This window comes from Haematobia irritans, chromosome 3 (assembly GCF_050003625.1).
Source record: "Haematobia irritans isolate KBUSLIRL chromosome 3, ASM5000362v1, whole genome shotgun sequence".
NCBI classification, from domain to species: domain Eukaryota; kingdom Metazoa; phylum Arthropoda; class Insecta; order Diptera; family Muscidae; genus Haematobia; species Haematobia irritans.
The window spans coordinates 58363081-58507259 of NC_134399.1; the positions used below are offsets into that span (position 1 = coordinate 58363081).

General features: G+C 33.3%; 8 protein-coding genes and 6 long non-coding RNA genes across 20 annotated transcripts; 7 read left to right on the forward strand and 7 right to left on the reverse strand.

Annotated features, from left to right (window-relative positions):
- Positions 1 to 3581: 3581 nt before the first annotated feature.
- LOC142227921 (nuclear envelope integral membrane protein-like) lies at positions 3582 to 6003 on the reverse strand. Of its 2 annotated transcripts, none has more exons than XM_075298145.1 (4): positions 5706 to 6003; positions 4809 to 5319; positions 4284 to 4749; positions 3582 to 4224 (listed from the first exon to the last, which is right to left on the reverse strand). In XM_075298145.1, the coding sequence occupies exons 1-4, from the start codon at positions 5824 to 5826 to the stop codon at positions 3652 to 3654; spliced, it is 1671 nt and encodes a 556-aa protein (XP_075154260.1). In that variant the 5' UTR covers positions 5827 to 6003; the 3' UTR covers positions 3582 to 3651. The 2 variants fall into 2 exon arrangements, with proteins under 2 accessions (XP_075154260.1, XP_075154261.1); XM_075298146.1 differs by having other exon boundaries at positions 5898 to 6002.
- Positions 6004 to 7568: 1565 nt separating this feature from the next.
- Positions 7569 to 9454, reverse strand: LOC142229905 (p21-activated protein kinase-interacting protein 1-like). Its single transcript, XM_075300494.1, has 5 exons — positions 9295 to 9454; positions 9083 to 9232; positions 8496 to 9008; positions 8359 to 8435; positions 7569 to 8296 (listed from the first exon to the last, which is right to left on the reverse strand). Exons 1-5 carry the CDS (start codon positions 9364 to 9366, stop codon positions 7720 to 7722), a joined length of 1389 nt encoding a protein of 462 aa, XP_075156609.1. The 5' UTR covers positions 9367 to 9454; the 3' UTR covers positions 7569 to 7719.
- Positions 9455 to 16810: 7356 nt separating this feature from the next.
- LOC142232341 (serine/threonine-protein phosphatase 2B catalytic subunit 2-like) lies at positions 16811 to 21748 on the reverse strand. 2 transcript variants are annotated; one of them, XM_075303096.1, is made up of 2 exons: positions 21442 to 21748; positions 16811 to 21380 (listed from the first exon to the last, which is right to left on the reverse strand). In XM_075303096.1, the coding sequence occupies exon 2, from the start codon at positions 21356 to 21358 to the stop codon at positions 19706 to 19708; it is 1653 nt and encodes a 550-aa protein (XP_075159211.1). In that variant the 5' UTR covers positions 21359 to 21380; positions 21442 to 21748; the 3' UTR covers positions 16811 to 19705. The 2 variants fall into 2 exon arrangements, with proteins under 2 accessions (XP_075159211.1, XP_075159210.1); XM_075303095.1 differs by having other exon boundaries at positions 21435 to 21748.
- A 450-nt stretch (positions 21749 to 22198) lies between these two features.
- LOC142232342 (uncharacterized) lies at positions 22199 to 22837 on the forward strand. The gene is made up of 3 exons (XR_012721099.1): positions 22199 to 22355; positions 22459 to 22567; positions 22635 to 22837. It is a non-coding gene; the product is annotated as an uncharacterized LOC142232342 (long non-coding RNA).
- Positions 22838 to 25739: 2902 nt separating this feature from the next.
- Positions 25740 to 26163, reverse strand: LOC142228297 (uncharacterized). The gene is made up of 2 exons (XR_012720125.1): positions 26010 to 26163; positions 25740 to 25952 (listed from the first exon to the last, which is right to left on the reverse strand). It is a non-coding gene; the product is annotated as an uncharacterized LOC142228297 (long non-coding RNA).
- A 404-nt stretch (positions 26164 to 26567) lies between these two features.
- Arp2 (Actin-related protein 2) lies at positions 26568 to 32926 on the forward strand. 2 transcript variants are annotated; one of them, XM_075300374.1, is made up of 7 exons: positions 26568 to 26899; positions 28123 to 28233; positions 28424 to 28438; positions 30881 to 31096; positions 31171 to 31380; positions 31447 to 31875; positions 31940 to 32926. In XM_075300374.1, exons 1-7 carry the CDS (start codon positions 26852 to 26854, stop codon positions 32108 to 32110), a joined length of 1200 nt encoding a protein of 399 aa, XP_075156489.1. In that variant the 5' UTR covers positions 26568 to 26851; the 3' UTR covers positions 32111 to 32926. The 2 variants fall into 2 exon arrangements, with proteins under 2 accessions (XP_075156489.1, XP_075156490.1); XM_075300375.1 differs by lacking the exon at positions 28424 to 28438.
- LOC142229797 (NIF3-like protein 1) lies at positions 32808 to 91341 on the reverse strand. Its single transcript, XM_075300376.1, has 4 exons — positions 91039 to 91341; positions 90714 to 90845; positions 86406 to 86550; positions 32808 to 33375 (listed from the first exon to the last, which is right to left on the reverse strand). The coding sequence occupies exons 1-4, from the start codon at positions 91203 to 91205 to the stop codon at positions 32953 to 32955; spliced, it is 867 nt and encodes a 288-aa protein (XP_075156491.1). The 5' UTR covers positions 91206 to 91341; the 3' UTR covers positions 32808 to 32952.
- LOC142229793 (sodium/bile acid cotransporter 5) lies at positions 40988 to 43252 on the forward strand. Its single transcript, XM_075300370.1, has 2 exons — positions 40988 to 42271; positions 42331 to 43252. Exons 1-2 carry the CDS (start codon positions 41003 to 41005, stop codon positions 42649 to 42651), a joined length of 1590 nt encoding a protein of 529 aa, XP_075156485.1. The 5' UTR covers positions 40988 to 41002; the 3' UTR covers positions 42652 to 43252.
- On the forward strand, positions 54283 to 65673 carry LOC142229794 (hepatic sodium/bile acid cotransporter-like). Of its 3 annotated transcripts, none has more exons than XM_075300372.1 (3): positions 54283 to 54387; positions 59503 to 60699; positions 65079 to 65673. In XM_075300372.1, exons 2-3 carry the CDS (start codon positions 59632 to 59634, stop codon positions 65448 to 65450), a joined length of 1440 nt encoding a protein of 479 aa, XP_075156487.1. In that variant the 5' UTR covers positions 54283 to 54387; positions 59503 to 59631; the 3' UTR covers positions 65451 to 65673. The 3 variants fall into 3 exon arrangements, with proteins under 3 accessions (XP_075156487.1, XP_075156486.1, XP_075156488.1); XM_075300371.1 differs by having other exon boundaries at positions 54317 to 54447; XM_075300373.1 differs by having other exon boundaries at positions 54360 to 54408.
- A 607-nt stretch (positions 91342 to 91948) lies between the features above and the next one.
- LOC142229036 (uncharacterized) lies at positions 91949 to 93544 on the reverse strand. Of its 2 annotated transcripts, XR_012720312.1 has the most exons (5): positions 93488 to 93541; positions 93198 to 93368; positions 93027 to 93129; positions 92536 to 92961; positions 91949 to 92471 (listed from the first exon to the last, which is right to left on the reverse strand). It is a non-coding gene; the product is annotated as an uncharacterized LOC142229036 (long non-coding RNA). The 2 variants fall into 2 exon arrangements; XR_012720311.1 differs by having other exon boundaries at positions 93198 to 93544.
- A 2812-nt stretch (positions 93545 to 96356) lies between these two features.
- On the forward strand, positions 96357 to 107347 carry LOC142230457 (uncharacterized). The gene is made up of 2 exons (XR_012720694.1): positions 96357 to 96488; positions 106816 to 107347. It is a non-coding gene; the product is annotated as an uncharacterized LOC142230457 (long non-coding RNA).
- Positions 107348 to 115254: 7907 nt separating this feature from the next.
- Positions 115255 to 115873, forward strand: LOC142230800 (uncharacterized). The gene is made up of 3 exons (XR_012720797.1): positions 115255 to 115302; positions 115431 to 115582; positions 115648 to 115873. It is a non-coding gene; the product is annotated as an uncharacterized LOC142230800 (long non-coding RNA).
- Positions 115874 to 115892: 19 nt separating this feature from the next.
- LOC142230799 (uncharacterized) lies at positions 115893 to 117373 on the forward strand. The gene is made up of 4 exons (XR_012720796.1): positions 115893 to 116109; positions 116174 to 116502; positions 116567 to 117102; positions 117160 to 117373. It is a non-coding gene; the product is annotated as an uncharacterized LOC142230799 (long non-coding RNA).
- Positions 117374 to 125713: 8340 nt separating this feature from the next.
- Positions 125714 to 136851, reverse strand: peb (zinc finger protein pebbled). The gene is made up of 3 exons (XM_075302827.1): positions 135609 to 136851; positions 130949 to 131856; positions 125714 to 130681 (listed from the first exon to the last, which is right to left on the reverse strand). The coding sequence occupies exons 2-3, from the start codon at positions 131777 to 131779 to the stop codon at positions 125732 to 125734; spliced, it is 5781 nt and encodes a 1926-aa protein (XP_075158942.1). The 5' UTR covers positions 131780 to 131856; positions 135609 to 136851; the 3' UTR covers positions 125714 to 125731.
- Positions 136852 to 144179: the final 7328 nt, after the last annotated feature.

Sequence of the window (144179 nt, forward strand, 5' to 3'; positions counted from 1 at the left end):
GATGGAAAATTTCCCCTCTCAGAAAGATCAAAAAAGCTCTTCAGGTTGAAGTACTCCTGGCAGAAAGACCTTAAAAAAATGTTTCATCGCGCTGGAAACAGGACATCCAGTGAGTATAAAATACTGTCCAAACAAATCCAACTTCTAAAAATAATAATAAAAGAATCAGTAGCCATTGAACAAGCCAATAAATTCAATAATACGTTGAGAAAAATTAATCCTGGTCCTTCCGCTTTTAAAAAAATTTATCAAGTAACTGGGAAAAATAAATTTCCCTTTTGCAATAAAATCAATCACAATGGAATTGATATTACAAACGCCGCCGATATAGCTGAGCACTTCAGAAATTTTTATTCCGAAGTTTTTCAAGAAACCATTCCTCAACATCCAGTTCCTGATCTTGCTTCTAGAGTGAATTCATGCATTGAATCAATCCCACGCCATATATACTCTTTTGACGACCACTTCACAGCAATTTCCAATCCGGATACGCTCAATTTTACAAGCCCTGAAAAGGTTAAAAACATCATACAATATATAAACAACAAAAAATCATCCGGCATGGATGGGATTTCAAATTTCATTCTCAAAAAATTTCCCGAATCAGCCATAAACATGTTGGTGTTTATTTTTAACAGTTGTATAAATAATTGCTACTTTCCTGTTGGCTGGAAAAAAGCCAAGATATTGCCGATAAAGAAAAAACCAGACAGCAGCACCTTGTCAGAATTTCGCCCAATATCATTATTATCCAACATTGGAAAAATCTTTGAAAATGTTATAAAAGAAAAACTTGAGAATAGTTTTCTTGTAGAACCCATTTCAGATTTTCAATTTGGTTTTAAGAAGGCACACGGCACACATCACGCGCTTCTCAAGTTCCACAATGATATTGTGGCGAACTTACGAAACAAAATTTGCACCGTAGCAATATCCTTGGACATTGAAAAAGCTTTCGACTCAGCATGTCATAAAGGAATTCTGTACAAACTTACAGAACTAGGAACACCACCTCATCTTGTTAAATTAGTCGAAAGCTTCCTCTCAAATCGCCAATTCTCGGTATACATTGAAAATGAGTCTTCCACAATGGGGTCTGTAAATAGTGGGGTCCCCCAAGGCAGCGTTTTAGCCCCTTATCTTTTTAACATTTTCCTTAACGACTTCCCACATACAACATCAGACTCACAGGCCATTCTATATGCTGATGATTGTTTGATCTACGCACACAGCTTGTCTCCTATTGACGCATTACGAAAAGCTGACTCTCACCTGCGTCTCATAAATGAATATTACCAAACATGGGGCATCAAAATAAATGCAGCGAAATCCCAAGCCATTTGCATAAGGAATGCCTCGGGGAAATGTCACAGATCAGTTGTACCGCAAAGCAAAACTCTACAACTCTCATTGGACGGAACTGCAATCCCAATTATGGAGTCTATTAAATACCTTGGGGTCAACTTCAATAATTTACTTAAATTCAATGAACATGCCCGGAACACCCTGCAAAAGGCAAAACGCGTCTTAGGGTCTTTTTCATACATAATGAATAACAGACACTTACCGCAGAAAACCAAGCTACTTTTGTATAAAGTAGCGATCAGGCCGCTGCTTACATACGGATTCCCAATTTGGTTCACCATCTCGCCGATAGTGTTCAAGCAATTGGAAATCTTTGAACGCAAAATTCTGCGGAGATGCATTAATAAACATTATGCCTCACGGAACAAAAAATTTTCCAACAACTCCATCTACGACATGTCTGAAGTTAAACCCTTCAGCGAATATGCGTTCAACCTCCATATGTCATTCGCGCAGAAACTCGCCAATCATGAAAATGACCTTTTAAAAGAGATTTATAACTTGGAGGAGAACTCACACTGGTCTGGTTCGTCCTACTTATCATCAGTGGCCATAATTAATGAAAACATCAACAGCGATCCAGGCCATCCCATTACAGAACCATTTTACAAGAAGATTCCTAGAACACACAGAGGATAAATTCTTGATTCAAATACACACCTTCTACACTTACCTGACTACATATAACATGTACCTGATAACCTCAGCAAGCCATCTACACTTGCAACCTAATATGTGATTTTTTATAACTTGTATACAATTTATCATATACTATAAACCAGTATAGCTCACTTGAGCATTCGATTTATTTATATCTATATACTAATACCACTGTGATATCCCTTGCAATAATCTACACTGTTAGCCACTGTTTTAACAGCCAACTTGTTATTTCGTTTTAAATGTTTTGTTATATTTAATTATTTATTTATTTTTTATTATTGGTAATCACCCCTTGCATTACCAGCAATCGGTATAGGCCGCGAGCAAGTCTATTTCCTCTTTTGTTTTGCTACGTATTTTCTCTATACGTTTACAAGTAGTCATTGCAAGCATGTAGCTAATGAACATGACCATCGTGTATTAGAATAAGACAACAATAGTTCTAAGTATAACAAATGTACATTCGCTCATTATCCATTGTACCACAAAAAGAAGAAGACTCAATAAAGAAGAATTGAATTGAATTGACTATCAGTTATTCCGGACGGTATGTCGGTGTTTGTAACGAATCTTACAGTGTGTCGGATCGATACGACGTGTCGGCGATGACTAAATAATCGGCAAATATGTTATCGATCCCATAAACATGCAGCAGAATCGATTATGCCTTCGGACTTCACTTATAATGTGCACAATATATGAGATATATTCGACACGAGCACTGTCGTCCGGAATAACTGTAAAGTGCATTACTCACTGACACCGACATTTTGTGGGTAAGATTGCAATACGAAAAAATGCCACCGGTTGCAGTTCTCTGGTGCAAACTTTGTTTAAGGAGTAGTCTCCTGACTCGCGAAGCAGTCAACTATGCACAAATAATTAGGACACTCTGAATAAAATCTTTAATAATTTTCTAACATTTAAATTGGCGGGTCTTATTAAGGCCAACATCATTTCAATTCGAAATGTGTCTTCTCAAAAACTGTATCATTATATGTAGTTTGTTTTGTTTAATGCGGCGAAAGACCCCGAATTGGCCGATGTTGCCGTCAGCTACTTTCTGCGTTTACGTTTAGAATTTGTTGAATGAACGAGTTGCAACATCTCGTTTGTAGAACAAGGAAATCGAATTTATTCGTGTCCAATACAATTTTTTTCATTGTTTCTGTTTGATTCGTTTGCTTTGCATTTCAAATGCAGCCGAATTTTATCACAAATAGTAGCAGGATAAATGGTAAGTGTTTTGGTGGAGGATGAAATTGATTGTAGATTGAGGTTAAACATTTCCCTCATGGGGAATTGAACTACAAGGTGTATGGGCTTATAGGACATGTCATCGAATGAACAGGCTCCAACTAAAAAGTAATTTGAAGATGGCGGAGAAGTTCTTCAATGTAAGACCAAAGTTCCGATGCAAGTATCAAGGCGGGAAAGGTAAGTTGTACTTATGTATAAGTGCTCCTTCGGAGGTCCCTCATCTCTGATATGACAGAAGTTCCCATTTATCATTCTTGTATTGTTGGTAGGAAATAATAATGAGAGTATCTGAATAAAAATTGACGATGGCTTTTATTATTTTATTAACATTTTTTAAAGTTTAAAATTAAATAAAATTTCATATTACTGGCTTTCACTTCCATCGCTTTCTGTTTTTTGAATTTTTATTTTTGGATTGCTAGAGTGAGTGCTTTTAGCCGACGAAACCATCATGGAGGCTCTGGAAGGGACACTGCGTTGAACACTACTCGAACGTTGAAAAGGAGACGGCGATGATGTACTACGACGACACTTGACAAATAATTCAGAGGTAGAGGAGGCCGCAGTAAGACGGCGTGATTGGGCTGGAATAAGCTTATTTTGATGTGACATAGGAGTGCAATCAGTACTGTCGCCATCAATATCAGTTTCTATACCGACTACAGGAGTTGAACGATGATAAATTGGGGTAACTTGTTGAGGAGTTAAAATAACAGGGCGTTTTTCGCTAAGCAAAAATGAACCGTCCGGTAGGGGATACAATTTTTGTTTGGACGCATTAATTTCATTGGAACTGCTATCAGAATCAGTTTGGTTTTCATAGATATTATGGTTGGAATCATCAAATTGGCTAGCATCGTCATTTTGCATCTTGTTTCGAGAACCAGAAAATGTTCGCTGTAAACTATTAATGCTTGAACGTGGCTTGGATTTGATCTGCAAGTATGGGAAAGGGTTTAAACGGGTTATATTAAAACAAATATTTTCTCATTTACCTTCCACTCTTTTTGTAGAGGGCTATTTAGCTTCCATTCATTGCATTCATCTCTAAGGTCTTTTTTCATCTGTGCATTGAATTCTCGCCTGTCTTTTTTAATGGTTTTCGTTGACATTTTCTTGCCTCGAAAACGCATTATACCATTCAGAACTCGTGGGAAATAATACAAAATAATTGTTAAAATGCATACTGATACTATGGCTTCCTTAAAGTTGCTGGAAAAATAAATTAATGCCAAAGACATTAATTGCAATAACCACTTGATGATATTTTTCGATCTCCTATTCTTTGGCGGACCCCAACGATAACACAATAAAAATGATATTAGACCAGTAATTATAATGTACCAGCATACATAGTTACGATATGTCATCATTATCATTTGCAAGTTGTCCCACAACATACGTATGACATAAATACCAACTGTCCAGCCACCAATCAAAACTCCATACATCATGGCACGCCTGAAATTGTAATGAATGTAATTGGAAGTAAATATTTTAAATTTAAAACTCCTACAGACCTCGGCATTAATTTCCCCGATAGCCATATGAGGAATAGAAACGAGGAGCAAATACCAAAAACTATTCCAGTAATATAGAAAAATATCGAGTTTGTACTCAAGATGCCAGCAAACATAAAAATCATAAATCCACACAATAGCATTATCGATCGGACATAATCGAATCTCTGCTGCAGCAAATGAACTCTGTAGTTCTGTACTGCCGCCGATTCTATACCAATGCATTGTTGTCCAAAGGGGGAAAGTGAAAGGCGCGAACGTTTCTGATTAAACAAGTTAAAATTGAACAAGGACCTGTGATCGTGGTAGTGTTCTTCAACTTCTTGAGGTGTAGTGCCATCGTACTGGGTATAATCGTCGCCTTCGATTTCTAAAACGAACTCAATTGTTTCCAAAAGACGAGCCAGCGTCTTTGGTTCTCCACCATAACAAAAGGTATTCAAATGTTTTTCGAAAAATCCACGTTTTGTAGGTTTGATATTGTAAGTAGAATTGGCTTCCATAAAATGCACTAAAAAAATAAATAAACTTGATCATCGAGAGTCATGCAGGAACAAATTTACTTCATCACAAGTTGTTAGAATTCTTCTTTTTTTAATTTTTGCAGGCATTTTACAGACAAAATTAAAAATAAAAATTTTATTGGAATTGAAAATTGGTAATTTTAAATTTTTGGCTAAACCGATCCCAAGTTATGCGCGTGGCGGGGCTTCGATTTCCCCCATAAACGGCGTTTAAGCAGCGCATGTTATTTTTTAATTTTTTAAGTTTCGTTCAATTTTTGGCCAGGACATAGGGCCAAAAATTGAACGAAATCGACAACTTGTGCTAAATTAGCTATAAGCCGACATTTATATGTTTACAAGACAAAGTGACGAAAAGCTGCTAGATAAATACCTTTAAATTTATTTGGGGTTATCGATTGATTAGCTTCCATCTCACTGCCTAATGAGATAATAGGAAGCACTAAAACCAATAAAATCCATAGTGAATAATTGGTGAACATATTCATTGTCATCTTCTCCACAGAAAAGAATGTAGAACTATCTTTTGCCAGTCGAATACTATACTTCCGTAGTACACTAATACCTTATGTGCATTAATCCAATCCCAACTGATTTCAATATACGGGGACGCATTCTTCTTCTTGCATGCTTCCTGTCACTTTTTACTGCTCCTGTTCACCCACACCACCGTCCCTCTTACCGAGGTACGATGATTGATGCGGTGTAGTTGCTGAATCAAGATTTAAAAATGTTTCACATAATGTAACTGTAAATTTCCAATACAATAACCCAATAAGCACAAGGGCGAACATTTTTCAAACGCAACATCATTTCATTTTCAGGAAATAAATTCAGTTGGGCTTGCAAATTGCTTGTATTCAACACATTATCTAATATTTTGCCAATTGTTTTGGAACTACTAAACTGTTAACGAAATCTAATTTATAATTAATTGCACTACACCCAAAGAAATTTGTTAGTAGGGACAGCAGAAAAGTCTGCTAAACCAGCAGAAAAGGAAGAGCAGTCACTGTTTGCTGAAATAGCAAACATTACCTACTATTTTTGAAGCTAGATTACACTAAAACATGTTTTATTTTGGCAAAAATATAACAGCAGACATCGACTGCTGTTTTTAGCAGACTTTTTTCTATGAGTGTAGTGTACAAAATAATTTTGATGAGATGTATTTTGATCTGCTGAATTCGAAAAAAAATTATATGGAACAGTTTTTGAGATATCCCGTTATTTTTAGTTTTTCCCACTTTTTTCACTAAACAAATTATATCTCGAGTTAGAAATGTCCGATTATATTTTTTGAACCACTTAACATATCACACATCCAATTGTACACAATTATTCGTCATCTCAATATCTTTCATTTGAGTGCCAACATATAATCGGACATTTAGTGAAAACCCTAACCCATTATACACAAGTACTATGTTTTAGTCTTCTATGAAGTAATTAAATTAAAAAAGCAAAAATATAGATATGAAATATATGGAGACAATTACATAATTATGAAATATTTTTAATACTTGGATAGGATTGATTATATCTTTTGAAATAGTATCACAGCTCAAAATTTCATCGTATACGATTCTGACAAAAATTCAAAAGATGTGAAATTTTGATGGGACATCCAAATATTCTCATATACTTCTCAATCACTTTAAACTAATTTTTAAATATTCCGATTTAATTTTATAGACTTTTAATGACTCTATCGATAAAGTTCCTTAATCGTCTTTGTCCATAAAGCTGGAATAATAACACTAGTTTACACTGAAAATGTACATATGATGAGAGGTGACAGTTTTTGAGATATCCCGTTATTTTTAGTTTTTGGCTCTTTTTTTCACTAAAAACAAATTATATCTCGAGTTAGAAGTATGGTTAGCTAACCAAGTTTTAACACGTACAACGAGCCTACAGACACACACGTCAGTTAAGAACTTAACTGCTAGAAAACTTCAGCTAAAATTAAGCGACATCGAAAATAACTTTTTTTCATTAACTGACCGTTCAAGACGAATGGAGCTACATGAAAATAGCCGTAAAAATATTTTGATTTAATAGTGTATCTATTTTTATGTTCTGAAGAGTTATTAAATGAAGCGCAAACATTTCCAGTGTTGGCCATTCGAAAATAATTTCAGAATGTGCTGAGTGTAAGCCGATTTCAACTCAACTTGAATTTATGAAAAAGCATTGCCCTGTTTTTTATTTGGGTTGAAATAAATGCAACAAGTTTTAAATAAATACGAAGATGCATGCATTTATTATTAATTGTATATATTAATATTACTTTTAATAGTAATACCATTAACTTTTCCATTCAATTTTATTGTTTCTAATTTTAAAACTAAAGCTTTAAAAAAAATGAAAATTAAACCATTTTTTTATTTTTTACTTTTTTGTTTATTGTTTTTCTTCTTTTGTGGACCTTGATGCTGCTTTTCAATATTTTTTTCTACTTTGTCCACCTTTTGTTTTTTGTTCGCATTTTCTTTAATTTTCATCAATTGTAATTTATGTTTGCGTGATTTGGGTAGTCGCACTACAGGTTCAATGTTTTGTTCATCTTCTTCGCTGTCACTTGTTTCAGAATCACTTGCGGGATCATTGGCTTCGTTCTCATCGCTGTTCTCATCACTTTCCTGCGACAAATTGTCTTCCTCGTTGTCACTGTCACTGTCACTGTTCCCTTCTTCACTACTACCGTTGTTTTGTGTATCATCTTCATCATCGTCATATTCTATTGTGACGACACCTCGGGGAGGTTGTTTAGGTTTCGATGTGGAAGCTGATTTAATATCCTTTACTTCTTCAATTGTGCTGCTGATTACATAATCTTTCCCAAATTGTTCCAAATCCAGTAAACTCATGCATGTAGGACGACAGCCAATATTGGTTGATGCGATTTCCTTTATTTTACATTTATTTTCAAGAATTTGCCAAAGTTTTATTTCTCCAGAACTAGAAGTTGTTGATATATTAAATTAAATAGAATAATTAGCATCATTTATAACTAATCTCACCTCCCAGATGTTACTAAGGTGTTTTTAAAAACTTTCATAACTTTTACTCGGCAATTATGTGCAGCAATTTCATTATCCTAGGAATGAAATATAAATTTTTCCGAAATAAACATTTGTAGAAATAGAAAATAACCCACCTTGTCACTTTCACTGTCCACTGTAAGCCATAAAATATTACCATCTTCTTGTCCAACTAAGCAGGCATTGTCTGATATCCAACATATGCATATTGGTTTTGACTTTGTTTTCTGTGTCCGCACAACATCGGCTGTTTTTATTGACCAAAACTCAACAACTCGTTGACCACTTAATGTGAAGTAATCACCAGTCGGGGACCAAGTAAGACAGTCTGGTAATGAACCCAGTGTATTACGACTTTTTAGATTTGTTTTATATGCAACACGTCCTTTTACTAAATTCCATGTCCTTAAGACTAAATCCGAACCCAATGAAAGAGCCAGTTTACCACTAGGATGACAGCTAACATGTGTAACAGGTGAACCGCTATGAGCTTTTTTCCATGTTGCATCAGTAAACCAAGTTTTTAAGCGTGTTGCTATAAGACGACCATCATCTGCGGCAGATAGTAAATGGGTTCCGTCTGGTGTAAAAGCCAACGAATTGATGGTACCGTCATGAGACAGTAAAATCTGGGTACGAAATATTTGGAAATATTGAGTTTCGTTATCAAAATTACAGTAAAATAACGTTTTCTATATAATACTTGGGCTTGTTTTCGCGTACTCATATCGTAAATAAATATACGATCATCTGTTGCTCCCGTCGCAATCCATTGGTCTTTGACAGCAACACATCTTATTGAACCAGAATGAGATCTGTCCGCAAATGACTGAACTAAAGAGGGTTTGTCATTCTTCGAAAAAGCGATTAATTCCAGTATAAGTTAGATTCCTTTATATTTGTAAATGGTCCTACCTTTATTTCGACTTTGTAGCCAAGTAAAAACTCCTCGTATGTGCCAATAATGATTTCAATATTGGTATTCATTACAAAACTGATATTCTCCTTCTAAATTGGCCCCGTTAATTCTTCTGATTATTAATCAAATCAATGCACAACTAGCACGTGTGAATGTTTACATTAAGATTAGCGTTGCCGTCCTTAGCATTTTAAAGTATTTGCTTTATGGGGAGGTCACACTTTACGCTTGGTTGTTATGTTTGCAAATATTAGCTCCGTTCGAGCACCCGATAATTTTATTTATTACAAATTTCCACTTTTACCCCATAGACTCTATACTAGATAGACGATCCATCGGTGTCAAACGATGTGTGGCAGTTCCAAATATTAAGATTACGAAGAAAACAAGAGCACTGGACGGCGCATAATAAAGCGATATTTTTCCAGACATGCCGCCTAGATAGACGCTAAAATCGTCATTTTTCACGATTACTTTTCTTTAATAATCCATTTTAAGAAATACAAACTTTGTGAAAATTTGCTTTGGGATATTCCCCATCAAGTTATAATGCAATCTGCAACAAATATGTATAATTTTATAACTTTTTTACTGCTTTAGTTTTCACTTTAGTGAAAATTAGCGGCTAAACTCGAACTTAATACTCACCTTTAGTGAAAATTAGCGGCTAAACTCGAACTTAATACTCACCTTAACTCAACAAAATTTCTTTATTAAGTTGAGTATTAAGTTCGAGTTTAGCCGCTAAAAACGTCATTTTTTCACGATTACTTTTCTTTAATAATCCATTTTAAGGAATACAAACTTTGGGCTTTTCCCCATCAAGTTATAATGAAATTTGCAACAAATATGTATAATTTTCACTTTAGCGATTTTAGCGGCTAAACTCGAACTTAATACTCACCTTTAATGTAAAATATTATGTTCAATGGGATTTTAGTCGTATAAATGTTATACAAAGATTTCATAATCTCTGAAAGCCGGACGGACATCAACCAAAATAAAGCCAACTGGGAAGGCTTCAGAAAATATAAAGATCACCACTTCAGTGAGCTCCCGCCCCTCCCACGATTATGTTACTCAGAGGGAGCTCCGGGGCTTCATACCCGCTGGTAGGTGAGGCCCAACTTCCCAGCAGAAGCGGCGGGACTCGCAGACGAGAGTGATGAGCGCCGTCGTGCTAATCCTGATGATCCTAGAATCAGGGAACTGAATCTAGAAATTAATAAGACAGTCGACGAGCACAAGCGGAACACGGGGTTAGAGCCCCTGAAGCAATGTAACCTAGGCACCACAGGTAAGTTGTGGTCAACACTGAGAGCCCTCAGATGATGGGATTTCGGTCGCTTTAGGCGGCGTGACTGACCCGAAGAGATGCGCCAGATATCTCGACATTTTGTCGCGCATTCCGAGAGTGATAGGGCGAAAAGGAGAGCCACTCGTCGCATTCGTGGTCTCCGAGCCGACGATATACTACAATTTACCATTGCTAAAGTTACCAATGTCATCAACAGCGCGAAATCATCCAAGGCGCTGAGCACCGACGGAATTTCTATGATAATGCCAAAGCATCTGGGAACACTGGGAGTCGAGTACCTGACCAGACTACTCGATTGTTCCCCAAGGTGAGGTGATATCTCCGGCACTGTTCAGGCGGATGATTCGATCGAATAAACGACTAAATTGTTAATCTTACCAGTTATTTCACTGCTAGAAATTTGAGGATATCTGCCACCAAAACCTCAACGGCACTATTCACTTCATGGACGGTGGAAGTACGCAGGCAGTTGAATGTATAGTCGATGGCGAAATAATTCCGACCGTAAATGACCCCAAGATTCGACAGCCTTTTTTAAGTCGTCTACCCATGTCACTGCAATTTGTAGTAAGGAACAAAGTCCTCAAGTCGATTGACTTGAGTTGCGGACAAAGAAACCTTGTTGACTACGTATAAGGCAATTGGCCGGTCAGTGCATACACAATTTAATCAAACGACACGCAGTGGAATAACATATACCCTGCCAGCATTTCAAAGTTCCATTTCATCCTCATAGCTACCACAGACTCGAAAGTGACACTACAACAATCGCTAAATTTGATGGGGAAGGGTACCAAAATGTACATGAAAGTATTTTGCCATCACCCTGCCAGCATTTCAAAGTTCCATTTCATCTTCATCGCTACCACAGACTCGTAAATGTCACTACAACCATCCTACTGTGATGGGGGGCAGCATATCATAAAGTACAAAATGTACTTCATACATGTATTTTGCCATCACTACTTTTACAAAAGCCATTTTATTTTTTGTGAAACGCCAAGCGCAACCAGCTTGTTATATTTTATTTAAATAAAAACGAAAATAAAGTTCTGAAAACATAGATTTTACGCTTAAAATTGTGAAAGGTATATTGGTGAACAATTTTTGATTTTCCAAATGGAATAAAGTGATTGTTTTTCAAATATTTTACAGACACGCGCCTCCATCGAATAAAAACACTGGCTGATAGACGCTGCAACATGTAACTCGCTACTTGTAACTCTACATCATCATTAATGCAAAAAAATATGTTAAATGTGATGTGATAGTGGTATAAATGTTATATTTTTAAGAATTTGTAAATGATTAATCAAATAAATAAATATCTAAACAAACGTGTTTTACTCGACCACAATGATTCTTTTACCACTATCTTAAAATGTGCTTTTTCTGATTGTTTGGAGGGTCTCTTATTGGCGTCGTTCTAAATTGATCTATAAAGGCACCTAATAATTGCACTCATGCGAAACCTTTTTGTAGTAACTTGGCGTGGTACAACTTCTCAATAGTGACGGCGCTTTTCCGACGAGTTTTTGATATCGTATATGATTGTTTTCGACGTACTGGGGATTCTCAGAAGCGCCCCCAAATTCAAAAAATGTTGGCAGGGCACTATCGTTACAAGAGTCATTTTATATTTTGTGAAACGTCAAGCGCAATTAGCTTATTATAATTTATTTAAATAAAAAACGAAAATTAAGTACTGAAAACATAGTTATTACGCTTAAAATTGTGAAAGGTAGTGGCGAGCAATTTTCCAAATGGAATAAAGAGATAGTATTTAAGATATTTTTCCAGACACGCTGCCCTCATCTAGAATAAACACACTGATTGATAGACGCTGCAACATGTAACTTTCTTCTTGTAATTCAACATCCTTCTTTTATAAATGGAAAAAATTATGTTAAATGTGATAGTCGTATAAATGTTATATTTATAAGAATTTATATGTTTACTCAAATTAATAAACATCTAAACAATAGTGTTTTACTTGACTACAATGTTTCTTTTACAACTATCTTAAAATGCATTTTTTCTCATAGTTTGAAGGGGCTCTTATTGGCGTCGTTCTAAATTTGTCTAAAAAAGACACCTAATAATTGCACTCATGCGATACTTTTTTGTAGTAACTTGGCGTGATACAACTTCTCAATAGTGACGGCAATTTTGCGAGGAGTTTTGGATATCGTATACGACTGTTTTCGACGTGGTGGGAATTCTAAGAAGCGCCGTCAAATTCAAAAAATGTTGGCAGGGTATAGGCCTGTCAGAATGCTGCCCTTAGAACTGCGACGGGTTGGCTGCGCTGTACACCCCTGGATCATCTTCATGCGGAAACAAAGATCATCCCAGTGCATAGACACAACTACACAACTACATGTTGTCTAAGCAGTCCTCCTGGCGTGCTATCGCAGTAGCCATCCAAATCACGATCTTGTGGATAGGCAACCACCAAAAACTTAACACTTTCTTCCATTTTAGTTAAAAACATTCCTTGAAATTTGATATAAAGATTAACCCGGTTTATCTGAAATAGAACATTTTGTTTGCATACTTTTAGGCGGAACAATTGCACGCTGTGAATATTATGACACGAATGTAGTATTCGACTGGAAAACTCGAATATTTGTTAAAACACCGATAATATCTGTAATCATAACTGTATTATGTATAAAATGTACAGTGCACAGAAACGTAATTAAAGTGGCACAACGGTCCATTGTGAATGACCATAAGAACGAGGTTTCGAAAAGTGTCTAGAATGTTATTTGAATACTATTATAGTGAAAAATAATAAATACTACCTGGGATTTTTCAAAAATATGACAAAACGTCTAGCCTAAAATTTTAGACATTTTTTTACGTAAACAAATACTCTCAATATATATACCAACCTTCCACATCAAACGATTCTAACAAACTTAACACTTCCATTTTCACAGCTTTAAAAACGAAATGCCGTAATTTTCCTATTTATTAATCATTCAATTTATATTGTATTTTTCGAATTGATATTTTCGATTTTTATTGAAATATAATATTTATATCTTAATATTTATCAATTTTTATTTTCAACTCTTTTTCGATCTCCTTCAAAAATTTGATTTAAAGCATTTACGTTAAAGAACTTGAAAGTTTTTAATATGGCTTAGGTTCGTCTGTTTTTTAGCAATTCTTACCATATATGTACTTTAAGTAATTCATAAAATTTTATTACATTTTCTTATCGCACTAGTTTGATTGGAAAAAGTTTGTATTTTTCGGATTTTAAATTTTCATAATATGATTTGATGTTATTCAATGAATTTCGAGATTGTGTTTTATCAATATATTGTTTTTGCTTTTGTAGCTATCATATCTACTTTTCTCTTCAAATACATTATCGAAATTAATCAATATCATTTCTGTCGATTTTTTCAGATCTCTGTTTGCCAATATATATTTGTGTGTATGTATGTATGTATATATCTTTGTTGATATTAGAAGGTCGTGCTTTAAAACCTAGAGCGAGTTGTTTCAATTACTTTCAACATTGTTTTTGTTTCGTTTTGTTTACTTTCATTTATTTACGTTTTCGCAAGACTTATTAAGAGTAAGATTAGTTTTTATATATATTTCTGCTTTAAAAATATTGACTTAGTTAAATAAAATTATAACTAAACTAATTAACTATATGACACTTAAACCCTTATATAAAATATATGTATGTATATAGTATCCAAGTAACAAGGAAATGACTGTTTTAGAAGTGCGTATGTTAAGTCAGGGGCTAATTATTATATGCAAGATCTATTTTTAAAAAATACAATAAAAATAATGTGCTACATGGCATTTTTATATAACTTTTCCAAAATATTGCATAGTAAAATTAATAAAACGTATAAAAGATTGCAATAGTTTGGCTTCATTTTCATGGAGGGACTATAGTTAATGAATGTCTTAACAACAAATCCTTCTAAAACAGCCAAACATGTTTAACAAACAATGAATTTAATCAAAAAGAAAATAAATCTTACCGATTTTACAAATATTTATTAATTTTCGTATATAATTCTACTTAAAAAATACAATTTTGAAGAAAATCCTTAACAACACATCATAATATTGTAAAAATTGAAATTTATATTTGTTATAAGGCATATATGTTTGTTTTGTTTGATGTCATATCTAAAAAACAGCGTGCAATGATAACATAATCTCAATTACAATGGTTTCTTAAATCTTTTTGTATTCCTCCTTATATATTTTGTAGTTCTTAATACAATTTTGTTTTTATATCGTATGTATATATATATTTGTAGTTTTATATAGAATTCAATGAAATTTAAGTAAAATCTTTTGTATGTATATGTAAATGTTGTATATTGTAATTATATAGTTTTCGTTTTATATTTATTTGTATTTTGAATTGCTTTAAAAAGTATGCCTTTTTCTTTTCATTCTTTCATAGTTCATTCTTGGTTGTTAATACATACCATTTCTTATTATGTATGTTTTTTGCTGAAGTTGTGATGGACTATTAAAATATGAAACACTTTTATATAATATTTTGATTTGAGTGTCTGTTTAGTTGTTTTATTTATTTCGATCTTTTTTCAATATTGCATGACTAATTAAAAGGCGGTTAAATTACAAAAAAGAATTTCATTGGTATTATTGTGATAAGTTGAGAAAATCAAGACAATGGAACAAGCGTTTAATCTCTCTTTTCAATGAGTGTTGCTGTATTCTATGTTTAGCTCAATGACAAGAGACCTCTTTAAATTGACGGGACCAAACTTCGTCGCACATTTCGGTGAAACCGCCTTGAAAATATTTGAAACGCTGCATTACCACCGCTGAAATAGTTATTGGTGCTCGCTCAAAACTGGGATTGAGTCCAGTACCCTTTGTATGCAAAGAATAATTAGAAATTCAATTTTGGTTCTTGAAAATATGTTAGGTAATAATTTGAAGTCTATAAAAATGTTTCGGCAGACCAATGATTTTTTCGAGTTTTTTTCTATGAGTGTAATTCTGAAGGGAAATTAATCTTCAACGTACACAAATTTGATTCAATCACAAAATTAATTGATCCAATTAGTTTTTTAATAGAAATGACTTCAATCACAGTAATGATAGTATCAATTAAAAAAATTAATTGAAAGTCAATTAAAAAATTAATTGATACTATTCATTTTTGTGATTGATTGTTTTTGAATCAATTACATTTTTAATTGAATATTTTTTTTAAACTCAATTAAAATTTAAATTAGAAAAATGTTCGTGAAATTTTTTTCTGCGTAGGGAATCGCAAAGCAGATGAGGCTGGAAATCTATGTTATATTGGAAATCTATGTTAGTTCATACTGTGTAGGAATGCCTTCAGGTTGGCGAATGACCTTTGAAGCGGGCAATATTGTGGCGAATCCGATCTTTGACAGGAAGCTTATATAACAATGATTCGCGAACATAGACTCTTGGGAAACACGATGCTAAAATTTCAGCGCAAATGAATCCAAACGAAGTTTTAGTTATGCCCAGAATAAGTTTTTGTTACCTTTACAAAATATTTGGAACAAAGCATCGTGCATAAATTGTCTTACCATTGCAAAGTTTTACACGCAATAATCTTAGATGACTATTTTGGTCATCGTCAGCAAATGAGTTAGCAATCGTAGGAACATGTAAATTAATTTCGCCAAGATGGAAATTAAAGTCCGACCATGGTTGCAAAAGAAATCTATTTAAGTTCTCGATATATGTGTTATAGCTAACGATATCTTTGATAACGGCTAGTTGTGTGATAGGAGATTTTTCAGATAGCCAGGTTAAAGTACAACGACATCTGCTTTGATTATTACTGTGGACAACTGAATAAATTGTCAATTTCAGCCAAGCAGAATTATATATTTATCAGATTAATTCAACGACAGTAAAGGAATTTTTTATAAATATTTTATGTGTCTAAGTAAGCCTGAATTACCTTCGATACAATAAAATCAAAATGGAAAGCATATCCAAGCTACTTAACAAAATTTTGATCCGATCAGCTATTTTATTGATAAAAAAGAATCTCCTTTATAACAAATGTATGTTATATCAAAAACTCATTAGAAGGTAAAAACGAATCTGTCTCTCGACATCGTACAAGTATTAATTGAAAATCCAATCTTTTTGTATGATTTTCTCAACTAAAAAAATAATGAATATTAATTTCATCTTTCTGGAATATTCCGCCTGATTTATTGAAATTGTATGCCTTAATGGAAACTGTAAGTTCTCTTATTTCTTATTTCTCTCAAAACATTAACAATTATAAATGCTCATTACTATATAAAATATTGAAAAAAAAAGAAAAACAATTTTGACAATTTGGTTGATAATATGTTCAACTAAAAAGTCTTTAGGTACAAATATTTATAATAAACTTAATATATAATACAACACTATACAGGAGAGTAGAAAAAATTAGATATTTTTATTTGATTTCCTTTTTCTCATGTATTAGAATATATATATAATTTTTAATAAATTGTTGTCTCATTGTTTTGTTTTTTTTAGTTTTATTTCTGGTTTTGTAAGGAACACAATAATCTACCAAAATACACATACATTATATTTATTTATATCTATATAAACCGGATATAGAGTAGATTGTACACAAAGGTACGGACATACTATATATCATTGAATTGTAATAATATTAGTAATTAATTAATTCATCACACATATAATAATAGTAATGATAATAAAGATAATTATAATAATGTATAGTTGTTATAGTATAAAGAATTGTTTAACAATTTGAGAGTAAAGCAAATGCATGATAGATTCGTTTAGAACGAAAAATAATTTCATTTTAATAAGTTGTAAAAGGAGAAAAAATAAAAACAATTTACCGTTTGTATATTTATATATCCGTTTGACGTATATGTGGGTATTAGGATTTCGGATGTGCATGTTTTTATTTATTACTCAAGGGATTTTTATACTACATTTAGCGATGAAATCAAATATAATAGGAAAATGGGAACTATTGCACTTTATTCAATTCTTTATTCGCTTTTAATACAAGAAATATTGGAATCAACTTTAAGGAATATTTTAAATACCGTTTAATTGAATGGAATGCCAATGACAAGCTTTTAAAGTGGATAGTCAACAATTTTTGTAGGGACCTGCCGAACGTAATAGCAAAGAAGTAAAAACTTATTTTTGATTCCTGACATGTGTGTGTGGCTCACCAATCTCGAGCAGAGTTTCATGATGTCGGGGTTAACCCCATTAAGATTATTTTACATTTTCGAATATGACAATTAAGACGCAATTACTCAAAAGTTTTTGAACCGATAATGCTCATGAAGGAGTTAACATATGGCTAATAAGAATTCACCTCTGTGTCTGATAGTCGGAGAGTGGCCTTCCACTTGAACTTTTATATTCCTATTTCTCTTTGTCGTGTACTAATACACACAAGCTAAAAGGGCACGTATATCGACGTCAGATAATTTCTCATAATGACAGTTTTTCTCATATAATTTATAAAATTTTTAAGTGCGACGCATTTTGTGTATTAACCGCAACTGAAAGGATAAGATCAATGAAACTGTCATTTGCTTAGTTGATGTAGATGCAAATTAAACATTTATATAACCTACAGTATGTAAAACCTCCTTAGAAATCGTATGCAATAAGGAGTTGTCTTATCACTGAAATAAAAATGTGACAGGATGGTTTCGAAAAACTTTTGTGTTTCCAGGAACCCAATTCATTGAGTTTGTGACATATCGTTTGGCATTGTCCGTGTATATGCGATTATTCTCCTTGGTAAATGAATTGTTTCATTTCGTCATTTCCATGTTAACCATTTCTAATCATTTACTCTCTCCATAATCTAACAGCATATGTCACAAATAGGATAGCTGAAGAATATGTTAGACTGTGGAACGAGTGTGGTAGACTTAAATCAATCCATCAAAACGTTGGCAGAATATCGCCTCCATGATGAATGTTAAAGATAACTCAATTCAAGTTTAAGTCGAGGCCAAACTCATAGTCTTAATAATTGATAAAAATTTTAGAAAACCAGCTCTGTGGAAAATATGGAAATAACTGGTATTTCATTCTGGGCTAGTTTTATCAGGTTAAACATTTTCGAAAAAATATATGGCTAAGCAATTGAGCAAATTAAAACGATTTCATTGGCCTCTCTCTCCGAACACCTGATTTGACATCGTTGAATTTCTTTTGTGCAATAAAGAAACAACGAGTTGAAAGATGAAACAATTCGTTCCAAGAAAATAAAATTTCAAGTATATACCAGAGTTTTTTAAAATATGGGCCATCATGGTGCCGAGAACATATTTTTAAATAAAAAAATGTAATTGTAATTGTCTGCAAAAATACGAGTTGTTTATCGCTTTGGCTACTAAAGGAGACATGATAAAAAGGCAAATTTTCTTAAATACACCACAGTTTCTGTTAAAAGTTCGAACTAATAGCAATTGATAAATTTGATATTAGTATCCTAATGACGAATTTTAAACCTTTTCACAATCGTTTATGCATTTCAACGACCAATGCCAAATATATATTATATTGCAAAATTGACTAGGACGTGCCCATAAATAAAAACAATGCGATCATACTACTGGTTACAGTCCAGCATTAAAAAGAATTTAGTAGTTTTCGTTAACTTCAGACATTGACCACTTGGTAATTCGATATTAGAAACTGAACTTATCTATCCTAAAACAAGTCCAATGCAAACATTCCAAGACTGACTTCTTAGAGCTATCGGGAAAACACCGATCAAATTTTAAATTTTAAGGTCTGCATCTATGTTATCACAAATAGGTATTACAAAAGTTCAATTGAAGACATTGGTAAAAAATAAAAAGCCGATTACTATCCATGAATATTATTTTGGGGACTTGTATATTTCTGGAGGAAGTTTTAAATGAAATATTAGAGAAAGATGCAAATTCTTGCATTTCTATAGATACTGTTTTGTTTTACTTTCAATCCCGAAAATGTATATCTGGTGTGTTTAAGTATGTCGTTAAATGTACTGTTTTCTTGGTATCTAATTATTGCTTAATGGCCTAATGATTACCACTATGGGAGACATTATTATTAGTACTACCTGTTCCTGTACTAGAATTTCCACCATGAATTTGATGCTGCTGTTCGTCAATAGTTGGCGTAGGTGGTTGATCACGGCGAGGAGGCATGCGTTCATTTACAGCATCCAAGCCTTTGGCTTCGGCAAATGAGGTGATTTTGTGGTTGGGGGAGAAACCCTGCATTGCATTCTTTAGTGACTGCTTTCCGCCAGAGAGTGCACCTAAAGGCAAAGCTCCAGTCGGTGTAAGACCCTTTAATTGCAATACAGATTCTGATTCCTCACGTAATACAGAGAATACTCGAGCCATTTTGCCAATTGCTCGGATCTTATTGCGTATGACTTCTTTTCGAAGAGCAGCCTCATCATCCGAAAGAGGCTCTTCACTTTCTTCTGTCATCAATTCATCGTCGGAGCAAATGTTCAATACGTTTACCAACATTTCAGTCACCTTCTCACCAACAAACGGCAAAGACCAAGTAAATACATCCATGAAATTAGGAAGCCAATACGGATGAGGGGAGCAATTGAACTGGCGTATGTTCATGACATTATTCTCATATTTTAAAACAGCAGCTTTATTATTGTACACGTCCAAATAATTTGGTGCGGAGAAAATTGTGATCAGTGAGGGGAAGCCGGTGGTTTGACTCTTCCTATACATGCGATAACCAGCGTCTTGAGCCTCGTGCGCTCTTATTATTGACAAAAGGTTGTTATTTTGAAGAAAATCACAACAGGCCGCATAGCTATAAAAATATGAGCAACCTCGTACCGAGTTGTGGGTATAAAAGTCTGCATTCTTTTCATTGCCAAAGTCCTCCAGAGGATCCGACCAAAGCAAATCGCACATGGGACCAAAGGCGGGAGGTTCTTTAAAGCGATCTAATCTACGAATGTCATCTAATTCATGTATTTCTGGGGATAGACCACCGTGTACGCACAGGAATTGTTGATTCATTAATGCCGCCAAAGGTAGACAATCAAAAGCGTCCATACACGTGTCATATACCCGTTCCGAGTACTTTATTTTACACTCCTGCTTGAAAGTAAAGTATTCGGTAAGATGACGACATTCGTGATTGCCACGCAATAGAAATAGTGTATTAGGATACGTTATCTTCAGAGACCATAAATAGAGGACACATTCAATGCTGAAGTATCCTCGGTCTACATAATCGCCCAAAAAGAGGTATTTCGTGGTGGCAGGAGAACCGCCTACCTCGAAGAGCTTCATCAGATCATAGAACTGGCCGTGTATGTCTCCACACACTGTCACCGGAGCCTCTATATCGATCATGGTCTTCTCCTGTCGCAACAAAGCGGCCCCTTCTTGAATTATTCGCAGTGCTGGAGCTTCTTCAATGCGACCCTCTAAAATGAAATGTTGTTTCAACAACTCATGATTTGGTTTACCCGATCTAGGATCTGGAAACACTTCGGACATTGTTAGTTTATGACTTGGTGGAAATGGCACATTGTCTACAACGCGATCCGTCGTATTAGAAGTAGGTCCTAAGCTACTACGTGTGGGACTGTCGCCTGTGGGCGTTTGCTGGTCGGCACTTGTGGATCCAACCGGATTGTGCGATTGGTTGCCTTGTACTCCAGATGTTTGATTATTTGAAGACATGGTTCCTTTAATAACGATGGTCCTGCACGAAAACGCACAAATATAATCTAATTTTCTTTTTGTTAGACTAACACACCTCACACCTCTAACGTTGAACTTTTTCGACTCCACCACCTCAAGCAAGAAGAAAATTTAGTTTATTCTCTCCCTCTCTCTTTTTGGAGTAGTAACAGCAGTCAGCCAGCTATGTATTCACCGATTAACAATTTTTTCTGCAAATTAGTTTGTATAGTCACGTCCAGACTTTATTTCTTAATACGCAAACTTTCTAATAGTACACTAGCAATCAAATTGTTGCGAGTCCCGAGTCCACCTCCACTATATTTTTCTGTATTAATTCATTCTTATGAAGCACTCACAGCAGACTGATATCAGAGCTAAATTGCACCCGCACAGTAAAATTAGTCCCTCTGACCCAGGTGCGTATATTGGTCAATCACTTGCGGGGCGGAGGGGTTAGTTTAATTTCTTCTTTTTTCATAACTCACTCACAGCAGAAAGATAGCACACTTACATTTTCGCATTGTATACACCTTTATGACTACATAGGTCGTTCATGCTAAACAATTTGTTGTCTGTATTTCCAAGCTACTGCTATAGGACCCAATTAATGCGCTTTACAGACTATCATTTATTCCGGACGGAATGTCGGTGTTTGTTAAGAATCTTACAGTGTGTCGGATCGATACGACTTGTTGGCGATGACTAAATAATCTGTAAATGTATTATCGATCCCATAAACATGCAGCAGTATCGATTATGCCTTTGGACTTAACTTATATTGTGCACAATATATGGGATATGTTCGACACGAGCGCTGTCGTCCGGAATAACTGATACTCTGTAAAGCGCATAACACAAGTATTGAATGAACGGTTAAGTATAAAGGTCTGGTTATGCATCTAAAAATGTAAAGAAGCCGTATCATAACGACGACATATGATTTTTTGGCTATTATCTTAATTGAATAAACGTACCAACAAAAAATCAAGAACAGGTAGAAATGTTGCTTTTTACACTTCAAATTAATTTCATGAATATTATTAATTTCTCATCAATTTTAACCGAAAACGAGACGTAATTTTTTTTCTGAATCTTAGGAAACGTTTATGTTTTGCTAACGTTGGGTAATCATTTGTATTGGGTGACGGCTCACGAGCCGTTTTTGGATGCATGAAAACATAGATTTTACGCTTAAAATTGTGAAAGGTATATTGGTGAACAATTTTTGATTTTCCAAATGGAATAAAGTGATTGTTTTTCAAATATTTTACAGACACGCTGCCTCCATCGAATAAAAACACTGGCTGATAGACGCTGCAACATGTAACTCGCTACTTGTAACTCTACAGCATCATTAATGCAAAAAATTATGTTCAATGTGATGTGATAGTGGTATAAATGTTATATTTTTAAGAATTTGTAAATGATTAATCAAATTAATAAATATCTAAACAAACGTGTTTTACTCAACCACAATGATTCTTTTACCACTATCTTAAAATGTGCTTTTTCTGATTGTTTGGAGGGTCTCTTATTGGCGTCGTTCTAAATTGATCTATAAAGGCACCTAATAATTGCACTCATGCGAAACCTTTTTGTAGTAACTTGGCGTGGTACAACTTCTCAATAGTGACGGCGCTTTTCCGACGAGTTTTTGATATCGTATATGATTGTTTCGACGTACTGGGGATTCTCAGAAGCGCCCCCAAATTCAAAAAATGTTGGCAGGGTAGTTGTTCCGGAGGGAATGTTTGTCTTTGTAAAGAATATTATAGTGAGGCCAATCGATTCGAATTGTCGGCGATGAATAATGCGCCGTGAAGACTATAAGTTTATCCGGACGACAGTCATAAGCGTAGGAAGGCCTCTGGGGAGGGGGCTTAGACCCCTCCAGAAAAATTGTAGCCCCCCCCCCAGAATTTGAAAACCTATTTACGATTTTCCATTGTTTTTATATATCCAGCAAAAAAGCGTTACCAAAAAAGTAATGAAAATGTTATATTTGGATCCGGAAGTGGTGGAAAATTGGCGCAGAAGTTATGAATTTAACATAGGCTTGTCCTAGGACGGATGTCCACCATTTCAACAGCTGTTGCACTGAATTTGAATCACTTTTTAGGGTGTGATCTGAATTCAGTGTTTTGAATGTGAATTAAAAATTCCTCTGATATTTTTCCAAATAATTTTTTTTTAATATTTTAATGCATTCTTACACCGAAACGTTTGACCTCGAACATTTCCAAAAATTATCGATATTTCTAGAATAGATTTGGCTTTTTTGCGGCAAAATGTTATTAATTTTTACCCTTTTTAACGTATTTAAAAAAATACCCATTAAAAATATGAAATAAAGTTGTAGAAATTGAATTTAAAAACTTCCTGTGCTTTTAACATAAAGTTGTGTCTTTAGAACAACTTCCAATTTTTTTTGCTGGGAAAAATTATGGAACTATTAGTTGCTTTATTATAAATTAATTGTCTAGTTATGTTGAAGTCTGACCTTTTATTCATTTTTATAAAATAAAATATTAACCCTCTAATGCCCCAATTTTTTTGCCACAAGAAAAATTTATACGGTAAAATTCAGTATATGCTGCAAAGCCTCTTGAACAGTTTTAACGAAATTTTCTTTTTATTTTATCCAGTTTTGTTGGCTTAAGGTGTGTTTTACTAAAGGCTTCCTCATATAACGAAGCCCGCCTAAAGGCAAGATAGGGCATTAGAGGGTTAAGTGAATCTATAACTTCAGTCTATTAATTTTTAGCTAGGGGGGCTATAGCCCCCCCTAGGAAAATTGTCTAGCTACGCTAATGACGACAGTGCTCGTGTCGAACATATCTCATGTATTAGCCACATTATAAGTTAAGTGCAAAGGCATAATCGATACTGCTGTATGTTTATGGAATGTATAACCCATTTATCGATTAATTAGTCATCGCCGACAATTCGTATCGATCGGCCTCTTTATAAACACAGACATTCCGTCAGGAAAAACTTATAGTCTGTAGGACGCATAAATAATCGAAAAATGTGTTATCGATTACATTAACAAACAACAGTATCGATTATGCAGTCGGACATAACTTATAATATGGCCAACATCTGGGATATGTTCGACACGAGCACTGTCGTCCGGATAAACTTCGGCGCATTAAGGGCACCTTTACGGTCGCATAAACCCTACGACACAACACGTTGCGGCGACAATTCCGCTAGTATAAGGCCATGTTCTCGTGTTGCGGGGACGTGTTGACATAAAATCAAACAACTTTGATTTTTTCCGGTTGGGAGGCACAAATCTCAGATGTTCGCAAAACATTAGCAAAAACAAATTTATTTTCATAATTAAAGCAAGCATTTCTGCAATGAAATTAAAGAGGGATCGCTAATTCAGCTTGGACTTTTTTTGTTTCTTCCATTTTTACTAAAAAAATGGCTTTACATCTTAATGGTTTTTTCTTTTCTGAAAAAAAGTGCTTTGCCTTCATTTTGTCTGTACAGAATGCGCTTTTTTAAAATGTTATCAGAAACCTAAAAAAATGCTATCATTTCAGCGGACAGAAAAGAATTCAAAGAAGGAAACAGAGCAATCGCAGCACTATCGTTTGTTGGCAGTGCTGAAAATGCCCGTAATTTGCCTCTATGCGACTTTTCGTCCATCTTCATTGTTTGTGTTTATGCTTCTTCTTATTTCTTCATGTTGTTATCATAATTGTTCGTGCAGTGTGAGGGTAAAACTTGAACGAACACACAACAAATAGGCGAACCTCTGTCGTAGTGTTTATCCGACCGTCTAAGGTCCGCTTTAGACTTTGATATTTGTTCTATAATTTTCAGAGCACAAGACTATGTGTTGTTAAATAGATTGACTTTGCCCAAGGCATATTAAAGAGGTAAAGTCATGCAATCAGGTGACTAATATCGACATTCATCTTGTCAAAGGCTTTGCTTTAGTTTGACTTTCTAAATATCATGGGGTGTACACACGTTTGCTCGTGACTTTACCTTTAATTAATATGCCTTGGACTTTGCCTTTCACTTTTATTTTTACGACATTGCAGCGCTGGTTGGATCCATAATGATTGCAATTGATTCAGGATAGTATTTCTATACAAAGCATGAACCCTGCCAACATTTTTTGAATTTGGGGACTCTTTTGAGAATCCCCACTACGTCGAAAACAATCATATACGACATCAAAAACTCGTCGGAAAAGCGCCGTCACTATTGAGAAGTTGTACCACGCCAAGTTACTACAAAAATGTTTCGCATGAGTGCAATTCTTAGGTGCCTATATAGATCAATTTAGAACGACGCCAATAAGGGACCCTCCAAACAATCAGAAAAAGTGCATTTTAAGATAGTTGTAAAAGAATCATTGTAGTCGAGTAAAACACGTTTGTTTAGATATTTATTAATTTGATTAAACATTTACAAATTCTTAAAAATATAACATTTATACCACTATCACATTACATTTAACATAATTTTTGACATTAATGATGATGTTGAGTTACAAGTAGCGAGTTACATGTTGCTGCGTCTATCAACCAGTGTTTTATTCCATGGAGGCAGCGTGTCTGTAAAATATCTGAAAAACAATCACTTTATTCCATTTGGAAAATCACCAAATTGTTCACCAATATACCTTTCACAATTTTAAGCGTATAATCTATGTTTTCAGAACTTTATTTTCGTTTTTATTTAATTAAAATATAACAAGCTGGTTGCGCTTGGCGTTTCACAAAAAAAATGGCTTTTTTAACAGTAGGGATGGCAAATTACTTGCATGTACTTTTTGATGTACCTTTTAATGATGGTTGAAGTGACATTTACGAGTCTGTGGTAACGATGAGGTTGAAATGGAACTTTGAAATGCTGGCAGGGAAAGAAGCATTGTTTTTTTTAAATATTCGAAGATGTTGTCATCATCAGTTTGCCTCGAAATTCGTTGAATAAAATTTTATTGAAAGAATACAGTGTATAGTACAGTTTTTAAGAGCAATTTTTTCCTGAAATCACTTTCAACTTTCTCAAATGACTTCAAGCTGATAAAAAGAACGGCACAGTATTTTCGTATTGAAATGTTCTTCCTATTTTTATTTTACGAGGCGCCCTGTTATTTCGGTTGAACGACGACGTCATTGATCATTATTTCGGCTATGATAAAGAACCAACGACATTATGGAGAAATATGCGGCTGTGTAGTCTGATTGTCACCCGCAATTGACACACTATTCGTCATCTCAGCAGGAAAAAAAACTGAATTTTTGTTGTGCAAAACGAAAATAGTTCTGCAGATTCTTTAATATATTGAATATAACATTAAAAAGCAAAAAATAATATTAGTTTATTTGGCAACTAACAAGTAGTGTGGTTGATACAGCTGTTAAAGTCCAGAGAACACACCTTAAAAAGTTTAACACAGTGAAGATAAAGCAATAGCAGCGGCAGAGCAGCAGCGGTGCATTGCAGCAGTATAAAAAAGAAATGGACAGTAAAGGACGCAATGTTATAGTTTGCGACAATGGGACCGGCGTAAGTAGAAAGTGGTGTGGGCAGAAATGTGTGTCTTTCGCTTAATTGCAGTAACAAGATACGGCACAAAAAGGGATTACGAATAAGTAATGTCTAATGCGCTACTGACACACATATGAGTTATGTGGGAACTAACATAATATGTCAATGGCTTAAGAAATATAGAAAGAAGGAAATACTTGTTTTTTGTGTCTGGTGGCGCCAGTTTCCCTCGACATCCTCAATGGATGTAATATTCATTTCCGCGCTATGCCAGCAAACGCCGCCCTCTGACGAAAAAGTAGATTACTCATACTTTGTGTTTTTGTTATCTAAATGAACTGTTACATCTTATCAAAAACAAAGAAAAATATTTTCTTACCATTTCAAAGTTTTAAACGGGATTTGATGAAGCGATTTCTTTCCTATGAAAACGTGATACCTTACTTGTTCCCTCGTCTATTCGGCCAAATAATAATGTAATTCTGGACTATTGCTATATCATTAATATTGTGGAAATTCCCATATCCAAAGGTATTCCCAAATCGTTATATTTTGAGACCAATGCTGATTGTATGAGCATCAAAATCGTCCTTTGATGCTGGAAAGTCTAAGTAAAACTATTGAAAATATGAAAATTTTTAACCATCTTTATGAACTATATCAGAGGAGTTTTTATTTGGATCATTCGCAATTTATCTTAATATTTCCACATAAAAATATTTGGCTAATTTTAATTTCAAAGAGCAGAAAGCTACACCTAGCCTAACTAAAAAAATGTTTGACGCCATTCAGATGACATATTTGAGCGTATACGCTATTCGTACTCTGCAATAGCTAGTTATTAGTAATACTCGTATTAATTTTTACAGTCTTTGTAACCGGCTGATTAGTAATTTTCTCTGTAGTTGGTTACAACCCTATATATCAACCTCGCCAAGTTCCAGAATATGGTTTGTACGTTATCCCAACGTAATGGGAATGTGGCCTCCCACGGACAAACGAAGCGAGAAAGTTGGTGGTGAGTTAGTTCGAAAAAAGACGGCGTATAAAACTGGACAAAAAACTTCCGCTGCAATTTTGTGTCTAATTTAGGGATTCTAATTCTCGAAACGTTATTCCTAACACAGATTCCGTTCCGACCGAAACTAATAAAGTTTTATCGTATTTATGTTTTAATTTTATATGCATGAACTCGAATCGAAACCATAACTTATAATTATATATGATTTAATATATTGCAGTTTGTCAAATGCGGTTATGCTGGCAGCAACTTTCCGGCACATATATTCCCCTCCATGGTTGGCAGGCCAATCATTCGTGCTGTAAACAAAATTGGCGATATTGAAGTCAAGGTGAGTTTTCGTTACTAATGTGATTACAATTGTTACTTTGATTAGTATAGTTTACATTGAATTTATTATTATTATAAAATATCAGAAAGAAACAAGCAAAATACATATATACAAATCTCTTTTTTCGTTCTTCTTTATTTATATGTATAAAAAATTGTTTTGGAAAAATCTGTTTTGAATATTTTTACAGGATTTACACGTTGATGTAAGTCTATAGTTTTCTAATTTCACTTATGTACCCAATTGTTTACTTTTTTACTGCCAAAATTGAAATTTTGAAATAGCTGTCCATTTTTTTACTAACCAACGAAGAAGCCAATTTCAATTTAGACGTTGTTCTCTCCATTATGTATATCACTCACTTTTTACAAGAATGGTTTAAACTAGAAACCAAAAAATAATCAATGGATATTAAGTTGCATCCACAATTAGTTTTTGTATGTAAATTCTTACACAATTTTATTTTCATCAAAAAGAAATAATCTTTCAAAAATGTTGTATTCAAAGAAATGAAAAAAAATTATCATTCTTAAAGAATGTGAGTGAATGTTTTATTGTTGTTTTGAAACAAACGTTCTGCCTTAATTATAGTCCTCTCTAGAATGCTTAAAGCTATTTTTTCAAATGGTATTTAATTAGTTTTGTTATTAATTTTGTTATGAATGTTTGTTGTTCGATTTTTATTTCTTTTCATTTCTTTTACTAACACTACAATTTTCTCAAAAGCATGGCGATTCAGTATCAATTGGTGTTTTTATGTTTAATAAATTTCAGAAAATTTTCAGCATATTTTTAGAATATAAAAAATCCATGGATAGGACAAGTTCAATAATGTACATTAACAGGATTAATTCTTGGTTGTAATAAAAAAAGAACAACTAAGTTACAATATGAAAATTATTTCAAATTATTTCTTTATAATCCTCATGTTTATAATTGAACATTAATTAATCATTTTTTAATGGCTTGCTTTATACTGAAATGGGAGTGTATATCCAGCCTCCTAGCCTATCTAGAGAATTTTCATAGGATTTGTAAACGGAATCACAAATTTACATTTTCGACATTTCGACTTTTTTAAAATTTGAGAAGATCGACTTTTCGAGATTTCTACATATTCCAATCAACTTTTTAAAAATTTGAGCACCGGTATAACCAAAAATTTTTACACGTTCATATCCACCACATATCTGTTTGTATTCATACAATATTCCACTTTTAACCTGATGTCGACTTTTATTTTTAAAAGTCTATTAGTCGATTGGACACCATCAAAAGTTTAAAAAGAGCCGATTTTCAAAAATATTAAATGTGGAAATTTCCTATTGTTTTTTTTTTTGAAACAGTAGGCTTTCGAACCCATAATGTCAATTTAATCAAGAGGTAATTTATGCTATAGATGCATACAATTTAGGAGTCAATCATTGTAGCCTTTCCACACATAAAGAGGAGTTAATTTGTAGGTCCCTCTTTAAATGAAACTGATTTCGCTAACAAGACTTACGACTGCATCAAATGTTTGCAGTCGAGCCAGCAAACATTTTAAGCCAATATTTGGGGTATCATATAACGATAGCAGTATTTTCTAAAATCTGTACCCAGATATTTCAAAAATGGCCCTGGAAAAAGTTCGACACTCATTTTGGTTAAATGTTTGCCTAGTGTGACCCTACCCTAAGTCTTATGGCGATTTCGATTGGGAAAAAAGTTGCAACATTCTCGAAATTGATTGCCACATATGAAGGACACTGTCATAGATTTTGGATCCTGTATCCCTCAAAATGTTATGAATTAATACTAACATTGGAATGACACTATCATTTGGGCGAAAATACAATGAGGGAAGAGTAGTGTAACACCAAGGCAACATATTTTTTGCGAAACGAAAACGCCCTTAATTATACATACCTGCATATGTTCTTTTTAATCATCATAAAAAATACAATGATGCTTGATCATCTTATGCCATTTGCAATGCTTTGCTTTACACCAGTGTAGAGACTTACTGAATGGTATAGTGCAGGTCTTTGTTGTTTGCTCCACATAATGTAGCCATTGGCTAGTTTTTGCTCTCTATATTCTATTCAAATATACAAGATTGAAAAAGTCAACTTGTGGAATTTTCCGTTGAAATAAACCGATTTTTTATAAGTAAGAATGTCTATGCTCTGACATAGAGGTTACAAATTAGCTCATCTGTAGGAAGAGCATTACTTCTGTTTGATGTTTCAACTATAAAATTGGTATGAAAATGTTTCATAACCAATCTCTAACTATAATGTGACTTTTCTGTACCGCACAATTTTCCATTGTATGACGTGTGAGTTTACCGAGATTTAAAAACTGTTTGAAAAAAAAAAAAAAAAAAATACTTACAAATCTTTCTATTTCTTTTATAATTTTTGTAAAATTCAAGTAATAGTGTAACATGTTGAACTTACTGAATGTAAATGCGGTTTAGTAACAACTATCACCTTTTGCTCCCGAAAAACTATGTACTTTTAATTTAATTGTTTGTATATTTTCTAGAGTTTGCTTTTGTTCAATTTAATGGTATTGTTTTTTATTTCGTTCTCCTACGATATGTACCGTAACGGAGAGTTGATTAAAAATCTTTTAACTTCAATATACTGTGGAATATTTATAGGATTTGATGGTGGGCGATGAAGCTTCACAATTACGTTCATTATTGGAGGTGTCTTATCCTATGGAAAATGGCGTGGTACGAAATTGGGAGGATATGTGCCACGTTTGGGATTACACATTTGGTCCAAAGAAAATGAATATTGATCCAACAAATACCAAAATTTTACTTACGGAGCCTCCAATGAATCCTTTAAAGAATAGGGAGAAAATGATTGAGGTAAGAAATGAATGTCACGATCTTTTTTTTACATACGATTAACTCTTCATTTATATTTTTCCAAATGTTCATAGGTCATGTTTGAAAAGTATGGTTTTGATTCTACATATATTGCTATACAGGCAGTATTGACTTTATATGCCCAAGGTTTAATATCTGGAGTTGTTATAGATTCCGGAGACGGTGTAACTCATATATGTCCAGTTTATGAAGAATTTGCTTTGCCTCATTTAACAAGACGTTTAGATATTGCTGGACGTGATATTACACGCTACTTAATAAAGGTAAGCATACAAACAGAAATTATACGTTTCCCCATCTATAGTTGAGTTTTTGTTTTTGCATCAAAGTTACTTTTGCTACGTGGCTATGCTTTTAATCATTCCGCGGATTTTGAAACGGTGCGTATGATGAAGGAAAAACTCTGCTATATTGGCTACAACATTGAAATGGAGCAGCGACTAGCTTTGGAGACTACTGTTCTGGTGGAATCGTACACTTTACCCGATGGCCGTGTGATAAAAGTTGGCGGAGAACGTTTTGAAGCTCCTGAAGCTTTATTCCAACCCCACTTAATCAACGTTGAAGGCCAAGGCATTGCCGAATTGGTATTCAATACCATACAAGCGGCAGATATTGATATGAGATCGGAGCTATATAAACACATTGTCCTATCAGGCGGTTCCACAATGTATCCTGGTCTACCCAGCCGATTGGAGCGTGAAATTAAACAGTTGTATTTGGAGAGAGTTTTGAAAAATGATATTGATAAATTGGCGGTAGGTTATTGATTGTTTGCAGAGATTTCTGGGACTTTCTGAGTTTTGTTTTCCAATTTTACAGAAATTCAAAATTCGCATTGAGGATCCACCAAGAAGAAAAGATATGGTTTTCATTGGAGGTGCAGTTTTGGCTGAAGTAACAAAGGATCGAGATGCATTCTGGATGTCGAAACAAGAGTATCAAGAACAAGGCCTTAAAGTATTACAAAAATTGCAGAAGATAACAGCCTGAAAACGAAAGTAATTTCGTCTATCGAGCCCCTACTAAATCATAAAATTCCGTTAAGACTTGTGACAATAGTCTAAGGTGTTTCCACAGAGAAGCTCGGCATTTCAATACACTAGGAACCTGTAGTCCTTGAAACATATAATGCAAAAAAATCTTTCCAAAATCTTCCATATGCAAAAAAAAGCAAACAGCATGTAACTTATCGGAGCACGCTGTCCTAACCTCTCTTCGTTTGACTTAAGTACTTGTTATTTCCTTAACTAAAAAATGCCCTTATACCACAACCCTATTGTTATGCAAATATATTCCTAAGTTTTTTTCTCTATTCCCCTTGATTTCTCTTCTTCATTTTTCTACAAACTAATTGCATTTATGTTGATACCCCTTCCTCCAACTTTTACTCTCTATCCTGTAACAATGATAAATTTTTGCTGTTTTTGTTTGATTATATTTACGAGTGTATACTTACTATAATTTTTAACGACATTTTATTTAATATATTTTTATTTTCAAGTATTTTCTAGTATTTTATATAAAAAGCCCCAAACAAAACCAATAATATAAAGTTATAAGTAAAGATTAACTTTTTAATAAAACGTAAAAATAATGATGTATTTTATAGAAATCATTCCAGCTTTTTTTCTATGTATCACTGTCCCTACTTCACCCGATCCTTTCCCAAAAAATCAGATTCCTACAATCCACTTGTTAGATGGCATTTCATGCACATTTTATTTTAAATAAACTTCACATTTCAATTTTTATACTATAGTTAGCCCATATTTATAAAAAAAAACGAATAAAAATATCTGAAAGAAATGCACTTGTAGTCCTCTTGTTAGCATTCAATTTTCTTTTTTGTGCGTCTTAATGGGATCTTCATCCGATTCGGAAACAATTACCTCGCACAAGCCATTTAACATATCATCCAGTTTGGGTTGAAAGGTTCGAAGAAAGCCTCTTTCCGAATTGCTATGATTACATAATATAACCGATACATTATTGTGATTTGCATCTAGAACTTCATGATGAGACATTTCTCCGGTTATGTAAAGATCTGCCTTTACACCTCGTAGAAGGGAAGCTCCAGAACCTGCACAAACAGCTACTTTTTTAAGATCAGTATCGCTTGAGTGTTCAACGCCCATTGCTACGTGCACATCTAAGCCAATATGTTTTTGCACCGCTTTTATTGCATTGTCCAAACTGATCTTAGTGGAGAAAATTCGTCCGGAACCAACATTGGGATCATCGCAATTTGCCAGAGTCTAAAAATAGAGAGGAAATGTTAGATAAATAAATGATGCGGTATATACATAAATTGTAAGGTTAATGGTTTAAGTTCATCTGGTTGTTTATATAAATTAGCTTTTTATCGATTATTTGCTGATAAAGATTAATTGAAATATGAAGGAAGATTGAAGTGATTCCATGGATAGATTCGAATAGTTCTGAGAACATTTTGATGTTATAGCAAAATATATTAGTCGCTGTGATATATTTGAACTAGGACTGTCATTCGGGATCGATTTTTAAAAATCCCGGGATTCGGGATTTCATTGCTATCATACTTAACGAACACTTAGTCCAACTCAACATTGTGAAGAAAAGAAAAGCAAAAATATTATGACAAAAATAAAACAACCATTTCATATCGCTATCTTACTCAGTAAAATATTTTAAGGCTTAGGTTAGATTAGGCGTATTTCGTATACTTGTTATAAACCTTTTGTACTTCGATATAAGTAAAAATATCGAGGCTTCCAAATTTTGTCATATTTGAACTCAAATGTGAAGACAGAGATTCATGAAAAACCAATGTTAATTTTTGGTTTTCTGAACACTTTCAGCAATGTATACATTATGGGGTCCGAGATCAATATTTCGATGCGTTATAAATGGAATGAAAAAGTTAGTATATTCCCGATCCTATGGTGGAGGGTATAGAAATGGTTCAATATTTGATGAATGAAAATGTTATTTTTACAACAAATGTAGGAAAGTTTTTCTATTTCCACAGTTCACTAACATTTTAAAAAAACAAGTAAGAAAAGTCTAAAGTCGGGCCGACTATATTATACCCTGCACCACTTTGTACATCTAAATTTTCGATACCATATCACATCCGTCAAATGTGTTGGGGGCTATATATAAAGGTTTGTCCCAAATACATACATTTAAATATCACTCGATGTGGACAGAATTTGATAGACTTCTACAAAATCTATAGACTCAAAATTTAAGTCGGCTAATGCACTAGGGTGGAACACAATGTTAGTAAAAAAAATATGGGAAAAATTTAAATCTGAAGCAATTTTAAGGAAACTTCGCAAAAGTTTATTTATGGTTTATCGCTCGATATATATGTATTACAAGTTTAGGAAAATTAGAGCCATTTTTACAAGTTTTCGACTAAGCAGTGGCGATTTTACAAGGAAAATGTTGGTATTTTGACCATTTTTGTCGAAATCAGAAAAACATATATATGGGAGCTATATCTAAATCTAAACCGATTTCAACCAAATTTGGCACGCATAGCTACAATGCTAATTCTACTCCCTGTGCAAAATTTCAACTAAATCGGAGCAAACAATTGGCCTCTGTGGTCATATGAGTGTAAATCGGGCGAAAGCTATATATGGGAGCTATATCTAAATCTGAACCGATTTCAACCAAATTTGGCACGCATAGCTACAATGCTAATTCTACTCCCTGTGACTTGACTACACTACTAATTGTACTCCTAGTGCAAAATTTCAACCAAATTGGGGTAAAATTCTTGCTTCTGGGACCGTATTAGTCCATATCGGGCGAAAGATATATATCGAAGCTATATCTAAATCTGAACCGATTTCAATAAAATTTGGCACACTTGGCTATAGTACTAATTGTTCTTCTTGTGCAAAATTTTAAGCAAATTAGGGTAAAACTCTGGCTTCTGGGGCCATATAAGTCCATATCGGGCGAAATATATATATGGGAGCTATATCTAAATCTGAACCGATTTCTTCCAAAATCAATAGGGTTCTATTATGAGCCAAAACACATACTTGTGCCAAATTTGAAGTTGATTGGACTAAAACTGCGACCTAGACTTTGATTACAAAAATGTGTTCACGGACATGGCTATATTGACTCAGGAGCCCACCCTGAACATTTTTGCCAACGACACCATGTGTCTATCTCGTCTCCTTCTGAGTGTTGCAAACATAGGCACTAACTTATAATACCCTGTTCCACAGTGTGGCGCAGGCTAATAAAGCTTAAGCTTAAGCCAGAAACACCGCTAAATATTTTTTTGCATTTAAAGTCACATTTTTCATTGAAATTAAAAAAAATAAAGCTTTATTTCCCTTAAAATGCATATTTATTAAATTGTATTCATTTTAAATATACGCGGAATAAAAAGTAAACTGTTTGATGAGAAAAATTAACTACCTCCTCCGAAAATTGAACTAAATTGCACTCCACATTTTGAGATTTCCACTAGTATACACCTAGTATACTTTTTAACCACAAATAGAGTGATTAAAACCGGTCGGTGAAAACCGGTGGTCGGGTTTTTCGTTTTGCACTGATTGTAGGTTTTGTATAAAATCCCATTTTCGGTGGACCGGTAGAACCAGTGTTTTAATATCAAAACCCCGGTTTTCGGTTTTTTTATTTTCAATGGGAACTTAAATAAGAAAACTTCCCGAAAGTGTTTTCTGCGCACTTCCAACTCTTTTCTGAACACTTCCAACATAGTATTCGCTCAAGCTGTTAAATAAAATATGTTAGTTTTCTAAAGAAATCTCAGAGAAAATTCAATGAAATATAAACAATTTGTAATTGTTCAATTAGGAACCTATATTTTGTCAACAAAATCTATGATATTACTTACGTTATTATTATTCGACTCAATTTAATGTACTTTTCAGTACAAAATGAGCTCTGTTTGTTAATATTTTGAAAAACAACAAAATGATTCTTCGAAAGCCAAATGCAGTATATACAAGAATTTTTTTAGTTTTCGAGGCTCTTCAACATCATGTTTAATATAACATTAAAGAAATATTCACAAAACACAAATGGGACCAAAAACTAAAAAATCCAACATTTTAATGTTTATCCACGGTATTGTTACCGCAATTACAGCCAAGGAATCGAGAAAAGCCGACTTTCAAAACACCGGTTTTTTGATCACTCTATCCACAATTTACGAGATTTTTGAAAACCAACACGATTTTCAATTAAATATTTAATTGAATTTTGTCACGGAATCAATTAATTGTGTGATCGAATCAATTAAAAAAGTGATTGGTTTTTGACAGTTTTAATTGAATCAAATAAAATTTTGATTAATTTCGTGACAAAAATCAATAAACTATTTAATTTATTCAATTAAATTAATAATCGACATTGGCAATAAATTTCAATAAAAAATTGTATATATTCCGCCCCCAATATCTTATTTAGTTTTATTTGAAATAAAAGAAAATATGCGTTTCTTATAAAAAAAATCTTCAATATTTTATTTTTCTGAATTATGCTATAGACTAAAGAATTTGGGTTTTGTTATTTGTGTGTTTTGTTCTAACACAACTTAGACATACAATTATGATCGATAACAACTAAAGGGTTAAAAAAATAAACTATATAAATCATTATCGTCGTTATCATATTAACTATGTCAGCATGTTCCTTCTACAAACACAAAATTACCACCAACATTTTTTCAATTAAACACTTAATTGAATTTGGAAACGGATTCAATTAATATGTTAATTGATTCAATTAATTATTTAATCAAATCCGAATAAAAACTAATTAAAAAATGATTGATGTTTTTTACGTTTTCAATTAAAATATTAATTGATTTAATCAATTTGTTAATCAATTTGGAAATAATTTTCAATTACAAACGTGATTGAAAAATTTTCCGTTTCCAATTACACATGTGATTGATCCAATCACCTTTGTGATTGAAATGGAATAATTTTGAGCAATGGAACAACAAATGGCCACGTGGTAAAGGTTTGAAAAAATATATGACAGAACGCATTTTAAATTACCTGTGTTTGTGTTTTGTGGTATTGTAAAAATTGAAAATATTCTACGTTTATTGAAGGTAAGAAATTGTGAAATATGAATACCGTTTTCCATTGAAGCCTGTTTACATTAAACGGACTAAATGACCAATCAATTCCATCAACTCCATCATTTTATCAACGATATAAGAATATGTTTGCAATCAAAAGTTGATTACCGTATTGATCTTTTAAAATTATAATTTTTTTTTCACTCCTAGTTTTCTTAAAACCAAGAGCGATATGGGTTTGTTGGAAGATTCACCTTGAAGTTGCGAAGTAGCGTTGGCATTAAATTGCATTTTTGTTTTACTTTCCTTTTTCAGTTTGAACCCAAGTACACGCTCACAAAAAATGGCTTCTGTAACATATACTCCCAAACATATTTTGCTTCAAGCATATACATTTTTGGGTATTGCCCAAACATTTATATGTTTGATCTCTTCCAATATATAATATGTTTGAAAGCATATTGGTCTAAACAATATATGTTTGGGTAGTCTAAGTTCCAAACATTTTGTATTTTTGCATCCAAATTCAATAATGTTGTCTTCCAAAAAACAATATGTTATTATGTGAACATATAATATATTTGGAGCATTTTGCACCCAAAAATATTATATGCTTAAAAAAAATCTCCCAAACAATATTGTGCTCAAAATTTTATTTATTTATTTATATATTTACAATCATAATGAATTATGAAAATAAACAGGTAATATAGGTGCTAACAACATAGGTTTTCGACCTGAATGCTCAAAATTTTGTTTCTGCCCAATTGTATATTCCCCCACATCTTTCTCACATCCACGAGATTTTTTAGTTCTTAGCACCTTTTTCTGTAATACAAACATTGTAGAAGAAATTATTGAATTTTATGATTTTTTTTTTATTTTAATTTTACCTTTTGCCGGACGGGGATTCGAACAGCGGACCACACAGTTTGTAAGGATCAACGAAGTAGCTGATCAATTGCCCAAGAAAAAATAAAATGTTAATTTTGTAATAACAAGCAACAACCACCAACTTAATTCAATATCGCTCCCTGTTAAATAGCGCTCCAAGCTACTAAACACATATATGTTTATAGGCTATTTCTAAATTAATATATGTATGCATCCAAGCATATTATATTTAAAAACATTTTATGTCCCAAACATAATATGTTCTAACATATTAACATATATGTCCCAAACATGTTATGCTAGTTTATGAACATTATATGCTTGCACTCAAAAATATTGTGTTTAAAAATTTGTGTTCCAAACATATAATGTTTATAGCCAAACATATGAAAAACAGTCTTTTTCAACCGTGCACGCTCACAAAAAATCGCTTCTGTAACATATACTCCCAAACATATTTTGCTTCAAGCATATATATTTTTGGGTATTGCCCAAACATTTATATGTTTGATCTCTTCCAATATATAATATGTTTGAAAGCATATTGGTCTAAACAATATATGTTTGGGTAGTCTAAGTTCCAAACATTTTGTATTTTTGCATCCAAATTCAATAATGTTGTCTTCCAAAAAACAATATGTTATTATGTGAACATATAATATGTTTGGAAGCATTTTGCACCCAAAAATATTATATGCTTAAAAAAAAATTCTCCCAAACAATATTGTGCTCAAAATTTTATTTATTTATTTATATATTTACAATCATAATGAATTATGAAAATAAACAGGCCTGAATGCTCAAAATTTTGTTTCTGCCTAATTGTATATTCCCCGACATCTTTCTCACTTCCACGAGATTTTTTAGTTCTTAGCACCTTTTTCTGTAATACAAACATTGTAGAAGAAATTATTCAATTTTATGATTTTTTTTTATTTTAAATTTACCTTTTGCCGGACGGGGATTCGAACAGCGGACCACACAGTTAAGGATCAAAGAAGTAGCTGATCAATTGCCCAAGGAAAAATAAAATGTTAATTTTGTAGTAACAAGCAACAACCACCAACTTAGTTCAATATCGCTCCCTGTTAAATAGCGCTCCAAGCTACTAAACACATATATGTTTATAGGCTATTTCTAAATTAATATATGTTTGCATCCAAGCATATTATATTTACAAACATTTTATGTCCCAAACATAATATGTTCTAACATATTAACATATATGTCCCAAACATGTTACGCTAGTTTATGAACATTATATGCTTGCACTCAAAAATATTGTGTTTAAAAATTTGTGTTCCAAATATATAATGTTTATAGCCAAACATATGAAAAACAGTCTTTTTCATCCGTGTAGTTTGAATAAGATTTGGAAGATGATGATGTTGATTGATTTTTGTCGCGAAATTTATTAAAATTTTAACAGGTTGGCTGATAAGTCCCCCGTCTGACACATAGATGGCGTCGCTAGTATTAAATGCATATTATTTTTATATAGTACCAACCTTCAAATGATTCGTGTCAAAATTTGACGTCTGTAAGTCAATTAGTTTGTGGAAAAAAGGAATTTCGTATTTTGATAAAATACTGTTTTCTGAAGGGGAAAAATACGGTGGAAGCAAAAACTTGGCTTGATAATGAGTTTCCAGACTCAGTCCCAGGGAAATCAACAATAATTGATAGGTATGCAAAATTCAAGCGTGGTGAAATGAGCACGGAGGAAGGTGAACGGAGTGGACGCCCGAAAGAGGTGGTTACCGACGAAAACATCAAAAAAATACACAAAATGATTTTGAATGACCGTAAAATGAAGTTGATCGAGATAACAGAGGCCTTAAAGATATCAAAGGAACGTGTTGGTCATATCATTCATCAATATTTGGATATGCGATAAGCGAGGGAAGACTCAAAAGTCCGCTGGCAAAGTAATGGCCTCTGTTTTTTGGGATGCGCATGGAATAATTTTTATCGATTATCTTGAGAAGGGAAAACCATCAACAGTGACTATTATATGGCGTTATTGGAGCGTTTGAAGGTCGAAATCGCGGCAAAACGGTCCCATATGAAGAAGAAAAAAGTGTTGTTCCACCAAGACAATGCACCGTACCACAAGTCTTTGAGAACGATGACAAAAATTCATGAATTGGGCTTCGAATTTCTCCCTACCCACCGTATTCTCCAGATCTGGCCCCAGCGACTTTTCTTGTTCTCAGAACTCAAAAGGATGCTCGCTGCAATGAAGAGGTAATCGCCGAAATTGAGGCCTATTTTGAGGCAAAACCGAAGGAGTACTACCAAAATGGCATCAAAAATTGGAAGGTGGTTATAATCGTTGTATCGCTCTTGAAGGGAACTATGTTGAATAATAAAAACTAATTTTGACAAAAAAATTTGTTTTTCTTTGTTATACCGGGGACTTATCAGCCAACCTGTTATCAGCTGTTTTTAATAGCCCTTGGAGTTATGAGTTCCATTTCTCCATTAGATCGAGAAAATGTTAATCGATTGTGAAGGTATTCAAGTTCTTTTGTGTAGTTGTAGCAACACATTTTTTTCAAATTCAATTAAGATGAGCCTGAATCAAATCGGGCTGCCACTTTAACCTAATTAAGATATTACTTGCAACAATTTTTTTCCAATAAATCGCCCAGTGTGTGGATTAAAATAAAAATGCCAATAAATGAAATAATTAAATTACAAACAAACTGCAAAAAAATATGCTCATAGGACAATGATCTCATAGGTAATCTATAATTATATTTAGACCATTTAATTAATAAACCCATGTTTCAATCAGTTTACCTCAATATTCTGAAACTGAAACGTTCTTTTAACTGATGTTTATAAACAAAAGAATTTTTGAGATAAGCATAGGCGGATTGTGCACATATATAAAAGCAATTTGCCAATTTAGAACAATGATAAATCAATGGCAGTTATCATGGTCAGAAAGTGAGACCAACGGGCTTATTATATACGTATGTACATGGATTAGGGGCAGAGTAAATAATGCAACAATTTGCTGGGAACACTTTATTCATATCGCTGTCTTTATGGCCCTAACAAGTGGAAGAAGAAAATACTTTTCGGAATGTCTCAATAGTCTTCCAACAAACATGAAAGTAAAACCATCAAAAAGTTCTTCATTGGATCGAGTAAAAGCATGCAAATGGATATCGGTGCTAATCATTGTCATCTTTAACCAATTCCATAGGGCTGTTGCAGAGGACTACGGCTCTATTTTGGGGGCTTGGCGTGTGCAATATGGAAACGATGAAAGTTTCAATGAATTGCATTTATGGACCTCCTCTAAGGAAATCGTACCACTAGTTATTTACAATGTAACTGAAACGGATAACCAAAATCTCTACTTCGAAATTGAAAGTGGAAATCCGAAATTGGTGTCAGTCAAAAAGAAGCTTATCAATATAACCGAATTCGAGAGTTCCTCATCATGGCAAGGTGAATTTGTGATAGAGGGATTACATTTCGGTTATACTGATTTGTATGTAACTCTAAATGATCCCCTGAATAGGCGCATAGAATATTCTCGCGATATTTTGAAAATAATTTTGAAACGTGAAAAAGGAATATCGGATAACACTCTCACTTATATTGCTGCTGCTATCGCCTTACTGATGTTTGTTAATCTGGGGACTGTATTGGATTTGAAACGTGTAGCCACGATCTTTACTCGACCTATTGGACCCCTATTGGGTATTTGCTGTCGGTACGTGATAATGCCTGGATTGGCTCTTGGTCTGGGAGCTTTGATGTTTAAGGATAACCAGAGTTTACAGTTGGCCCTCTTCTTTACCGCATTAACGCCCAGTGGGGGTATTGCTAATATTTGCAATATTTTCCTTAAGGGCAATATTAATCTTTCCCTGGCAACAACAACGGTGAACAGTTTATTGGCGCTGGGCATGTTACCCCTGTGGATTTATCTATTGGGTCCGGTACTCTATGAAAATCAAGAATTTGATTTGCCTTTTGTGAAGTTGGCTGTTGGATGTGTCGGCCTTTGCATAGCTCTCATTGTGGGTGTCATTTTGCGTTTGTGTATACCCAAGACAACGCGATTCATCTTTCGCTTCCTCAAGCCATTGTCGATAATTCTTAGCTTGTGTTTGATAGCTCTTACGGTGGGCTTTAATTATTTCATCTTTCAGGAAATAACATTCATGGTAAGTGCCGATATTATGAAATAACTTCCAATTTCTAAAGACGTACTTTTTTATTGCAGATATTTTTGGCAGCCTTCTGTTTATGCGTTCTGGGCTATGTCCTATCTTTTGTGCTGTCCAAGTTGTTGTGCCGTACAGCTACGGACTCTATGACCATAGCAATTGAAACTAGTGTTTTAAATATGACACTGCCAATAGTTTTGTTGGAATATACAATGGAGCAACCCATGACCGATATGCTTATTGTAGTACCTATAACAGCGGCTTTAGTTTCGTTGTGTTTGGTTGTAGTTTTCTATATAGTAAGGCGTATCTTTGGCTGGAACTCTTCCACAGATCCTGATTGCTTCGATGAGCAAGCATTTCTGGTAGAGCAGTAATATTAGACTATGCCACACAGAAAAAAATCTCACGAAAAATTTTCCAATCAAAATTTTAATTGAGTTTTAAAAAATATTCAATTAAAAATTTAATTGGTTCAATGAATTTTTTAATTGAAACGAAAATCAATCACAAAAAATAATAGTATCAATTATTTTTTTAATTGGATCAATTAATTGTTTAATTGACCTTCAATTAATTTTTTAATTGATACTATCATTTCTGTGATTGAAGACATTTCAATTAAAAAATTAATTGGATCAATTAATTTCGTGATTGAATCAGAAAAAAAATTTTTTGTGTGCATGAAGAACAAAAGTTAATGAATGTTGGATGAATGCAAAAATTAAAAAAAGAAATATTTGACACAAGGTCCGTTTGTTTGTGCTGTAAATCTAAGCCTTGAAGGACTGTAATAAAACCCATAACACATTTATCCATAAGAATTACGAAAATGTACAATCCCGACATCACTTGTAAAATTACAGTGAACAAGTTTTAATGTTTAATATGCTCATATCGGTATAGATTTTTTTATTTAGTTTTATCTCGTGTGAGTAATTCACAATAAACTGCTATTGTGGCTTTAGAACAAGTCAAGTTATCATAAATTTCTATCTAGCACTACCTGCGAGATTTCCATCCACTAACCATTATGGGGAACAATGTTTTTAATAGCTCATACAAAAAGTTGTATACAGAAGCTATAAACGCATATTATTATCGACTATGAATGGATATGGTCTGTCGAAAACTGCAACGTTTTTTAGTATATGTCGAAAACGTTTACATTTTATTTTATTATAAGTCAAAACGTCGATCTAAAGACAATTTAATATATACGGCCTCAACATTTTGTTCTTTTAAATTCCTGGCTAATTTTATATATTTTCTACACGCAAAGAAAAAAACGTTTGGAAAAGGTGTACCGAAAACGTTTTTCTTTTGTTAGAGTTTTTTGAATTTATTCAAAAATTTTAAACTTTTATCACCAAAAAATTCTTTTGTTACAAAATTTGTATTTTTTCAATAAACATTTCGTTTATATCAAGCGTTGTTTTTTCTGACTTTAAGTCTTTAATAAGACACATTTTACAGTTTCATAGTAAAAATGTAATATAGTAGTTTGTAATGTTGAACATCTTTTCGGAATCTTCCGAACATACCTGGAATATATGAAAACAAAACAAAAAAAACTTTTTGGTGTTCGGTCGAAGTAGCGATCGAGCCCATAACCTTTAGTATGCAAGGCGGACGTACTAATCATTGCTCCACGGTGCCCAAATAAATGTATGTTTCTGTTAAATAAAGATTGTTTAATCGGCTCGAGGGCGCCGAAAACTATGCTATATAAATATAACTGTTTGACTGCGTTGCTTGTGCGTTGATGGCTATAACGATAATTGACCATATATGATGACCATAACAGCTACGTAGCCCAGTGGATAGTGTGTTGGCAAATTGTATGGTCCGCGGTTCGATTCTCCGTCCAGGCGAAAGGTAAAATTAAAAAAAAAATTATAAAATCTAATAATTTCTTCTACATTGTTTGTATTACAGAAAAGGGTGCTAAGAACTAAAAAAACTCGTGGAAGCGAAAAAGATGAGAAGGAAATTGGAATTAGGCAGAAAAGATTGTTTTTTTTTTTTTTGAGTTTTTTTTATGAAATTCTTTTTACATCCTAAAAAGAATAAACGTTTATCACAAAAAGTATATATTTTTCTCCCAAATAAACTTCCTTACAGCGAAAATTAAATGAGAAACGATCTATGTTTGTCTAAAATTTCATTTGGGAGGAAAGAAGTATTTTTTACGTGTATATCACTTCCACATGATTTATTTTTTCCATTTAATTTTAGAATTTTTCGCTACTCGAACAAAAAGTAACAAAATCTTTAAACCACTTTAAGTTTTAACTCATTTTAAGTACTTTATGAATTATAAAATAGTTCAAAAAAATTGAGAGATCAAATTAGATCTGAGCTGATCCGAAAATTTATATAATTATATCTAATTGCTATAGAATTAGAACTGATCAGATCTCAATAATGACATAGTTCTAATGCCTTAGATATATTATATATAGCCCTATATGTAGATAGATCTGATATTAGATCTTGTCACATATGGGATTATATCCAGTTACATCTAATTGTATATCATCAAATCTGGATCACAAGTGACCAAATTTGAGATCTAATCACAGGTACTTCCACATATTATTGGCATTTGATTCAATAAAAGATATCTGGTTGTTGAAAATAAAAACACTTCGTGTCAGCTTCTCTGTAATATACAAAAGTGCAATCAAAACAAGAGCGTAACACTAAATAATCTTGAACTTGAGTGTTTATATTTGCTCTTTTGTAATCATACAATAATACAGGGTGTTATAAAAGATAGGTAAATATATTCCCCAATTTAATTTATAAACTATTTCTATTAAGTAATTTCCAATTTACAAATATCAATGACTCTAACAGTTAAATAAACTTTCATAAGGATGTTTCTTCCAGGATGTTCGTAAGAAGACTAAAATAAATGCAGTAAACACAAAAATTACTTGTCCAACGTTTACACAAAAAAAAATATCACCAAAATATTTCCAATTAAAAAGTTGATTGAAGAGGAACATTTGTTCAATTAATAAATTAATTGATACAATTAACTTTTTAATCATGGTAGAAGCATTAAGTTAATTAAGTCAATGATTGAAAATTTTAAAATTTTTAATTAAAAAATTAATTGACACAATGAGCTTTTTAATCAAACTCTGAAGACTAAGTCATTAAAAAAAGTGATGGAATTTTTTAATTTTTAACTAAATATTTATTTCAAACAATCAATTTTTTAATCAAATTAAAGACACTAGGTTAGGTTAGGTTAGGTTAGGTTAAAGTGGCAGCCCGATTAAATTTCAGGCTCACTTAGACTATTCAGTTCATTGTGATACCACATTTAACTAAAAGTACCTATTACATATGGGCACTTCTAGTCTTAACCACTGAACCTTCTCTATTATTTACTTTTGTGGAACCAACCAGATTGCTCCAAATACATTAACAAACTGCTTAAGTTAACGTTTTCCAGGTCAGCCAGTAATCTAAAGCTATATGCTCCTAAAATTCGCTTACGCCTTACACAAAAAGCAGGACACTCACACAAGAGGTGTTTAATTGATTCCTTTTCCTCCACGTCATGACAGCTTATACAATAGTCATTATACTTCGCACCTATAGTTTTTGCAAATTCGCCTATCAGGCAGCGACCCATTATAGCAGATATTAGGAGTGCTATCTGACGCCTTGAGAACACTAGCATATCTAGTGTGCGGTTTAAGTTTAAATGGGGCCATATTTGCTTGGTGTCGTTACAACCCTTGCAATTTTCCCATCGAATATTGGCCATCATAACAGCCTTCTCACGCAGTAAGAGCTTGCAGGTGGCCAGAGGCATACCAACAGATTATAGTTCCCCTGGAATCTGTAAGGTAGTTCCTAGCCTTGCTAACACATCTGCTTCACAGTTCCCCGGTATGTTCCTATGACCAGGCACCCATATTAGGTGAATATTGTACTGCTCAGTCATCTCGTTGAGAGATTTGCGGCAGTCTATGGCCGTTTTTGAGTTAAGGAACACAGAGTCCAAGGATTTTATTGCAGGTTGACTGTCTGAGTATATATTAATGCCAATATTTGTTGGAACATTACTTCTCAGCCAATTCACGTAGAACCATCCAAATTTTCAACCACCGTCACATCAGCCGCTTCAACTGAGTCATCAAGGGCTTCCTCTTCACAGATCTCGGTGACTCTCGCAACAATCCGCGGTTCAGCTTTGGTGAGGCTTGAGCCTGTAGAAACTTCCCGCATATGATTTTCGCCATAGTCTGCCGGTTTTATGTCTCCTTCGGCTTCGCTAGGAGATTTTTTCACTGCTGACTCTACCGGTGGCTTGTCCGTTTCGGTATCCTTTGGCTGATCGCTTTTGTATACCTTCATATGGATATCATGAAAGCCATAACTTACGCGTCCTTGGGTCTGGGCTAGATGTGGCAGCGACCCTATGTTTAATATAAACACCGCATGTCGTCTTGGTCCATCCACCTCATCCAAACGACCAACCTTCCAATCGGCGGTAGGAAGATCTGGGTTACATTCTTTTACTCTCTCTAGTATTGACTCAGGATCAGGAGGGTTTGCCGGTATCCATGCATGTGCTCTAGGTTTAGCCGGTATGTCTTTTTTATCGACTAACTCCAAAGCGGCTCCTTCCCAAACTTCACCAATTAGCATCAATGCAGCTTTAAAGCAATCCATAGACCTCTGGTCTGCAAAAGCTATTAACTTATATCGTCCTTGATACCATCCAGCATCTTGCTGTCGAGGACTTGGTCCGGGAAACTTTTTTCGCACCTCTGAGTAGACACCAGACATCGCGTTCTCAATTTCCCCCAATTTTTGCCTTGGAATCATACCGTCCAATGCTCCTTTATTAATAATAGCCATCACAAGGCTGTCTTTTGCAACTGAGGCAAACGATCTTTGATCACGTTTAGAGGATGGTAGCTCATCCGGTGATCGTTCCCTTTTTCCAGCTTCAAGAATTCCTTGAGCCCATTTTAAGGAATCGCTTTGCTTAGCCGACAACGTGCTTGGGTCGACTGATCCTAATTTCTTTAGGATAAACAAAGCATTTCTTCGTTCCTTGAATCTCTTTCGAGAGGGATTGCCTCCTTTTGATGTCGTCACCTTAGAAAAGGTTCGACTTGCCAAAGTGTCACCGCCAGTCGACCCGTCTACAGGTCGACTAATTGGGCCTGACTCTTGGTCGCTGCCCAAATTTATAACTTCAGTCGTTACCCGTCCACTGGGCCCTGAAGTTAGCAACCCAGTGGATGACTTTGAATTTCGCTGCATGGTGGTTTATTATTTCCACCACACGTGAAATTCGTAATAAGTACTTATTACGATGAAATACTCCGCTATTAGAAAACACGTCCGTTCAGTTCGACGGTTGAAAAAACACTAAGTCAGTTAAGAAAGTAATTGCAAATAGTTACATTTTCAATGCAAAAATTAATTTAGTTTTGTAATCAACATCAATTACATTTTTAATTGAGTCAATTAAAAAATTAATTGAAATTTGCTAATGAAATCAATTAATTTTTAATGTCCAATTAAAACTGTGATTGATACTATCACTTTCGTGATTGAAGTTGTTTCAATTAAAAAATTAATTGGATCAATTAATTTCGTGATTGAATCACGAAACAAATTTTTTGTGTGTACGAATGCGATTTTTGAGTAACCTAGAAACCCGAAACCTAGATTCCAATGATTTTTTACTTGACCAATAGTTGAGTAAAAAATCACATCGAAGGTGATTCGACTATCTCCGTTGAAGTGCGGTCAAGTTGGTTTAATTAAATCTGAAATAATTCTATGTTATTAATATTGATAATTTATTGTACTTGACTTTAAACCTAAAAAGCGTTCGATTACATGAGAAGTTCATATTTTCGATTATATTATAGGGGCCTTTTGCTTGATACATTACGTAATTAATATTTGAAGCCGTGTTTGAGTTCGGAATTTTAAGTTTATTTTAACATCATGAGAAAAGATGAAGGAGTGAACAAAGAAAGATCTGTTTCACATAACAGGTACGCAAAGCATACATTTAGAGGCACATCGTGATTAAGTCACTAGCTCGGAAGCAATATCAAAATTATTCCAAAAAGTCAAACGTTGACATTTTTAAATTTACCTGGTATACCGGTAAGATATGGGCGTTTTTTCTCTCCCTTAGCGTTTTTTGGTTTCTCATAGCTTTTGAACGGTCAGATACTTTTCTTCAAATGAAAACAAAAAATTAATGCTTTTCGCAAATTATAATTTTCTTGTACAAAATTCGACATTTTTAACACGATCAAAAAATTCGATGTTCAATGACTTGACGTATAAAGGGTGATACGGTCAAAATTTGGTCAATATAAACTTGACGTATTTCTTTCAATTTTGCATTTAAAAAACCTGAACACCCCTCATTTGCTCCTATTTTGATTTTGGAATTCACTCTTCAAAATGCCGTCGAAGCAAGAAGAGCAGCGTATAAAAATTTTGCTCGCGCATCGCGACAATCCGAGCTACTCGCACGCAAAGCTGGTAAAATCGCTAAAAGTTGCCAAATCAACCGTTACAAATGTAATTAAAGTGTTTGGGGAACGTTTGTCGACAGCCAGGAAGTCTGGATCGGGGGGAAATCGAAAACCGGAAGCCGCTGAGACGACAAAGAGAGTTGCCGGTAGTTTCAAGCGAAACCCTAACCTCTCTCTCCGAGATGCCGCAAATAAGCTGGGTGTATCGTCTACAACCGTGCATCGAGCCAAAAAACGAGCCGGACTATCGACTTACAAGAAGGTAGTGACTCCAAATCGCGATGATAAACAAAATACGACGGCCAATGCGCGATCCCGGAGGCTGTACACGACAATGCTGACGAAGTTTGACTGCGTGGTAATGGACGACGAAACCTACGTCAAAGCCGACTACAATCACAGGACAGGAGTTTTATACGGCAAAAGGAAGGGGGAAAGGTAGCAGATATTTTCAAGCACATAAAACTGTCAAAGTTCGTAAAGAAATATCTGGTTTGGCAAGCCATCTGTACCTGTGGCTTAAAAAGCAGCATTTTCATAGCTTCCGGGACTGTCAACCAAGAAATTTACGTGAAAGAGTGTTTGAATAAACGTCTGCTGCCTTTCCTGAAGAAACACGGTTGTTCCGTATTGTTTTGGCCGGATTTGGCATCTTTCCATTACGGTAAAAAGGCCATGGAGTGGTACGCCGCCAACAACGTGCAGGTGTTTCCCAAGGACAAGAACCCTCCCAACACGCCAGAGCTCCGCCCAATTGAGAAATACTGGGCTATTGTCAAGCGGAACCTAAAGAAGACCAAAAAAACTGCTAAGGACGAGCAGCAGTTCAAGGCAAACTGGCTTTCTGCGGCGAAGAAGGTGGACAAGGTGCAGCGTTGCCAGAATTGTTTCACCAAAAACCGCTAGATTTGCCAAAAAAAATAGCTAAAAAGCTAAAAAATGCTAAAAAATAGCTAGAAAAAAAGCTAAATTTTTTTGTATCAAAAGTCACATTTTTGATTGAAATTTAACAAACTTAAAGGCTTTATTTCACTTACAATGCATATTATTTTCATTTTAATTCCACTTCTGTGAGACTGTAACAATAGCTAAGGCATATTAGCTCTGTTTGCGTATTCGATACATGTTGATTACTATCACAAATTTTTTACTGGAAGTCCTTCGTTTTGTGGGAGCTACTTTCCCAACACCTCTATTTTATTTACTTGTTATTTTAAAATATTAAATGATCTAAGCATGCTTTGGATTTGGTAAAAAAAATGATTTGTCATTTTTTTAAATAAAATTTTTGTTTGGTTTTGAAATTGTGAAAAATTCGAAATACATTACTTTTATTTAAATTGTAGAAAATACCTATAGTTTACATTTCCCAGTAAAAACATTTTCCTTTTCTTCATGAGCTATCAAAGTGCTTTAAAAACGTGCTAACGCCAACTTAAATTTCCAAATTCAGACTCGACTTCAAGTAGAAATTATTGTATATATACGTTTTTAAAATAAAGTGTTGAAAAACATCTTCTATTTTTGAACGCTATTTTGGTTTGTGGTTAAAATGCAAAAACTCCTCACATTTAAAGACTATTTCATTAATTCTTCCTTCTTTCATGAAAACATACCCATTTTTAAGTTGAATCACTTAATTATAAGGACAAAACGACTTTATCGTCTTTTGGACAAGGAAAACAGTTTATATAAAAGAAATTCACAAATGCTATTATAACCAAAATTCGCGTTCGTATTTTAAGGAGACGACAATATTTTTTCAGTGCACAAAGCTATTCACATCTACTATTTTAATTTGGTAATATCGTAATAACTTTAGAATACTATAATAACATAAAAAGGATAAACGAGTCAAATGATAATATTCCCAATAATTTACTGACAGTTTATCTAACAACTTTGTATGGTAATAGTAGATTTAAAGTTTACGATAACTTTTATGTATATAATGAAAGGTGTATTTGCTACAAAAATGCCCGCATAATGGCTGGACTCATTATTAATGTTTCAACTGAGCTTTGAAATATGTGGAAACCCTTATACTTGCAGCAAGGCTTAGATAAAAACGCCGATTTATCCATATTTCAATAGAAATATATCGAAATAAAAAAAGCCAAAAATAGCTAAAAGGGTCAAGAAAAAAAGCCAGAAAAAAGCTAAAAGCTAAATGCATTTTTTTCCCGCTAATCGTCTTCAAAAAAAGCCAAATCTAGTGGGAAAAAAGCTAAATTGGCAACGCTGACAAGGTGGCTGTACAAAATGATGGCAGATGTCAAGCGTGAGGCCCGGCAATTCGGATTTGGAAAAGCGAAAGCCTAACTGAATATTTTTCCTGAATTTTATACTAATTGAACTTGAAAAAGAAATTTAATTTGATTTTTTAAATAAACGATTTCACCGATTTACACGCGTTTTCCCTTGACGGTATCACCCTTTAATAGATTGATATGAACTATCTTCTGAAAGTCTATATGGAAGCTTAACCAAATGGACCCTATAAACTAACCGTTACAGGTTTTTTAGACAACAAAGTTCGTTTCTCATTTGCTTTTTGCTTTAAGGAAGTTTATTTGGATGAAAAGTATATACTTTTGTGAAAAAAAAAAACAATCTTTTCTGGCTAATTTCATTTTTTCTCACATCTTTCTACTTCCATTTTTTTAGTTCTTAGGACCTTTTTCTGTAATACAAACAATGTAGAAGAAATTAATCGATTTTATAAATTTTATCGATCCGCGCACCATGCAATTTGTAAGCCAACACACTATCCACTGAGCTACGTAGCTGTTATTGTCACCAATAGACCAATAGAAATTATCCATATAAGTTATATTTATATAGCCACGAGTCGATTAAATAAACATACATTTAGTTGGGCATCGTGGAGCAGTGGTTGCTACGTCCGCCTTGCATACCAAGGGTCCTGGGCCCTGCTTCGACCAAACACCAAAAAGTTATTTTTTTGTTTTTTTTTTACATATATTCCAGATATGTTCGGAAGATTCCGAAAAGGTGTTCAACATTACATACTGCTATATTAAATTTATGCTATGAAACTGTAAAATGTGTCTTATTAAAGACTTAAAGTCAGAAAAGAACAGTGCTTGATATAAACGAAATGGAATGTGTTGTTGGTTCAAAAATATTTTTTTATTGAAAAAATGAAAATTTTGTAACAAATGAATTTTTTTGGTGATAAAAGTTTAAAATTTTCGAAGAAATTCAAAAAACTCTAACAAAAGAAAAAACGTTTTCGGTACAAGTTTTCCAAACGTTTTTTTTTTCCTTTGCGTGTAGCCTTTTAGTCATACACAGTGGATATATACTTCGCAAAAAAAACATTTTCACTAGAAAACTGATTACCAATAGTGAGGCATTGATTCCCAGTGGTGAGAGATACCTGGTGACTGACAGGGCTGAAACTGATGGCATGTCGCTGCAACCTTGCCGATCCATTATTTGAGAGTAATAATGGATCCATTATTTTTAAGAAAGGGAGCTACTAAAAGAGTTTGTTTTATGTATGAAGTTTCTTTCAATCTGCTTGCGTGTGCCTTTAAATCTGGTCTATAAATAGTCATACTTGCCTTGCTTGTGTGGTGATGGCTATAGGTACCAAAGATTATAGATTTGAGGAAGATAGGAAATTGGCTTGAGTCATACCAAATATTGCATTTACCATATTATAGGGTGATACGGTCAAAATTTGGTCAAGGGAAAACGCGTGTAAATCGGTGAAATCGTTTATTTAAAAAATCAAATTAAATTTCTTTTTCAAGTTCAATTAGTATAAAATTCAGGAAAAATATTCAGTTAGGCTTTCGCTTTTCCAAATCCGAATTGCCGGGCCTCACGTCTTCTTTAGGTTCCGCTTCTTCTTTAGGTTCCGCTTAACAATAGCCTAGTATTTCTCAATTGGGCGGAGCTCTGGCGTGTTGGGAGGGTTCTTGTCCTTGGAAACCACCTGCACGTTGTTGGCGGCGTACCACTCCATGGCCTTTTTACCGTAATGGCAAGATACCAAATCCGACCAAAACAGTACGGAACAACCGTGTTTCTTCAGGAAAGGCAGCAGACGTTTATTCAAACACTCTTTCACGTAAATTTCTTGGTTGACAGTCCCGGGAGCTATGAAAATGCTGCTTTTCAAGCCACAGGTACAGATGGCTTGCCAAACCAGATATTTCTTTGCGAACTTTGACAGTTTTATGTGCTTGAAAATATCTGCTACCTTTCCCCTTCCTTTTGCCGTATAAAACTCCTGTCCCGGAAGCTGCTTGTAGTCGGCTTTGACGTAGGTTTCGTCGTCCATTACCACGCAGTCAAACTTCGTCAGCATCGTCGTGTACAGCCTCCGGGATCGCGCTTTGGCCGTCGTATTTTGTTTATCATCGCGATTTGGAGTCACTACCTTCTTGTAAGTCGATAGTCCGGCTCGTTTTTTGGCTCGATGCACGGTTGTAGACGATACTCCCAGCTTATTTGCGGCATCTCGGAGAGAGAGGTTAGGGTTTCGCTTGACACTACCGGCAACTCTCTTTGTCTTAATGAAACAATGTTAAATTTTAGGCAACAACAAAAAAATTACATTTTCCCCTTTATGGAAATTTATTTCGTGCACTTAAATTCTTTTTATTTGCATTTTAATGCTATGTCAATACTTGTCGTATACGCGTTTGGTTCGAGTATTAAACTAATCTGGTAAATGGTTCGATCTCCTCAGTAGCTAATTTCCTATCATCCTACAATTTATACTATTTGATAACATAAGTACTACGTGGCCCAGTGGATAGTGTGTTTGCCAACAAAACATATAGTCCATGTTCCATCTCAAGTGATGGTACGGGATGCTGTAACCACCAATTACCATTTTCATTGAGCATCGCGTCGAAATAAATGCGACTTATATTCTGAGAACATTTTGAAAGCTGCTTTGGAGCTGTGGACATGCACATGTTTCAGTCTTAGACCACGAACGTACTAACTGTACTATACAACTATAAAGGTTAAAATATCATGGTAATTTCGTTCTCACAGTGGTAGGATTCGCCAAGTACAGATCCGATGGACGATGGACTTCAAAATATGGCAGTATGAATGTGCTGAGGAAATCCATTGCTCGGGAATGAGCCAAAATGCCGATAGATTATATCCTTGGATCTTGCAATTCATTGCATGACCAAAACAGAGAGATTAACTTATTTATTGCTCATCTTTTGAATAGGATATATTCTGGTGATAGTGCTTTTCTGTGTAAATAAGCATTCAATGATTGCCGTAATTTCGTAAGTCTATGTTTTTTATATGTTGTAGGGTAAATATGCAGTGATTATTGCCAACACTAAGATGTTTATTCTCATTTAATTCCCCATAGAAAACTAAATCTTATAATAATTGACAAGAATATCTATCAATGTGAAAACAAACAATTAACAATCATAACTTTTTCTACGTTTATCAAACTGACTGGCATTCGTTTTACTAAACAATTTATTGCATTATTTAGTCTGTTAGTCGTACGAAATTGCTTAAGGCGTTTAGAATTCGATATGTCTACCGGGCGGAACACTTGTACGGTTAATAGTTGAGAATGTAGACCACTTGAGAAACGAGCAGAATTATAGAGATAACGTAGTTTTTTCCTAATTTCTTAATAAATTTAATAAAAATTGATAAGGATACAACGATCTTGTTGGAAACTAGGAAGTCAACCGCTTTCGGTGACTTTCAGAAATTGTTGCCCTTTTCAAATTGAATATGGCATTGAAGTTTTTCAATGTAACGATTGCGTTGCAAATTAACGTTAATTGTTTGATAAATTTCACTTTCAGACATTATTAGTGACCAAAAGTCCCATATTGGGCTTATCTTTAACAAATTTAATGGCTAGTGGGTAATTATGACTGGCATTGCGACAGAAAAACAACATATAAGGGTTAATTATGTATTTGGTTGAACTTTCTTAAGGTGGATCCCGTGAACCATAACTATGTGAGATTTTATCGTGCAAAACTTTTTTTTTTAAACCACGGACAGTACGTTTACATACTATCCTCTCAAACATCCTATTTATGTGGTCTTGTGGAAAAATAAAAACATAGTTCAAGGTGCTGCATATTTTCTGATTTTTAAATCCTGTTTATTAGCCACTATACTTCGGTACATATCTTGACCTTGATCATCTACATACATAGAAAAAAAACCATGCCTCCGAAACTAAATTTGACACTAACGAAGTTCTCTTTTATTGCTAACGTTGTCATGCTAAAGACAAATAAATCTTACTTTATGGTACCAGTTGCCACATTTGTCCCCAATGAAATTTGTTTGGCCTGAAACAAGTCTAACTACAAAAGAAATCTTCGTCGGTCTAAAATTTTATTTCCGAGGAAAAAAAATAAATATTTGCGTGTAGGATTCAAGCAACAACGAAGTGAAAAATATACCACAAAACTGAAAAAATGCAGGATCAATAAATATCATGCGTATGATGATAAATCCATCGGCGATGGAGTGGTAACTTACTAATTTAGAATGTTTTTCTTGAAGCTCGATCTCGACAAGAGAGATGGACTTTAGCTACATATATTCAACAAAAAAAAATTATGTAAATCTTGTCAATATATTTATATATTTTGAAGAATAATTCTCCACCAACATCTTAAAGTAACATTTATGAATATATATTCGCTATTTATAAATCTATATACGCTATTTATGAATCTGTATACCCAAAAAGTATTTTCTTCCTTCCAAACGAAATTTGAGACAAACAAATAGCGTTTACCATTTACTTTTGCTGTAAGGAAGTTTGTTTGGAAGAAAATTATGGACTTTTTGTGATAAACGTCGACTTATTTACAGGCTGTGAAAACAATTTAATAAAGACTAACTCAAATTTTTTCTTTAAATTTCCTATATTTCTCTTTATACACTGAAAAAAATATTAACGTGAAAATATTAACGTGACTAACGGAATTCGTTAAATTGACCTTTTAAAGGCTTTGAATTGCTTAAATAAACGGAAATAAATAAAATATTAGAGATTAGGCAACCTAAATTTTATTGGGAAAAATGTCTTTAAAATAATGAAATTTTATTTAAAATAATGTTTATAATCTTTGCTTCAAATATTTTTTTATTAAATTTAGGACACAAATTTTATAAATTTGCATCCCACCGTTAAAGGAAAATTTGTCTTAGTCTTCGAACTAAGGCAAATGTTCCTTAATGTAAAGCAACACATTTTTGATTTAAAGAAATTGTCCTTAAATTAACAAAAATATTGAATCTTTAGGTTTAAGATAAAAACGCTTCAAATATATATTAAGACTTATTTTGAGGATTTAGCATCTTTGGTTTAGCCATCAACAAACAATCAACGCATACAGTCAAGTCGTTCTATTTATAGAGCAAATTGTTGGGCGCTCACAAGCCGAGGCAAATAAACTTTATTTAAAGAAAACAAAACACTTTAGTCGGCCCCTTTCTTACAAACGATGTACCAAATACAATTTTTGGACACGAATTTTACATATATTCCAAGAATTTTGGCAAGATTTCGAAAGAAGAAAATTTTTACCACGAAACCTCAAAATGTGTCTTACTTAAGATATAAAGTCAGAAAAGAAAGATGATTGATATATACGAAATGGACTGTTATTTAGGAATAAAAAGTATTCGGTTTATTGCAAAAATAAAAATTTTGTAACAAAAATTGTTTTGAATTTTTCGGTGAAAATTTCGCAAAAAAAGTTTTCCAAATCTTTACGCTTAAAAAAAATTTAAATGGCTACCGCGAATATTGTTCTTTTCTTACATTTTTTAAGAAATTCTTCCAAAAGTTCAAACTTTTATTGAAATTGTATCTTTCGAAAAAGTTTGGAATATATGTAAAATGACATTATTTCCGTTCTATCAAAATGGATGTTTGATGGTTCTATTCTCCATCCGGACAAAAAGTGTAAATCCTTCACTTCTAACACTAAAGTTAAATGTATGTTTCTAAATTATTGGTATTGCAATAAAGAAAATGATAAGAACTAAATCATGTGGAAATGAGACATAGTTTCCTCTTTTCCACATGCACTGAAAAAAATATAGTCGTAAGATCAAAGATTTCATGTCTTTAAAATACGAATGCAAATTTTGCTTAGCATAGAAGACGCATTTCTCTAATATAAAGTTTTTTTCCTTGTCCAAAAGTCGATAAACTTTTCAATGGAGTCGTATTGTCCTTATAATTAAGTGATTTCACTTAAAAATGGGTTCCATAACATGAAAGAAAAAATGTTTGGGTTAAGGTCAACTTGACTTTAATAATTCAGAAAAATTCTTTAAATTTAATGAAATTGTCTTTAAATTTGTTGTCTTTTTGCATCTTGACTACAAAGCAAAAAAATCGTTCAAATATAGGACATGTTTTTCAACACTTTATTTAAAGACGTTTTGGACTTGAAACATAGCATAAATTCTACTGGAAGTCGAGTCTGAATTTGGAAAATAAAATTGTCGTTAACTTGTTTTTAAAGGACTTTGATGGCATATGAAGAAACAAAGTTGAAAAAAAAACGAATAATTAAAATTTGGCTCCTAGAATCAAGTACACAAAACCCAAATTTAAAAGAGAATTGTGTCTTAAAAGTATCCTTACTTGTATTCTCCGTTTCTTTGGCTCGGAATCAATACCAAAATTTTTAAAGTAAAGACAAAATCTTTGGAACCGGGCATGCTTTTTTTGCAGTGTGAGAGAGCAGTTAGCCAGAAATTTTGTTTACAATTCTCCTTTGAGTCTATTCACCTGGATGGACGTAGAAAGCTTTTGAGCTGCTCTAGCGGCTTCTTCTAACTCTTCTGGGTTAGGAGAACACCGCCTAAGAGAACTTATCTTTCTACAACTCTTTTAAGAGCTTATTCGCATGGGTAGGATGCAAGCAGGGCTTTCTAATGAAATCTGTCGCGTTGATTTAAAACAAATTACCTCTATTGGTAGAACAATTAAAAAAATCAGCAATCTCTAGTATCTTGTTCATATCCCGCAAAAGAAGTCAAGTCTTGCAGAGAAAAGAGATCTTCGAACGATGTTCGTAGGTCTAAAATTTTATTTCGGAGTGAACTGAACTTTTTCTGTGATTTCAACCATCGGGTTTTTATTATTTTTTTTGGTATCATATCTCAAACTGCCGCTTTAAATCAGCAATGGTTTAGTTGTAAAAATAAATCCATTATTTTTTTATAGATTGCGTTATTAGGCGTAGTAAACAGAGATCTGTAATTTTCACAATAGATGGTTTTATTTATCTGTATGTACACGCAAAGAAAAAAACGTTTGGAAAACGGGTACCGAAAACGTTTTTCGTTTGTTAGTTTTTTGAATTTCTTCGAAAATTTTAAAGTTTTCTCACCAAAAAAATTCGTTTGTTACAAAAATTTTTATTTTTTCAATAAATAAACATATTTTTGAACCAACGTGTGTTGGCCCATTTCGTTTATTTCAAGCAATGTTCTTTTCTGACTTTAAGTCTTTAATAAGAAACACTTTACAGTTTCATAGCAAAAATTTTATATAGTAGTATGTAATGTTGAACACCTTTTCGGAATCTTCCGAACCTATGTATGTAAAAAAAAACTATTTTGTGTTCGGTCGAAGCAGGTATCGAACCCAGGACCCTTGGTATGCAAGGCGGACATACCAACCACTGCTTTACGGTGCCCAACAAATGTATGTTTCTGTTAAATAAAATTTGTTTAATCAGCTCGTGGGCGCCGCAAGCTATGCTATATAAATATAACTTATGACGATAATTTTCTATTGATGACTATAACAGCTACGTAGCCTAGTGAATAGTGTGTTGGATTACAAACTGTATGGTCCTCGCTTCGATTCTCCGTCCAGGCGAAAAGTTAAATTTAAAAAAATTATAAAATTGAATAATTTCTTCTACATTGTTTGTATTACAGAAAAAGGTGCTAAGAACTAAAAAAACTAGTGGAAGTGAGAAAGATGTGAGGGAAATTGTTTTGTTGTGTTAGTTTTTATGAAATTGTTTTTACATCCTGGAAAAGAAAAAACGTTTATCACAAAAAGTATATACTTTTCTTCCAAATAAACTTCCTTACAGCGAAATGTATATGAGAAACGATCTTTGTTTGCCTAAAATTTCGTTTGGGAGGAAAGAATTATGTTCCGATATTCGGAATTGCAAGAATTATTTTTCTTGTAACGAAAAAATGGAGATACTCTCGGACTCCAAAACAATTTTAATTTGAAATTCTCATTAAAGAAAACTATATTACTAAGGTTTAAGTTTAAAAGTTTCAGGATTAAAAAATTATGGCCAAACGAAAAGTTTGTGATTTGCGATTCCATGGGAGATAGTAATTACATAAAAAATTTTTAGATTCTATAGGAAATGGTGTAATTATGGGGCAAAATTTTCCTTATAATTTTATAACTTTTTCATATCATTTTGTCAATGATAAATTTTCACACATACACACCAAGGTGGTAAGCGTGGACAATAAAAAACGTGCTGCCTGCCAAAAACAGAGATCATATCAGAAAATTTTTATTTAAATACAACGATTATCGGGTAGTTACCAACAGTATAGGCGTCGCAAGAACCAGTCAATATCATCGTAAAAGAACAAACTAATAACACAAACGTTTCTTGAAAATCAATTTAGGAGTATTTAAATCAGTCTGCGGATTGGATGAACGGCCGGTAGACATCCATACGCAAGAAAATAAATCTTTGTGAAAAAAAGTGAATTATAATATTGAATTACGATAATTTATCAAAAACAAAAAAAATTATGAAGTGCCTAAAATACATCCTGTTCGTGGTGCTAATTACGCAGACTATAGATTTTGCATTAACACAAAGTTTAATAAATGGAACTGCGGCCACTGACGATGAAGAAATATTTACAATGAACGATTTTAGTAATGTTCCATCTTGGTCGGTTATATTCAAGGAGAAGAGACTGAACATGTCCATGACCGAAGTCAACGTTGTTGAATTTTCTATAGAAGATATAGATCCTGAGTGGGGTGCCGATTATGAGTTTCATATTTTAGCCGAGGACCCAGAAACAGTCCTTTTGTCCCATAATATTATAAATTCTAAGGATATAAAGCCAGGACAAACAACATGGCATGGAAATTTTACCGCTGAAGGTCTATTCATTGGTCATAGTCCTGTATATGTTGAATTACGCCGACCCCATCAGGAATCGGAAAGAGCCTTGGAAAAACTTCATATCATTGTTTTACGTAAACCGGGCACAATGGACTTCGTTTTCCAAATCCTTGTGGGAATATTCGTTATGATTTTATACACTAATTTTGGAGCCGTTTTGGAGTTGGATGCCTTGAAACAGATTCTTATTAAGCCAATTGGACCTATTATTGGATTTGTGGGCCAGTTTATGATTATGCCCATATTAAGTTTCCTTATCGGGTATTTACTGTTTCGTGACATGATTGAATTGCGTTTGGGCTTATTTTTTACTGGATCAACACCTGGTGGCGGAGCTTCGAATATTTTCACCGTTGTCTTAAATGGAAATTTGAACCTATCCATAACAATGACGGCCATTAGTAATTTAGCCGCTTTTGGAATGATGCCTTTGTGGATTTTTACCTTGGGTGCTTTGATCTTTAAAGATGGCAATTTGGTGGTACCCTATAAGACAATTGCCACTATGTCCTTTTCATTGGTTCTTCCATTATGTGTTGGCATTGCTTTGCAGAAATACTATCCGAATGTGGCCAAGAAGATGTCGAAAGTTTTGAAACCCTTCGCATTTGGATTTATCCTGATTATTATGGTATTTGCATTTACCGTCAATTCGTACATGTTCAAATTATTCTCATGGAAGGTAATTAAAAATATAAATATACATTTATACACATACAGTGGAACCTCTTGGAAGTGGTCACCCACGATCGCCATTTCTGAGGTGTCCACTTATGAGAGGTTAATCTTAATGTGTTAGTATTGTAAAAGTTGTCCACTTTTGAGAGGTATGTTTTTGTTATTAGAGTGTCCATATTTGACAGGTTCCACTGTATTAGGGTCTACACTCAGACGGTCTTGAAGTCTGTTTTAATTGAATTTAGAAACAAAGAGTTCAAGCAAAAAATTATTTTTTTATTCAAAATAAAAGTCAATCATATAAATTAATCGGGTGATTTATATTATCATTCCGTAAGCGAAATGGGTTTCGCGATTTAAGTAAAAAACTACTTTATAGGCAGGATTACGGACATGTCCAAAAATACGGTCTTAACGTTCGTTAGTTAACGGCGGTGGATTATCCCACCTCAGTAATGCTGGTGACATTTCTGAGTATTTCAAAGCCGTTCGTACTCGCCTATAAAAAGGAGGTCCCTTGTCATTGAGCTTAACATGGAATCGGTCATCACTCAGTGACAAGAGAGAAGTTCGCCACTGCGGTATCACAATGGACTGAATAGTTCAAGTGAGCCTGATGCATCCATCCGACTGCCACCTAACCAAGCTAATATAGGAAAGAAATTAATTTGAGAAATTTCGACTATAACATACTATATTACAAACTCCTATATGGTAAATATAAATAAATATTTTCCGATATATTCATTAGGCAAAAGTACTTTTAAATCGTACTATGGACATATCTGCAATTATATTCCCTATGTCAGTTAGGAATATAACTACTAACCGGAGAGAAGATTTTTTTTACATTTTACTTTCTGTTAACTGGCAGTTAATGCCTAACGGAGTTACATGAAAATGATTGTTAAAGAGAAATTTCAAGTTAACAATTGCAAAAATATCTTTAGCCACATACGAAGTTCAAGATGGACGCAATTTTGGGAACTTCACATTAATAAAATATTATGCTTTATTTGTATATAACTTTTTTTTCCTCCTTTATAGTTAATTTAACTAAAGTAAACAAAAAATTATTAAAGTGAACTACATAAGGATAAAGTGGATTTAGAGTATGGTCGACTTAGTTTTGTTGGAATTCTCGAAACATTTTCCCAGTTCTAGTAAATTTTTATTAGCAGTTTATCCTATATAATAAGAATTCACTGTAGAATTTTGCCTATGGCTTAGTTTGTTTGGGTTGGATATTATTCAGTAGATAAGAGGTTTTCATTGTTTTTAGTAAATTTCTTCTGTCACGAGAAATTAAAATTACTTGCATCCACATAAAATCAAAAATTGAACTAAATATGTGTTACTGAAGTAATTGGAAATGAAACCGGATAAGATTTTCTCAATGTACTCATTAGTTAAATTTTGCAGCAATTTATCTTTATGATTTTTTTTCTTTTTAAAGTTACCAAGCACAATTTTAAGATTAGAAAATGAGTCAGGGAAAAGATGATTGAACGACGTTTCTTAAATGCGTGAGTAAATACGTAGGAAATTTATGGGTTTGATTTGTTTATTTTAAAAAATTTATTGCGTACATACATAAATTAATAATATTTATAGGTATACACCAAAAAAGTGATGCTAACCACTATTCCATAGGGTTCCCAATATACACGCAGAAAAAATATCACAAAAATATTTCCAATTAAAAAGTTGATTGAAGTTGGAAACTTTTTTAATTAATAAATTAAATGGTACAATTTACTTTTTAATCAAGATAGAAACATTAATCTAATTATTGACTTAATTGAAAATTGAAAGTTTTTGAATTTTTAATTAAAGGATCATTCGATACAATTAACTATTAATCAAACTCCGAAGATTAAGTTAAGAAAGTTGTGGAAAGGTTTTTTTGTTTGTTTTATTTTTGTAATCATACTAAAAACACTTAGTCAGTTAAGAAAGTAATTGAAAATAGTTACACTCATATTAAGAAATTGAGTTTTGCAATCAACATCAATTAAAATTTAATTGAATCAATTAAAAAAAGATTTGAAATTTGCTAATGAAATCAATTAATTTTTAAATCAAGTATTTTTTATGCCCAATTAAAACTGTGATCATTTTCGTGATTGAAGACATTTCAATTAAAAACTTAATTGGATTAATTAATTTCGTGATTGAATCAGAAAAAAATGTTTTTGTGTGCAGTATACATTTTATAAAAATCTATAATTTTGGTGTCATTTCAATAAAGTTATTTTCTATTCAACAACAATTTTTTAATCATCTTTTGAGGATGATTATTTAGACTGTGTGATGAACTTTAAATTATGGTGGACATGATTGGAAATAAACCAGAGAGAGGGAGAGGTAGAGATAAAATCGATCTCAGATATCTATATCGCTAGGATAGACTACTTGGTCTGGCCAGACCAAATTTGACTTTGAGCGCTTAGTGATCGAAAGCTTATCGCCTATCCTAGGGATATACATTGTAGAGCTCGACCGAAGCGAGGTTTTCTGGCCGAAGCCGATGTTCGGCAAAAAAACAATAATCGGCCGAAGCTGATTATTTTCCTGAAATTTGTAATTAAAGAAATTTAGTGTGTTTTAGTTCAATATTAGCATATTTTATTTGAAAAAGGCAGAAACAACAATTAGAGTTAGTTCAGTCCATGTCTTATAATATACTTTTAGAACTACCATAAAATACTTTTTAGTATTAAAAATTCAGTAGTTTTATATTATAATAACAAACAAGGATTTCTATATTTTTTCTGCGTTTTTTGTTTTGTGCTGGGTATTTTAACTGAGACAAATTCAACACTGGGACATTTCGATATGAAATAAATTTTTCAAAAAGCTTCGGCTTCGGTTTCGTTTCCTTTGGCCAATGCTTCGGTCAGCTCTAATATACATGATACAACAATTATAAATCTTAATTACTATTAAAAATTCATCTTTCAATTTTTTGAAATGTTAGATATTGATTTTTGGACTCTCGAACTTTTTTTCGGCATATTAAAGTTCTTTAATTTAAAATTCTTAATAGCTCGATGCTTTCAATAATGTGGAAGAATTGTTGTAAATTGTAACTTTGAATTTTGTTCAGCACAATATTCTTCATTGTACAGCTACCCAATTTAAGATCGAATCGTTTAACTCTGAGGGTTCACTCAAAAGAAGTGAACCCTCTATTTCACTAAAGCCAATTTAACTTTATTTTAGTTCATGGTATTATTATGTTTGGAGAAATCCAAATTTTTGCGTACGTTAAATGAAATTATACACAAATGAAGCAAATTCGTACTTTTCACAAAATAGTTCATTATTTCTTTAAATTTGTAAATTTTACTACAAATCCGCCCATGTTGAACTTCATATGATACTAAAGACATTCTTGAAGACTTTAACAATTAAAAAATGAATTATGCCTAAAAAATTTTCTGGAATTTGTAGAAAAATATTTACTTATTTTTGCATTGAAAAAAATATTGTCGTGAGGTCAAAGATTACGAATGCAAATTTTGCTTAGCATAGAAGACACATTTCTCTAATATAAAGTTTTTTTTTACTTGTCTAAAAGTCGATAAACTTTTCAATCAACTTGACTTTAATAATTCAGAAAAATTCTTTAAATTTAATGAAATTGTCTTTAAATTTGTTGTCTTTTTCCACCTTGACTACAAAGCAAAAAATCGTTTTAATATAGGACATGTTTTTCAACACTTTATTTTAAAGACGTTTCTTACATGAAACATAGCATAATTTTTATTGGAAGTCGAGTCTTAATTTGGAAAATAAAGCTGTCGTTAACTCGTTTTTAAAGGACTTTGATAGCATATGAAGAAGAAAAGCTGAAAAAGCGAAAAATTAAAAGTTGCTTCCTAGAAGCAAGTACACAAAACCCAAATTTAAAAGAGAATTGTGTCTTAAAAGTATCCTTACTTGTATTCTCCGCTTCTTTGGCTCGGAATCAATACCAAAATTTTTAAAGTAAAGACAAAATCTTTGGAACCGGGTATGCTTCTTTTTCAGTGTGTGATATTGGCGTTATGTCAGCATTTGTAATTCTGTTTGGTTAGAATTTTCTAAAAATAATCTACATTTTGTAAAATTAACCAACATTTTTCTTCCTGGAGGGTTCATTGTTTTTCAGTGTATATATATTCAACGAATTCTTAGGAAAGCAAACGATTTTGCCTTTTAAGGACAATAAACCCTTGTAATTGTGACAACATTTTTCTCAATGCACTTTCGATTAAAAGTCGATAAATACTATTAATACACAATGACTATATTTATATAATGTTGAACTTGACACTTATAGAAGAAATAAAAATTAATGTTCTAAAATTGTTCTAAAACTGATATTGTTAATTTCAGATTTTAATAGCCAGTAGCGCTTTACCATGGATAGGCTACATAATCGGTTGGTTGCTCGCAATTATCTGTCGTCAATCACCACGTGACGCATTAACTATTGCTATCGAGACGGGTATTCAAAATACAGGCATTGCAATTTTCATGTTGAACTTTGCACTACCACAACCCCAGGCTGATATGACAAGCGCTGTACCTGTTGCCAACTCAATGATGACACCATTACCTCTCCTAGTAATCTATATAATAAGGAAAATATTTTGCCGATCTTCTACAACCACCGAACAAGTGGAGAAAGCTGAAACCAAAGACGCTAAACTCGCTGAAGTCGAAGCCATGATGGAGAAGAATGAAAAGTCCGATTGGCACAAATGAAAAGCAAAACAACTATTGATCGTATTTGTATATATGTGATAAACTATAATTATGTTAAAGCGATGTGATTATTTCCAAGAAATATTGTTAAATAGTGTAATTAGTTTATAGTTTATAGGTTCTATTTAATTTTGATTATAATTAATGTGCGATATTGTCAAAATGCCAACAAAAAAACTGTATTCATTAAGGAAAATAAAGTTTAAAAAAAAAATCATACCTATCTTCCAGAGTTTCCATTTAGATAATCTGTGATCGATCTATGGGGTCCTCTTGGCTGTTCGATTGAATAATTTAAATGATACTTACAATGAAAATTGGAAAGGAATAGGATGGGATGGTCGATGTGCTGCTGATACGCGCGCGAATTAGCAAATTTCAATTAATTTTTTAATTGATTCAATTAAAAATTTAATTGTTGCTGATTACAAAAAATTATTATTTTTTTTTTCATTAAAAACTACTTTCTTAACTGACTTAGCCCCATTTTCATGAAGCTCCGTTAGTGCTACGAACTTTTAAACAGTGATATGTACATATCTGCCATCTTGCGTATATATTCCATATGCCCGTTAGAAACATAACTGCTGAAAATTTTTCAGTTAAAGTTAACCGGACAAAAGATATTTCCATTTTTCTTTCTGTTAACTGGCAGTTAAAGCCTAACGGAGCTACATGAAAATGGCCGTCATTAGTATTTTTAGTTTGATTAAAAAATTGATTGTTTGAAATAATTTTTTAGTTAAAAATTTGTGATGGTACACTTTTTTATTGACTCATTCTAATTTTTAATCTGTTTTTAACCCATTTGAAACAATGAAATTTTAAATTTCCCATTAAAAATATAAAAAAGCGAGTTATAAAAAATTGACTCAACTTAACTTCCTGTGCAGTTAAAATAAAAACATCTTTGGGAGGACATTTTTGAAAGTGCTTTTAAAGTTGTGCCTTAAGAAGAACTTCCAAATTTTTTGCTGGGTTGGTAAGCAGAGTGGCAAGCACAGTTGCCACTCGTATCAAAAATAATCTAACAAAAATTTAACAAACTTTTATCAAAATTTTTATCAAATTAAATAAAAACTAAGTTGTTGAAGTTTATGATCATATTTTTGTGGTTAAATAAAAATATGTTTTTTTTTCTTAAAAAAATGCTTTATTACTTTATTTTTGAAGTTTATTCCACTATTTTCAAATTTTGTCATAATTTTATTTCTATAGAAAATTTTGTCAAAATTTTATTTCATTTTTTATTGTTGGTCTGTTTTTCAATAATATTTGTTGTTTTGATTTCAGCTTAAAATCATTGCGTTGACTAAATTACAAGAGTAGATTAACCAAAAGAGGAAAAGTATATTTGTCAAATTTATTTGAGCAAAAGCCCTATAGACTGCAAGATGGTTGGATGGACAGCCGTTTCCTCATCAGCATCCCCTACTTGCAGCAAAACTAGCAACCAATTATCAGAATAAATTCGGGTAATTCACTAATCCCAATGTAAATTACACTCGAACCTCCCTATAGAAATTTTTGCCAAAATTTAATTTCTATAGAAATTTTTGTCAAAACTTTAGTTCTATAGAAAATTTTGTCAAAATTGTATTTCTATAGAAAATTTTGTCATTTCTATAAAAATTTGAAGAACCTATCAGTTGAAGAGGCAAATTTTGCAAAATCTACCAAAAGATCAACAATTTTACCAATCTACCATTTTTGGTAGAATTCTATCAACTCTGGCAACCGTGGTGGCAAGTCTAAGTATCCCAGACTGTGTATCCCAGAAAGGATGATGAAGAGTAGGAGACGCTGAGTTCTATTAGTGATTTTCATTCATCAAGATTTCTGGAGGGAAGACCTAGATAAACTTATTGAAGTGAACCATGAGGGGATTAATCCTGACGAAATGGATAGTTGATGAAGGAAACAAAATTAATTAACCTAACAATAATATTAAATTTTGAAAGTCATGAATTGGTGTGGAAGTGCAGGGTAGCCGTGAGGTTCCGCAATATGCGAAATTTTTTCTTTATGCGAATGGTCCATGACTGACATTGATGGAAGTATAATTCGTGCTTCATAATTTGTTTATGAATTAAGTAGGTGATATAAACTGTTTTACGTACATCCGCAATTTTATTTGACTTTAAAATAACAGACTATTTAAAGAGATTGATGAACTTAAGAAAATCTGATGATAAGAAATACAAGTTCATGTTCATGAGTTCAAATATAGATGGTATATATGGGTTATGGATCTTTTTTATTTCATTTAAATAAATATTTACATTCTCAGATTTTAACCTAATTTAAACATTATTATTTTATTATATTTACGAGTAAAGTATTATTTTAATAATTAATTACAAAACGCATAGAAATAAAGAAAATACATGTGTGTACAATATGCTAGGAAAAGTCCTCTCACAGAAAAAAGACCGTTGTTAAATTGATGTTAATTTAGTTTATTTGCCAAATTTACCAAATAGTTAGTTTTTTTAAAAATATTTTTATTTTTCAATATAATCTCCTGAAACTTCAATTCTAGCAATTCTATCCCTTGATTAAAATAGTTTTCCTCAAGGTCTTCAAAATATTGCATCTTCATTTGAGGTAAAACGCTTGCCAGCAATGAATTTTTTTAAGATTTGGGAACAAGTAAAAGTCACTGGGAACTAAATCAGGAGAATAAGGTAGGTGCACCCAGAGAAGGAATATGATCACCTCAAACATGTTTTAAGAGCAAAATGTTATTTTTGGGTGGTGACCATGTAACATGGTTTTCGCAACCATCTTATTTCCTCGGAAATCATGTATCTGATTTCGGCAAGCAGGTTATATTTGACGAGAAAATAACATTTTAGTGACAAACATATTACATGGTCACCATACAAAAATAACATTTTGCTCTTGAAACATGTTTGCTATGATCATATTCCTTCTCTGCGTGTGGTCAAGCAACTCGTACTTTAATTCGTTGATTTTAGCCATTGTTAAAACACTCTTGTGTACTTTTGTGTTGTAAGCCAGGACGTTTTTCTCGAATTTGTACATTTAATTGATCCAAAAGGTTGAAATAGTACTCTGGATTTATTGTTTTATCCTTTTGCAGATAGTCAATCAATAAAATACCTTTGAAGTCCCAAAAAACCGTTGCCAAAACCTTACCAGCAGATTGAATTGTTTTTGACTGCGGCACCCATCTTGCAGAAAGCTTTTTCATCTGTAGTTCTTCATACAAAATTAAATGGACTCGATCATTTGAGATGCCCATGATATTAGCAATTTCACGCACTTTTATTCGTCGATCATTTAATACCATATCATGCACTTTGGCTACAATTTCTGTTGTTGTTGCTGTTTTTGGACGTCCACTACGTGGTTCATCTTATGAATCATCATTATCAATCATTATGAGTTTCTTGTCCCGATAAACCTTTTTTATGTAAATATTTAATGATGGCACGCATTTCTAATTTTTCCATTGTAAAAAAAATTGCGGATGCGTCTTTTTTCAACACCTGTTTTTATATGAAGGAGTTGCCAGATCCAAACAAAATTTAACATGTGTTCATAACAGAGATGGAAGTTTCCAAAACACTTAACTTTTTTCTGTTTATATCGCGCTTTTTGTGCTAGGCTAAGAAGTTTCCGAACTGCCCTCGTACACATTTCAATGACAAGTCCAATGCTAACTATGGTAGAAATTTTTTCATTGTAAATTTGTTCTGTCTGCTTTGACCAGGATTAGAATTGGTCCATTACACCCGGGAATAGTCCTGTACTGGTCTGGGGGTTGATACATTTCTTGTACGAGTGTGGGAAATATCTATAATAGTTTAAGTGGTAAAAAGCTTGATGAGGATAAAAAAGCTCAAAGAGCTCAGGTTCCTCCCACCTTCTTCTGCCTTAAACGGAAGCGTTTAAATTCAAGATACAACAGAATCAATAAGATGACACCGCTAAAATTGCCAGAAAAAAAGAGAATTCTGGGATACAAAGTTGAAAAGGTGAAACGAGAAGTATAAAGGCGACTGAGTAATATACTCCGAAGGACAAGCTTGAGACAATAACTTTATTTGCCAATAGAAGGCATTATCGAAGCTGGGAAAGCAGTCATTGTAAAGCCATCAAATTAAATGTTCTCGCAATACAATGCTATGGAATTCGTTTACTTCTATTTATAACTTAGTTTTTTTTTTCATTTCTATTATTGCCCAGTCAGAAATTCCTGATGGTTATAAATATTGAGCGTTGTAACAACGTTGGAAGCTAACGTTGAAACAACGCTTGCTAAACAAATTAACGGTTTTTAAAAAGTATATTTTCCACAAAATTATCGGCGTAAATGCATTTTCCTTCAATGCTTAAGGTTTTTTTTATGAATAATAGAGGTATTAATGTTGATATGAATTGATTTAGAATAGGATAATATTCATTTTTCATACACACAAAAAATTATCATCAACATTTTTTCAATTAAACAATTAATTGAATTTGGAAACGGATTCAATTAATATGTTAATTGATTCAATTAATTATTTAATTAAATCCGAATAAAAACCAATTAAAAATATGATTGATATTTGTTACGTTTCCAATTGAAATATTAATTGATTCAATCAATTTGTTAATCAATTCGGAAATAATTTTCAATTACAAACGTGATTGAAATTTTTTCCGTTTCCAATTACACATGTGATTGATCCAATCACCTTTGTGATTGAAACTGAATAATTTTGAGCAATGGAACAACAAATGGCCACGTGGTAAAGGTTTGAAAAAATATATGACAAAACGCATTTGAAATTACCTGTGTTTGTGTTTTGTGGTATTGTAAAAATGGAAAACAATCTACGTTTATTGAAGGTAAGAAATTGTGAAATGTGAATACCGTTTTCCATTGAAGCCTTTTTACATTAAACGGACTAAAATAATATATTTTTTATTCATTTCTTTTAGTGACCAATTTTATTTCGTGAAATTGACCAATAAATCTCATCAACTCCATAATTTTATCAAATATATAAGAATATGTTTGCAATAAAAAAGTAGGTATTGATCTTTTAAATTTATAAATTTTTTTCACTCCTAGTTTTCTTAAAACCAAGAGCGGCATGGGTTTGTTGGAAGATTCACCTTGAAGTTGCGAAGTCGCGTTGGCATTAAATCGCATTTTTGTTTTACCTACCTTTTTCAGTTTGAACCCAAGTAGAGAGCAGTATATCTGGTATATAAACTAATGAGCTGAATTATGTAATGGTAAAAAAGTTCTTTCTTTTGGATTTAAAAATATGAAAAATATTCGAAAATAATAAAAATATGTATTTTCCATTTATATTTTTTCTATTTCCAGAATTTGCAAAGTATCATCAATATAATACCAAATATTACATTGCTTTCTCTTTATTTTTGTCTTTGATTGGTTCAAATTTTAATAGACGATTTCAATGTGTGGAAATTTTGGAACGGAATTAAATTACCGATACACACCTTTTTAAAAGACTACAACTGTAAAAGAAGATTATAAATCTGCAACCTGGAACTAAGAATTGAACTTGATATTCTATGCAGGTAATGTTTAACAAAATTAACTTTTAATTGAACAAAATTAAATTCGAATTATTCTGTTTACTTTCAGAAAAACTTATTTAGATTACAGGCTGCTGATTTGTTGGAAATCTGGGCGCATCTACATAGTAGAAGGAACATGCTGACATGGTTATTATGATAAGGAAGTGAATGATTTATATAGTTTATTTTTTCATCCTATAGTTGTTATTGATAGTAATTGTATGTGTAAGTTATGTTAGAACAAAACACACAAATAACAAGAACCAAATTCTTCTGTCTATAGCATAATTCACAAAAATAAAATGTTAATTTTTTATAAGAAACGCATATTTTCTTTTCTTTCAAATAAAACTAAATACGATTTTGGGGCCGCAATATATAAATTTTAATTAAATTTTTTATATAATTTTTTTTTGTGTATTAATTGAAGGTATACACTAAAAAACAGTGAACCTACCAGGAAGAACAATTTTGGTTAATTTTACAAATGTAGGCAATTGTATAAAGTTTTAACTAAACTAAACGCTGATTTCACAAATATAAGTGCGTATCTGTGGATTTATGATAAAACCCCCTAAGTCTAAAAACTCAATTTTACAGGGGAGCGAAAATACACCTATAGGGGGTCTCAAAAACTTCTGTAGAAAAGATCTGGAAAATGTTTAATATTTATGTGATAGATCTTTTCGATAGCTTATTTTTAGAGAAAATGAGGAATTACCGACTTATGTTGTTTTGTCATATGATATTTCATTTAAAAGAAAAAAAATCTATTTATGTGTTTTGTCGCATTGAATCCTGATCATATTCTGACTGGCAACTGAAGTTAAAATTGCGTTTATTTGTATTTGTTTTTCTTTTCGACAAAACACCATGACTCGAAATATGTTTTGTAAAAAAATGTCAATTACACAAACCTTATGTGGACTCATGTTGTTTTGTCAAAAGTATCATACAAGTATTTCGATTTTATTTTACAACATATGATGAGATATGTCGTTTTGCTAAAATTAAACTTAAAAAATTCGAGACACCATTCTTTTCTCCCGATTTAAGGCAGATATTGCATCTGTATCTGTAAACTTAGAAAGATGCGCCTTAAAAAACTACACACAATATACAATTTTTGAGAAATTGTTCTATCTCGTCTTATGGGGTTTTGTCATAAGTCCACAGATATTTTTCGACTAATTCAAGAAATTTTTTAGACAAAATAATTTCTTTCACATTTTAAAGATAATTTCGTTGTTTGAAGGAAAAAATTGGAGTTTAAAATTGCAAGAATGTTCTTTTGTCGCATTTGGGGTAAAATGTACAAATTTTAAGAAATTCTTAAGTATTTTGTTTGAAATACGGACATTTGTGAATAACTTTTCCCCTTTTTTAGTCCATTAACCAACCTACGCAAAAATTATTAATGTAATTCCCTTACTTACACAAAACACATAAAGTTCATGAGCTAAAATAGAGTTAAAGTGACTTTAACTCTATTTTGTCCTCGAGAGTTAACTTTTTTAGTGCACCTTTGGTTTTTGGAATGGAAAATGTATAGTCAAATTAAAAAATTTAATTTCAATTTTCAGTGTTTTCTATTGGTTGTAAAAACCATCGATACACCGTATAACGATGTTATCATTTTGGGATTGTCAAAGCGTTCGTTAAACAATCGAAAAAGCGTATAAAATAATTGTTTTCATTTTTCCCACCGTGTATCAACCGTTTTCAATGCTTTTACAACGCTTTTCCGATGGTTTTTTTCTGACTGGGTGTAGTCAAGTCAATAGTGACACGTTCCCACTAACTAACTTTAAATAGCTGAGAATGTTGTGCACTGCACATCACTGTGTTTTAAGAAATATCTTCGAATGCACCAAAATTCGTATCGAAAATCCCCAAAGTTTGGACATATATTACAAAAACATTTTTTGCAATGTGCAGCTCTTTACTGGAAGGATCTTGAAACTTTTTACATGGGTAATAAAAATGACGGATATGAAGCTTAAAACGTATGCTTATTGGGTGTTCTATGAGAAGCAATCACAATAATTGGGTGAAAAAATGTTACGACAGAAAGAATGTAGGTAACTTTAGAGTGGAGGAGTTAATTATAAATCAGGTGAGTACACAATTTTTTCTTCTAAAATAGGTTAATTTCATAAGGAATGCCATTAAGTTCAAAATACTGAACCTACTCTATAAAAAACAAGTAAGGAAAGTCTAAAGTCGGGCGGGGCCGACTATATTATACCCTGCACCACTTTGTAGATCTAAATTTTTGATACCATATCACATCCGTCAAATGTGTTGGGTGCTATATATAAAGGTTTGTCCCAAATAAATACATTTAAATATCACTCGATTTGGACAGAATTTGATAGACTTTTACAACATCTATAGACTCAAAATTTAAGTTGGCTAATGCACTAGGGTGGAACACAATTTTAGTAAAAAATATGGGAAACATTTAAATCTGAAGCAATTTTAAGGAAACTTCGCAAAAGTTTATTTATGATTTATCGCTCGATATATTTATTTATCCCTTGTGTATGTGATAACACTGGAAGCGATACCAGCGTGATGAGGTCCCGTGGGACCTACAATAAAAAAAGGATGGTAGAGAGGTTATCCCTACGATATTTTTCGATCATTTACTGTAGGTGGACTCTTCTATAATGCACAAATTGCATATATAAACATTTGGTTGTAAATATAGGGTTTTATTTAATTTTTAATAGGATACAGATAATGTTAAAATTTTTGATTAGTATACTAGTGGCCCTGATGTTTGACGCAGGCGTGGTACCTATAAGTATCCTTATACGTACCAAGCAACAATATATTGTTTTTGTAATTGAATGTTCTTAACAAACTGGATTTTTGAAGGAAAAACAATACGATTTTTTTTAGTGGCGTTCATTTTGCTCGCAGTATTATGTGCACAGTGGTTGTTTCAAACTTGGTCCAAATTGAGGCACATCTTGCCAAATTCCAGGAGCCGATAGGTCTGGAAAATGTATAGAAATATAAAAACTTATTTCGACCACGATTTCCATGAAGTTCAAATAACTTTTTTTGCACTTTTACTCTCACTATATTGGATATATCAACGGAAGACATAAAATTATGTACTACCAAGCAACGAAACCAATGGAAACTTCAAAAATGACAAATTCTTCCAAATAACGGTATTTTCTGAAAGGATGTTAGTGTTATTAATTGTTCCAAATACGAAAATCGCAATATCTTTACACTGCTTTTTAAACTGTGCTAAAACCACTAATGTAATTAGTAATAGGTCCCATTGGACCTCATCACGCAGAATCGCACTAAACTTTTTCAAATACCTATAAAAACCGATTTAATGATTCAATCACATAAAAATTTAAAGTTTTCAACTTAAAACACTTCAGTACAAGAAGTCATAAACCATCAAGCTGAAATCCATATAAAAGATAAAGTTATGTATGAATAAAAATCAAAAAGGTCCAGCGGGACCTCATCATGCACAGAAGGGTTATTTATTTATTTATATGTATTACAACTTTTCGACTAAGCAGTGGCGATTTTACAAGGAAAATGTTGGTATTTTGACCATTTTTGTCGAAATCAGAAAAACATATATATGGGAGCTATATCTAAATCTGAACCGATTTCAATCAAATTTGGCACACATGACTATATTACTAATTGTACGACTAGTGCATTGGGCCAAAACTCTGGCTTCTGGGCCCATATAAGTCCATATCGGGCGAAAAAATATATATGGAAGCTATATCTAAATCTGAACCGATTTCAATCAACTTTGGCACACAAGACTATACTACCAATTGTACTCTTTGTGCAAAATTTCAAGCTAATCGGGATAAAACTCTGGCATCTGGGTCCATATAAGAGCATATCGGGCGAAAGATATATATGGGAGCTATATCTAAATCTGAATCGATTTCAACCAAATTTGGCACGCATAGCTACAATGCTAAATCTACTCTACCCTGTGCAAAATTTTAACCAAATTGGGCAAAAACTCTGGCTTTTAGGACCATATTAGTCCATATCGGGCGAAAGATATATATGGGAGCTATATCTAAATCTGAACCGATTTCAATCAAATTTTGCACACTTGTACTCCTAGTGCAAAATTTCAACCAAATTCGGCCAAAAATATGGCTTCTGGGGCCATATAAGTCCATATTGGGCGAAAGATATATATGGGAGCTATATCTAAATCTGAACCGATTTCAATCAAATTTTGCACACTTGACTATACGACTAAGTGTTATGTTTGTACAAAATTTCAAGCAAATCGGTATAAAACTCTGGCTGCTGGGTCCATATTAGTGCATATCGGGCGAAAGATATATATATGGGAGCTATATCTAAATCTGAACCGATTTCTTCCAAAATCAATAGGGTTCTATTCTGACCCAAATTAGGAACATGTGCCAAATTTGAAGACGATTGGACTTAAATTGCGACCTAGACTTTGATCACAAAAATGTGTTCACAGACAGACGGACTGACGGACAAACAGACAGACGGACATGATTATATCGACTCAGGGACCCACCCTGAGCATTATTGCCAAAGACACCATGTGTCTATCTCGTCTCCTTTTGGGTGTTACAAACATATGCACTAACTTATAATACCCCGTTCCACAGTGTGGCGCAGGGTATAATTAAATTGTAAGGCACACACAAATGCTATCTTTTATCGGAGGTTTACAAGTTCTATACAGCAAAGAAAAATTATGGAAATCGGTTCTTAATTATGGCGGCTAAAACAAGATTTCATAACCCGAGGTGTATAGACCAGCCCGTAGACTAGAGGTGTGCACGTGACTCACGCGAGTTACATATGCAAACCCCCAGACCTACATAAAAAATGAGTTACCTGATAAAATTGATGAATTGCTTAAAGAAATTCAAAAGACAGACAGTAACCCAATACCGTATCCGGTATTGGGCAAACCATAATATTTCCATTTAATTCAAATAATAAGCAGAATTTATATTTAAGTCAAACGTTAGCATAGTAAGCAAAATTGTAAAATTAAGAAGTAAGTTCATTTAATGAAAACAAATAAAGAATGAGTCTGATCTGGGCATTTGATCGAAACACAACGTATACCTTTATTTAATTTTTTTTAAAAAACCCCGGAACTCGGTAAAACACAAAATTGGCGCAGTCGGTAGGATCCTTAATAAAACGTATTTAAGGATCCAGTGATACGAATCGGGTTAATAAAAAAAATAAATAAATTGTGAAAAAAAAATATATATAAAACTTTTTACAGTGAACTCTAAAAAATAATTAAAGTGGACACCACTCAAAAAGAAGTGCAGTGAACATTTATAATTAAGAGAACACTAAAAAGAAAATAAAGAAAGAAAGCTTTTTACAGTGAACTCTACTAAATAATTAAAGTGAACACCACTCGAAAAAGAAGTGCAGTGAACATTTATAATTAAAGAGAACGCTAAAAAGAAAATAAAATTGGTGAAGTGAAAACTTAAGAATATCAACTGAAGCCACAGAAGAAAAAGATCTCTGTGCAGTACCACCAAAGAAACTAAAGTCACAGAAAACAAATTTTCTGTGCAGTGAACACTAAATTGTTAGAAAACAAACAAAATTTTCACAAAAAATAAAAGGCAACGAGCTTTCGATCAAAACAGGATGACCGAAGGACAGACTCAATTACCACCAGTAGAGCTAGTGGAGGAGCTAGCCAGGAAGGATCAACAACTGGAGCAAATGCGACAGGCATATCTAGAACTTCGTAACAACGTAGATGGAGGCCAAAGGGAAAGCATCCTAAAAATGATAAATAGCCTTCCCACATTTACCGGAGTTGGAGAAATCACCATAAATTCATTCTTTAGCAACATAGAGTACTTGCTGTCAACAATCACCAACCATGAAACTAGAAAAGAAGCAGTCAGGACTATATTCTACAGAGTTATTCAAGGACCAGCAAAAAATGTAATAATCAACATCCCCGAACCGGATAACTGGTTGCTGATCAAGGAAACCCTGAAGCTGAGGTATCGACCAGATGTAGAGCCCCATCAACTTTACAAAAAAGTAGCAAATCTTAAAGTAAATACGGTGAGTGAACTCATGATTGAAATTCAAGACATTAAATATAAGGCGGACGAACTGACTGTATACTATGCGGACGACCACTATCTTGACCTATCAAATATGGACAGTATATTAGTAAATACAATAAAGGAAATGACGCAGGGAATATTGTTGGATAAAATTTACAATGAAGTTAATTTGAATAATATATTGAAAATCATGACAAGTAGGCGATTTGAAGACAGTTGTATTCGGACAGAATATAGGAAATTTAAAACAAAAGAAAATAGATTAGAATTTGCAGGGAATAGAAAAAATCAATTTCATGAAGATTATAGAAACAGAAACCAGTATCAACGGTATAACAATGAATCAGGACAATATAGGCAAAATAATTATCGCGAATATAATAATAATAACCATGGCCAAAATTACTACAAAGGAAATAATAATAATAATTGGTATAACAACTATAGGGATAATAATAATTATAAAGGAAATTTATACAATCATAGGCCCAATAATTCTGGAAAATTCCATAGACCAATGACAGGAAACCCTGGGCAGAATTCTGGCCAATATCGCCAGAATGCGTTCAGGCAAGGTCAGGTTGAACCAATGGAAGTTGATAATATTCAGAGTAGTAGAAGTAATTTCCAACAGGCAGGACACCCTGACCCGCAGACTGGCCAAAATCGCTTAGTCTCAGTCAGGCAAAGCCAGGAAAGAACTTTTCAAAATAATGAAGGAAGGGAAATAAATAATTGCGTTTTTTTTACGAAACCACATCGGAGTGGTTGCCTAAAATAATTATGATAATTGACGGTAAAAAATATAATGCTCTTATAGATACCGGAGCAAGCTTTAGTTTAATAAATAATGAAGTTAATAATTTTCCTAAAACAAAACTAAGAAATCCAATAATATTTAGTACAATTACAAATGAAGATTCAATAAAATACGAAGTCATTACAAAAGCACCACAAGAATTTAATTTGCCAAACAATGCCAGAGTGAGATGGAAATCAGCTCCACTCATTGGACGAAATTATGATTTCATCATCGGAATGGATATATTAAAATTTTTGAACGCGAAAATAAATATTGAAGAAAGAAAAATTATTTTAAATGACAATGAAATTCAATTTATAAATAAACCTTTTAATTTTGAGCAAATTTATACGCTAGAGGGATCAGATTTAGAGAGATTGAAGCTAGATCATCTAAACGAGGAAGAATACAAGGAAATCTCACTTTTAATAAAACAATTCAAAAATTTACTCTATAAAGAAGGTGACCAATTAACAAATACTACTGAAATTCAACATGAAATTAAAACAACAACACAACAACAAATTAATTCAAAATTATACAGATATCCGCCTCAACATGAAATGGAAGTAAGAAAACAAATAAAAGAAATGGAAGAACAAGGGATTATTCAAAAAAGCTATTCTAGATACTCAAGCCCATTAATTGTAGTGCCGAAGAAAATAGATAATTCTGGACAAAAGAAATTCCGATTGGTAGTAGACTATAGAAAATTAAACGAAGTTACAATCGATGACAAATATCCTCTCCCGAATATTGATTCAATCCTGGATAAATTAGGACGAGCTCAGTATTTTACAACATTAGATTTAGCAAAAGGTTATCACCAAATTTTAGTAAAACAGGAAGATAGAGAAAAAACTGCGTTTGTAACACCTCATGGTTTATATGAATTCGTAAGAATGTCGTTTGGATTAAAGAATGCGCCCGCAACATTTCAACGGCTCATGAACGAAATTTTGAGAGATTTTATAAATAAAACATGCGTAGTTTATTTAGACGATATTCTTATTTTTAGCACCACGTTGCAAGAACATGTAAAAGCTATTAGAAATATATTCAAGGTTTTAGAAAGTAAAAATTTAAAAATCCAAATTGACAAATGTAATTTTATGCGGAAAGAAACGGAATTTTTAGGACACATTTTAACGAAAGACGGAATGAAACCAAATCCCAACAAAATTAAAGTTATTCAAAATTTAGAGTTACCAAAAACAGAGAAACAGATAAAAAGCTTCTTAGGACTAACAGGTTATTATCGTAAATTTGTAAAAAATTATGCTAAAGTAGCACAACCAATCACTAAATATTTGAAAAAAGGTGTTAAAATTAATCTAAAAGACCCCACTTATATAGAAGCGTTTGAAAAATTAAAAATATTAATAAGCTCGCATCCAATTTTACGTTATCCGAATTATGATAAACAATTTACAGTCACAACGGACGCATCAAATTACGCTATAGGTGCCGTATTATCTCAGGAAGGACATCCTGTATGTTTTGCTTCGAGGACGTTAAATAATCACGAAAGAAATTATTCGGCAACAGATAAAGAATTTTTAGCGATTTTATGGAGTGTAAATTATTTCAGACCTTATGTTTATGGAAGAAAATTCAAAATTCTAACAGACCACCAGCCAATTAAATTTTTGCATTCGAAATATAAAGGAAAAGATATGTCACCTAGACATCAAAGATGGTTACTAAAATTAGGGGAATATCAATTTGACATAGAATATTTGAAAGGCAAAGAAAATAGGGTAGCAGATTTTCTAAGCAGGATACAAAACAACGACGATAACAATGTGGAAGAAATAGACAGTGACAATAGCGATATATTAAATCTTGCAGTTAATAATATAGAAGACAATGAATCCTTACAAACAGTACACTCAGCGGAAGAAAATTTAAATGATCATTTTCCAATTAAAGAAGAAATAGTTAATAAATATAAAACACAAATAATTTTAACAAATAATAAAGTCGAAGAATTTAAAACAGTACATGGAAAAAGAATAATATTTATAGCCGAATGTGATTTCCAAGAAATGGGAGACATATTCAGAAGGTATATTATAAAAGGAAAAATTGGCATTTATTCGGAAATTTCGGAACACAGTTATAACATAGTCCAAGAAAAACTTATTGCAATGTTTTCAAATGATACGCAAATTGAATTTATAAAGTGTACAATGAGGGCACAGGACATTGAAACAGAAGTCGAAGCCATTAAACAAATTTCGTTGTATCACGTAAGAGAAAGCATGCATTCAGGTATTTTAGAAACGTATAATCAAATAAAAAATAAAATATATTATCCAAAATTACTGGAATTGATTCAAATCGTAATTAATCAATGTGAAATTTGTCAAGAATCTAAATATGATAGAAGGCCTATTAAACCAAAATTTAATTTTACGGAAACTCCCTCTAGGAAAAATGAAATTATACATATAGACACATATGTCATGAAAGGACACCATTTCTTAACAATTATTGACAAATTCTCGAAATTTGGTGCAGCTTATCCGTTAAATGACAGAAATCATGTCACAATTATAGAACAGTTAGAAGATCATTTTACTAAATTAGGAATACCAAATAAAATAGTAGCAGATAATGAATTTAAAGCTGCAAGGATAAAAGAATTTTTGGATACTCAAAACATTGAATTACATTTGACTAAACCAAATAGCCATACAGGTAACGGAGACATTGAAAGATTCCATAATACAATTGCAGAAAAATTTAGGATTTTATATAAAACTGAAAAAGGTTTACCAATCAGACAATTAATCCAGAAAGCTATTAGAAATTACAATGAAAGATTTCACTCCACAATCAAATATACTCCAAATGAAGTACATACCAATAAAGTGGACCCGGCAATAGTAAAAAATAATATAGAGGCAACAAAATATAAAATCATAAGCAAATTAAATAAAAACAGAGAGGATTATGAAGAAACCAGATCTGAAGGTTTTATTAAAAATTACAAAGCTGTTAGGCATAAAGAACAGCCAAAATTTAGAAAAGGGAAATTACAAAATATTCATCCCATTAATATTAAAAAACCTTTAAAATTTTCAGATATTAATAATGATACTAATGATGATAATGACTCGACAGACTGAAACAGCAATGACATTGACAGAATTAGTGGACCAAACAGGATTTATTGACTTGGAATTGAAAAATCAGGATATAGTTTTGGACAGTGACATAGTACTACACATAATTGACGTTAAAGAAATAGAAAATATCATTAATGAAATGACAGACGATATTATATTAATGAAGGCTAGTAACAAAGACATATTACAATCAGAATTATTAGAAGCTCGTAATAAACTAATGACGCTTATACCTAGACAAATTAGACAAAAAAGAGGACTAATAAATGCTATAGGAACATTATCAAAATGGACATTTGGTACAATGGACGATTACGACAGACAGACCATACAAAAACATTTTCTACAGACGGACGACACAGTAAATAAACAAATATCTATAAATAATCATTTTAATATAGCTATAGAACAAATTAAAAATATTGTAAAAAATGATCGAATGGAAATTGAAAAAAGTTTTAATGCAATAAATAAATTTGAAAATCAAGAATATCAAGAGCATATGTATTTACAACAAATTACAAAAATTCAATTGATAAAAAGTAAAATAGAACAAATACAAGATAATGTAGTTTCTGCTAAGTACGGATTAATACACCCAAATATTTTAACAAATAATGAAATAACCAAATACAATATTGATTTTAATCAATTAAAATATTTACAACTCGGTATAGCAACTTTTAATAATACTTATTTAATTTTGGGTATAAAAATTCCAAAAATATTTATACAAGCTAAAATAAGAAAAATTATACCATTACCAAATAAAGAACAAAAAGAAATAGATGCTCAAATAGAAGAAGTTTTTACATATAAAAATAAAACTATGAGATTTGAAGAAAATAAACATTTTAGACAATTAAAACCGAGCACTCATTGTATAATAACACAAAATTGTAAACTTGTTACAAATAAAGACTTGGAAATTATACTTTTAGATGAAAAAACAATAATGGTTAAAAATTCAGTAAATTTATTTGTAAACAATACATGTAATAAAAATAATACTATTTTAAGTGGAAATTATATCATTCAATTTAATAATTGTTCAATAAAAATAAATGATTATTATTATTCAAACTTAATTGAAAATGTACAAGGAAATATTATGAGTTTGCGATACGATGATATACAAAATTTTACAGAAAAATTAACATTTGAACAAATAAATGAAGAAAATAAAATTAATTTTCAAAATATTTCAAACCTAAAAATTCATAATAAAATCATATACACATGTAATATTTTTCTCATAGTTATAATTGTCTTAATAATTATTTTGTGGAAAACAAAATTTAATAAAATTAAAATTAACTTGAATAATAGAATTCAGGAGAATTCTGGTCTAAAGGGGAGGGTAGTTACATATGCAAACCCCCAGACCTACATAAAAAATGAGTTACCTGATAAAATTGATGAATTGCTTAAAGAAATTCAAAAGACAGACAGTAACCCAATACCGTATCCGGTATTGGGCAAACCATAATATTTCCATTTAATTCAAATAATAAGCAGAATTTATATTTAAGTCAAACGTTAGCATAGTAAGCAAAATTGTAAAATTAAGAAGTAAGTTCATTTAATGAAAACAAATAAAGAATGAGTCTGATCTGGGCATTTGATCGAAACACAACGTATACCTTTATTTAATTTTTTTTTAAAAAACCCCGGAACTCGGTAAAACACAAAATTCGCGTGAGTCGTGAGTCACGCTGGCGGCAACGGCGTGAGTGTGCGTGAGCGTGATTAACCAACCAAATGTCGTGCGTGAGCGTGAGTCACGAAAATAATATCTTCGTGAGTGTGCGTGAGTACGAATTTCGGAAAAACACGCTCACGAGAATACTCCCGCTGACGAACATAAAATGCTTACGATTTTAATTCATTTATAATTTTAGTGACATCCTAGGTGGTAAGATTTTTATAACACAAACGATTTTAACCATACTCATGTTTTCAGCCAGGTTCTAAAGGAAAATCACTCATAAAATTATTCGTGAGTCACGACATTTTTCGTGAGTCACGACATTTAAAAGATTTTCGTGCGTGAGTACAAATTTTCTTTTCTTGAGCGTGCGTGAGCGTGAGTCCTACCAAAAAATATCGAGCGTGAGTGTGCGTGAATAAGATTTCTCCGTCGTGAGTGTGCGTGAGCAAAATATTACTCACGTGCACACCTCTAAGGCGTAGACCCACTACGTGCCCACAAACTTTCAAACTTAGAGGAAAACAATAGAAATAATTCATTAGATCTATTTCTTTGTTGTAATCCAAACTATTTCCTATATCCTCCGTGCAATTGTACATTGTGATTTAGGCGAAATTTGCCCTGCACATCGCCTAAAAGAGAGTTATCTAGTGATTTGCATGTGTTGTTCAAGAATTGCAATTGGACGAAATTCACCCGAGGCTTTGGGATATGTATAATTGTACTGTTTCCAAGAATAAACGTATACGTGATGTATGGTATGAGTAAATGCAACATGAATTTGGGATCTATATTGTCAGTCGCAACCGAATAAGATTTGAGGGAACTTATATAACGTTTTTAAGGGGCATCTCTGGAGCATTTTTAAATTTTGAGTTTAGCTCAATGAAAATAAATGAAATTGGCGTAGAAAAGCCTCTGGGAGGGGGCTTAGACCCCCCCTTCCCCCAGGGAAATGGTGCATAGTTGGCGCTGAAACGATGATACTTTGTATAATGTTTTATGATTTTTTAATGCATCCTAACGCTTATCTGAAACGTTGGACCTCGAATATTTTCAAAAATTGTCGATTTTTCTAGAATGGATTTTTGCGCAAAATTTGAATAATTTTGTAGTTCTATTAATTCTTACTCTTTTTTATCCACTACAAAAACAAAAAGTACCCATTAAATATATGAAAAATGAGTTATTAAAAATTGAATTAAAAACTTATTTTGTAGTTAAAATAATTATCTATTTTGTGAAGACAATTTTTTTTTTGTGGGAAAAAGTGTGAAACTACTTTTAGTTGCTTTATTATAAACTAATTGCCTAGTTATGTTAAAGTCTGATTTTTATTCATTTTTATAAAATAAAACCTCTACCTTCAGTTTATTATGTATATATGTATAATTGTATATGTATATTAATTTTTAGAAAATTGTCTAGCTACGCAATGGATCAATATTTTTCTGCTTATCATGTTATACCTATATTTCATATAGTTTTCCAACTTTTTTTGCAATTCTTTAGGATATAGTTAAGCAATCGAGAATAAACCGGAAAGCACTGAATCGGGACCAAAATATGAACCAAAGAGGCCGTCAATCAAACAAAAAAGGTACCGAGGCTAAGACGATTCCAAAGGTAAATCAGGGATCCGAAGAGTAAAACCAGAAGTACATGCAGGAAAAGATGGGAGAGAATAAATTTACAGCATGGTTATGATCTATGAGTCAACTTTAAAACACCAAAGTTATGTCAGAAGGACAAACATCAGGAAATAAAATTTTGCGTTCGTCATTGAAGCGCCCTTTCGCATATGAAGTAGACTCCAGCGAATAGCTCCACACGTAGGGTCTAAGGCAATTAAAACCAACACCGGTTTAGTTACAAAAACCAATTTAACCATATCATACCATACCAATTTATCATATCAATTCCTACTCTTCTTATCGGTCATTTCGACCCAATGCTTTATTTTCGAGACTCTGTTGTTTGCAATCAGTCGAGTATTCGTTTTATTTTATCAAATGGATATATATTGGTTGCGAATCAAAAGGTACAGAGAGTGCAATATATCGATATCATACTTTATAGGTGAACTGAATATTTTGCGATAGCTCCATTTATCAATATTTCTTTTATTTATTACATTTTCTGTTTTATGCCAAGTCATTACGGTTTGTAAATTATGTTTTTCGGCGATTTGAATGGTTATCAGAATTGTTTTATTTAAAAATAGCCTTATAATGAATGTCAAGCTGGTAGAGTGACCAAAACACCGGTTTTTTGAAAGTTAGATTTTCTCGGTTCTAAAAAACCGGACCCTTTTTTAAAACCGGTGGGCGGTCTTTTAAAAACTAAGCAATTGCGGTAACAATACCGTAGATAAACATTAAAATGTTGGATTTTTTTTATATTTTGGTTTCATTTGCTTTTTGTGAATATTTCTGCAATGTTATATATATGAAGAGTCTGCATTTGGCTTGTTGTTTTTCAAAATATTCACAAACAGAGTTAATTTTCTACAGAAAGGCCCACCAAATTAAGTCGAATAATAATAACGTAAGATATATCATAGATTTTGTTGACACAATATACGCTCCTAATTGAACAAGTACGATTTGCATATATTTCATTGAAATATTTCTGGGATTTCTTTAGAAAACAACATATTTTATTTGAGCTCTTGGACGAATACTATGTTGGAAGTGTTCAGAAACGAGTTGGAAGTGCGCAGAAAATACATTCGGGATGTTTCCTTATTTAAGTTTACATTTTAAGTAGAAAACCGAAAACAGGTTTTTATGATATTAAAAACACAGGTTTTACCATTCCACCGAAAATGGGATTTTATACAAAACCGACAATCGGTGCAAAACGAAAAACCGGTCCACCGGTTTTGATCACAAGGTGGGCAAATTTAGAATATCTTCCAGATTTTCATTGTTCGGTGTATTTTTGAAATTCAGAATAAACTAAAGACATTAGCAAAAACGTTTTTGACGATATTATTCACATATGGGAATGGCTTGGAATTATCCGTGAGTAGTGGAGGTATGCCAAGCTCACTAACATTCCTAAAAAATTAATAAACTATTGCATTTCAATGTAGTTGCTTAGCTGCCCCGCACTCACCCAGCTACAAACTAGATTTTTAAAACTTGAGTCATAGCCTTATAAGTAGTGAATCGGGTCATTTTGATGTCAGTAGCATTTTTACATACGTTCAATATTTTATAAGATGGATTATATATTTAATATGGGCATTTCGATGTATTAATTTGTGAATATATAAAGCATCTGTAGTTTTAGTCATGGTACATTTCTACCTGTTTTAATTGGTGATCAGAGTGACATTCTATGAAGGTCTAGCGGTATGCTTCAAATAACGTCGACGTCATCGTGATTAAATTTGGCACAGTCCAGGTTTTTTCTATTGCCCCCATTTAAACTGATCTTTCAATTTGACTTTTTAAGCATCTAATTACGAAAATATGTACGAATTTTAACATAATACTTGTACACGTTAATAACCCAGATATTTATATAAATTAAAATATTATTATAAATAATTAAATCCATTTAGTGTCAGCTGTAAACTCAACTTTTTGGAATGTGTAGTATGCATTTATTTATTACCTGTATGGGTTGAACATTTTTCACTGGCAAAGCACTTGCTAACCAGTCATTTACTCCACCAAGAGTTGCATCCCATGCAGTGTGAGGCGAATATAGGGCAATGCCATTTCCCAAACACATGGACACTATCCGTTCTTTCCAATTACTGAAATTATGTATCAAATAGATAAATATATTTATAAAGAAATAAAGAAAAAGTGATAAAATTATTTAATTATTAATATTAAAATTTAAGCTAAGCTTCAATAAATCACGTTCAATTAGGCTTTACGATTAAACTTCATCCCAAACTTTTTCGCCTAATGTAATAAATTTCCAAAACATGTTAGGAATATAAATGAAGATATAAAAATCATAAAAATAGTCATATTTAACAGCAGTAAAAGGTTCGTCGTATGCATTAATGACTCTCAAGAGCTTTGAGTTTAATTATTTAAAAAGGTAACTGCGAAGACAGTAGCATACCCAGCAAAAACTAGGTAACCACATCTCATTACAATTGGCATTATCAGGAGTACAGCTGTCATTACACATTGCATTAAAGGGTGATACGGTCAAAATTTGGTCAAGGGAAAACGCGTGTAAATCGGCGAAATCGTTTATTTAAAAAATCAAATTAATTTTTTTTTTCAAGTTCAATTAGTATAAAATTCAGGAAAAATATTCAGTTAGGCTTTCGCTTTTCCAAATCCGAATTGCCGGGCCTCACGCTTGACACCTACCATCAGATTTTGTACAGCCACCTTCTTCGCCGCAGAAAGCCAGTTTGCCTTGAACTGCTGCTCGTCCTTAGCAGTTTTTTTGGTCTTGTTTAGGTTCCGCTTGACAATAGCCCAGTATTTCTCAATTGGGCGGAGCTCTGGCGTGTTGGGAGGGTTCTTGTCCTTGGGAACCATCTGCACGTTGTTGGCGGCGTACCACTCCATGGCCTTTTTACCGTAATGGCAAGATGCCAAATCCGGCCAAAACAGTATGGAACAACCGTGTTTCTTCAGGAAAGGCAGCAGACGTTTATTCAAACACTCTTTCACGTAAATTTCTTGGTTGACAGCCCCGGAAGCTATGAAAATGCTGCTTTTCAAGCCACAGGTACAGATGGCTTCCCAACCAGATATTTCTGTGCTTGAAAATATCTGCTATCTTTCCCCTTCCTTTTGCCGTATAAAACTCCTGTCCCGGAAGCTGCTTGTAGTCGGCTTTGACGTAGGTTTCGTCGTCCATTACCACGCAATCAAACTTCGTCAGCATCGTCGTGTACAGCCTCCGGGATCGCGCTTTGGCCGTCGTATTTTGTTTATCATCGCGATTTGGAGTCACTACCTTCTTGTAAGTCGATAGTCCGGCTCGTTTTTTGGCTCGATACACGGTTGTAGACGATACACCCAGCTTATATGCGGCATCTCGGAGAGGTTAGGGTTTCGCTTGAAACTACCGGCAACTCTCTTTGTCGTCTCAGCGGCTTCCGGTTTTCGATTTCCCCCCGATCCAGACTTCCTGGCTTTCGACAAACGTTCCCCAAACACTTTAATTACATTTGTAACGGTTGATTTGGCAACTTTTAGGGATTTTGCCAGCTTTGCGTGCGAGTAGCTCGGATTTTCGCGATGCGCGAGCAAAATTTTGATACGCTGCTCTTCTTGCTTGGACGGCATTTTGACAACTGAAGAGTGAATTCCAAAATCAAAATAAGAGCAACATTCTACACACACACACCTTCAAAGTGAGGGGTGTTCAGGTTTTTTAAATGCAAAATTGAAAGAAAAACGTCAAGTTTATATTGACCAAATTTTGACCGTATCACCCTTTACATTACGGTGAGTTATAATGACTAACTTGCAATGACAAAAATAAATACTTCTCGGTAATTTTCGAATTGTTATTCTCAAATTTTTATGCAGTTAGCTGTTAATGACTTAATAAAATAGAATAAATGTTGGTACCATTAGGTATAATTATTCACATAATTGAGTTTTTACTTAAAAAATCAAAAAGAATATGTAATGTTCAGAATTAACATTTTTCCGTTAAGAAATTTGCATCACAAATATTTCATAATAATTGTGCTTTAAATTAATGCCATTAACATATTATGTTTTAAATAAATGCTTTCTTATACCTCATTCACATTACATTTCTAAAATGCACTTAAACTAGATTTCAAATGCCATTTGCCTTATAAAAAATGGACTTAAAATCCATTTTTAGTAGATTTCGAACCTAATGTGAATTGACTATTGGATATATTATAACGTAATTCACGAATCCAACTCCCTTAAACAACCTACATTTATTTCTATTTTAAGTGTGAAATTAATTTGCGTATAATCTTATTTAGATGATTTATTAGATTTTTTGTTTATTTATACAATATTCGTTTCTATTCAAGTAGTGCTCCTATTACAGCATTACTCGCTATATTTTTTCATTGTAATATTTTCGAGATTTATTATTTCATGGCCGAAAGTGTGCCTGGGGAGAAGTACTTTCCTCCTAGGACACGCGTATGTAAATGTAATCCGAAGCGATGCCAATTAATAAGTGGTTATTATTTTTTAAATAGGCTTACATTCAAGATTACCGGGTAATGAGAGTTTTTGCTGGGGTAGGTGCATATTTCTCCAAATATGCACGTTTAACCTGCAATAATTATGCTGCAGAGTTCAGTACTTATGGTTTAAATTTTACACAGTATACATTTTTTTGATCGGTTAAAAATATGGTGATGGCTTAGAAATGTATGTCCTAATCGTAATCTGATCTACTTTTGAATAGATGATCTTGAGTAGTCAGAATGATATAAAGCTGTTTGTTTGTAAGGGTTATATATTTTGTAGGAGAGAAGAGTAAGAAGGAGTAATCATAGACCAACCTTTTAGTATACGGATCGGCTTAGAATTAAATTTTGAGTCGATTTAGCGATGTCCGTCTGTCTGTCTGTCTGTCCGTCTGTCTGTTGATGTATTTTTGTGTGCAAAGTACAGCTCGCAGTTTTAGTCCGATTGTCCTAAAATTTGGTATAGGGTCCTGTTTCGGCTCAAAGACGATCCCTATTGATTTTGGAAAAAATCGGTTCAGATTTAGATATAGCTGCCATATATATTTTTCACCGATATATATATATATATATATATATATATATATATATATATATATATATATATATATATATATATATATATATATATATATATATATATATATATATATATATATATATATATATATATATATATATATATATATATATATATATATATATATATATATATATATATATATATATATATATATATATATATATATATATATATATATATATATATATATATATATATATATATATATATATTTTACCCGATTTACACTCATATGACCACAGAGCCCAAAGTTTACTACCGATTTTCGTTAAATTTTGCACAGAGAGTAGAATTTACATTCTCCCAAATTTGATAAATTTGATTGGAACTGGTTCAGATTTAGATATAGCTCCCATATATAGCTTTCGCCCGATTTACACTCATATGAAATTTTGCACAGGGAGTATAATTAGCATTGTAGCTATGCACACCAAATTATATAGCTTTCGCCCGATTTACACTCATATGACCACAGAGGCCAATTTTTTGCTCCGATTTAGTTGAAATTTTGCACATGGAGTAGAATTAGCATTGTAGCTACGCGTACCAAATTTGGTTGAAACCGGTTCAGATTTAGATATAACTCCCGTTTATATGTTTTTCTGTTTTCGACAAAAATGGTCAAAATACCATTGTGTTCCACCCTAGTACATTAGCCGACTTAAATTTTGAGTCTATAGATTTTGTAGAAGTCTATCAAATTCTGTCCAGATCGAGTGATCTTTAAATGTATGTATTTGGGACAAACCTTTATATATAGCCCCCAACACATTTGACGGATGTGATATGGTATCGAAACTTTAGATCTACAAAGTGGTGCAGGGTATAATATAGTCGGCCCCGCCCGACTTTAGACTTTCCTTACTTGTTTTTAGAAGTATAGTCATGTTAAGCATGGCTAACTTTTTCCCGCAATATAATCAATAATATAAAATAACGATTGGTTACATCAACTTCAATGAAATTGTTTGGTTTGATGGGTCAAAATCTGTCAATAAAGAATAGTATGTTTGAGCAACGAAAGGCGAAATAAGTACATCCTCCTCAAAAAACTACTGAATCCTTTGTAGAAACACAACGTCTAGTCGTTAATCCAAAACGAAAAATGCAACAAAAGACATCTATGTATATAATTAAATGTGTCTTCCAATGATATTGATGTAGTGCTTACCGTTGCGTAATTCTTTTCAAAGGTGAAAAAATGGGAGGATGGTAAGAAATAATCATATCAACTTTCTTCTCCAGAGCTTCCTTCATAACGCGTTCTGTTAAATCATTTGTCAGCAAGATTTTCTCCACGGCCCTGGAAATGTTCAGTTTTGAAATTATCCACGAATGTATAGTATATTGAATCAAAGATTTATTTCTTCTTTTAGTGCAACATGTATATAGTATTAGTATTGTACTATCTACAAATTGGATTCTCACAATTTTCTTTTCAATTTCTAGACTATTTTTTTCCTTGTTTACTATGATACCAGTTTATTCAATCTTACTTTTGGTTATATGGCTCCAATAAAAGTCCAACATTATCCCATTTTTCGGCGTATGACAATGGCGCGAACAATTCCAATTTGGACGTAACATCTTTAAGTTGGAGTCCTTCTGACATATTGGCGTAAAACCGTAAAAACTGAAGATTTTTACTGCCGGATTTAAGCATATAGTATAAGAAACGAAATGAGTTAAAAGTAATTAGAAGAAAAAATCGAACTTTTGTCTTAAGTGATGAAATTGGTTACAAGACACTTGTGGAAGGATTTATTTATTGTATTTGATCTAAAAATGTAAACACGTTTCTATTCACAATAAACAATGTAAACCATTTTTATTCAGAGACAATTCACAGTGATATGCAAACAGCTGTGGCATATTTTCAGGTAGTGTTTGTTGTCAGCATCAATTAAAAAAAGTATAGACGACTCAAGTCAATTCACAATCATTTTGTTTGGATGTACAGGATTTTATATTCTTTTAACAAAATTGATGTTTTTTGCAAAGAATAAATGGAAGAAAATCATTCTATTGCGAAAGAGTCAGTCATCTATCGTGTGCAGACCACCCAATAAACACAAAAGTTTGAAAAATACTAAAATGCAATAATTTTTCAAACATTTTTTCAAAGGATTAGGGTAATATTCAAGTTGAGAAATTGTTGAGAAAATCGCGTTCTCAACAAAAAACAGACATTACCCTCAACAGTAAAATTCAAGACAATAGCAATAATCTCTCAATTGTAATCCTCAAATTGAAATGCATCGCTACTCAATAATTTCTCAAACAGTTTTCAATGTGAGACCAATTAAAAATTAACATTGCTGCGAATATTTTCTAACCACAATTTGCATGAAAGTCAATTCCAGGTTTTACTGAAAGTCAACACTAAATTTCTAGTCAACACTAAAATTCTGATTTTGTAAATTTTATTAATTTTTTTCATTAAAAATATAATAATATTAAAAATAACTAATAATATATAAAAATAATAATTGTTATAATACCAATCAAAACATAATTATCTTATTAAAGGTGTTAATAACTAAAACTATCAATACAACTTTAAATAACCTAAACATGTTTCATGTATAATTCAATTTCCCCCATAATGTTGGTGTCACATAACTATTAATTAATTAATTATTAATTAATATGCTGGCAATTTCAAATAATTACTATCGAGGAACTTGCTGGCCTGCGTGTTCGAATAGATTCCATCAAGAGGAATTCACAAAATATCAAACTGATGACGGAATGTAAATTGATGTAATGCACATTTTCATCCAGAAGTTCTTGATTTAGGAATTGTTGCACTTTGTTTTAATTGGTTGCACTTTGCAAGTTTTCTCGAATCTTTTCTTTGTTGTTTCCTTCATCATGTTTTCACCGGTCAACATCTTCCAAGAATATAACATCCAATGATTTTAGTTTTCTGCAAAACAATCGAGTTTTGTGATTTCCATTACGTTTTCATTTCACTTTTTATTTTGACTTACCAATTATAATTAGCGTTTTGGATTAATTTCAGTCTTATGTCAATAAAAATAACTGACCACGTACTTCGTGGCACAAAATGTATTGAAAACCACAAAATTCCTCAAGAACGTTGGTGTCACAAAATTGTTGTAAAACGCATTAAAATTCGAAAAGTAGCAAGGAACTTGATGACTAGAGAGTTAGAATAAATTTCCAGCAATTTCAATTCACAAAATATCAAATTAAACCGATGATGCGATGTAAATTAAACTATAGACGTGATGCGAATGATCACCCAGCAGTTGATATGGAAAAGCATAAATACCAAGTTTAATTCGTTGTACTTTGATTTATGGAAACTTTCTCTTTTCGATAAGCAACCATCATTTTTCATTGGTCAACATCTTAATGTTTCCAAGAATGCAGCATCTAAATATTTTAGTTTTCTGCAATGAGATTTAAATTTAGTGACTTCTCTAAAGTGTTGATTTAATTGTTCATATTGACTTACCAATTATTATAAACTATTTGAAGCAGTTCCAGTTAATTGTCCAACATTTTTTCATCGGTCAGCTTTTTAATGTTTTCAAGAACGTAGAATCCATAATTTTAGTCTTCGGCAAAGAGATATATATTTAGTGTCTTCCTTAAAGTTTCATTTAATTTTTTTATTTTCACTTACATATTATTACAAACTATTTGGAGTAAATTCAGTTTTTTGTCTAAAATGTTTTTTATTTCTTTCAATTGACCACGAACTTCGTTGCACAAACAAGTATTGAAAACCACATGGTTTTTTCGTTGCATTTTAGGGTAGTGTTTTGTCAAACTTTTCTCATATTATCTTCAACATCTTTTCAAAGATTTCGTCAACATTTTGGCAAATTGGAAGTAATTCGCAAACAATTTGAAGATGTATTGAATATGAGCTGTTTCAAGTCAAGTTAAATTCATGTTGATAATTATAGTTACCCTCAAACTGAAAAGTTGTTGCATTTGAAAAACGCTCATCCTGTGTTTATTGGGCAACTTCATTGTATACGCATGTATTTCGGCTTGGTTGCGCAGCGTATTGATTCGTTATAATTTAGGTATACAGATATGAAATGAGCGTCAAGATACAAACGTCTCGATAGGAAACATTTGTTGTGAACGAGCACTTATTTTTTTTTGTTTGTTTGCTATGACATCTGCGAAAAATATTTAGTATACATCAAGTCATTGAACAGATATCATCATATCATCGTATTAATAATGTCGAATTTTGTACCAGAAAGTGATGATTTGCGGAAAGCATTAATTTTTTGTTTTCATTTGAAGAAAAGTGCTGCAGAGTCGCATCGAATGCTTGTCGAGGCATATGGTGATCTTGCTCTATCAGAAGCAACATGCAAAAGATGGTTTCAACGGTTCAGAAAGAATGATTTTGATGTGAGAAATGAAGAACGTGGAAGACCACCAAAAAAGTTTAAAGACGCCGAATTGCAAACGATATTGGATGGAGATGACACTTTGAGTCAAAAGCAAATGGCAGCAATGTTAAATGTTTCACAGCAAACAATTTCTGATCGTTTAAAAGCTATGGGAAAGATCCAAAAGGGTGGAAAATGGGTCTCACATGAATTGATTGATTGATTTATTTAGCAATATGTAATTATTATTAATATTAAGTACAATTATGTGTATAAATATCTGTAAACACGTTTCCATACACAGTAAACAATGTAAACAAGTGCCCATAGACAACGAAAATGTATAGACGTCTTTTAACAATTCACCATGATTTTGTTTACATGTAGTCATAGACCAAGAAAATATAAACACATCGTTTGATAATTCACAGTGATTTTGTTTATTTGCAGTCAAGTGACTCAATTTCTTTTTGAAAAACGAGAATTACCGTACAAATCAGTCAATTTGCATTACAAAAAAGGTGTGGACACATAGAATTTTATATGCTTTTACAATATTTAGTGTTTCATCAAGAAAACAAATTAAAGCTAAATAAAAAAATCACTCATTTGCAGATGAAAAAGAGCCGTCTACGGTGCGCAGACAAACTACAGCGCTGTGAATGAACTTAAGACGCCAATACCTTCCTTGGTCAATGTTAATACGTTCTAATTTACGTCCATTTTCTTGTAGCTCCGTTTGGTTTTAACTGCCAGTTAAATATCTTCTCTCCGGTCAACTTCAACTGAAAAATTTTCGGAAGTTAAATTTCTAAGTGGCATGTGGAATATATAGGCAAGATTACAGATATGTCCATAGTACAGTTTAAAAGTTCGTTAGCTAACGGAACACTAACGGAGCTTCATGAAAATGGGGGTTAATCAGTTGCAATTACTGGACTCAACAAATCGTTTTGAAAGATTTCACAACAATCGGTTATTGAATCTGTAGTTTCAGTTTTTGGTGTTTCAATTTTGCATTTCAAACGTTAAGAAACTGTAAACTTTTTATGTAAGTATTTTTAAGTCGTTTAAATGGCCTAACATTCTCCATGTTGGAAAACAGATTCAGGGTAGTGTTGGGAAAGTAACGAGTATTTGATTACAAGTACTCGTTACTGACTAATTTTTTGAGTACTCGTTACTAGTAAAAGAGTACTCAATATCTTCAATGCCAGTTTTTTTCTTCTGACGGTGAGTAAGTTGGCGGTTTGGAAGTAAAATTCTTGACTTCTTGAAAAATATTAATTGAAGTTTTCGAAAATCGTTTTATCAGTTAAAATAACACGAAAAGGATATATGGCTTCACCTTTGAACAAAGTGAAAAATTTATCCGATTTCTTAAAAACGTTTGCATTTGAAAAAATTTGCATTGGGTGTAGGTGGGAGCTATAATTTAAAGCATCACATGGATCACGTCTCATGCGAATAGTATGAATAATAATAGGGCTGTTTTCTTTTAGCACTGGATACCCTAAGCCGTGAAGGACTAAAAGAAGACATAGTACTCGTTTATCCAGGACATCTCCAAAAATATGCAACACTGTCATCAGCTGTTCAAAAACAATCACAGAAAAGAAGTGAAATCTTGCATTTTTAATGTATGAAATGCTCCAATTAGTAATAAATATTTACTGCTGCGATTATTTATGACATTATACCACTTTGAATTTCATGTTTTTCGATAAATTAGTCACAATAAAGTGCTATTGTGAATCGATGAAGCGTCACTTTATCAAAACACAAGATCGGCGCGACTTGCACTGATGAGATGTTCTGGATAGAACACCAGTACAACGATGTTCTGGATAGCCCATACAAATGTTGTATCCAGTGCAAAAAGAAAACAGCCCTAATGTTGTTGACTTCAGCTGGTTCAATCCAATTGTTTTCAGAGAAGGTACCCAAGCTTATTCAAAAACCCTTGGAAAATTTCAACATTGGGTCTCACGATAAAAATGATCGCTAAATATTTTCATCCACTGTCATTGGTGGAAATGGTGGATTTAAAAAGTTTGCAAATTGCAAGCATCAGTAATACACAATGCCATTTAGATATACCCTGACGAAAAATACCAAATAGTGAATACGAAATTGGCTCTAAAAATTTGAATGATTGGTGAAAATCTTTTTCTAACGAGACCCATATATCGACAACACCACATTTTATAACACTAGAATAAAACTGGATAATGTAATTTGCTTTTCTATACTGTTTTTAAATTTAAAAAAGAGGAAGATATTATTAAAAAGTGCCCACAATGTCTTTTTTAATTTTTTTTTATAAAAGTAACGAGTAGTAACGAGTACTCAATTCAAAAGTAACGAGTAGTAACGAGTAGTCAAAAGTAATCAAAATTTACAACACTAATTCAGGGGCATCCCCTACTTAATCTTTGGCACATAGGTCTATAATTGTGATTGACAATGACAGTCGTAAAATAAAATTGCAAAATAGTGCAACAATTCGTACGTAGATTTTAACCCTATCAAATATCAAAATAGAAAAGTCCAACGTACAAGTAAGATTTAAAAATTATATGTTGCAGTCCACTCGATTTATAATTAAAATATCAATGTAGTACACATTTCTAAAAACGATGCCAAGGACGAGGCTGAAAGTGCTAAAAAGACAATATATAATGTTGAAGATACGAGATTACTCATCGGCTTCTATAGCCTTATTGCTGAGAGTTTTAAAAGCCATTGGAAGACCTTTAGAGCGATATCCAGATTTATATTACTCGATTTCAAAACTTTATGCAAACGTTGGCGGAAGGCTTATAACTAGGGGTTTTTCCCGGGAACAGGATATTTTCTTTCCCGCTTTCCCGTGAATTAAGTGCCGGAATTCCCGGGAATTTTTTCCACAATATTTTATATATATAATAGAGGGTTTTATATGGCAAATGACAGTTGAAATCTAGTTAAAGTGGTTTTTGGAAGTATTATGTGGATGACTATGGTACCAAGTAGTAGTTGACTTGTGGGACATACATACAGATTCTAACGGGCTCCCTATTGTTAAAAAGAAGGTTGCTCTTCCTAATTTGTGATTGTCATATATCTGTAAACCGGCATTCCAATAGACTGGTAGGCTGAGTAAACCTTTATAAAGGTTTATGTAACCCACGTTTGCGATTGCATGATTTAAAAATTTCATAATTATTGCAAGAACGTTTTAATGAAATATGAAAATTCTAACGTTTATTAAGATACACTCAAAAAAAAGTGAACACTCTATTTCACTAAAGCCAATTTAACTTTATATTAGTTCATAGAATTATTATGTTTGGAGAAAGTCTCCTTTACTCAAATATTTTTTTGCGTATGTTAGTTAAATGAACTAAAGAACGGAAAAAAATTATACAAAAAGTAAGTATAAGGATTTCCTTTTACTTATTTATTAATTCTTTAAATTTGTAAATTTTACTACAAAGGCGTCCTTCACGAACTTCATACGTCACTAAAGACTCTTGCAATTTTTAACTCCAATTTTTTTCTTCAACCTACAAAATTTTCTTTAACAAGTGAATAAAATTATTTATGTCTAATAAATTTTCCTGAATTTTAATATTTACTTATTTTTGTGATATCGGCGTGATGCCAGCGTGTGTAATAGTGCTTAGTTAAAAATTTCTAAAAATGTCCAAAATTTTCTAAAATTAATTAAATGTTTTCTTCCTGGTGGGTTCACTGTTTTTTCAGTGTAGTTATATTAATTTCAAGTTTATACCTCATACACATTAGGCTCGAAATCTAATGACAGTTAAAATCTTGTTAAAGTGGATTTTGGAAGTATAATGTGAATGAGGTATTAGGCGATAGTGTTCCCTTTTGGGAATATTGACCGAATATGTGCATATAGTGACCCCGTTTTACGATGGTGAAATCGAAATAAGTTTCTTTCATTTCAGTTATTTAATGTTCATAAAATCCCTCTATACTAATACTGTGCTTCCGAAAACTATACCCAAAGATACTGTCTTAACCGTTGTAAAATTTTTTTGTATTACAAAATATTTCGTACGTTAGTACGATTTATGGCTGATGCCAAGAGATCAACAGAATATATATTGTTTGTTGTCCAAGTAGCGCCTAATAACCATAGCTTTAGGCGATTTCTAATTTATTTATCTAAAAGTATGCCACATCAAAGCAGGTTTCCCTTTGACCGGGATCCCGGGAAATTCGAAAAAAATTCCCGCTTTCCCGGGAATGGAAAAAGTCCGGGAAAAAGAAAACCCTACTTATAACACAAGAATACACATTCGTGATAATTCTATATTTCATGACTAATTTTGTCGGCCTGTTTGAAATGTATTTCAACGTTGCTAGTTAAATATATCAAAACTATTTTTAAATTGAATCATTTTTTAACTAAAGGTTAGTACTAAGTTCGAGTTTAGCCGCTAACATCAAAAATAAATCAGTAAAAGTATAAAATTATACATCTTTGATGCCCATTTTATTATAAATTGATGGGGAATAGCCCAAAGCAACATTTATAAAGTTTATATTCTTTAAAATTGATTACACAAGGGAACAATGGTTCTGTTGATTTAGAACTGAATATTGTTTTTAAGGTCATTTGGGACTTCTTAATCAACAGACCTAACCTTAATCAACAGAACTATAAAAAACTAACGTATTACTTACAAACCCTTACATATTAGAAAATGTTATTTTTTGATGGAAATCGCCATTTATATCAATTCAGTAAATCGTAAACAAAATCAAAAGTTGTGCACTGATTGTAATGAATTATAGCTGTTTATATACCAAAACTGTGCTTTTTGCCTCATTTTTATTTTTTAGGAATTTTGAAAGAACAAAAAACATTTTTGTTTATTTAAAAATTTAATTTTTTTTCAAAACTTCAACGATCACAATGGACTGAATAGTCTAAGTGAGCCTGAATCTTAATCGGGCTGCCACTTTAACCTAAAACTTCAACGATATCTCTAAAACTACTTGGATAATTGAAAAACAATGTAAGCACGGCTTAGTGTGTAAATATAACCATAGCGATAGGCGGTAGGCGAACACTTATTTACGTGTATTTCTTATGGGAAGCCCAAAATCCGCGACGGAATACCGTGACGGCTAGCGGCGTGTCGCTAAATTAAAACTTATTCTAACTCCTTGGCGAAAACTGGTATAGTGTTGCCATCGCTTATCATTTTTTTTTTAACTCACCACTAGGAATTGCTGTTGCCTGGACATGTGTAGATTATTTTTTCTTGATATAACTCAACAAATAACAAGCCATTGTAGGTTTTTATTCAACTTCATTGTTTAATATTGTCAAAGCATGCTGTATTGACAACAAAAACGCTAGGAAACGTGAAAAAGGGAATTATTCGCCGTCAAGCTTATTGTATTTGCCGTTGCGGCAAAAATGTTTCGCCTACCGCCTATCGCTATGGTTATATTTACACACTTAAAGAGAATATTGTTTGGGAGTTTCGGATTTTGTTCTTAATTTTGAACATAACGGTATATCTCGAAAAATCGATCTGATAGAAAAAAACAAGTGCAGATTTGGATTCAGCGACCTCAAATTACTAAAAATTTGCTATAAATTTCAAATCAATGCAAAACACTTCAATTTTTGTTTCTTTGTGTTATTAAATAAAAGTAATCGTGAACAAATGGTGATTTTAGCGGCTAAACTTGAATCTTTTTTAAGGTGGGTGTTAAAACTGGGTTTTCTTCCAAAACTGGTGGTCGGTGTTTTTTGAAATAAATAACCGGCATGACCGCCGGTTTGGAAGTTGTTCCAAAGGCACAACATAAAAAGCACTTCCAAAAATGTCCTCCAAAAGATGTTCTCTATTTTAACACAGCAGGAAGTTCTTTTAATACAATTTTTTATGACTCGCTTTTTTCATATTTTTAATGGGCAAACAGAGTAAGAATTAATAAAATGGTACAAATTATTATAATTTAGTCGAAAAAAAAAACCAAATCTCATCAACAAAAGGAGCGAATTTTTGAAATTTGAGGTCAAACGTTTCAGCCAAGCGTTAGAGAGCATTAAAAATCATAAAAAAATTATAAAAATTATTTATTCGGCAAAATATTACATCCGTCCTATTACAAGCCCATGTTAAATTAATCGCTTTTGCACCACTTCCTGATCCAAAAATAACATTTTCACTACTTTTTTGGCGACTTTTTTTTTTTGCTGGGCGGTTCAACCGGTTTTCATAAAAATACGTAATTTTTAAAGGAAAAAAACAAACTTATTATACCATAGATTCTCATTCCGTTTGTAACACATCGAAATATCGATTTCCGCCTTTATGAATACGATATAATCATGTCCGTCTGTCTATTTGTCTGTCTGTCTGTCTGTCTGACTGGCTGGCTGTCTGTCTGTCTGTTGTAATCACGCTACCGTCTTCAATAATGAAGAAAATTTACTTATTTTTGTGATGCCAGCGTGTGAAATAGTGCTTAGTTAAAAAATTCTAAAAATATTCAAAATTTTCTAAAATTAATTAAATGTTTGCTTCCTGGTGGGTTCACTATTTTTTCAGTGTAGTTATATTAATTTCAAGTTTATATCTCATACACATTGGGCTCGAAATCTAATGACAGTTAAAATCTAGTTAAAGTGGATTTTGGAAGTGTAATGTGAATGAGGTATTAGGCGATAGTGTTCCCTTTTGGGAATATTGACCGAATATGTGCATATAGTGACCCCGTTTTACGATGGTGAAATCGAAATAAGTTTCTTTCATTTCCAAACAGTTTTTTAATGTTCAAAAAATCCCTCTATACTAATACTGTGCTTCCGTTTATATTAATACTGTGCTTTAACCGTTGTAAAAATTGTTTGTATTACAAAATATTTCGTATGTTAGTACGATTTATGGCTGATGCAAGAGATCAACAGAATATATATTGTTAGTTGTCTGTTGTAATCACGCTACAGTCTTCAATAATGAAGCAATCGTACTGGAATTTTGCACAAACTCGTATTTTGCTTGCAGACAGGTCAAGTTCGAAGATGGGCTATATCGGTTCAGGTTTTGACCCCTATTTGGGGTCTTGGGCCTAAAAAACGTAGTTTTTATCCAATTTGCCTGAAATTTGAAATCTAGAGGTATTTTAGGACGTATTTTAGACGTGTGCCAAAAATGGTGAATATCGGCCCATGTTTTTGTATAGCCCCCACATAGACCGATCTCCCGATTTAACTTCTTGGGCTTGTAGAATTCGTAGTTTTTATCCAATTTGCACGAAATTTGAAATTTAGAAATATTTTTCGAAGAGGTGCGCCGAAAATGGTGAGTATCGGTCAATGTTTTAGTATAGCCCCCATATAGACCGATCTCCCGATTTTACTTTTTGGATTGTCCAATTTGTCTGAAATTGAAAATCTGTAGGTTTTTTAGAACTATAAAGAGGTATGCAAGAAATGATTTTATTGTTTGGGATTTTAGAAACCATTTGAAATCTAAAACCAAATTTGAAATCTAAAAGTATTTTAGGACCGTAAACAGGTGTGCCGAAAACGGTAAGTATCGGTCGATGTTTTAGTAAACCGATCTATTGATTTAACTCCTTGTGTTTCTAGAAACCGTAGTTTTTATCCGATTTGCCTGAAATTGTATTTTAAACTCACAAAAACGTGTATCGGATTTAGTTTTTATCGGCCCATATGGTAAAGCCTCCATATAGACCAATTTCACTTCTTGTATAGAAGACGCACTGATCATGAAAATTGTTTGAAACTGAATGTAAAATTTCCAGATTTTACTTCTCGTAATCATTTGAATAATGGGGGTGAAAATCTACAGATTTTATATTTCAAATCAAGACGCTATTTCATCATTTTCTTGCACACTTACAAGAGATGTTAATGATTCCTCTAAAACTCAAACAAAAATGGATCTTATAATTTGATTCGTGGTGGTGGGTATTTAAGATTCGGCCCGGCCGAACTTATTGCTGTATATACTTTATTATTGCTTCGTTATTTTTAGAATTTTGTTGCTTGTTTTTAAAAAAATTTTGAAAATTTTGAAAATTCTCTATGTTAATTATAATTTATAAATTAAATCCCAGATTCCATTTACTATCTTACCAACATTAATCACATACTGTAATTTACAACATATTTGTATATCTTGTAGTATGTGAATGAATAAATAAAATAAAATAAATTTAAATTTTGCCACAAAAGATTAACAAAAAAAACTAACTCGATAATTTATTAAAAGTTGGACACAATTTATTTAACTCAAATGTACGTTGTACCTATTTGGAAGTGATTTCATTTCATTCATTCATTTCAGTTTATTAAAATACCCAGATGCATTTGTCTAATTTTGGCATTAAACTGGCAATTTACAATGAAAATATAAAAACCGAGGCCTTGAAAACACCGTTTCTACCGATTCTCCGAAAATGGGATTTTCGCAAAAGCCGAAAACGGATTAAGAAATCAAACCTGTCCGCCGGTTTTTATCAACCGGCTAAGATCACTGTAATATTAAGTTTGAGTTTAGCCGCTAAAATCAAAAAATAAATCTGCAAAACCAGAAAAAAAATTATATATTCTTTGTTTCAAATTTGATTAGAACTTGTTGGGGAATGATTCAATGCAAACAATTTAAAATGTTTATTTTCTGTGAAAAGAATTGTTACAGAAAAGTAATCGTGAAAAAATGGTAAAATTAGCGCGATAATGCCAACTTTATACTAGCCTTTAGCCGCTTAATTCACATTTTTTTACGATTATTTTTCTTTAATAATTCATTTTAAAGAATATGAACTTTATAAAAAGTTGCTTTGGGCTATTCCCCATCAAGTTATAATAAAATTTGCATTAAAGATTTATAATTTTAAACTTTTTTACTTATTTTTGATTTTACCAGCTTCTGGATATAGGATCCAAAATCCATGACAATGTCCTTCATATTTTGCAATCAATTTCGAAAATTTTGCAACTTTGTTCCTAATCAAAATCGCCGTTAAAGAAACTTCCATGACATCAATCTCTCACTTTTTGCATTTTCAAATCACGAAAGTAAAGTGTGTGTCCCTTTTCATTCGGTATTAAGGTGGGTATTAAGTTCGAGTTTAGCCGCTAAAATCGTAATTTTTTCCCGATTACTTTTCTTTAATAATCCATTGTAAGGAATACAAACATTGTGAAAATTTGCTTTGGGCTATTCCCCATCAAGTTATATTGAAATCTGCAACAAATATGTATAATTTAAATTATACATATTTGTTGCAGATTTCATTATAACTTGATGGGGAATAACTTCGAAATACGAGGAAATGTGTTACGGTTCGCAAGAATAATTGAAGTAGTTCTTACCATCAATTATTAGAACCATTTATTTCGATACTTTTCTGTCGTAAATTTAAAACAAATTGAATATTTCAAAATTTTTGGTATAAAATAATTTTATTTTGAATTTTTAGTTGTACCTATTGTCAATTAAACATTGGCGTAGCTAGCAACATTCTCGTAAGGGTTAAAGCTACAATGTGTGCTCATTGTGAAGATACCTCAAAAAGAAAAAAATAAATTCTTGGGAACAAACTAGAATATTTAATTCAATGATATATAATCATAGTTTGAAGAAATACTGCATGATATTTGATAGGGGTGATGACAACCCCTTTAGCTACGCCTATGCCATTAAGCAAATACCGACAATCAAAGTTTTACTCAATGAAAAAAATTGTAATCACCTGATAGCAAGAAACTACCTTCCTAAATATGCTTTTGTTCTTGTGGTATCAAATTCTTTGAAAAATGTGTTAAAGACAACGTAAATGTCAAAGTTCTATTTACAGACGATTTCATTATTTTTGTAGAATTTTTCAGAAATATTAACGCCTTTCTTTGTAAATATATCCATTTACAAGTCGAATTACTTAGCCAACATTAAATTATATGGAGCGTACTATCAATACAAATAAAGATTTCATGTATTTTTTTTCGAATGTAAGAAAAATTTTGGTTAATTTTAGAAAATTTAGATAATTTTTAGAAAATTTTAACCTTTCTATAGCCGGGGCGTTCCACATTGCAGTGCAACCTCTTAGAGAAGCTTTGAAACCCACAAAAATGTCAACAGCATTACTGAGGTGGGATAATCCACCGCTGAAAAACTTTTTGGTGTTCGGTCGAAGCAGGAATCGAATCCACGACCTTCTGCATGCAAGGCGGGTATGCTAACCATTGCACAGTGGTTTAACTAAACAGCATTCCAAACGCTAAAATCACGCCGATATCACAAAAATAAGTAAATATTTTTCGACAAATTCAAGAAAATCTAGTAGTACTTGTTGAAGAATGTCTTTAGTGCCATACGAAGTTCAAGATGGGCGCATTTGTAGTAAAATTTAATTCCATGAACTAAAATAAAGTTAAATTGGCTTTAGTGAAATAGAGGGTTCACTTTTTTAGTTGGGATCTACATGCTAACTTTTAATGGAGAAAACATATAGAAATGATCACCTTGAAAATCGAATTGTTTCTACTCGCACTATTTCATATACTCGTCTGTATATGGTAAGCTTTCTATAATAAAGTCAGATTTATCATCTCAAACGATATTTTACTAAATTTGTTAGCCTTTTTCTTCATGTACTATAAAAGGTAATTAAAAACGTGTTAACGATAACTTAAACTTCCAAATTCAAACCCGATTACAAGTAAAAGTTCTGCTATGTTTGAAGTAAAAACGTAAAGTATTGAAAAATATCTCCTATTTTTTAACGCATTTTTGCTTTGTCGTCAAGATGCAAAAAGCCAACAAATTTAAAGACGATTTTATTAATTTTGAAGAATTTTTCTGAATTATTAAAGTCAAGTTAACCTTAGTCAAACAAAATTTTTTTCATCACAGTTAAGTGATTCGACTTACACTTAACTATAATGACAAAACGACTTCAGTGAAAAGTTGATCGACTTTTAGACATGGAAAAGGCTTTATATCAGAGAAATGCGCCTTCTAGGCTAGGCAAAATTCGCATTCGTATTTAAAGGACATGAAATCTTTGTCCTCACGACAATATTTTTTCTGTGTACTGTACTATATTAGCAATGAATAAAAACTTCTTTATTGGTTGTAAATTGTTGCTCCCCGAGAAGATATCAGCGCTAATAAAATTTCATACATTTCTCTACCCAGCAAAAAAATTTGAAAGTTGTTCCAAAGGCACAACATTAAAAGCATTTCCAAAAATGTCCTGCCAAAGATGTTCTTTATTTCAACTACACAGGAAGTTCTTTTGATTCAATTTTTTTAACTCGCTTTTTTCATATTTTAACGAGTAATTTTAACTTTTTTGTCACAAATATGTTTAAATTAAAACTATTTACGAATTAATAAAATTATTAAAATTTTGTCGAAAAAACGCCATACCCAGTCTAGAAAAGTTGCAAATTTTCAAACCTTCCAGACAAGCATTAAAAATCATAAAAAGATATAAAAATTATTTATTTGGCAAAATATTACAAACTTTTTTAATTCACAACTTTTTCTTATAAACAATAATTCCCTATAAAACAAAACGCATATAAGAAAAAATTGTGTTTTTTTTCTGATATCCGTTGCCTACAATAAAAAAAAGTTTACTTGGATCCAAAGATTTTGACCTTCCCTTAAGGTTTTTTGTATCGGTTTCGAGCCAAAGATTCGGCTTCTTTCAAATAAAGACAGTTTTTGCGACCTATCTGGCTTAAAAATCTAGGATCAATAAAATTAAAATTAGTATACAAATCTTATTTATCGAATTTTCTTTCTCTTTTCGCGGTATATAAATAAAGCTTCTCGCGTACAAACAAATGCCAGTTTAAAAATCCAAATACTTCAAAATTAAAAATGTTTTCTTAATTCCAAGCAGAACTTTAAACCAAAGATGCTAAATCCTCAAAATAAGTCATAGCCTATATTTGAAGCGTTTTTATCTTAAATCTAAAGATTCAATATTTTAGTTAATTTATGGACAATTTCTTCAAATCAAAAATGTGTTTCTTTACAAATTTGATGAAAAAAATTTTTGAGTAAAGATTATAAACTTTGTTTTAATTAAAATGTCATTATTTTAAAGAAATTTGTCCTTAATATTTTGTAAATTGCGCATCGTAAAATTTAGGTTGCATAATCTTTAATATCACGTAAATATTTTTTTCAGTGTGTATAAATAAAGCTACTCGCGTACAAACAAATGCCAGTTTAAAAATACAAAAATTAACGAATACTTCGAAGTAAAAAGTGTTTTTTTTTTTTTTAATTCCAAAAAACTTTAAACTAAAGATACAAAATCCTTAAAATAAGTCATAGCCTGTATTTGAAGCGTCAATATTTCAGTTAATTTAAATCAAAAGTGTATTTCTTTACTATAAGGAAAATTTGCCTTAGTTCAAAGACATAAAAAGTTTTTTTTAATACCAAAAAAAACGTTAAACCAAAGATACTAATTCCTCAAAATAAGTCATAGCCTATATTTGAAGCGTTTTATCTTAAATCTAAAGATTCAATATTTCAGTTAATTTAAGGACGATTTCTTTAAATCAAAAATGTGTTTCTTTACTATAAGGAAAATGTACAATAGTTCAAAGACATACGGCTTTAACGGAAGGGCCTAAATTTGCAAAATGTGAAAATTTAAATTTAATGAAAGAATTTATAATATATTGTAACGAAACATACCCGAACTTAATTCCTGGGAAAGCGGGAGCGAAAATATGTAAAATCCCGGGATTCTGGGGAAAGATCCCAATTTGCCTGAAATCTGACAGTTTCTTTTTTCCCCATTTCATTTCTCGAGTCTTTATAATAAAACCGATTTTTATTTCTTATTTAACAGTTTCACCATGGCTAACAATCATATTGAATGGATACGAAATATGGATGGCAGAATTAAAGCTATTTGTACTGATTTGGAGAAACTCAATGCGGAATATCAGGGGATATTGCACGACCACTTACTTACTAGGATGAATGAGTTAGGCGTCTATGTCACAATTGAAGATGCGGATGAACTATGTGTAACCATCGTCCGTAGAAGACAAGAGCTTGTGGTTGAGTTAATCGAAAGAGACTATCGAAATGATGCACTTGGAAAAGAGCTAATCGCTAATATTGTGCATTATTCAAATTTTTTGGATAAGGTGCAGAAAACAATTCTTATGATGCGTAAAAAATGTTGTGTACATTGCAGCAATAGGGTATTGTCTCCTGCATACCTAAAACATCACAAATTTTGCAAAATTGTAACATTTCCACATTATCCATATGTCGGATAAATAATAAATTTCTGATATAAATGAAATTTGTTGTAATGAAATCTTGTGAAAGTGTTCTACATACTAAAAAATAAACGTTCACTTGAATTCAAAGATTTTTAAAGACTTTCACTTAAAGTTTTTGGTATTGATTTCTGGCCATAAATCCGTCTTCGTTAAAATAATTGCACTTGGACGAAGCACCCCAATCTTAAATCTAATTTTTTTATACCCCCACCATTGGATTTGTAACATATATAAATATTTGTCCTATACCCGATAAAGTATATATATTCTGGGTCGTGGTGAAATTCTGAGTCGATCTAGCGATGTCAGTTCGTGTGTGGAAAAGACGCAATCTTCCATATCGGTCTATAATATAAAGCTATCTCCAAGTTTGTCTTACGTAGCCTCGTGGGAGAGCAATTTACATCTGATCCGGTTGAAATTTGGCACGTGATGTTAGTATATGCCTTCTAAAAAACTTTCAAAAAAAGAATGAACGATCTCGCACAAAAATTGAACTAAATTTTACACCACATTTTTAGATTTCCACAAAGCGTTGTTAAAACCGGGAAAATTTAATGCACTGTTGTACTTTTTAACTGCAGTTCACCAAATTACATCCACTCATAGAAGAAACAATTAACTAAAAGTAAAGAAGAAAATCATTGGCGCCAAACCATGACAAACCATTTTAACCATACAGTAGTTCATTCTTACAATTTTTGGGAATCATACGAAAATCTTTTGCTTTAGTTCATATTGAACTGATGTGTACGGTCATTGAACTTTATACCCAAGTTTAGTTCATAAAATTTTTGAGACATACTTAAAAAAAGTTAAATTTCATTAAGCTGTGGAAAATTTCGAAAAAAAATAATAAAATATAACTATTAGCAAATAATTTTTTTCCAATAAAAATAAGTTAAATTTAGTGTTAGTTTAACTACGGAAATTTTTTTCTGTGAACATCGGTCCATAATTATATGTAGCTCCCATATAAATCGATCGATTTAACTTCGAAAGCCTCATGAAATAACAAATTACACCTAGACCTCGCTTTGCGTCGCAGATACGTTCCAAAAAAACACGATGCAACGTGAATTATGGGTTTCTATGGCAAACCATGCAAAAATTGGAGATAGATAACAACGCAACTTCGAAAATCTAACGACGCAAAGTGAAAACTAAACTCATAGAAAAAAGTCTGCTAAAAACAGCAGTTGATGTCTGCTGTTATATTTTTGTACTTCAGGCCCCAACGAACAACAAATTATAAAATTAAAGGGTGATACGGTCAAAATTTGGTCAATATAAACTTGACGTATTTCTTTCAATTTTGCATTTAAAAAACCTGAACACCCCTCATTTTGAAGGTGTGTGTGTGTAGAATGTTGCTCCTATTTTGATTTTGGAATTCACTCTTCAGTTGTCAAAATGCCGTCCAAGCAAGAAGAGCAGCGTATCAAAATTTTGCTCGCGCATCGCGAAAATCCGAGCTACTCGCACGCAAAGCTGGCAAAATCGCTAAAAGTTGCCAAATCAACCGTTACAAACGTAAATAAAGTGTTTGGGGAACGTTTGTCGACAGCAAGGAAGTCTGGATCGGGGGGAAATCGAAAACCGGAAGCCGCTGAGACGACAAAGAGAGTTGCCGGTAGTTTCAAGCGAAACCCTAACCTCTCCGAGATGCCGCAAATAAGCTGGGTGTATCGTCTACAACCGTGCATCGAGCCAAAAAACGAGCCGGACTATCGACTTACAAGAAGGTAGTGACTCCAAATCGCGATGATATACAAAATACGACGGCCAAAGCGCGATCCCGGAGGCTGTATACGACGATGCTGACGAAGTTTGACTTCGTGGTAATGGACGACGAAACCTACGTCAAAGCCGACTACAAGCAGCTTCCGGGACAGGAGTTTTATACGGCAAAAGGAAGGGGAAAGGTAGCAGATATTTTCAAGCACATAAAACTGTCAAAGTTCGCAAAGAAATATCTGTTTTGGCAAGCCATCACCTGTGGCTTGAAAAGCAGCATTTTCATAGCTTCCGGGACTGTCAACCAAGAAATTTACGTGAAAGAGTGTTTGAATAAACGTCTGCTGCCTTTCCTGAAGAAACACGGTTGTTCCGTACTGTTTTGGCCGGATTTGGCATCTTGCCATTATGGTAAAAAGGCCATGGAGTGGTACGCCGCCAACAACGTGCAGGTGGTTCCCAAGGACAAGAACCCTCCCAACACGCCAGAGCTCCGCCCAATTGAGAAATACTGGGCTATTGTCAAGCGGAACCTAAAGATGACCAAAAAAGTGCTAAGGACGAGCAGCAGTTCAAGGCAAACTGGCTTTCTGCGGCGAAGAAGGTGGACAAGGTGGCTGTACAAAATGTGATGGCAGGTGTCAAACGTGAGGTCCGGCAATTCGCATTTGGAAAAGCGAAAGCCTAATTGAATAGTTTTCCTGAATTTTATACTAATTGAACTTGAAAAAGAAATTTAATTTGATTTTTTAAATAAACGATTTCACCGATTTACACGCGTTTTCCCTTGACCAAATTTTGACCGTATCACCCTTAGGTTAGGTTATAAATTTTCCCAAAAACTTATTTAAGAACCAAAAGTAGTTTTTGGTATATTTTTGCACTGTAATATACTTACAAACTCCTAAATACGATCAGCAAACATTTTGTTTGCTGTTATGCCTCAATTTGATAAATATTCAGATTTTTGGGCAAATACTATAGATATTCATAAAATATTGTTTTAATTATGTTAGGATATCTCCTAAGTTGACATTGATATTTGTTTCAGCCAATCTAAAACATGTTTTAGTGTAATCGATCTTAAAAAATAGCAGACAATGTTTGCTATTTCAGCAAACAGTGACTGCTGTCCCTTTTTCAGCATACTTTCTGCTGTTTTAGCAGACTTTTCTGCTGTCCCTACTAACAAATTTCTTTGGGTGTAGTACTAATTCAGCAGTGACGCAGGTTAGGTTAAAGTGGCAGCCCGATTAAATTTCAGGCTCACTTAGACTATTCAGCCGATTGTGACTAAAAGTACCTATTACATATGGGCACTTCTAGTCTTAACCACTGAATCTTCTCTATTATTTACTTTTGTTGAACCAACCAGATTGCTCCAAAAACATTAACAAACTGCTTAAGTTAACGTTTTCCAGGTCCGCCAGTAATCTAAAGCTATATGCTCCTAAAATTCGCTTACGCCTTAAACAAAAAGCAGGAGACTCACACAAGAGGTGTTTAATTAATTCCGTTTCCTCCACATCATGACAGCTTATACAATAGTCATTATACTTCGCACCTATAGTTTTTGCAAATTCGCCTATCAGGCAGCGACCCGTTATAGCAGATATCAGGAGTGCCATCTGACGCCTTGAGAACACTAGCATATCTAGTGTGCGGTTTAAGTTTAAATGGGACCATATTTGCTTGGTGTCGTTAACACCCTTGCAATTCTCCCATCGAATATTGGCCATCATAACAGCCTTCTCAAGCAGTAAGAGCTTGCAGGTGGCCAGAGGCATACCAACAGATTCTAGTTCCCCTGGAATATGTAAGGTAGTTCCTAGCCTTGCTAACACATCTGCTTCGCATTTCCCCGGTATGTTCCTATGGCCAGGCACCCATATTAGGTGAATATTGTACTGCTCAGCCATCTCATTGAGAGATTTGCGGCAGTCGATGGCCGTTTTCGAGTTGAGGAACACAGAGTCCAAGGATTCTATTGCAGGTTTACTGTCTGAGTATATATTAATGCCCAAATTTTTTGGAACATTACTTCTCAGCCTACTCACCACCTCTCTTATTGCCAATATTTCAGCCTGAAAAACACTACAGTGATTAGGTAATCTTTTCGCTATTCGAATTTCCAGATCTTTGGAATATACTCCGAACCCTACTTGTCTATTCAATTTGGAGCCATCAGTATAGAAATCTATATATCTTTTATTCCCCGGGGTCTGTGCACACCACGCCTCACTGTTGGGAATTAGAGTTCCAAACTTTTTGTCGAAAAGTGGTTTTGCCAGGGTGTAATCCACTACGTTAGGCACATCTGGCATTACTTTGAGGATCGAACTGTGACCGTATATTTTTGCCGACCACAGCGTTAGCTCGCGCTACGGCACAGCCGTTGTTGCAGCTGACTGTTTGGCCAAAATGTCTAAAGGCAATAGATGCAGTATGACATTAAGGGAGTCTGTTCCTGTCTTACTAAATGCGCCTGAGATACATAAGCTCGCCATAAGCTGAACTTTATCTAAACAAGTGAAGTGCCGGCCACCACACTACAACACCATATAGCATTATAGGTCTAACTACTGCCGTGTATAGCCAATGCACAATTTTTGGTTTTAGTCCCCACTTTTTCCCTATGGCTTTTTTGCACAAAGCTACCGTGGCTTTTCTCGCCCTTTTTTCACACACTCACCAAAGGGAATTTCAATACCCCCTAAGGAAATAGGCCTAACCGTGGGAGTTTTGCGATCTTTGTAGTACATGACTAATTTTGTCTTTGCAGGATTTACCCCAAGACCATTATATTTCGCCCATTTCTCAGTCATCCGGAGAGCTCTCTGTATAATATCTCTGATTGTGGATGGGAATATTCCCCTGACTGCTAGCGCCACATCATCTGCGTATGCCACCACTTTTATCCTTTCTTTTTCTAGGGAAACCAGAAGGTTGTTTATAGCAACATTCCAAAGAAGAGGTGATAGAACTCCTCCTTGAGGAGTGCCTCTGTTCACATAACTTTGTATGTTTGCTTGTCCTAGTGTGGCTGAAATACGTCTCTTTATTAAAAGTTCGTCTAACAGCCTAAGTATACCTGGATCAACATTCAGAGTTGTCAGTCCATTTAATATCGAGCTCGGATGGACATTATTCAACGCCCCTTCGATGTCTAGAAACGCCACGATTGTGTATTCTTTGACAAATAGTGAGCTTTCAATAAAGCTGACTAGTTCATGCAATGCTGTTTCAGTAGACCTGTCCTTCGAGTATCCATGCTGTCGTTTCGAGAGCAAACTTGAATCCACGCTAGTTCTAAGATACATGTCTATCATCCTCTCCAGGGTCTTAAGTAGGAATGAGGATAAGCTGATTGGTCGGAAATCCTTCGCACTCGAGTGAGAGGCTTTTCCCGCTTTAGGTATGAAGACGACTTTTGTTTCTCGCCACTTTTCTGGAATATATGCTAAGTTTAGACATCGTTTATATATCACCGTCAACCAGGGGATAATTCTTTCAGCCACTGCTTGTAATTCCGCCGGAGTAATTCCATCAGGTCCGGGGGATTTGAATGGTCCAAAGCTATTTAAAGCCCATTTTATTCTAGATTCCGATACAATTTCCTCGATAGGAAACGACCGCTGAGCCGCTGTGGCACCGCCAGAACCTGGTTAAAGGAAAATGATTTCCAGGAAAATGTGTGTCCAATAGTACCTCCAGCGTCTCCTCACTGGACGTTGTCCAATTGCCCTCCAATGTTTTAATGAAACCTGGAGCGGAGTTAGTGGATGCTAGTACCTTCCGTAGTCTCGAAGCCTCTGACGTATTCTTAATACTGCTACAGTAATCATCCCAAGAGTTTTGTTGAGGCCTTCTCAGTTCTCGTTTATATGCTCTCAGATTCATCTTGTAAGTGTCCCAATCCTCCGGAGCTCTTGTGGACTTTGCTTTGTTAAAGAGCTTCCTGCAGTATTTCCTCACATTACTTAACCCCGTAGTCCACCATGGCGGCCGATTTTTTCCTCTTAGCTTTCCTCTAGGGCAAGCAGCTTTTAGTGACATTTTGAAGGCCTTAGTAATTCGCTCCACTGCGTGTTCGATATCTTGCACAGTGCTCATATTTGTCTCTGGCATTTCCGGTATCATCAAATTGAACGATTCCCTATACCTATTCCAATCAGCTTTCCTAACATTTGGCGGAAATATGGTCTTTGAAGTACGAACAGCCAATCTGAAACTGATGTAGCGATGTTCTGAGAAGCTATGTTCCCTCAAAACTTGCCACTCAGATATCTTATCATTCAGTTCCAGAGAGGTCAACGTGACGTCCAAAACCTCTCGCCTGTTTCTGGTGACGAAGGTTGGTGCATCTCCCTTATTGCAAACTACCAGGTTAGTATGCAAAATAAACTCTATTAGCGACTCTCCCCCTGCATTAGTATCACTACTTCCCCAAATACTATGATGTACATTTGCATCGCATCCAATAATGAGTTTTGTCTTTGTTTTTAGTGACTCCTCAACTAAGGTCTTAACAGCACAGGGTGGCATCTCCCTATCATGTCCCATGTAGACCGAAGATACCCAATATTTGCATTTGGATATCTCTAGACTGGCTACGACAGTGTCTGCATTGCTCAATGAAGGAAGCAGAAACAAGTTTAGTTCGTTTTTAGCAATTATACATGCTCGATTTATATCGTTACCGGTATTATGCAAAAGTTTGAAACCCAGAATGCTTAATTCACAGATCTTGTTCTTATATATGTATGGTTCTTGAATAAGAACTTTATCTATGTCTCCTTTCATCAGGAGAACTTTTAAGGCAGCACAAGCGGCCTTACAATGGTGAAGATTTATCTGGAGGAACCGTGGAACCATCCAAATTTTCAACGACCGTCACATCAGCCGCTTCAATTGAGTCATCGAGGGTTTCCTCTTCACAGATCTCGGTGACTCTCGCAACAATCCGCGGTTCAGCTTTGGTGAGGTTTGAGCCTGTAGAAACTTCCCGCATACGATTTTCGCCATAGTCTGCAGTTTTTATGTCTCCTTCGGCTTCGCTAGGAGATTTTTTCACTGCTGACTCTACCGGAGGCTTGTCCGTTTCGGAATCCTTTGGCTGATCGCCTTTGTATACCTTCATATGGATATCATGAAAGCCATAACTTACACGTCCTTGGGTCTGGGCTAGATGTGGCAGCGACTCTATGTTTGATATAAACACCGCATGTCGTCTTGCTCCATCCACCTCATCCAAACGACCAACCTTCCAATCGGCGGAAGATCTGGGTTACATTCTTTTAGTCTCTCTAGTATTGACTCAGGATCAGGAGGGTTTGCCGGTATTCATGCATGTGCTCTAGGTTTAGCCGGTATGTCTTTTTTATCGACTAACTCCAAAGCGGCTCCTTCCCAAACTTCACCAATTAGCATCAATGCAGCTTTAAATCAATCCATAGACCTCTGGACCGCAAAAGCTATTAACTTATATGGTCCTTGATACCATCCAGCATCTTGTTGTCGAGGACTTGGTCCGGGAAACTTTTTTCGTACCTCTGAGTAGACACCAGACATCGCGTTCTCAATTTTCCCCCATTTTTGCCTTGGAATCATACCGTCCAATGCTCCTTTATTAATGATAGCCATCACAAGGCTGTCTTTAGCAACTGAGGCAAACGATCGTTGATCCCTTTTGGAGGATGGCAGCTCATCCGGAGATCGTTCCCTTTTTCCAGCCTCAAGAATTCCTTGAGCCCATTTTAAGGAATCGCTTTGTTTAGCCGACAACGTGCTTGGGTCGACTGATGCTAATTTCTTTAGGATAAACAAAGCATTTCTGCGTTCCTTGAATCTCTTTCGTGAGGGATTACCTTCTTTTGATGCCGTTACCTTGGAAAAGGTTCGACTTGTCAATGTGTCGGCACCTGTCGACCCGTCTACAGGTCGACTAATTGGGCCTAACTCTTGGTCATTGCCCAAATTTATAACTCAAGTCGATACCCGTCCACTGGGCCCTGAAATTAGCAACCCTGTGGATGTCTTTGAATTTCTCTGCATGGTGGCCTAATATCCCACCACAGTTGAAATTCGTAGTAGGTACTTATTACGATGATTTTATCCGCTATTAAAAAATACGTCCGTTCCGTTCGACGGTTGAATGATTATTATACCCTCCACCATAGGATGGGGGGTATATTAACTTTGTCATTCCGTTTTTAACACATCGAAATATTGCTCTAAGACCCCATAAAGTACCCAATAAACACAGGATGAGCGTTTTTCAAATGCAACACCTCTTCAGTTTGAGGGTAAATATCATTTTCAACATAAATTCAACTTGACTTGAAAAAGCTCATCTTCAATTCATCTTCAAATTGTTTGCGAATTACAACCAATTTGGCAAAATGTTGACGAAAACTTTGAAAATGTGTTGAAGATAATTGGAGAAAACTTTGACAAAACACTACCCTGAAATGCAACGAAAAAACCACATGTTTTTCAATACTACTTTGGACAACAAAGTTCGTGGAAGAAATACAAAAATGTGGAAATTTTTTAATAATCAATTGAAATTGCTTATAATAATTGGTAAGTAAAACTAAAACACGAAATGAAAACTTTAAGGAAGTCACTAAACTCAAATCTCTTTGCAGACAACTAAAATATTTGGATGCTGATTCTTGGACACATTAAGAGGCTGGACGATGAAAAATGGTAGTGGCTTATCGAGAAGAGAAAGTTTCCATAAATCAAAGTGCAACCAAAAAAACTTGGTATTTATGCTTTTCCATATCAACAACTACTGGATGATAATTCGCAATTCACAAAATAACAAATTAAACCGATGATGCGATATAAATTAAACTATCGATGTGATATATAGTTTAAACAGATGATGCGATATAAATTAAACTATCGATGTGATATAGTTTAATTTATATCGCATCATCGGTTTAATTTGTTATTTTGTGAATTGAAATTGCTGGAAATTTATTCCAATTATCTGGACATCAAGTTCCTGAAAATTGCCAGTATTTTAATAACAACAATTTTGTAACACCAACGTTTTTGAGGAAATCACGAAGTACGTGGTCAGTTGGAAGAAATACAAATTGGTAAGTCAAAATAAAAAGTGAAATGAAAACATAATGGAAATCACAAAACTCGATTGTTTTGCAGAAAACTAAAATCATTGAATGGTATATTCTTGGAAGATGTTGGCCGATGAAAAACCGATGAAGGAAACAACAAAGAAAAGTTTTCAGAAAACTTACAAAGTGCAACCAATTAAAACAAAGTGCAACAATTCCTATATCAAGAACTTCTGGATGAAAATGTGCATCATCGGTTTAATTTGTTATTTTGTGAATTGAAATTGCTGGAAATTTATTCCAATTATCTGGTCATCAAGTTCCTGAAAATTGCCAGTATTTTAATAACAATTTTGTAACACCAACGTTCTTGAGGAAATCACGAAGTACGTGGTCAGTTGGAAGAAATACAAATTGGTAAGTCAAAATAAAAAGTGAAATGAAAACATAATGGAAATCACAAAACTCGATTGTTTTGCAGAAAACTAAAATCATTGGATGGTATATTCTTGGAAGATGTTGGCCGATGAAAAACCGATGAAGGGAACAACAAAGAAAAGTTTTCAGAAAACTTACAAAGTGCAATCAATTAAACCAAAGTGCAGCAATTCCTATATCAAGAACTTCTGGATGAAAATGTGCATTACATCAATTTACATCCCGTCATCAGTTTGATATTTTGTGATTTCCTCTTGCTGGAATCTATTCTAACACACAAGCCAGCAAGTTCCTCGATAGTAATTATTTCAAATTGCCAGCATATTAATGACACCAACATCCCTGCCAGCATTTCAAAGTTCCATTTCAACCTCATCGTTACCACAGACTCGTAAATGTCACTTCAACCATCATGAAAAGGTACATCAAAAAGTACATGCAAGTAATTTGCCATCCCTACTGTTAAAAAAGTCATTTTTTTTGTGAAACGCCAAGCGCAACCAGCTTGTTATATTTTAATTAAATAAAAACGAAAATAAAGTTCTGAAAACATAGATTATACGCTTAAAATTGTGAAAGGTATATTGGTGAACAATTTGGTGATTTTCCAAATGGAATAAAGTGATTGTTTTTCAGATATTTTACAGACACGCTGCCTCCATGGAATAAAAACACTGGTTGATAGACGCAGCAACATGTAACTCGCTACTTGTAACTCAACATCATCATTAATGCCAAAAATGATGTTAAATGTAATGTGATAGTGGTATAAATGTTATATTTTTAAGAATTTGTAAATGTTTAATCAAATTAATAAATATCTAAACAAACGTGTTTTACTCGACCACAATGATTCTTTTACAACTATCTTAAAATGCACTTTTTCTGATTGTTTGGAGGGTCCCTTATTGGCGTCGTTCTAAATTGATCTATAAAGGCACCTAATAATTGCACTCATGCGAAACATTTTTGTAGTAACTTGGCGTGGTACAACTTCTCAATAGTGACGGCGCTTTTCCGACGAGTTTTTGATGTCGTATATGATTGTTTTCGACGTAGTGGGGATTCTCAAAAGAGTTCCCAAATTCAAAAAATGTTGGCAGGGATTATGGAGGAAATGGAATTATACATGTAAAAATGTTTAAGATATTTAAAGTTGTATTCATAGTTTTATTTATTAATACGTTTAATAAGATAATTACATTTTGATTGGTATTATATTATTATTTTTATATATTATTAATGTTATTTTTAAGATTATTATATTTGTTAACGAAAAAAATGATAAAATTTACAAAATCCCTAGAAATTTAGTATTGACTTTCAGTTAGAACTAGGATTGACTTTCATACAAATTGTGGTTTGAAAGTATTCGCAACAATGGTAATTTTTTATTTTTCTCACATTGAAAACTGTTTGAGAAATTATTGAGAAGCGATGCATTTCAATTTGAGGATTACAATTGAGAAATTATTGCTATTGTGTTGAATTTTACTGTTGAGGGTAATGTCTGTTTTTTGTTGAGAACGCGATTTTCTCAACAATTTCTCAACTTGAATATTACCCTAATCCTTAGAAAAAATGTTTGAAAAATGATTGAATTTTAGTATTTTTCAAACGTTTGTGTTTATTGGGATGTGTTAATAACAGAGATGGAAGTTTCCAAAACACTTAACTTTTTTCTGTTTATACCGCGCTTATTGTACTAGGCTAAGAAGTTTCCGAACTGCCCTCGTATTTATTCAGAAAGTTTTGTCACAATTATATTTCTACAGAAAATTTTGTCAAAATATTTTTATTTTTGTCAAAATTTTATTTTGTTTTTTGTCAACATTTTATTTCTATAGAAAATTTGCCAAAATTTTATTTCTATAGAAATTTTTGTCAAAATTTTATTTCTATAGAAAATGTTGTTAAAATGTTATATCTATAGAAAATTTTATCAAAATTTTATTTCTATAGAAAATTTTGGAAAAATTATTTCTATAGAAATTTTTGTCAAAATTTTATTTCTATAAAAAATTTTGTCAACATTTAATTTCTATCAAAAATTGTGTCAAAATTTTATTTCTATAGAAAATTTTGTCAAGATTTTATTTCTATAGAAAATTTTGGCAAAATTTTATTTCTATAGAATTTTTTGTCCAAATTTTATTTCTATAGAAAATTTTGTCAAAATTTTATTTCTATAGAAAATTTTGTCAAAATTTTATTTCTATAGAAAATTTTGTCAAAGTTTTATTCTATAGAAAATTTTCTCAAAATTTTATTTCTATAGAAAACTTTTTCATTTATTTTTAATTGAGGAGTTGACAAACAAAATTTTATTCGCTTTAAATTCAGTCTAACGAAGCTCTGGACAATAATCACCCAATGGGATTTTTGTTGAAATTTAGTGAAAAGTACTTTTTCGCTCAAAAAAATACCTTGTTTGTACTTTCTTAAAAATTGTATTTTCCATCCCTGCTACACACACACCTAATCGACTATTACCCAATAAACACAGGATGAGCGTTTTTCAAATGCAACAACTTTTCAGTTTGAGGGTAAATATAATTTTCAACATAAATTCAACTTGAAATAGCTCATCTTCAATACATCTTCAAATTGTTTGCGAATTACTTCCAATTTGGCAAAATGTTGACGAAATCTTTGAAAAGTTGTTGAAGATAATATGAGAAAACTTTGACAAAACACTACCCTAAAATGCAACGAAAAAACCATGTGGTTTTCAATACTTATTTGTGCAACGAAGTTCGTGGTCAATTGCAGAAATAAAAAATGGAAAATTTTAGACAAATAACCAAATAGTTTATAAAAATAGGTAAGTGAAAATAAAAAATGAAATAAAACTTTAAGGAAGTCACTAAATGTATATCTCTTTGCAGAAAACTAAAATTATGGATTATACGTTCTTGAAAACATTAAAAAGCTGACCGATGAAAAAATGGTGGACAATTAACTGGAACTGCTTCAAATAGTTTATAATAATTGGTACGGCAATATGAAAAATAAAATCAAAACTTTAGAGAATTCACTAAATTTAAATCTCTTTGCAGAAAACCAAAATCTTTGGATGCTACATTCTTGCAAACATCATTAAGAAGCTGACCAATTAAAAACGACAAGAAAAAGTTTCCAGAAACATTACAAGTGCAACCAATTAAAATTGTTAAAAACAACAAATTGTTGAAATCAACAACTTCTGGATGAAAATGGGCATCACATCGTCAGTTTAATTCATATGCTATTATCAGTTTAAAATGGATATTTTGTGAATTCCTTCTGCTGGAAATCAATTCTAACACGCGGTCCAGTACGTTCCTAATTTCAACTTGCCCGCATGTTAATAAATTTTAATGCTGTTTTATGACACCAAAAGGAAGGAAAACGAATTATCAATGCAAAAGTGTTTACTAATAATGTTATTTAAAGATATTTAAAGTTTTGTTGCTTGTTTTTTTTTTTGTTCTTATTTGTTGATATGTTTAATAAGATTATTATTTATCAATTGGTATTTTAGTGTATTATGTAGTGTAGTGTATTATTATATATTTTATTTTGATGAAAATGAATAAATTATACAAAATTCATAGAATTTTGGCTTTGGCTTTCAATTTGAAGTGGTGATATCATTCATACAAATTTAGGTTGAAAAGTATTTGCAACGATGTTAATTTTGAATTTGACTCGCATCGAAAATTGTTTGACAAATTATTGAGTAGCGAAGCATTTCAATTTGAGGATAGCACTTGAGATATTATTGCTAATGTGTTGAATTTCACTGTTGAGGGTAATGTCTGTTTTTTGTTGAGAACGCGATTTTCTCAACAATTTCTCAACTTGAATATTACCCTAATCCTTTGAAAAAATGTTTGAAAAATTGTTGAAATTTAGCATTTTTCAAACGTTTGTGTTTATTGGGTATATATATTCTGGGTCGTGGTGAAATTCCGAACGAAACAAGCTATTGACTTGAAACTTGGCACAAATAGTTGTTATTGATGTAGGTCGGATGGTATTGCAAATGGGCACTATCGGTCCACTTTTACGTATAGCCCCCATATAAACGGACATCCAAATTTGGCTTGCGAGGCCTCTAAGAGAAGCAAATTTCATCCGATCCGGCTGAAATTTGGTACATGGTGTTAGTATATGGTCTCTAACAACCATGCAAAAATTGGTCGATATCGGTCCATAATTATATATAGCCCCCATATAAACCGATCACCAGATTTGACCTCCGGAGCCTCTTGGAAGGCCAAAATTTTTCCCGTTCGGTTGAAATGTGGTATCCAACAACCATGCAGGAATTGGTTCCTATCAGTCCATTATTATATATAGCTCCCATATAAACCGATCCCCAGATTTGACCTCCGGTGCCTTTTGGAGAAGCAAAATTCATCCGATCTGCTTGAAATTTGGTACGTGGTGGTAGTATATGATATTTAACAACCATGCCAAAAGTGGTCCATATCAGTCCATAATCATATATGTATAGCCCCCATATAAACCGGTCCCGAGATTTGGTTTTGGAGCCTCTTGGAGGAGCAAATTTCATCCGAGTCAGTTGAAATTTGGTACATTTATATGGCGGTTAGCAACCATGCCTAACTAGGTCCATATCGGTCTATAGTTATATATAGCTCTCACATAAATCGATCCCCAATCACACAAAAATTGGTCCATTTCAAGTTCATAATTGTATATAGCCCCCATATAAGCGACCCCCATATTTCAATTCTGGCTCTCTACGTACCGTGCAAAAAGTCCATATCGATTCGTTATTATTTGTAGACTTAACTATACATAACTTTTTTATCTAATATATACCACGTATGGGCTAACTTACAATTTAGAAAACGATGTTAAGAAGTTTTAAGATACCACAACCTAAGTAATTCGATTGTGGATAACAGTCTTTCGTAGAAGTTTCTACGCAATCCATGGTGGAGGGTACATAAGATTCGGCCTGGCCGAACTTACGGCCGTATATACTTGTTCACTGATTACAAAGCATTCGTAAAAATAAACAAAAATCGAACTAAGTTTCCTCAAATTTAGTAAAATTTCTTATAAAATGATAATTCTGACTTCATTTATTATAGAAAGCTTATCATACATACGAATAACACTTGGCATAGAAAAATATTTTAGTTCATTCGTACTAAGAGGTATTCAATCCTTTCAAAACTTAAGGAAACACACTTGTTAGAATATAGGAAATTTTCCTACATTTCTTTTATCTACCTGTAATCGATACCTGTAATCGATGTAATCGATATGTTTGCGCGTGGGTTGTTATTTAGTTGGAATCGTGTTGTTATGGTATACGGAGAGATTGTTAAAAAATAATATAGTAAAATATTATTTTTTAACAAAGTAAAATATTTTGTTATTTATAATAAATAACAAACAATAAGTCCATCAATGTTCGTAAAAATACATTTTACAGCTGATGCCATTACATGGAAATTGGAAATAGTGGAATAATAAATTAATATTTCAAGGACAGTCGATTCTGCCGATTCTTAATAAATACATTTCTTTTATTGAAGAAAAAATTGTCTATATAAATAAATAAAATTGTATAAAATTGTAGGAATTCAATTCAGTTAAATTTTTTCATACTGTAGTATAGAAAATTGTAACTAATATATGTAATGCATTCTACCTTATTTCTACATGCAAAAAAATAATTCTTTCCTCCCAAACGAAATTTTAGACAAACACAGTTCGTTTCCTATTTGCTTTTCGCTGTAAGGAAGTGTATTTGGTAGAAAAGTATATACTTTTTGTGATAAACATATATTCTTTTCCAGGATGTAACAACAATTTCATAAAGACTAACTAAAAAAATTTGTTTCTTCCTAATTGCATTTTCCCTCACATCTTTCTCACTTCCACGAGTTTTTTTAGTTCTTAACACCTTTTCCTGTAATACCAACAATGTAGAAGAAATTATACGATTTTATAAATTTAAAATTTTTTTTTTACCTTTCGCCTGGACGGAGAATCGAACCGCGGACCATGCACATTGTAAGCCAACACACTAACCACTTAGCTATGTACCTGTTATGGTCATCAATAGATAATTATCCATATAAGTTATATTTATATAGCATAGCTTGCGGCGCCCACGAACCGAATAAACAAAGTTTATTTAGCAGAAACACACATTTAGTTTGGCACCGTGGAGCAGTGGTTGCTACGTCTGACTCTCATGCCAAGGGTCGTGGGTTCGATCCCTGCTTCGACCAAATTTTTTTTTTTTACATACATTCCACATATGTTCGGAAGATTCCGAAAAAATGTTCAACATTACATTGTACTATATTAAATTTTGAACTGTAAAATGTGTTTTATTAAATACCAAAAGTCAGAAAAGAACAGTGTTTGATATAAACGAAATGGACTCTGTTGTTGTTTCAAAAATAACTTTTTTTATTGAAAAAATAAAAACTTTGTAGCAAACGAATTTTTTTGGTGATAAAAGTTTAAAATTTTCGAAGCAATTCAAAAAACTCTAACAAAAGAAAAACGTTTTCGGTACACGTTTTCCAAACGTTTTTTTTCTTTGCGTGTACGAAAATCATATCGTTCAAACAAATAAAAATGTCTTTGGTGCTATACGAAGTTTAACTTTCTTCACAATGAGTTAATTTTAACTTAAAGAAGGGGTCACTTTTTTCTGGGTGTAATAACGCTCTCGATTTTAATCATGCTAATGTTTTCAGACACGTCCCTAAGGTAAATTACTCACAAAATTATTCGTGAGTCACGACATTTTCGTGCGTGAGTACAAATTTTCTTTCCGTGAGTGTGCGTGAGTCCTACCAAACAATATCGTGCGTGAGTAAGATTTTTCCGTCGTGAGTGTGTGATAGCGTGAGTAAAATATTACTCACGTGCACATTTTAAACTCACCTCTTTGGCAAGTAAACTCGCTCATGTTGTTTGTTCACAAACTACTCAATTCGAAATGGCTTCTCATTGGAGAAAAACAAACTCGTTAAATAAAATTTCAATCGAATGCCATAATCCAAACTTTTAATCGTATCGACAATTTTTTCAATACGGCAATGAATTCCATATCGAATGCCATGAGGTCTGGAAGTATCCAGCGATAGCCACTTGTAGTTTTACACCCAAATATAAAACAATCACACTATCACGCTTGAATTTCATCACGAACGAAATAGATCAAAATGAACTGTCATTGGAATAAATCTGTCAGTCTGTTAGACGAGCGGTTTAGAAATGATAGCAACCTGAATTTGGTTGCAATACATACCACCCACCCGGTAAACACCGATATGAACCATATCTAGTTTATTATGCATCCATGGGCTCAAATTGAAATTTCGGTCAAATTGCATTAACATTTCGACATAGTCCAAGAAATCAAATCGGAATATAGATCTATATGGCGGATATATCGAATCCAAGTAAATCTACAAAATAAATTTCAAGAAAATTAGATGAAATTTCAGGCGTCTATGTGCTTAAGAATTAAATTCAGGGATCAGTCCGTATACTCGTAGGAGCTATATGAACAGATATACGTCAACCTTAGATTTATTGAAATTTCGATTGAGTTTTGTATTCCCATATTCCATATACATCACGATAACGAAATCAGAGTTCGTTTACTCTTTCATTAACTGACTCTTTGGAAATTTGAAGTAATCAATTTTATCCTGAATAGGTATTGACAAAAACGAAAGATTTTTTTCAATTTTTAATTAATATTTAATTTTTATTTGTATATTTTTTTATTTCATTACAATAAGATTTTGTTGTTGTTGCTTTAAATAGTAATATCTATAATAATTCATATAAGATTTATTACAAATAAATGTCTTTGTTGTTGTTTGTTTGATATTTCTAAAAACACTACATACACTCAAAAAATGCTTTGGTTATTGCTGTATAATTATTATTTTTCAAAATAAAAAAAATTCAAAAAATTAACAATTCAGAAAAGTTTAAAAGAAGAATAAATACAATACGATATATACGTAAGAAAAACAAAAAAAAAAAAACATTTTCCCAATTAGGAAGAAAAGGAATTTCTATTATAAATAATTGTGTTTTTTGTTTTAATTTAAATATTTTATTTTGAGTAATTTTTTCAAATGGGATTTTGGTGAAACAATATTTAGGATATATTATTTTTTTCCATCATATATTATTATAATTATCATATATAATTATTATAAGTATGTAGTAGTAGATAAATGGTTTCTATTCAATAATTGTAATTTTTATTTGGTATATCTATAAATGTAATAAGCCACATAGCGGTTTCAGAAGGCCTCCAGGGGATTTGGAAAATGTACAACAATTCTATATATCTATGGTTAAGGACTAACTTAGGGCTAGAGAGCTTAGTTTTGCAAATTTTATTAAATTAACAAAAAAAAAACAAGAATAAAATTTTAAGTAATGTTTTTTGTTTGTTTCTAAGTTCAATGTTGCTTGTTTACAAATCAAGGCATTTGTTTTCGTTTTAAGTACTTGATAAAGTCTTTTTGTTTATTATTGTTAGTAAGAGCAAAGGAATACATTGCGGTCGAGGGAATGTGAGAAAATGGGTTAAGAATAGTTTGAGAAAAAGTCTTTTTCGCTTTGAAAATTATTTAAAATCTAAAAACTATTAAAGCGGTTGCACCGATTTCATTGTTTCATATCAACATGTTGTTCACAACGATTTTTGTTTTGTTTCTTCTTTTTTGACTATGACTAAATATTATTTTTTAAATATATTGTAATTCTAGTTGTTACTAAATATGTATATATAATCTGAGAATAAAAATATCTAAATTTTTAAAATGTAATCTAAGAAAAAAAATATATATATAATAAGCTTTGGTTTTGTTGTTGTTTTGTCTTTTGTGTTTTTTTGTTTGTTTTAAATTGAAACGAAAAATGTAATTTAATGAAATTGTAAAATAAAAACTTTAATTTAAAGTTTACAAATGAAAGCGAGAAGAGAAGCAATGTCTGAGCTCTTTCTTTTAAATGACTATTTTGTGTGTATAGCAACACTCAAAGAGAATAAAAAAGAGAGCGAAAAACCTGATAGATGCGAGCAACAAGTTATCCAAGTTCCAGAGAACCTTTGTCAAATGACTAGAGAATAAATTTACAGAGAGAATGGGAGAGGGAGATATTTAGAAGCCAAAAATTTAAACCAAGAGCCTATTTATTTTTCAACTCCCAATAGCTTGGCTGCCTCATCTGGCGATGACATCAATTTGTTCAATATACCTTGATCACTGATACCCAAGAGATTGCCGATCAAATCCGATTGCATCATACTCGAGTCTTCGTTTATGTTTTGTTTACGCTCACGCAGTACCGTGGAGCCATTACCCCATTCATTAGCCTTGCTGAGTAACTCTTGAATCTTGGAACCCATGGATCCCATAAACAAAGCATTAAGATTTGCATTGGGTGGTAACGCTGGGTGGCCAGCTGCTGCAATTGGTGCTGGCGATGGAGTCACTGGTCCTTGTTCATCATCCGAGTAATCTGAACAACTATTGCCATTGTTCAAACCATCGACTCCATGCATGGATCCATTCATGTTTAGGCCATTGTGTTTCTTCATATGGCGTAACATGCTATGCTTCAGTGTAAACTTTCGTAGGCATATGTCGCATTGAAAGGGCCTCTCTCCCGAATGGGTGCGCATGTGGCGTCTCAAATCTTCCGTGGACCAGAAACGACGCACACAAAATGCACATATGACCTTGCGATTACTGTAGTCGGGATATTTACCGCCTTTGGTAGCATCTTCCTGGGATCGATTGCGTTCTTCTTCTTCATTGGAATTTATTTGGGCCACCTCGGCTTCACTCTCTATGGCTCCTTTGGATAGAAGCAATTCATATTCTTGGGCATGGAAACATTTAATGTGTTCCAAGCACTGTGTTCTCTCAGCAAAGGAACTCTCACACAAATGACACTTGTAAGGCAACTCAGACGAGGAAATAGCCGACGCTGCTTCCGTTTTTAATTGGAATTGATTGAATTGCACTGCGGCTAATTGTTTGAGAATAGCCTGTCGTTGTTGCTGTTGGCGTTCCTGTTCTTGTTTCTCCTTTTCTCTTTGTTCTCTTTCCAGGCGTTCCTTTTGTTCTTCGGCCAAACGTTTCTTCTCTTCCTCTTCACGTTCCTTTTCTCTTTCGATCTCTTCTACTGACTTGGGCAAAGGAATGGGTTCGTTGACATCCTCATCTGGCACATAAACAGAAACGGCCGATTCTACATTGCCATGCTTGCGCAAAAGATGGCGATCACAGTTGCTTTTGGTTGTGAAAAGCAAGGGGCAATGGGAACACTTGAAGGGTTTTTGTCCGGTGTGTGTTAATATGTGACGTCGCAAGGAACTGGACCAGGGGAACATGCGTTGACAATATGGGCAGGATACGCGGTTGGGGGCTAAACTGTAGGCAGATTTTTTCTTGGTTTGAGCACTAGTGGCAGCATCTTCGGCTCCGGAGTTATTGCTTTCACTGGCACTACCCGAGGCCACTAAACCCTCTTCATCGCTTTGGTCCATATGATTGGCCACATCACCAGGACGGAAATAGTTGTTGAATGACACCGAATTACTAGTGGCGTTGTCCACCAATTTGGCTACGGGTACCAGGTCTTGAGATTCATCTTTGAATGGCGAACTGGCCACCTCTTTTAGGAACTTTCCCACCGCAGGAGCTTGAGCAATCATGGATTTCATGGTGTTGTTCGAATTAACAGCAGGTACTTCAGGTTTAGGAGGCAAATTCTGACCAGCTTTGATGGCTTGCTCTAGAATAGACTCGGCTACTTTTTTAGCGGCGTCTTTATTTTCCTCTGATTTAAGTTTAACCTCTTCTACAGTGGTAGGCAATTGGTGTTCTTCTACTGGTTCAGCGTCCTTCTCCATCAGCTGAATGTCATCGTGATCGGGATAATCATCATCATCATCGTCGTGTAATTCTGCTCCTTCGTCTTCGTCCTCTTCCTCGCCATCTTCTTCATCGTCATCCTCATCGATGATTAGTTTGGGCTCATCGTCCTCCATGGAACCATTCGGGGTACCATTTTGGCTTAAGTGTTGTTGACTGGAGTAGTTGGGAAATGCTGGAGGTGCTACGCCATTGCTATTGTTTAGAGATCCCAAATGGCTCGAGAACATATTGGAATTGGCAACACTGTTTGAACCATGCACCAACGCCTGTTGCAAAAGATCGGGATCTTTACGGGCCTTAAGTTGCTGTGCCAAGATTGCATATTTTACTTGATCCGAAATGGGAGAGTGACTACTCATTGGAGTATTGGGATTACCACCATAATGAGCATGAGCCACAGCAGCTTGCAAATGGGTAATTCCATTCATATTCGCTGCACTGCTAGCTCCACGACCACGCATAACATGATGACCACTACGTTGTCTTTGGGCATAGTATTGGGGATGTTGTTGCTTGACATGACGTTCCATGTTCGATCTGAGCGTAAAACGGGCCGAACAATGCTCACAGGCGAATGGACGCTCTGTGCGATAACGTCTCTGTTTTTGCTTTGGCATAAAAACTCCGTTTTTCAAAACCATTTTTACAGGCCCATTAGACAACATAGTAGGTGGCAAGTGTGGTGGTTGTGAGGACATTGAGGGATTAACAACATGTCTGGGTATGCTGAGATGACTGGGATTGGGAGAGAGTAAGGCTGTTTTTGGTGATGCCATTGAAACTGAGGCCGATTTCTCCAACATCATGGGGCTAATAGGAGGCAAATTAGCCGTAGCTGGTGGTATTGGGTTTGCTGCTTTCTCTAATTCGGAAACTGGTGGCATAGTGGCTCCGGCAGTTGCTCCTAACATTGATCTAAAGAAAGGAGCCAGTTTGTGCAAGTCAGTCATATTCTGAGGCATAAATGGAGAGTTGGGCATCAGGAAAGGATTAAGCTGAGGAAATAGCAAATTCCTATACAGTTGCTGAATATACTGGGCTGTATCGTTTAGCCATGGCTGTTGGCCCATGAGCAATTCCTGTTGTTTTTGCAATGTAGACAAATCGGCAGCTTTCGGTGGTTCATCAACACTTGAGGGCAAAGATGTCACGGGAAGTTTTTCCTCTTTCTGGAGCAGTGACAAGGGTACATCCTCTTTTGCTATCATTTGTTTTTGTGCGTTTGCTTGAGTGGTTGGTTTTTTGCTTAAGTCCAAAACATCCATGCTCATGTCGATGGGAGCGGCAGCTGATGTATCTGCCGGTGACTGCTTATCGTAACTGTCGTTGTAACCTGACGAAGCTGTGGACTTGTCCAACATTTCATTAAGGTTCTTAACTTGAATCTTAGCGGGTTTCGAAGATGCATGACCATCGATGCCTGATGTCAACATCTCCTTTAGATGTGACACAGGTGTGGAGCTATCTCTACGACTGGGCTGATGATAGTATTCACTATCATCATCCATATCGGGAGAAGAGAAAAGGTGTTGCTTCTTATTGGGATCATCACAGCTGGAATCTTCCGATGGGTGATAAATAATGGCACGTTTGACTTCTTCTCGTGTGGTTTTGGCATGACGGTTGCGCAAATGTCTTTCACAGTTGGCTTTGGTGGTGAAGGCGTAGTTACATACGGCACATTCATAAGGCCTATCGCCATTGTGTGTGCGCATATGGCGTACCAGAGCGGCTTTGTCGCAAATCGAATATGGACACATATTACAGCGGAAAGGTCCCGCTGGGCCAACCTCACTGAGGTGGACCCTATTGTGACCTTTAAGGGCTCTGAGATTGGGGAACACTGCTGTGCATAACTTGCAGGGGAACTCTCCGCGTAATTTCATTTTACGAAATTCAGCAGTGAAAACATCTTGGGCTTCTTCTTCGTCTCGGTCATAGCTGAACTGTGAGGAGGGAGTGTTCACGGATTGCTCAAAATTCTTAAGGAAGTTCGATGTATTCGACGAAGATGTCATGTTCAGTATCGATTGAATATCAGCCAAATCTTTGGAATCATGGCCTGCCGAAGGTTCGGATTTTATATCGTCTTCAGTAAGCTCAAGATTATGATGGGAAGATGGCGGGGTATTGGTTTGGCTCATTAAATTTTTTAATTCCAAATTTTGGAATAGCTCTTGACGCCGTCGCTGCTCAGCATTGGCATCACGTTCCTCGGAGGATAGTTCGTGTGGTGACTGACCTACAGAATTTTCACTAAAGCTGCGTTGTCTTAGTGTTATGGGATGTTCGGTTATATCCTGAGGTTTGACATCATCAGCTGAACAAGGATGTATGCTAAGTTGGTGATGAGTGCGGAATATAACCTCACAATTGGTACATTTGGCTGGAATTTCCGGATGCTTGGCATCCATGTGTTGATCCAAGGCCATGACATCGGAGAACTCATCATCATTACAAACAGGACAAATTAATGACTCATTACTTGAAGTTGAGTTATGTTTACCATCTGTATGACTATTTTTGGGGGAGGTGGTGGTTGGAGTTGTGGAAATTGCCTTCAAATGCTGCTTCAACAACTCTTCTGAAGTATGGGTTCGTTGCTGTCGCTCATGGAGATCATCATCATCACTTAGTTTGCGTTTATAGTTATTATTGTTAATTTTCAAGTCATTGTTATTGTTGTGAGCTGCTGAGTTATCTGAAGAGCAGCCATCACCATCACTTTCATAACTTTCTAGAGCTGATGAGGCTTCGGTATTGCCATTTAATCGTTTGTCATTAGCACCTGTTGACAATATACCACCATTGTTGTTGTTGCTGTTGTTAATGCTATGTGAGTTAATAGCTGATGCCAACACATTTTGATTATTGAGCTCTGTCTCGCTGGTGGTAACTGTCGCAGCAGCTGATAATTTAACGCCTTCACTTAATTGTCCAACTTGACTTAATGATGCCGGGACACCACCACCGTTTGTTGCTGCTAAGGCTTTTGCTGTGTTGTTGGAGTTGGAGTTGAACTTTGTTCCATTTGAGTTGCGTCGATGATGTGTATGCTGATGCTGTTTGTGGGTGCGCATGTGGCGATGCATGTTGCCATTTGTGGTAAAAGTGAGATGGCAATATTTACAATTGAAAGGTCTTTCACCAGTGTGTACCAGAACATGACGATCCAGCGAAGAGGCAGATGAGAGTACCTGTAACAGAGAAAATAAGAATAGGGATGGTAAAATAAAATCCAGTTTCCAAACTCTAATGAGAATTAATCAGAGAGGGAAATGTAGGAAAAAAAAAGTAGAATTTGAGAGTTAAGCAGTCCAGGCTTAGGACTGCTACAAAAATGGGTAAAAAGTTATTTAGGGAGTGGCAATTTACCGCTTAAAACGAGAAAAACGTATTTATCTCAGGGTGTTGTTCATGTGAACTAAATTTTCTAACACAAAACTTAGGATTAAATCACTTACCTTTGAGCAAATACGGCAGGTGAAATTCTCCGTATTCCCTGAGGTGTAATTGTGGCAACGTATGTGATTTGTAAATTGATGCGGTGTGGCCGACACCACATCGCATATGGGGCAAACATATTTCATATCTTCACCCGTTGCAGAATCGGCACTCGAATTGCCACCATTGCTTTGCTGATGAGGCGGTGTGGATGCAGCCGAAGAGCTATTCGATTTGGATCCACTGTTATTGTTGCTACTACTATTGTTGTGGCCAGTATTTGCTTGATTAGCAGCAATCACTGGGCTACCACTAAGCAATTGACTATGACTGGCATCAACAAAGCCAGATTCATTTCCATGATCTATGGAACCACGATTGAAACGGAATTTTTTACGCAGAGAATTTGGATTATCTGAATTGTAATCAATGTGTACGCTGGTATGTTTATCCATGAGATTGCGCGAGGTAAGGCGACGTTTGTGTTGTAGTTGCTGACGTGGCGCAGGAATGCTTTTCTCATCGGCCGACTCATCGTCATCATAGTCATTGGCCTCATCGGAATCTTGCTGCATTTTACTCTGATGATGGTGAGGCATATATCTATCGGTATCCATGGCATTTGATCCCAATAGACTATTGGCGGCTGCCGCAAAATGTTTATCAGTGGCCACAAGTGGTGTGGATGTGGCTGTATTCAATTTCTTGGGAGTACGACCCAAATCCAAATGTTCCAATGAAGATTCGGATGTTGCGGAATCGCGTCTTTCCATTTTTATGGGAGTGGCGATTGCATTTTTAAGGGCGGGATTATCAGCTGGATTGCTGTTGTGTGTGGGTGTGGCCAACATGATTTGTTCGTTGTTTGATTGAAGGCGGACAAGAATTGGAAACTTTTCCGAAAATTTATCTTAGCTAGATTTCAATGCTGAAATGAGAAAAAATAAAGGGATTTTTGTTTAAATTTTTGAAGTTTCTTACAAAGAAGATATTTTTTCTTTCAGATTTTAGGAGAAATATCAAATACTAATATGTCGAAGATATAAAGTATTTTTTTTTTCATAAAAATAACTACAACCACCTTTTCCCGCTTGCCTTGGAAGAATGTATTATCGATTTTATATGAGTATGCTTCTGGGAAAATATCAAATTCATTGTTCTATCTTTCTACCCTCCCTCATATCTCATTTCAGATACTCTAATCTATAGAAAAATAAAAATAACGAACCGAGACCGAAGTGTCAGTCCATTGTTTTCTTCTCATATTGATTACGATTCTTGAGATTATAGAAATGAAACGAATTTCAAAATACATCGAAAACTTAGCCACCTTTGATGTTGGGTGTTCTATTTTTTCTCCAGCGAGATATTTGCTATACAATAAATTGATAAGATATTTGATTGGTCAAGTGTTAAAAAGAGTTAGAGAACCTGCTGCCCACGAAAAGGTACATTTCTATTATATTGGTGGTTATATTAGAATAAATGAGGTTATTTTTAAATTTAAATACCTCCTAATTCTGCCTTTGGATGCAAAATTTTCATTTATTAATTCAAACATTTTTGAAGAATTTTCTGATTGGAATACGAAATAAATGAACTTCCAATTCAAAATTTTAGTTAAACTATTGTGAATGATAATACAATCTTGAGAAAGTAGAATATTGTGTATCTGGAGTTAAAAGTTGACAAAAATGAGTTGAGAAGAAGTTTTAATGTATTTTAACTGGTCTGTTATTTTATTTATACCATTCGAGGTGCAAAATTATATATTTAGTTATTGTAGATGTCATGACCAGCGAGAAGTTTCTATAGTCTCTCATTGCATTGGATATTTTTCAGGGGCTTCGTACAAGCGACATATTTTATTGTGAATTCCAATACAATGTAGAGAAAAGGAAACGGGGAGTATATTTTCAAAGTGGTCACAATGAAAGCATCTATCATCTGAGGCTCAAGTGGTGATTTGAGACACATTTGAGAGAAACGAGGTGAGTTAGGATAAATTAGCAATTATATGAAGCAATTTTGTGGAAGTGTGGGTTCATTGTTGAAGAGTTATGTATTTAGTACTCAAAAGGTAACGGAAATTGAGAGTGAGGTCAATGAGACCACAATGATACATTATCTCATCTCGGAGGCATGTAGTGTAGTAATTTGTCATAATGCGGGACATATATGAAGAGTTAAGTGAAATGAAGGATTTGAATTTATTATTTGTTTATATTATTTATTTATTATTCTTTATATAACTAAATTAATTAAATTATTTTAAAATTGAAATGGGTATAGTAATATATGTAAGGTTTAAAAGTAAAAATATTTTCTCTATCGAAAAATTGCATACAATGTTTAATTTATCTTTCTTAGTCATTTGAGAGAGCATTGTTTGAGGAATATCTATTTAATTTCCTTTTAAAATACACCTTAACATATTATATAACTCTACTTGTCGAAGCTATGGTTGCGGCGCAATGTAAGCATTATTAATAATAATAATAACTAGCAATAGAGAAAATTGTAAATATCAAGTCACTTTTATGTTTGGGGCATTTTATCTTTTATCATAAATTTTTCGATTAAGGTCAATTTATACTGAAATTACGTCTACCGTTGCAACTGTATCCCCCAAAGATATTTACCTTTAATTGATATTTAAAAACCATGCAAGGAAACATTGTTAACAATTTTTTTAGTGTTGATTTTAAAACATTATTTGTATTAACAAAAAAAAAATGCATTATTACTTTAATTAAAAATATAAAAAGAAAGTATTTTTTGTCACAATCTCCAGCATTGGCCTGATTTACCTGCTTTTTTGTTTTTGGCGCTGAATCGTTACGATTTACGTTCATTTCCTACGAATAACAAATATATACACCCCATTTGGTCAAAGTACACAATACACTCCCTTGAAATATTTGAGAAATTTCGGTTTACGAATATAAAAAAGTATTATGTCAATATATTTTTATCTTATTCTCTCAAATATGTTAGCCCCCATTCATCATTGCAATGGGATTTTTTGTTCCAGGTTATCAATAAATGCTTGGTTCCCGTTAAGGTGAATCATATTTTCATCATCATCCGAACAAAGCACTACCCATAGTCTTCGGAATATCATTAGTTAGGGTGCAATGATAAGAAATCAACGATAGAAATATGGCCGGTTAATTCATATACCCAGCGGTCTTTCACCAGTTCGATAGGGGAAACCTTAGTAAAAGGTTTTTTCATGCGCTACGGAGAGAGTGGTGAAATTGTTAGAAAATTGTATAAGATATTTATTTGAAATCTTTTTCAAAATTAATAACATTTTATGGTTCATAATTTTCAATTTGAATTTTATTCAAAGATTTTTATTAAGAGATTATAAATTTATCCATTTAGGATAAATTTGTCCAAAAAGTGATACATACACTGAAAGAAAATGTAGCTATATTTTAGAAATTTTTAACTAAAATAGATTATCCGTGGTGTCTTGACAACAATAAGTTCTTGATTTTAGTCAAGTTGAAGCAAAATTATTAAACATAAGAATTATTTTTCTTTTGTTAAAAAGGTCTTCAAAAAAACACAAAGTTCATGACGGGCATAATTTAACAAAAAAAATCCATTCATTTTAGAAAATTATAAATTTTGTTTTGATGAATCCTATTTTAAAAAAATTATGTATTTGTTTTGTGTAAAACTTTTTCTTGTTTTGTGTTCATCTCATTAGAGTAAGCAAAAATCAACCAATTATCATGATAAAGTTAAATTGCCTTTAGACTTTTTGTTTGAGGATATAATGAACAATAGTGACACAGATGGACTTGGACCCCAGTTTTTTCATACAATTAGTCTGAAATTATCAGGTGTTATTCTGAACCCATAAATAGAGCGGTCTTTCCAATTTATTTTAGTTTTCGAACATCTATTTGCCATCCGATTTGCTTGAAACTTGAAACAGGGTTTTAGTTTGCTTTCTTAAATCATATCTGCTGAGTGGCTCAATATCAATTTAGCCCTTAATAAACCGTTCTGGCGATGCAACGATTGGCTCTAAAGAAATAAATTTTTTAGCGTCACTTTAACTTTTAACACCACTCTTCCCGTTTTACCTCTCGAGCAGCGAGAAAACCAACTTTGAAATAGACTGTCCGCTGACGGGCATGTCATAGATTGTAAACTTTGCCATTTATTTTAATAAACATTTTCACCGTCCGAACCCAGCACTTTCTTTATTTGGCATTGCAAATCAATATGGTTTCTAAAATTTGGCTGGTTTCTGCTTTCAATGCACGAATATAAATTCATAGGGTTTCTATTATATTTTTATTTAAGCAGTCTTAAAATTTTGAGTCAAATTTTCTTTCAAAAAAATTGATAGCTTCCAAACCTTCACTATTACAAAATTCTCATAGTTTTTCTTATATAGTAGTTTATTTAAATTGGGGAAAAAATTCCAAAAATGTAAGGAATTGAAAAGAGATAGAAAAAATTGTTGTGTTAAATTTTGTTTTTGTGTACCATCGGCAATTAAAAGAATTGAATTGAATGTTTTTAGGGAACACTGTTTTCGCAATGTTGGAAAAATAAAAAATATTTATTTTTCAAGGTATAACTTGTTTATTTATTTTTTTCAATTAAAACATTTATAAAAAATTGTTTCTTCTCTATTATGTAATATTTTATTACCTTGACTTATGTTTTTTTCTTCAAGTTAATCCGTTTTGTTGAGTGAGGGGTACGTGTTGATGTGTGTGTTTTTCGTTAATTTTTTGCAAAAATAAATTTTAGAAAATTTTTTGCATCACAATTTTTTCTTAATTTTTTTTAACATTGTTTGTTTATCTTTTAAGGCATTTTGTATAGAGTTAAACAAGTTTCATATATTCACAAGAAATATTTTGGATAACTTATTTAGTTTTACTTTTCGTTTGTGTTTCTTTTCTTTATTATATATGTTCTCTTTTTCTTAGAGAAATTTTTGATAACATATTAATTTGGTTTTTGTTTTTTTTTTTTTGGTAATTTTCACTTAAAATTCTATTGCACCATATTTGCTTTATTTGTTGTATTATTTTTATATGTGAGCAATATAAGTAAACTTTGTGTTTTTTAAGGAATTTGTTGTTTGCGAGCTATAGTAATGATGCTCTTATTTTTTTAATATCATTAACTGAAATGTTTCTTATTCGTTCGTGCGTTGGGTATCTTTCTTTTTTCCTCCGTTTGATGTATCTACGTTCGCGAGCACACCCGTAATGATTGGTTTCGTTTTAACCGAAACTAAACTTAAGTTTCGGTTGTTTGATTTCGATGGCGCACGTCAGTGTAGAGTAGCAGAATCTCTCTTCTCTGCTTACTGAGCTGAGGATTTAAGCAACAACGTATCCGTTACACGATTGATGTACTTAAATATGTACGAGACGTTTATTCTTCTTCGACTGCTGTTGTTTTCTGAAGTTTCTGTTAAGCTTCAGAAAAAGTATTTCCGTTTTGTTTGGTATGTAGGGTAAGGCGTAGGGGTTTGTGTGTATGACTTGCAATTTATCTTAAACTAAATAAAGAGTAATATATGATGTGTGCGTATGTTGGTTTGTCGTCTTATAAGTATGTATGTATAAGTATTATTTTATTTTGTTTTTCTGTTAAACAGTTTATGTTGTGAGTGTTATCCTTTAACGTTGGGCAGATGAAACTCAACTGAATCGATTCTGTCGTTATGGAGTTGTATTTAAAGAAAATTTGTCCAGCAATCTCATGCAGTCACCACGATTAATCCCTCTGCCGATAAACGCTGTAGCAGCAAACCCTCAGCAACATCCTCATTGAAGAACCACAACAACAGCATATCATATACACACACATTCACATCAATCCAAGAAGAGCAGTCGTTTTTTTTACCAAAAATAAAAACATCCGACGAAGAAGAGAAGACGAACGGTGTCAGCACCACACACAAATATCTTTCAAGAGGATTGTGAAAAGACTAAAAATGATTGGGTTAACGGCCAACCACTGTGAGTGAGTGACAGAGTCAGCTAACCATTGTGGTTGTGTGTTGGCTGCTTAAGAAAACATACCAAAGATTCAGAGAGAGAGAGAGAGAGGAAGAGCGCATACAATTAAACAGACTTTGAGAGAATCTCACAAATACATCGTTAGTGCAAGTACAACCAATTGAGATAAGCACTGAGAAAAACAAGAGATGATTAAAATGTTTGTGTGTGAGTGTATACAAAAGTTTGTGTCGAGAAAATGATGTACATTTGCGTGTGCTGAGCAGCACTATTGACCAGATGATGAAGATGGTGGTTGATTTTATTACAAGTCATAATGTGGGAGAAGAAATTTATCTATTAGATAAATTCATTGATGTCTGGATTAAGGTTTCTTCTCAAGAGAACCTCATCTCATATGAATGCATATGTATGACTTATTGTTTGTAGTAGTGGTAATTGGGAGGAAATTATTTGGGACCTATATACGTATGAGTGTTTGTCTTTTTGGAGTTGTTATTGCTGTTGCTAGCTAGCGTCATTAAAACATCATCTTCATACGCATGCCTGTAAAATGCGTAGCTAATGAAATTTTCTTATTGCCATTAACGAAATCCATTAGATTACAACAAATAAAATAGTCGTAGACATGGGTGAATATGTGTTTATTCATAGAAATGTGTATCTATGGATCTCATGAAAATATCTACAAGAATCTTAGCAGTAGGAATAGGGAGATGGTGAGGTTAAGAATGAAAAACCAGTTTGGGAACCAACAGCAACTAACTTGTATTGATTCTCTATTCTCTCAAATATTTTATGAAGAAGATGAGAAAGTAAGTGTCGTAGCAACATAGAGAGCAAATGTAGCATAAGAAAATCAAATACATTGCACCACATCTACTTCTGTTGAGATTACTACAAATCTTCAAGGCTTGTCATTATTGTTGTTGTTTCTGGCAGAGTTTGTTAACCAATGAAGAGGAACGAAATGTGATTTGGTGATTTTTTATTTGTTTTGTTTTTGTTTCTCGGTTGCTATTGACGCAGCGTTGTGCTGCCCCTCAGATTAACAGAACAAAATGGCAGCAGAAGATGAGAAGTAGTAGCAACGACTAAATCAGCATTTGGAAGTATATAAATGTACGATGTATATATAACCAATTGCAGATAGATATGTGTGCAGCTATGATGTAACACACGAAGATGATGCTAGAATTGAATATAGAATTTACTCTCTTTATTATAGATAAATAGGTTAAGTGTACGTTTTTGATTAAGGTATCCAGTGGATACTACGCTGGGTTATGATAAAGTTATACAAAGTATATCCTCACTGAAGGGACTCTGAAGTGAATTGTGAATGAAGCTGTTCCATTGAAATTTAGACAAGTTAATACTACCCTGTAGTGGGATTCTGTATTTCTTCACGATAATCGCATAGTTAATTTTGTCCACCAAAAAAATTGTTTGCACTAACGATCGTGTCATTCTGTAACTAATCTTGAACGATTATTGTTTAAACTGCGTTGCGCTTGGCAACCCTGCTACTAAAAACTGTGTAATGGAAGAATAGAACAAAAACAGTTTGCAAAATTGGAAATTGTTTGCTAATTTAAAAGACATACACAGAGCCGGAAGAGAAAAATTTGTGACATTCTCAATATACAGTGGACTCGCGGTAACGTGAACTAATTAAAACCAAGAGAGTTCACTTTAGCGAAAATGTTCAAATTCCCTTTAATTTAAGACCATTTAAGGCAGTTCCGCCCGACTAAATTCTTAGAACGGCTTTTTACCTTAGGGGTTTTAAAATGTTGCAGAAAACTATTTTTGTAATAAAAAGGGGTCCATTATTTTCCTGTTAAAAGTAACCTACATCGTCAACGCATTCGATAAAATAAACAACAAAAAATCTTCGTTGTTTACTTAACTATGTATTGATTGTTATCTGCACAGAAAACAACACAGCCGATTTGAAACGATTAGAAATGTAGTTTAAAGCGACTACCGAATAGCTTGGTTGTTATTTTTCTTGATATCCCTTCTTAACGATGCGATTCATCGTTAAAATTGAACACAGAATCCCACAACTGGCACCTCCTTTATAATAATAAAAATTCCCATGACTGTTTTAAATACCGTTTTTTTTTTAAGACTATTTTTTGCTGCGCTTAAGATCGGATTTTGTATGATGGTATGAGACTTTCATAGATGCAAAAAGCAGTTTTATTTATACAAGAGGCAGATATATAAGTTCTCATAGTATAGTTTTGTACTTGACTTACCCCCATTTTCATAAAGCTCCGTTAGTGTTCCGTTAACTAACCAACTTTTAAACCGTATTATGGACGAGGCTGTCATCTTGCCTTTATATTCCATAGGCCAGTTAGGAACTTAACTGACGAAAATGTTTCAGTTAACGTTAACCGGAGAGAAGATATTTGCAATTTACTTTCTGTTAACTGGCAGTTAAAGCCTAACGGAGCTACATGAAAATGGCCGTTAATAAATCAGTTCAAATTAAAATTAAATTAACTTCATTTAAACCAACAGTAAGAGAAAAAAATCAATTGATTAAAAAATCAAATTAAATTATAAAATTGTATACGAATTTAACTCTACTTTAATCCACGAAATTATTACACTGAAAAAAAAGCATGGCCGGTTCCAAAGATTTTGTCTTTACTCTAAAAATTTTGGTATTGATTCCGAGCCAAAGAAGCGGAGAATACAAGTAAGGATACTTTTAAGACACAATTCTCTTTTAAATTTGGGTTTTGTGAACTTGCTTCTACGAAGCAAATTTTAATTTTTCGCTTTTTCAGCTTTTTTTCTTCATATGTTCTTTAAAAACGAGTTAACGACAACTTTATTTTCCAAATTCAGACTCGGCTTCCAGTAGAAATTATGCAACGTTTCAAGTAAAAAAGTCTTTAAAATAAAGTGTTGAAAACATGTCCTATATTTGAACGATTTTTTGCTTTGTAGTCAAGATGCAAAAAGACAACAAATTTAAAGACAATTTCATTAAATTTAAAGAGTTTTTCTGAATTAGTAAAGTCAAGTTGACCTTAATCCAAACATTTTTTCTTTCATGTTATGATACCTATTTTTAAGTCAAATCACTTAATTATACGGACAATACGACTTCATTGAAAAGTTTATCGACTTTTGGACAAGGAAAAAAACCTTGTATTAGAGAAATGCGTCTTATATGCTAAGCAAAATTTGCATTCGTATTTTAAAGACATAAAATGTTTGACCTGACGACAATATTTTTTTCAGTGTATCATCATAGTAGCGTGGGTGGGTGGGTGTAGAGTAGGGATGCCAGATTTTAAAGAGGCAAAAAGAGCACATTCAGCTTATAAAAAGAGCACATACGAAAGGAATAGAGCACACTTTTTCAAATAAAAGAAAATCATTTAATTTAATTGAAATATAATTCATTTAAACAAAGCAAAAAGAGGTACATACCATAAACATAAAATAAGTCACTTTCAACTCATGCTAATTTTCTTACAATACTTTGTAAGTCATTTTTTGGTGTTTTTGTGAAAAACGTTATTGAAGAAGTTTGTTTACATTTAGAACAGAGTACAAAGTGAAGAAGCAACATCGGCATGCTCTTCTACGACTCTGATATATAAAGTAACACACTATTTAATTAGAAAATAACGGCTAGGAAAATCTCTTAGTGCGACATTTACATATTTTCAGTTTACTTTTACCATTTGATTAATATTTGTTGTGATGCAGAAAAAAGAGCACTTTCGCGTGCTCTTTTGGCCTGTCTTGTTTTAAGAGCACATTTTGTAAAAAAGAGCACATGTGCTCTTTAAAAGAGCACGTCTGGCATCCCTAGTGTAGAGTATCACATAGTCGGGTGTACGCAACTTTAGCTTTTCATTACTTATCTTAACTAGATTTGGGAGCCACCGTGGTGCAATGGTTAGCATGCCCGCCTTGCATACACAAGGTCGTGGGCTCGATTCCTGCTACGACCGAACACCAAAAAGTTTTTCAGCGGTGGATTATCCCACCTCAGTAATGCTGGTGACATTTCTGAGGGTTTCAAAGCTTCTCTAAGTGGTTTCACTGGAATGTGGAACGCCGTTCGGACTCGGCTATAAAAAGGAGGTCCCTTGTCATTGAGCTTAACATGGAATCGGGCAGCACTCAGTGATAAGAGAGAAGTTCACCACTGTGGTATCACAATGGACTGAATAGTCTAAGTGAGCCTCATACATCGGGCTGCCACATAACCTAACCTAACCTAACTAGATTTATTTCAAATACTTGTTCAATTAATATAATTGGTAAATAATCGAAGATATTATTTAAGGCTACACTTATGTCCTCATATTTGCATTTCATGAAATGAATATAAAAGTCGCTTTCAGCAAATACTAACACATTGAATAGGGTTTCCATCATTTACACCTCTTACATCTTAACACAAATGTGGCCTAATTAAATACAGTTTTTAGGGGTTTTCCGTATACAGACATACCATTCTGTACTCAACGGCACAAAGAAACACAAACAACGAAGGGGGTGGTCATAAAGGTTACACTTCCGTTTCTTATAAAAATTTATTTAGGGAAGAGATGGAGTATTCGGCCGAACATTGTAGGCATATAAATGAGCTTAAAATAGTAAAATTTAAGCTTATCTTTTTTTGATACTAATATCTAAAGATAGTTCCCGTCACTTCCTAAATGATGGCAACATAAAATGTGAAAAGTTAGTTTTTTTTTTATTAAATATCGTTCTTTCCAATTTCATTTCAATGGATAGATAGAAGTCTCAATAATAAAAAAAGTGTTAATTAAACGTTTAACTGAGATTTTCTTATTAAATCTTACTCCTATAATTTTTCTATTATAAAGGTACGAATTTATTCTAACACTTGAGCCTGTTGCTTACTTTCTTTATGGATTTGACTTTTTATCAATTTTCATTTTGATTTTTTAAATTTTTACCCCATTTCTTGGTTAATTAACCCTGTGATCGCTATTAAGCATATGCTCAAGAGTATCTGCGATTTGTAGAATGGATTAATGTCAAAGGACACGTAACCCTCAACATAGAATTGGCCTTGAAAAGGGGTGTGTCAAAGGATCAAATGATTTAAGTGGAAAAGAGTGTTAAATAAATGAATATTTAGTAGTATTATTCAGATGTGGTGCAATCATTACAAAGGAATTTATCCACAGTTTTGTTCTGGTCTGTGTCACAATTTTAATGTAAGAAGGATTGCCTCATAAAAAATGTGTTTGTATTATAAAGAACTCGTACACCCTCAAAAAACGCTTCTGTAACATATACATATTCTGCTTGAAGCATATATATTTACAGGATTGGTCCAAGCAAAATATTGTTTGTATTGTTCAAACATATTATGTTTCACATTAGGCATACACTGGTATAAAAAAAAAACTTTTAATGAAATTTTTTATGTGTATATATTTTTAAGACGGCAATTGGTTACTTCCATTTTTTAACTTGCAGCATACTCTTTCGGTCTATCTTTCTAAACACATATATGTTTATAGGCAATTTTTAAATTAGTATATGTTTGCATCCAAACATATTATATTTAAAACAAGTATATACAGCAGTAAGTTCGGCCGGGCCGAATCTTAAATACCCACCACCATGAACCAAATATTAGGGTTTCCTTTGAAATTTCAGGAGGGCTTGAGAACTTGAGGACACTTCCCGAAGATAAATTTAAAGATTTCACCTATGAGCACCATATCAGATTCTGGATTTATAAGAACCATTTTTGTTTCAGTTTTAGAGGAATCATTAACATCTCTTGTAAGTGTGCAAGAAAATTATAAAATAACGTCTTGATTTGAAATCTTAAATCTGTAGAAGTAAAATCTGGAAATTTTACATTGAGTTTCAAGCAATTTCATGATCAGTGCGCCTTCTACACCCTCAAGAAGTGAAGTCGGTTTATATGGAGGCATTACCAAATGGACCGATAAAAACTTAATCCGATACACGTTTTTGTGAGCCTAAAATACCAGAATATTTACAATTTCAGGCAAATCATATAAAAACTACGGTTTCTAGAAACCCAAGGAGTTAAATCGGAATATCGTTCTTATGGGGGCTATACTAAAATATGGACCGATACTCACCGTTTTCGGCACACCTCTTTATGACCCGACAATACCTCTAGATTTCCAATTTCAGGCAAATTGGATAAAAACTTCGGTTTCAATAAGCCCAAGAAGTAAAATCGGGAAATCGGTCTATATGGGGGCTATACCAAAATATGGACCAATACTCACCATTATCGGCACACCTCTTTATGGTCCTAAAATACCTCTAGATTTCAAATTTCAGGCAAATTGGATAAAAACTACGATTTCTATAAGCCCAAGACCCCAAATCGGGAGGTCGTTTTATATGGGGACCCTACCAAAACTTGGACCGACACCCACAATTTTTGGCACACGTATTTGTGGTCCTACAATACCTCTAGATTTCCAATTTCAGGTAAATTGAATAAAAACTGCGGTTTTTATAAGCCCAAGAAGTAAAATCGGGAGATCGGTCTATATGGGGCTATACCAAAATATGGACCGATACTCACAATTTTTGACACACGTATTTGGGGTCCGACAATACCTCTAGATTTCCAATTTCAGGTAAATTGAATAAAAACAGCGGTTTCTATAAGCCCAAGAAGTAAAATCGGGAGATCGGTCTATATGGGGGCTATACCAAAACATGGACCGATACTCACCATTTTTGACACACCTCTTTATGGTCATAAAATACCTCTAGATTTCAAATTTCAGGCAAATTGGATAAAAACTACGATTTCTATAAGCCTAAGACCCCAAATCGGGAGGTCGGTTTATATGGGGACTATATCAAAACCTGGACCGATATAGCCCATCTTCGAACTTGACCTGCCTGCAGACAAAAGACGAGTGTGTTCAAAATTTCGGCACGATTGCTTCATTATTGAAGACTGTAGCGTGATTACAACAGACAGACAGACAGACGGACATCGTTATATCGTCTTAGAATTTCTCCCTGATCAAGAATATATATACTTTATATAGTCGGAAATCGATATTTCGATGTGTTACAAACGGAATGACAAACTTAAATATTATACCCCCGTCACCATTCCATGGTGGTGGGTATAAAAATGTTATGTCCCAAACATAATATGTTCTAACATATATGTCGCTAACACATAGTTTATGAGCATTATATGCATGCACTTAAA

Bases quoted from the DNA above. Each gene is read 5' to 3' on its own strand.
- LOC142227921 (XM_075298145.1), bottom strand. From the start codon at position 5,826: ATGACAATGAATATGTTCACCAATTATTCACTATGGATTTTATTGGTT. The intron at 5,320-5,705 runs GTATTTATCTAG...TTATTTTTTTAG, and splicing joins AACCCCAAATAAATTTAAAG to TGCATTTTATGGAAGCCAAT. The intron at 4,225-4,283 runs GTAAATGAGAAA...CCATACTTGCAG, and splicing joins CTCTACAAAAAGAGTGGAAG to ATCAAATCCAAGCCACGTTC.
- LOC142229905 (XM_075300494.1), bottom strand. From the start codon at position 9,366: ATGAATACCAATATTGAAATCATTATTGGCACATACGAGGAGTTTTTA. The intron at 9,233-9,294 runs GTAGGACCATTT...GCTTTTTCGAAG, and splicing joins GCTACAAAGTCGAAATAAAG to AATGACAAACCCTCTTTAGT. The intron at 8,436-8,495 runs GTGGGTTATTTT...TTTCATTCCTAG, and splicing joins TGGACAGTGAAAGTGACAAG to GATAATGAAATTGCTGCACA.
- LOC142232341 (XM_075303096.1), bottom strand. From the start codon at position 21,358: ATGTCTTCAAATAATCAAACATCTGGAGTACAAGGCAACCAATCGCAC.
- Arp2 (XM_075300374.1), top strand. From the start codon at position 26,852: ATGGACAGTAAAGGACGCAATGTTATAGTTTGCGACAATGGGACCGGC. The intron at 31,097-31,170 runs GTAAGAAATGAA...AAATGTTCATAG, and splicing joins ATAGGGAGAAAATGATTGAG to GTCATGTTTGAAAAGTATGG. The intron at 31,381-31,446 runs GTAAGCATACAA...TTTGCATCAAAG, and splicing joins TTACACGCTACTTAATAAAG to TTACTTTTGCTACGTGGCTA.
- LOC142229793 (XM_075300370.1), top strand. From the start codon at position 41,003: ATGATAAATCAATGGCAGTTATCATGGTCAGAAAGTGAGACCAACGGG. The intron at 42,272-42,330 runs GTAAGTGCCGAT...TTTTTATTGCAG, and splicing joins TTCAGGAAATAACATTCATG to ATATTTTTGGCAGCCTTCTG.
- LOC142229794 (XM_075300372.1), top strand. From the start codon at position 59,632: ATGAAGTGCCTAAAATACATCCTGTTCGTGGTGCTAATTACGCAGACT. The intron at 60,700-65,078 runs GTAATTAAAAAT...TGTTAATTTCAG, and splicing joins TCAAATTATTCTCATGGAAG to ATTTTAATAGCCAGTAGCGC.
- LOC142229797 (XM_075300376.1), bottom strand. From the start codon at position 91,205: ATGCTTAAATCCGGCAGTAAAAATCTTCAGTTTTTACGGTTTTACGCC. The intron at 90,846-91,038 runs GTAAGATTGAAT...GAACATTTCCAG, and splicing joins TTGGAGCCATATAACCAAAA to GGCCGTGGAGAAAATCTTGC. The intron at 33,376-86,405 runs GTAATAAATAAA...CTCTATTTTTAG, and splicing joins AAAATGTTCAACCCATACAG to ACTCTGGCAAATTGCGATGA.
- peb (XM_075302827.1), bottom strand. From the start codon at position 131,779: ATGTTGGCCACACCCACACACAACAGCAATCCAGCTGATAATCCCGCC. The intron at 130,682-130,948 runs GTAAGTGATTTA...TCTCTGTTACAG, and splicing joins CCTGCCGTATTTGCTCAAAG to GTACTCTCATCTGCCTCTTC.